Below are 136158 nucleotides of genomic sequence, written 5' to 3' on the forward strand. Positions count from 1 at the left end.
TTAAGCTAATTATCCTTTATTAAACGTTAAGTAATAGTTTATTAATAAGACGTAGTTTTTAAATTAATATAAAGAGGACGTTTTTATAAAGTACTTCCCCCTTTATATAGTTTAGCTTTTTAAATAAACCGTTTATTAAGTTTATTTTCCTTAGTTAGTATTTTAAATTAAAATTAAATATTAATAGTTTATATACTTACTTCGTAAGCCTTTTTTAAAAATTCTATACTAATATACTAATTACTTTTTTAAGTACTTAGTAATTTATTAAGATTATAAATTTTTATAAAAGGCCTTAAAAATAATAAGCTTAGTACTTTAGCCTTTTTATTATAATAAGTAGTTTTTATTAACTTATAGCTTATTACTCTTTTATATTTAAGAGCTTTTATAATTAATAAATAACGGCTTACTATTTTTTATTAGCTTATTATAATAAGATTATTATAATAATTTTAACTATCGAGAACCGCCCGAGCAACTAGCAAAGGCAGAATAAAAAAAACAAATAATAATTTTAACTAAAGTATCGGTTTTTATTTATATAATATATTATAAGTTTTAATATATAAGTACGGTTATTAAAATAAAAGCGACTTTTAGTTAATTAAATACGTTATTTACTTTTTTAATTTACTAAAAATCCTTTATTTACCCCTTTTTTATTTTTAATAATATTATTATTAATATAACGATACCTAAGTATTTAGTAATAAACCTTTAATAAAAGTTATAGAACTTTAAGAATACTTAGATATTCTTAATAAACTCTAGTACTTTCTAATTAATAGTTATTTATATTCGTAATAGGTTAATTTTAATTCTTTTTAATATAATAATATAACTTAGGAATTCGACTCTTTTTTAATAAAATAAGTACTTTAATAGTTTAGTAAAAAGCTCGTATAATTATAAATATTAGAGGACCTTTTTAATATCCTCTATATACTACTCCCTTATTATTAAGTAAATTATTAAATCGTTTATATATATTATATAATAAGTATTTAATAAGTTAGCTAGTATTTAGTAAATATATACTTAAAACGTTATAAATACGTTCGTTAGCTTAAAAAGTATAATAATATATTTAAAATAGCTATATTAGTTCTAAAACGCTATTTTTTATTAGGTTTTTTTTTTTAAAATTTAAATACGGTAATAAGTATTTTTAATATTTATTTTTAAGATTTATTTTATTTTATAAAGCTTATTTAAGAGCTTATTAATAAGTAGTAATAAGTATTAATTTTTTATAATTATTTTATCTAGCTTATAGTAGTTTATATAGAGGTATAGCGTATTATCTTTTTTTAATATAAAAAAGATTAGTACCCTAGTTTTATTAACTAAAAATATAATATAACCGTTTACTAAGTTCTTAGTAATATATACGTAAAGCTTATTAAGTTATTTCTTATTTAATAAATAAATAGGGTTATATAATAGTTTAATAATTAGAACTAAGTTAATTAAGTATTTTATTTTATTATATAACTACGGTCCTTTTATTAATTACTTATTAAACGTTTTTATTTCTAATTAAAATTTTAATAATAGACCCCCTTATAGTTTAGTTTTTATTATTCCTATAATACTTTTTATAATAACGATATATAATATATAAGCCTTTTTACGATTTTTAACGATTTTATAAACTATCGTTTTTAGTTTAGTAATAAAAATAGGCTTATATAACTATATATTCGTTATAGTATTAATACGGATGCTCTCTTAACTTATTAATAATTATAATAATAAAAGGTTTATTATTATTTTTTTTTATTAATTATAATAAATAGTTACCGAATTTTCCTTAGTTATTTATAGTAGTTAATAAAAAAGAGTATTAATTAATAAGCCTTTTTTTAGCTTACGGCTTTATTTTAAAAGTCCTTTAATAAAGGGGCTATAATAATAACTAAAGTTAACCTTAAGTAAGTTATAAGCTTAATATTAATAATATTTATTTTAGAGTATATATTTATATTAACTTTTATTAACTTTTTAATAACCCCTTATAAAACTATTACCCTACCCTTTACAATTATTTTTATTAATACCTTTTTAATATTTAGCATAGGTATATTAAGTATATTATTTATATTTATTCGTTTTTTAATAAGTTAATTTTTATAACTCTTAGCTTAGTAATAACTTATTAAATAATTATTAACGTTAGTTTTAATTAGGAATACGTTAGCTTATTATTACCCCTATTTTTTAATTTATTTTTTTAATACTTATTAAATATATAGCCTATTTTATTATATATAAAGTACTTAATATTATTATTATAACGTTTTTATAATAACTTAGTATGAGTACTCTTATTATATAGCTTTTATAATATTATTCTTAATAAGTCCCTAGAGCTTAGCCCCTTAGAGCTCTTTTTACTTTTTTTTTTATAAAAAGAGGATATTTAACATAGTTACTTTAATAATAATTATAACCTCTTTTTACTATTTTTTTATAATTAATTATTACTTTTTTATTAATTTAATAATTATAATTTATTAACTTCGTAAGCTATATTACGTACTTTTTTAATTAGGACTTTATAATAAATTAGGTTATTTTATAACTAAGATAGTAATCTAAAAAAAAACTAATATATTTTTATTTTTAAGTTCTTTATATTTTTTATATTTAGGTTATAATAAATTATTAACTATTTAATAAGGAACTAAGTAGGGGTCTAACCTTTTTTTAACTTTTTTATTCTTAACTTTTTATAATATTCCCGTTTTTATATCTCGGGGTTTACGTATTATTAATAAATAAACGCTAAAAAGTTACTCTAAAAAAGGGGATTTTAAAAGCTCTTTTTATAATTATATTATTATATTTATAATAATAAGGATATTTTAAATAAGACCTATTTAATATACTATTCTATAATACTTTTTATATAAAAATTATTATTTATTTTTATAATAATAATTTAGTTTACTACTTAGGTACTTATAGACTCTTTTTTAATTAGTTTATAGTTATAAAAAAGAGGCTTTTTATATTTTTATTAACTTAAATATGTTATTAATTACTTAATAAGTTATTAAATAAGCTCCTCGTATTAATATTATTCTTAGTTTTAATTTTTAACTATTATTTTTATTATTTTATAAAAATAAGTTATTATTAAGCTTATAAAGTTTATTAAACTAACTATTTTAGTATTACTTACGTTTTTATATATACCTAGACCTCGTATATTTAGTAATTAATTATTAATAAATACTATATTTATAATAAATAGGGTCCTCGGGGTATTAATAAAGTAATTAGCCTATAAGAATAACTTATTTTAATTATTTTTTTATTTAGCTCTTTTATAAACGCTAATATTTAAGTAAGACTTATTCTATAATAAGCTCGTTTTTTTAAATAAAATAGGGTTAAGTAGTTAACTCTAAATAGCTATAGCTCGTTAATATTAATAACTTTTTATTAATAACTAAGCATTATTTTATTAATATTCTATTTATTTTTATAATTTATTATTACTTATATTAGTTATTTTAGAAATAAAAAACAAATAAAAATAAATATAATTAATATTAAGAACCGCCTGAGTAGCTAGTAAATATAAAAAATGAAAACAAATAGTACCTCTATTAAAACCCTAAAGTAGGTTATGTAGTAGTTTTTTTTTTTAGCTTTATAGGTATAAAAGATCGACCTTAACGGAATTACGCTTTTAAAGGAAATTATACAATATAGTATACTTTTTAACTATATAATATACGTAATATATCCTAAGTATGCGCTTAACGTAATATAATAATTTTAATATAAAAACCGCTATTTAATTTAAGATAGGCAAGCTACCCTACTACTTATTAACAATAGGCTAAGTAATATACTCACGCGGCGGCGCTAGCTAGAAAAGTTAATAGTAAAAGTTAGCCATAATAGTTAGCCGTAATAGTCGGCTATAATAGTCGGCCGTAATAGTTAGAGGCGGCCCTTAACTATAGAGGTTCTAAACTTTAATAATAACGTAGAGGTTTCTAGAAAAAGGGCTAAATAGGCTAATATTTACTGCTCTTTAGAGCTCGTAAAGATTCTTTTTATTCTTATTGCTTCTAATATTGCCCAAAGCTACTCTCTATTTAACCTAAATAAATCTACTAAACAAATCTACTAAACAAATCTACTAAATAAATTTACTAAATAAATTTACTAAATAAACTTATTAATATATAAACTATTACCTAGATAGCTAGTTAGATAACTAGTTAAGAGGTTAGCTAGTTAAAATACTACCTTAATAAGAACCTAAAGATGCCCGTCGATAAGTCTACCCCTCTCGGGCTAGGCGCCCTCGGCTAGCTCGACGCTATAGCTATCGTAACTAACGTAAGTACACCTAAGAAGTAGCAAAGTACTTTCTAGGGGTACGGAATTTAGCTAGGCAATATTATAAGCGCCGTAAATAGCTAGGCCGGTACGGATACTAAGATCTAATATATCGACGCCGGCCTAGCTATAATAGCCACGATAGACGGGCCGGAAGTATATAGGGTTAGGGCAATAAGCCGGCGCCTTAAATAGCTCCTACGGGACCCCCCGGGTAACGATAATACCTATATAAAAGAACAGATTATGCTAGACCTAGCTACCCACGCGGGCTGGTACCAGGAGGTCCTGTGCGCGTTAGAGTGGGTAAAGCTCGCCCTGTAGGCGGGCGGCAGAAGGTTAGGAGCTATTAATGAAAGGGAGATAATGGTTGAGTCGGTTAACTGTTTTGATTAGTAGTTAGGTATGGAGCGCAATATACCCAGTTTTCCCTAATACGTAATACACGGTACGGCCCCGGCGGATTGCTCCGTTGGGGGGCTAAAGTAGGTTATAAGTGAGGATCTCGGCGAGGACTCCCGTAGCGGCTAATCGCGCCTCAGTGCGGGAAATAACGGCACATTAGCTAGGGGAAGGCAATGAACCACCTTTCCAAGAACGTTGGGGGTTGCCGCTGTTAGAAGAGAAAGGGTCTTTCATTCAGGCATGCAACGTCGGCCACACGCCGCTTTATCAGCACTAGCATAATGCCGTTAGTCAACCAAACGATGGGCTCGTAGTCATTGAGCTAGTGACTTAGATCCTAGCAACTTCTCCCTGCCGCTTTACGTTACTCTACCGTCACGTTGACCGTGCACATTTCTCAACGCGAAAACCCCGGAGATGAGATGCTCAAAGCGAAAGCGGCGATTGATTCTGCTCCACCCTGGTGTGGCCCAGAAGTACCTGTCAGCCACGAAAAAAATCGTAATGGCCGAGAGCTCCAATTCAATCCGAAGCTTGCACAGCCGTGGCCCGTCCAAACTCATTCGCCCATCCACCCGTCGACCCTCACTTGCCGTGAATCGCCGCTCATTAACAGCCCGGCGCATTCCATCCCTCTCCATCATCACCGTCATCCTCCTCTCGTCACCACATCCGAGCATCCATCGGAATAGGCCACTATGCTCTCCAGTCGATTGATACCGCGCGCTGCAGCCAAGTCGGCTTTCAGAAAACCCTCGTAAAGGACCCTGATAGCAGAGCCTCATTCTTTCCAAGCTGACAGCTGTTTGTAGACTCCCCGCCGTCGCACCCCAGCTCTCCAGATGGAGTCGTGCCTACGCCTCGTCCTCTGGTACGTTGCTTATACCCCGAATATACTGCTTGTGACACCACTGACCCTGTTACCAGAGGAGAACGATCTCGTTGTCATTGGCGGTGGCGTTGCCGGCTATGTCGCTGCGATCAAAGCTGGTCAAGAGGGCCTGAAGGTTGCCTGCATCGAAAAGCGAGGTACCCTAGGTGGAACATGCCTCAATGCTGGCTGTATTCCCTCGAAGGCACTCCTCAACAATTCTCACCTTTACCACACCATCAAACATGATACCAAGAACCGCGGAATCGATGTCTCAGACGTAAAGGTCAACCTGGAGCAGTTCATGAAGGCTAAGGACACCGCCGTCGGCGGCCTGACTAAGGGTGTCGAATTCCTCTTCAAGAAGAATGGTGTCGAATACATCAAGGGTGCCGGCACCTTCGTCAACGAGAACGAGATCAAAGTCTCTCTCAATGACGGTGGCGAGACCTCTGTGAAGGGCAAGAACATCCTGATCGCGACTGGCAGCGAGGCTACTCCCTTCCCTGGTCTCGAGATTGACGAGAAGCGCGTCGTCACCAGCACTGGTGCGCTCTCTCTCGACAAGATTCCGGAATCCCTCGTTGTCATTGGTGGCGGCATCATTGGTCTGGAGATGGCCTCCGTCTGGTCCCGTCTCGGCTCCAAGGTGACTGTTGTGGAGTTCCTCGGCCAGATTGGCGGCCCCGGAATGGACGCCGAGATTGCCAAGAGCTCTCAGAAGATTCTTAAGAAACAGGGTATTACCTTCAAGACGGGCACCAAGGTTCTGAGCGGCGACAAGAGTGGCGATAAGGTCAAGTTGGAGGTCGACTCTGCCAAGGGTGGCAAGCCGGAGACGGTAAGACTTGGCCAAAAACCGGTTTGGTAGAAGATGCTGACCTGTTTATTAGCTCGATGCCGACGTCGTCCTTGTCGCGATTGGTCGTAGACCTTACACGGGCGGACTGGGCCTTGAGAACATTGGTCTCGACCTCGACGAGAGAGGCCGTGTCATTATCGATTCCGAGTACCGCACTAAGATCCCTCACATCCGTTGCGTTGGTGATGTCACCTTTGGACCTATGCTGGCGCACAAAGCCGAGGAGGAGGCTGTTGCTGTTGTCGAGTATATCAAGAAGGGCCATGGTCACGTCAACTACGGCGTCATCCCGTCTGTCATGTACACCCATCCCGAGGTTGCTTGGGTTGGCCAGAGTGAACAGGACCTCAAGTCTCAAGACATCCCCTACCGAGTCGGCTCATTCCCCTTCAGCGCCAACTCCCGCGCCAAGACGAACCTGGATACTGAGGGCATGGTCAAGATGCTTGCTGACCCTGAAACGGACAGAATCTTGGGAGTCCACATCATTGGTCCCAATGCTGGCGAAATGATTGCGGAGGCCACTCTTGCTCTCGAATATGGAGCATCCAGCGAAGACATCGCCAGAACTTGCCATGCTCACCCCACCCTGGCTGAGGCCTTCAAGGAGGCAGCTATGGCCACCTACTCCAAGCCGATCCACATGTAAGGCCAGTCACAGCGATGCAATGGTGCGAGTGGTGGAAAGCTTTGGCGTCCTGAAACAACGACATTCGAAGCATGTAATTTGTATCACCTGAGGGACAGCGGATAGAAGTTCGAAAAGGTAGTTTGTAGCATAAGCATACGTTTTTACGCCAGCTAGAGGGTTATTATCCAGGAAAGGGACTCGTCATTACATCGAACGCTCTAGGCATACCACACTGTGACCGGGGTCCTCCGAACGGGTATGTACGGGCATGGATAGATGGCTCCCTGCTTAGGCATGCTGTCTGATTTATTTACACTGCGCGTTGCCGGCTGTGAGATACGGTCAGCAGTAGTGGAGATACCTTATCCGAAGTCGGTCTCGGCATTTCCATCTGTCTATGATACTTTCTGTACCGTGATTAGTAAAACAGAAGACCCGAAATAAAGTGGTTGTAGCTGGCAGGGCTGGAGACCTTGTATTGGCCTGCGGCTGTCTTCAGTGTCTTCGAGAGATTTCAGATCGTAATCACGGGGCTACTTGGACGCAGGCACGAGCGAACCGATGTTTTGTCATGTTGTAAATTTCCCCGTTCATGTTCAAGCTGTTGGATTTACGCATCTTCGCCCGTGTCTGGCTTTTCTAGCAACGCCTCTGCCATCTTACACGCCTCCTTGACTTTTCTAGTCTCTTTCTTGCCGCCAACAAGGTCTGTAGCCCGGACCTTTTTGCGCAAGAAATAGCCTACGCTCCTCGCGAGGGCTGGCGTCAACCCACTGCCGAAGCATACTCCAAGGGCTTGCTCCAGGCTCTTGCCCTTCACGTGACTGCACTCTTGAAGCACAGTGATGAGCATTACCTCGACGAACAAGCTGGTCTTCTCCCTGACGTAAGCCAGATTGAGTGGTTTGAGAATCCCAAGACTGACAGAGCCGTCAGCAACTAAGCTTCCCATCATCTTAGCAGTGTTGATGAGACGTCGGTCGTCTACCCCCTCCTCGTCTTCCTCCTCGGCCTCCTCTCCAAACAGAGGCTCACCAAGTCTGCGGAATAGCGTCCACAAGCTATCCTGAAATGCATGCTTGATCCGTGAATCGGTGCAGAACTTTTTGGATACCAATGTGTAGAAAGGATTGTAGTGTTGCTGTGCTCCTGAGCACTGGAGAAGGACATTTGGCACCTCGCGTCTGTTGTATTTGTTGAGTCGTAGCTTGAGAATACGCATGTACGCGTCCCGATAGTCGGCAGCCGCAACTAGCGCGATAAAGATGGCTCGTCGAACATCAGTGTTCATTCCTTGCTCTCGTGCCAATTGCGTGTAATCGTGAGTCGCCAGATCGTCAGCATCTGCAACCACCATATCGTCAACATCTCCTGCGATCGCGCTTCTCTCCTTATCCTTGTTTGCCGCTCGTGTATCCTGGCCTGCCCAGCTGGCTCCCACCAGCCACCATTTGCCCGTCTTGTCTGCGTTCTCGATATCCTTCAGACCGATGCGAAGGGGCTCTGATGCCTTGAGCTTTTGCGCGTCAAGAGAACCCAGAACCTTTCTCATGCGCGTGACATGCTCACCAAGAATGGCCAGATCCTGTGCGCCAGCCTTGACCTTATTATTCTTGAGGTCACTGATGGTCTCGACCATAAACCTGGTGCGAACCGTCAGGTTGCTCTCCCCAATTTTGGCTACCGCAGGACGAATCAAACTGACGATATCTTTCAGCGCCAACGGATCGTCCTTTCGTAGTTGAGGGCCTGATACGCGAACAATCCGCAGTAAGAGCTCGGCATTCAGTTCCGATAAATCCTCGAGAAGGAGCCGCACAAAGTCGAATATCAGGTTGCTGCCGACGACACGGAACATGTACATCTCCGCAAGCACGGTGAGGAGATTAGATGTCTCCTTCGTCGGTATGCGGTCTTCGTTGACCGCTACTATTGCTTTGTCCCTCTCGGCCTGGAAACGCTCCACAGCCGTGGTAAGGAAATGCGCGGCGAAATCGATACCAATGACTTTGTAGAGAGCAGCAACGAAGCCGGCTGACAGGACGAGTAGCGTATCGGGCTTGCTTGTAGGATCGCAAATTTGAGCCATCAGCAAGCCTGTCAAGATATTGTTGGTGTGGCCCCTTGGATTGTCCTGATATATCCTGTCGATCTCACCAACAATGGATACCAAGTTTGCTTCAGTGACCCTATTGACAGGACCCTGCAGCTTCCTTCGGATCTGAGCCTCAAGATCTGCATCGCCGCCTGATCGTGCTCGCAACGACGGAGGGATATACTTGGGAAGCTGCGTGCCAGCTGAGACTGGTGGGAGATATGGGTTCTCTCTGATAGGTTTGGATTCCTGGACAGGCTCCTCATCTTCGGAGTCGAAATCTCCCAGTGAGCCCTGGTCATCAGAGTCGCCCTGATCTTCCATGAAAATTCCATCTTCGTCCTCGTCGTCTTCGTCATTTTCTTCATCTGATACCTCTTCGTCTGTAAACCCCGGCTCATCCTCGTCGTCGTCGCTTCCCGTTATAGACCTGATTTTTGCTTGGACCTGGATCGCTTTCCTTCGTTTTGCCGCAAGCCATGCATCGGCCTCGCTCTTGACTCTGTGGCTTCCTTCGTCCGATTCGTTGCCGTCGTTGAGATCGCCAAGCAAATCATCGAGTCCGTCGTCCTTGAAAGCCTTAGGGATGGACTTCCGACCCTTCTTCAATCCTAATTTACGCTCAAGCTGCTCGATTTCGGCGTCATCTTTGGCCAGCCTTTCTTGCACGGCGCGAGACGGGTGATTCAACACTAAAGGCTTCTCGGAGTCATCGTTGTCGTCTTCGTCTTGGTATTTGCTGATTTGCTCCCGCTTGCGCTTTTTCGGGGCTGGGCTGCGTGGCTCCTCTGGTTCGTCGAGAGGACGTTTGCCATCATTGCCCTTTCCGTGGTTACTGATAGGACCTTGGATCTGTACAATGTGGTCCCGCGATGTTGTTGTTCTTGTTGTCTGCCGCTGCTTTTTGGACTGCCTGTCGGCTTTCCGTCGATCTTTTCTGTTCTGTCCCTGGCTCTTCCAACGAGGATTAGATCTTGAGGTGGCAGATTGATCCGGCGCACCGATCTGTTTGAGGAGCTGTGTGGGTAAGGCGAGCGGCTTTGGAGGCATATCGTCGGATGGTGAGGTGTAGAAACACGTTCTCAGACTTTGCAATAGCAACGGAACCAGGTCTTGTCGAGAAACTCTTGCGCGAATGCCGACTTCGAGAAACTTTTTAGTGGGGTAAAAGCTCGAAAACGGGTACCTGAGCACCGATTCGCCGACTCACCGATGCGCGGTCACGCCACACCCCTCCGTTTCTTTTAGTGAACTAAGAAGGTAAAGTACTTATATCTTTTGAAATTATCTTACGGTTCTCGACATAGTGTGATAATATCAGCTTAGCATAGCTTATAATATATTTAATTAATATATTATAATATGCTATAACTGTACGCAATTACTTTGTAGTTACTTTTTTAATTATATATTAATTTTAAGGTCTATTGAGATAATAAGAGTATTTATTATTACTATATATTAATACCGTATAATTAATATTAAGAACTGCCCGAGTAGCTAGCAAAGGCAGAATAAATAAATAAATAAATATTGATTTTAAAGTAATTTATTATAATACAAATATATATATTTTAATTTCCACTCTATTTCTTCTAAGAACTATATTGTATATTTGCTTAGTAAATAGAAAACTGTTGCAACTGCTTTTCACTGCTCATGGTCCCAAGTAGGTATGTCACCTTGCATACTGGGTAAGGTAGCTCCAAGTAAACCCCACTGTCCGGGGGGCCCATACACCCTTGCTCACTATCATAGCCTTGCTGCGGGGAATGGCCAAACCCGCACATGAGCACCTAGCAGCCCGTTTCACCAAACTGGTTGCTTTTGTATACCGACATCTCATCATTTCCGGCGTCTCTGATGGAATAGCACACCGTGCAGCTGCATTATTCTACTATCGTAGTGCTTCATCTGGTTGCGCGCGACGCTAGACGCTTCGGTGATAATGTCAGCCCACCTCAGTCACGAAGAGGTATACTTTTTCCTACTTCGCCCCTATCGCATCCGATGTGTCCTTGTATAAGTTAATGGTCTTGCTAACAACTCGACCATAGTTCTTCGGCAAGTTGGCAGAGCTTTTCGAACAACGCAAGAGCAAGGGACGTGGCTCCATATTCCTCGTCCAGAAAAGATGTATGTCCACTACTTCGCGGCCGCACCCGAGATACCCAGAGACTCATCGTCTTCTCTAGTAACCTACGGCCAAGATACGGCCTCGACACCGCCAGCCGGCGATGATTCCTTCTCCGACCTCCACCCCGCAAATCCACTCCCTGTGATTGTGCGCGCGACAAACGGCAAGTCGAAGAAACATAGAGACGACAAGATCAAGCTGTCCACAATCGTTCAGCCCGATGCTTTGGAATCCTTCTTCGCCAGCTACGCCAACATCTGCAAGGGGGGTATGTCCGCACTCAAGCCCCGGGATCGGAGTAAGAAGAAGGCCAAGTCCAGAAAGAAGAAGGGAGGTGCAGTCACGGCCGTCGTTGCGGCGTGAGGGAAGGACGGCTTGAGTTGAACTTCCGTTGCGCCACCAATATAGCCAGGTTATATACCGCCATTGTTTGTCCCCCGAAAAGGCAGTGCATCCCTTGTGATGGGGTGAAGGAGATGGAAATCAGATATCACGCACACGTCGTCGACGCTTCTGGCACAGTACCTGGTATCCATGGTCCTGAGCCCGAGAGCACAAGTAGGCCCTTTCCCATCGTACCGCCCAAGCATCGTCGGTCCCTGTCAGAGGGCTTAAGATGACAATCCGGGGCTGTATAGAAAGAGTCACAGGTGGATTACATGCCCTCAGTACCTAGTAACTTATTAAGGCCGAGTAGTAACTAGCTCTGCGTCTTCAAATGTTACATGAACCTCACCACCACCACTATCTTGTCTCTTGTGTTGTGCTCAACAATCGAGACGGGAGTTTTGTATGAAAAATAAGCCTTCGCTGAACCCCTCGACGGTCTCCATCACACATGCGCACTTCTCGCACTCCTCTCGTCTGGGCCTTTTCGGGTTTCCGACGTACATGCAAAGGCTCTCTGGGCACTTGGACGCCTGCTCTCTGCCCTCGCAACTCGCTAGTCTCTTGCGTTTCTGCCATCTCGTCCGGCACCTTGGGCACCAGTAAAGATGGAGTTCGCACATGTTTATAGCATTCGTGTGTGGTGAATACAGGCAAGAGTCAAGGTGGTTCTCGGTTTCAAGTAGGGCTTTTTAAATCAACCGGGAGAAGAAGGGTTGGTTGGAGATGTCTGCTCTATTCATAACGTTACCCAGCGGTTCGGCATCGTTTTATGAGAATTGGATTGCAAGTTAGGGGGAAGATACTCTGACTGGAACGGGAGAGACTTCTTCGCGTTTCGGTTTGCACTGAGGTGCAAACTCAGGGTCACTAGCCACAGTTTTCATATTGTACAACTTGTGGTTTGCTGAGACATCTTGCTTTGTGGAATACACAACGCGGTTATGACAAACCTTCGCCAGTGGGTGAAGCCCATCACCTTCAATGCATCAGACCTTCACACTGGGCCGTATAGATGAATGAAATGTTTACAACACGAGTATTGCATCCCTCTTACCTTTGCGACCGATGGTCTAGCATGCTGAAGTCTCAGGCGCCGCTCATGCGATTCTTGTTGGATTGTATACTGCTTGGATCGCCATGTCACCGTCTTCCAGTCTCTGATGGATGGGAACTTCCGCCATCTTTGAATTTGAGTTCTATTCGAAATTCATTCCAGGTTGAGGAGCTTGATTCACCTCCTACCTCGCTAGCTGGCCTCGGAAAAGACGAGGAAGATACATGCATCCCCATCCAAGGATAACTTTTTTCTCGCAAGCCCACTTTGAGCAGACGCTGCCGGAGTGCTTGTCCGCGATGACTGTACGACTGAGGCAGAAAGAACCCTCATAGGTAAATGATAACAACGACATTGCGTGATGAGGAGTCGATTCAGAATGGTCGACGAGTCGTACCCTGCAGCCAATCATGGCTGAGTTCATCCCGCCTTGCATACCCGAAATGCAACTCGAAAAGGAAAGGAGATTTTGCCATTTTGAAAGTGAATGAGACTGTGAAGGAAATGCGTGACGAGTACAATAACAATTTTGCAGGCCGTTCAGTGACAGCTTACCACGTCCAATGACCGCGCTACATCGTGGGTGAAAGGACGAGGCTAGAGTCCAGGCCTTTGGATACCATGTTGCTGGGGCATCGCATCACTTGAACCCTTTACATGATCTGATCCTGCGTCAAGCCTGCATGGACATCGGTGTCCATGCTATCACCACCACCTTGAGCGTTGAGGTATCTCACGAAGCTCAGTCCCAATGGCCGGCCACCATATTGGTACCCCTGGAACTTGGCGATTGCAGTCTCCGCGGTTTCTGCAGAATCGAAACGGACTACACCAGTCCCACGAGAGCGACCGCTCGGCTCGTACTGAATCTCGGCCTGCTCAACCTTTCCGATAGTGGTGAATAGCTCAACGAGATCCTCGTTGCTCGTGGACCAGGGAAGCTACCCAGTGTCAGTGTGGGTTTGCGGGGAACTGCGCAAGTGAACCTACGTTTCGTGTGTAAATGACCTCGCTGCGATCGGTTCCAGCGGTTGCGTAGTCAGTGAATGGGTTAGGAGGCACCGAAGGAGCGTTGCCAGCGTCAAAGCCACCTGGGCCACCGGGACCGCCGGGACCGCCGGGGCCACCGCCGCCGAAACCTCCACGACCGTAGCCGCCACCACCAAAGCCACCACGGCCGCCGCCAAATCCGCCTCGACCGTATCCGCCGCCGAAACCGCCTCGCATGCCACCGCCGAAGCCGCCTCGGCCTCCGAAGCCCATGGGCCCTCCTGCGCCAGCGAATCTGTCTTCACGGACTTCAAGAAGACGCCCCTGCCAGTCATAACCGTTGAACTGCTGAATGGCGTTGCGAGCGTCGTCGGGGTTCTCGAATACGACAATTCCCGATCCCTTGGGACGGCCGTCAGGTCCTAGATGAACATCTGCGCGGATGACGACTCCGTTGCGAGCTAGCACATTTGATAATAAGTCTCCAAGTTTCATCGCGAGGGACACCAATGGGTCTGATTGGCGAAGAGGCTTTGGGTGTTCTACTTACCAGCCTGTCGGAACAGGTCCTTGAGGTCTTGCCAGCCCACAGTGTAGGGAAGCTGTGAGCAGTTGCAGTCAGTATCGGGAAGCGTTAGAAATCCTACGCCAAGACTAGGGGGAACAAACGTTGGCAACATAAATCTGTCGGCTGCCCCCTCCGGGATTGTAGCCGCCGCCACCGCCGCCGCCGCCGAAACCACCGGGGTTCATCCCACCGCCACCACCACCAAAGCCGCCGCGGTTGGCAGTGGCGCCGATGAAACGGGGTTCAGCTTCGCGATCCTATAAATCCATAGTTAGACGGCATTCGACGAACCACAAGGTACTATTCAGAACGTACCTCTCGAACGTAGACAAGTCGACCCATGAGGTTCTGGTTGCTGAGAGTGGCCACAGCGTTCTGGGCTTGGTCCCGCGTCGCATATTCCACAATTCTGTAATTTCGCCGTCAACATCTATCGCGGTTGAATCCGAGATGGCATGTGAACTTACCCGCATCCCTACATACACCCACGGACACAAGTCCCAACCCGTCAACCCAACGATTCCATCAATAGCCAGAGGGAAGAGTCCACAAAAGAAAAAACCAGCCATAGACTACGTGTAGAAGCCCACCTTCGACATTCCATTTGGAAGTAATAACACGTCGGCGAAGAGAACCTCTCCAGCTATATCATCCCAACTAGTCAGCTTGCGCAACCTGGGCCGAAGTGCCAATGACTGCACTTACCCTGTCGCATGAAGTCCTTGAGATGATGCCACTTCACATCGTAGGAAAGGTTGCCGACGTAGACGCGGCGATCCTGTTGAGACGTTTCCCTAATGTTGCTCATCATTTGTTCGCGGGCGGCTGCGCGCTCCTCATACGATCGGTGTGGTGGTGCCCCTCCGTAGCCAGTGCTAGATCCTCCAGACGGAGCGCCGGTTCCAGTCATGGGGGAACGGTCTCTCCTTCCGCGGTATTCGTCTCTACTACGGGATCGGCTCCGAGGAGAGAAAGAACGGCGTCTTGATGCGCGGTTGGGACTGCGCGAACGTCCACGTCGAGGCGATCGAGATCTCTCCCTCTGTTGCAGATTAGCGATGAACGTCGCCATTGGCCGAAGCGTATATGCCCAGAGGACTGTGTTGGTGTTTCGCAAGTCACTTGACGTTGGTGAGAAGTGGTTGGCAGCAAGCGTGGTTTGATGGCATCAGGTTGGGTGAGGGGGTGAAATTTGGAGGCAAGAAGATGAACAAGGTAGGTAGATAGGTAGGTCTGTCTGCGAAGCACAGAAGGTACACCCGGAAGGCCAGCCGAACCAGGTCAGGCAGGCGCTGCACCACCTCCGATACTTTCCTCATCCCGAATGACCAGACGGAAACAAGCAAGCGTCGGATGAGTCGCATAGCCACTGCAACTCGAGAAATGAAGGTGCAGTCGTGATGAAGTGCCTCCTAAGCTATGCCATCTTCTTTGAGACGGCGCGGCACAACTTGCGAGCAAGAGGCTGGTGGGAAGGGAGACCGCGGCGGAGGCACAGACACCGGCTCGGGCGGAGAGGAACGGGGGGAATACAGGGACAGGTACCGGCTCGACAATGATTCCGGACGGACGCTTTGAGTTTGGGACAACAGAAGGAACTGGGGTGATCTTACACTCACAGGTCGATAGGTGTCGCCGGAGTCAGCTACAAGAGATTGAGTTAGTTGGAACTGCCGGAAAGCTAGGAGATTCCCAGAGTATATGGGACAAAAAAGCAAGAGTAACACGAGAAGATGGCTAGGGAGATAGGGAGGAGAGGGAGAGAGGAGGAGAGGAGGAGAAGAAGCAAGAGAAGGAGGGTGCCGGCGAGGATATTTGGATACCTTACTCGAAAGGTGGGCAGCAGCGAAGAGGGACGAGGGGGGTACGAGGCCAGTCGGCGGAGAAGGAGTAGGAAGGAAATGCAGCTGGCGGACAATACGCAAGGAAGAAATGGTATTCGCTCCGTCTTTCCTGCTCTCTCTTTCTCTTTCTCTCTGTAGAGGAGGGGGTGGGAAAGCGAGGGGGAGGCAGAAGGGAGGGGTGGGTGGGAGAAGGAGGATGTGGCGGGGAGGGGGGAACCATCAAGCCTATGTAAGGCAAGAGAGATATGGGCTGGGCTGAGGCAGGCCGGCGTTCTTCTCACACATGTATGTAAGGCCTGGCATGAATTGATGGATCAACGGATGGGGGGATTGGGATTGAACGGTTGGGTGGATGGAGGGATGTCCGCGTGTGTCCCAAGTCAGGCATGCGCGTGTACGAAGGGTGTACAAAAGGCAGACAGGCATGAGCGAGCGTACGTATATGTAGGGTAAGGCTGGACAATACTCCGTACTGTCCTGTCCTTACTTGTCCAGGACAGCGGCAGGAGGGAACGTGTGAGGCGAGCGTAAGGTAAGGTAAGGTAAGGTAGGGGAGGTGACAGGAGCTGCTTGGAAGATGCTAGCTGCAGGACCTAGGGGGGTAGAGGGGGGTAGGAAAGTGTTCATGACAGCAATGGACGTGGTTTCCAAGCTGGAGAGGTGTTGCGTCGTTTCGGACCAACATGAGAGATGGAGTCGGCCTGGGCTCCTACTCCCGGACGAGTATGGAGACAAGAATAGAGCTCCAGCTTCAACCCTGTGCCAGAACGGGTCAAGTGAACATGATGGTGTACATCCGGATCGAGAGAGGGCCCATGTAACAAGGTAAAAAGCGAATGGGTAATCATATAGGAGGAGGGGAAGGAAGCAAGTGAAGCCAATGCCATTTGAGCTCAGGGAGGGAAGGTACTTGAGGGCCATGAAGACGCGGTGAAGTTGCAGTCCGGTAGAGGATCAATGCTGGAAGGGAGAGCAGAACGCAGAGTAGGGAGAGTGACCATTCAAGGATAGATGGCAAGCCGCAAGCTACGAGCCGCACGACGACAAGCTGGTGATGAAGGTGGTGGTGCTGGGGGGCAACGAAGGGTAGGCAACAAATTGACGAGAAAATGAGAGATTCGATCACGACTTACCCATGGTGACGGACGACTCGGGCGATGCGGAGAGAGAGAGGGGGTGAGAGTGGTAAAGATTGGTTGACGACTCGATACAGCGTATGTTGTGCCGTGTTGCGACGTGAGGCGTCGTTGGTTCGTTGCTGCTGCTGTGTTGCTTGCCGTGATGCGATACGTTGTGAAGTGATGTGACGCGCGCGCGTTACTGTCCTGAAGAGATACTTGAGGTCGGGTCAGGCAAGGTTAGGTATGCGTAGATGGAGAAGGGTGTTGAGGTAATGTGGGCGGCAGGCGCAAGGCGACCAAGGTCAGGTAAGGTAAGGTCAGGTCAGGTCCTGGCAGGGGAAAGGATGGATAGCGCAGAAATAAAGGACAACGGGCCCAGTCTCCCCGTGTGCGTGTGTGTGTTTGCGTGTGGTGTGCGAGGTACGCGCGTGTGTGAGAGGTGAGAGAGGTGAGGTGAGGGAGAGAGAGAGAGGAAGAGGTTGGGTGGGTAAGTGGTAAGGCACTGAGTGAGTGAGTGAGTGAGTGAGTGAGTGAGTGAGTGAGTGAGTGAGTGAGTGAGTGAGTGAGTGACTGACTGACTGACTGACTGACTGACTGCGCGTGTCGGGTGTAGTGTAAAGGTGTGTGAGTGGACAGTGAGGTGGGCGGCGAAAGCAAAACGGAACGGAGTGATTCGACACGAGCTGGGTCGGAAGAACCTCAACGACGCGGCTTCGGAAACTGTGGCGCTCGCGTGGGGGCGGCGTCACTAGTCCCTTGGATGCTTGGATCCAGACGATATTGTTGGCGACTGGAGCTGAGGAAAGGTAGATTGCTTACCTGAGGTGAGCTACCTGGCCGTGAGCTAAGGTAAGGTCGGTGAGGTATGCTAGCTGCCTAGGTAGAGCAAGGTAGACCTCGGTCAGTATTCGGGCTCCAAGGTAAGGTGGTTTATCCAATGCTGAAGATGGTAACTGACAGAGGTGAAGTGGGTTTGCTGAGGAAGGCGTGATGATGCCAATGGAAGGACGACAGTGCCCAACTGTATTGAGCACTGGATCGATGGATGGGGAACTTTTTGGCGAGGGAAGGTAAGGTAAGGTAAGGAAGGTAAAGAGGCACGGAGGATGTTGTGCCTTTCCGGTCTGCTAAGGAAAAAAGAAAAAAAGAAAAAAAGGGCGAAATGCACGGCAGACACGGTACCTACCTAAGGTAGGTACGAGTACTGAGGTACGGAGTGATATGGGCAACAAGCCTGGGCGAGGCCACCTCTCAGCGCGAATGCAGCCAATTAGAAGCTCGGGAGCTGAAGAGGTAAGGCAGGCTCGAAGAGCGCCAGGCACCATCAGGCACCCATCATTGTTGGTGGTCAAGCTTGACACCTTTCCTTGCCATAATTACTACATAGTACGTACATGCAAAGACCTACCTACCTATCCAAGGGCAAGGTGCCTACCTACCTCACCTACGCCGTAAAAGATGATACAAGCAAAGCAGGTGAAGTGTGAGAATACGGCGTTGGCGACTACCTAAGCACCTCAGGTATCGGATCTCATGATATTCACCTGTCCCGCCTACCTGTACCTAGTTACGGATACACCACGCATTGCTTACCTCGTTAGGTGCTCAGGTACGTTAGTGTAAGATTCACTACGCAGTACCTACCTTAGTGTCGCGTCGTCAAGAAGGGATAATCAAGGTACCTAAACTTCTTGGACTTTCTCTACAGTAGGTACTCACTCTGGATTCGACGTTGCGCCCGTAGCTCCCATCCTGATCCGTGCATAACCCGACGACTCTCCTGCGGTACGAGCTTTTTCACGTTCATTGGCCATTGGTGAGCTGTGCCTGTGGAGACGAGCTGCAGGTAATCATGTAATTAATGTGAACACTGAACAGGCACAGCAGATGGCGGAGCTCTAGCACCCTCAGATGGCGAATCATGTTGGTAGAGAGAATCATCCAATTCATTAAAGTACGAATACTGCCTAGCATCGTGCTCTTCACTCTGGTAGCTTGCTGTAGCTACCTACCATCTACGGAGTACCTACCTGGGTACGGCAAGGTAACATCGACTGATACACTACAGAGCACACAGCAACTGAGCTAACACCCCCCCCCCCCAACCTTTTCACCCCTCCATGAGTACCTGCTATTGCACAGTAGTAGTGAGGTCTGACGGTCCCGAATGGTGGCAGAAATGGATATTTCCCGACACTCGACGCCAAATCTACCATTGTCAAGTTACCATACTACTAGCATCTATCTACGGATGCCAATAAAGCACCACCAGCCACAGACCATGCAGATGGAAGGCATTTAACAGCCGTTTCACTTCGTTTGCTTTATCCCCAGAGTAAATCTCAGCCAGCCCTACAGGCTGCCTCGCGCGTAAGGTAGGTAAGTACATGAATTGCCAAAGAGTCGAAAAACTCGACAGCATCGCGGTTTGAGGCATGGCACGGCCAAAGGACCTTGATGTTAATGGAAGATACCTACGCTAAGTGCCTGCTTGCCTACCTCAAGGTACTTCCCCACTCTGCCTACCAAGGTGTCACGTCTCCAGGACTATCCTCCCTGTCCAGTCGCAACCTTGAGGGCCATCGCGGTGGCTCTGCAGCCTCTGCTGAGAGTCGGTATCCAGTCTTCCACAACGGGTTGAATCATGACACCATGTAACAAGCACGGTCCGTTGGGTGTTTTTGACAAAGCCGGCAGGAGAGCCTTGGCCCGAATGTGGATCGCAAAGCACGTCTAACTGTGCAGCACTGCAGCTCCTAGCCACTGATGGACATTCCATCAGCTCGCCGGCAACTACCTTAGTACCTCAACCGTTCCGCTCTGTTTCCCACCCTAAGACGACCTTACCTATCAGTATCAATGCATTTCCTCGGCCCGTTGATGCGGTGGACTAGGTGTTACTTATTCGTGCCTATACGTTTTCGGTGTTGGCTGCGACATATGGTTCACCAAGACGCAAACACAGCCTGCTGATACCGTGCACATAAGGTAAGTAGATCGGGCCATTTACAACTTGAAGGGGCGTGTTATATAGTGTTCAAATGATCACATTGACGTGGGTGCGTAAATGTGACCTGAATCTCAGCATCTGGAAACCAATCCAATCAGTCCAGTTGCTTGAATGGACCACCATATTGGCGCAGATGCTGTGTTACCATGGTGAGAAAAATGAGGCGTACCGCAGTTACTACTAGGTAAGGTAGGTTGCCGCTTAGTTGTCCGTACTGAGAGCAACCCAAGTGTGGTTTTCTTACCTATTCGACTACTTCCACAATTAGGCACCGATAGAGAGGCTTCAATATGTATTCTTCCCAGCCTTCCATGTTCTTCGATGATACTTACTGCTCTGGATTCATAGACTATGTTTTGTTAATCTTTTAGCTTGGTGTTGGTGAATGATTAATTATCGTCATTGAAGTATGCCGACTCAAAGGCATAGGGTGAGGTACAGGGGGGGCTTAGCTTAATCCCTGGAGCAATTGGCCGATCCGAAGAGCCAGTGCGTGCAGGTATGTCGCCCGGGCGGGTTCACCCGAACAGTTCGGGATGGCTGAGCCTAGGAGAGGGACGGGCAAAAAAAAAAAAAAAAAGGAAGCCAGTCTAGAATCAGCCAACTTTCGTAGAAACCACAGGCTTGCAATACCCGTATGTCAAAGAGCCCGCCTCCTCCTCCCCCGTCGTCATGTCCGTTCCTTGCCGTCCGACTGCCAGGTTGGCCTTCCGCTCCCTGTGCCAATGTCCGAGAGCTTCCGCAGTCGCGCCTCGGACGACTCGTGCCTACCATTCCTACGACCACCCGGATCCGACAACAACCTTCCACCCCCACGAATCGACGATCCTCTCCGCCGCGTATAAGCATGTCCCAGAGTATGGCTTCTCACAAAAGGCCCTCGCCCTCGGCGCCAGGGATACTGGATACCTTGACATCAGCACCAGCGTGCTGCCGGACGGTCCTTTCAGCTTGATTCGATACCACCTCGTCACAAAACGTGAAGGCCTGGCCAACAAGGAGAAGGAGGTGTTCGGAGAGAGCTCGCAAGTTGGTATCAGTGAAAAAGTAGAACTCCTCACCTGGGAGCGGCTTTTAGAGAATAAGACCGTCATCGACCGTTGGCAAGAGGTGAGTACAACCCCTTTCTAGAGTCTGCTTGGGAGACTGTTCTGGCTTGATACTTATGATGGATGCAATAGGCCCTGGCGGTTATGGCACAACCGAGCTATGTGCCTGCTTCCCTCAAGGAACTCGCCAAGTTGGTCGATGAGATCTGGTTCCTTTCCGGCGACACTGCCGTCGACCCCTCTTGGTATACCAAGCGCGCCAGCCTGTCCATGATCTACGCGTCGAGCGAGCTGTTCATGACCAACGACAAGTCGGCCGGTTTCAAAGACACCAGAGCCTTCCTGCGGCGGCGACTGAGTGAGGTCAAGGAAGCTGGTGGTGTTATGGGTTCTCTCGGACAGTGGGTTGGTTTCACAGCTAGCGCGGGTGTCAATGTTCTGAGGAGCAAGGGGATTCGAATCTAGGCCTCTTCAGCGGCAACGACATGTGTATAACAAGAAATACCGAGGCCCAGGTCTCGCTATGTATGCTATTGTATATTATTGTTTCTAGTACGCGGACTTTGTTGCTCGCTGATGATGTCCCTGACGCCCTTCCAGCCAGCCATCTCACTCAATGCTGAGCCGACACGTCCTAACTTAGGTAGATGAGCCCATGTCCATGACTATGAGGGGGGGTATGTTGCCCAAACGCCTGTCACTGCCAAGAAATCACTTGTCCCTTCACCCGCGCTTTTTGATAAACGAAAACTGATTAAGTTGAACGCCGTTGCTCATGGAATTGTGAACGAAATTAGCCAGCCGTGGCATCAAACCAACGTCCGCTGCCGGGGATCGGTTAAACTGTTACATGTGTTAGCCGCAATTCAAAGAGGAGCAAAGCGAGGGTTGTCCTCCAATGTAGAACAACGCACCGGATGATCTTGACGTCCTTGTCAAGCGTGGCTCGTCCTTCAATCGCATTTGGTGTAATCATGATGTACTGACGGGATACGGAGCGTCTAGCAGCGGTGATCTGAAAAGATAGGGGTTCTTGTTAGCATAGTAGATACAATTATACGAAAATTACACGACTGGAAATCAGACTTACAAGCATGTTTGTGCTGATGGTACGGTTGACATTATCCATGAACACGTCAAATTCGTCCAGACATCGCAGGGGTGAGCCCATTGCCTCCCAAATGGCCAGCAGCATGCATATAGATGAGAATGATTTTTCACCACCTGACAACGTCTTTGTGCTCCGGCCAGCAGTGCCCTTGCGGGTTTCATCTGGTTCCACGAAAAGTTGCAGCCGGCGCTGCGGGTGGTCTATGGCAAGCTTGCCCCTGAAACCTCGCTCGCTCAACAAGTACTGGAAGCAGATGCGAGCACGTGCCGAGATATGTCGCTGGAACAGTCGCCACCTGTTCAGTCGATCTTCCAGATTGAGCTTGCCTGCCGCCTGCTCTTCCTGCTGGCCCTTATAAAGTTGCTGTGAAGCTTCATATGCAGCCTCAGCCCTAGCCGCACGTTCCTTGATCTCCTCGTCCGACGCCCCCAATCTTTGAGCCCTCTTCTCCAGCTGTTGGTGAATAACAGCGTACTTGCTCTCGATACTCCTATGAGTTTCGCCTTCCTCGATGTACACTCGCTGCGGCGCCTTGTCCATGGCTTGTTGAGTGAAGTTGGCGACCACTTCGGCTTGTTCGTCACGCCTCGTTTCTGCTCGTTCTCTCTCAAGCACCGCATCATCACGGTCCTGGAACGCGCGATTCTTTTCGAGAACTGCCATTTTGCGCAGGTCTTCCGCTTTCTGGACTGCGAGTTGCAACTTCGTGATTCGAGCCTGAAAATCTTTCATTCTCCCCTTCTCATCGGCAAGCGTCCTCTTGCACTCTTCGCATTTCTTATTGAGTTCATCTTGTCGCAGTCGCATTTCGCCATATTGGGTTCCGTGATGCTCTCGTTCAGCCTTAATCTTCTCCAACTCTTCCCGGAGAGAGATAAGGCGACCATCCGCTCCTTCGTATTGGTCCAGTTCAGCAGAGATATTCTCAATTCTGGCCTGGACCCGCAACAACTTCCGCTCCAGCGATTGCCCCTGTTGTTGCTGGTTATTGAGAGCGGCGTTGCATTTTGCGACTGTCTGGTCGAGCTCCCGCCGCTTCAGCTCTATCGAGCGTAAGTCCCCACGTAGATGAGCCAACGATTCCTTTGCCAGACTGATTTGTGTTTGGTCGTCAGACTTCATCCTAGGCGCCCGGGGGAAGGGGTTGATGGTTCCTGTGTTATATCCTGCACCGCTTGACCGGGCCATGCGAAGGCCGAAACCTCTCTTACCAGCGCCATCATGGAGAGAAATACAGGCTTGGACGTTTGGAGGAGGTGAATCGCTCATCATGACATCTTCTGCCTTCGTCCTCTCTCTTATCAGAACGATTTTGTCGATAGTGTGTGCCACAATGAGCTGACTGCGGACCCATTCATTGTCGAAATTGAGTACCCGGAGAACAGTGTCAAAGGCTGCGTCCGGCTCCCTGAGTTTGGTGTTGAGTCGCAGCCGTTTGCTGATGATGATTGGGGGAAAGCGCTGCAAGTTGACTTGTTGCATGAGTTTTGTCAGTCGTTGTTGGTCAGACTTGTTGGATACAAGGAAGCCATCCAGCGTTGCGCCAAAGACCGTCTCCAAAATTGGGGACCACTCAGGTTGAGTGAGCTGAACATGGGCTCCAATGGGCCCAACGGGCTTTTCGTGGAACCCGTTTTCTCGCTCGATCGCTTGAAGAAGGAGAGGTATCTTCTTATCATAAGCAGCCCAAACAGAGCCTCTGTTCTGCTCCAGGCTGCGCAAACGTCCCTCGGCTGAGGTAATTTCCGCCCTCTTCCTATCGACATCGGCCTTGCCCCCTTGTAAGGCGCTCTGGGCATGATTGAGCTCTGCCCTGAGTTGCGGCACTGTGTCATTCTCGTCGGCGATTTGTTGTTTAATTGTAGACTCTTCTGTTCTTGCTTCATTCAGAAGACTCTCTTGTTCCTGGCGGGCGCTCCCAGCTCCAGCGCCCAGTCGCTGCTCCTCGGCTTCAATCTTGGTCTCAAACTCAGCCACCCCTTGTCCGGCGCTTTTGAGCCGTTGTTGAACATCTCTGAGTTGATGGTGTATGTCGGTGACTGATTGCTTGGCCTCTTGGTACGCTTCGTCGGCGAGGGCGATACTTTCCTGAATAGTACCGGCTTCCTGTGATTCCGTCTCGACTGCACCTTGAGCACGCTCAAGGTGCTCATCGCGCTGACTTAAAGCCTGTGTTGTGCGCTCAATGAGCACAGTAGCGCGTTGAATTTCCCCGTCCAGAGCAGCGACCTCATCGTTGTACTTGACGAGCACATCTTCTTGCTCAGCTACCTGTGACCAGTAAAGCTGGTTACGGAGACGGCGATATGTCTTTCTCATTTCTTCGTTCTTCTGAGCAATGTCCTTGAGCTTCTGCGCCTCCGAATGCTCTCTCTTCGCACGACGGACATGTTCCTCTAGGCTCGGTAGCTTTGCTTCGTGACTCTCGAGAATTTCCGTTAGGAGTTTGTAGTCGTTGTCAAGCTGTTCGAGCTGGACACCTCGAACAAAAAACTTGTACTTCATAGAGGGTGACGAAGAATTCAGAAATTGTCGGGCATTGTCCTGCGATAGAACGTTGAGTGGATTGTCGACCTGCAAAGCCCAATACTCGGAGATCTCATCAACGTCGGCCTTCTTTGTAGAAATTGTTTTCCCAGTCACGCTCTTCAGCTTGAAGCCACTGGCGCCAGCCCTGGAGAAATGGCGTTCGACTCTGATGGTTTCGCCGTACAGATCGGGCTGGTAGGCGTCAATGCCCTGGTTCTTGATCCTCACAATGATGACAGAATTGTTTCTCCCTTCCTTGATGAAGCTCTTGAGACTTCCGCCTCTGTTGGTGGAGCTAGCCTTGCCACCAAGACACAAGGTTAGGGCTGTGAGGACTGCACTCTTGCCACTTCCATTCTCGCCGACGATGAAATTGATCAGGGGACCGAGCTCGACAAAGAGGCGCTCGTGGCACATGAAGTTGATGCACTCGACACTCTCAATAATGCCGTTCTCGGCAGCATGGTTGTCGCCGATGCGCTGCGGCCGGCTTTTGATTTTCTGCGTAGCACGTTGATCGTCTTGATCCTCGTACTGCAAGTGCCTGAAACCATCGTCCCGGGCGATTTCGTATTGGGTTCGGGGAGGCGATTCACGGCCGGCTCGTCCGTCTTCCTCTTCTTCGTCCGCACCGTCTTCGCTTCCGGAGCTTGGGGATTCATCCCTTGGGGGTACCGACTTGGTCGGCTGAGCAGTGTTTGATAGTCGAACCCGCTTTGACTGCAGAATTCCAGAAGTGTCAGTTGATCTCATAGGTAATATTCTGAACTCACATTCTTGGAGAAACCTACGGGTGCGTCCTGAGCGAGGTTGGACCTTTTTTGCCGCACCTCAACCAGCTCCTCCTCCTCGTCTCCGCTGCCTGCTTCCGCGACGGCGTGGGATCTCTTAGCGGGGGCCATGACGAGTAGCCCAGAAGATGCGCCTGCGTTGAGATTTTGCGACGTCGGGCAGTAGAAATTCAGTGCGCCTATCGCACTTGGTGTTAACAAAGGTGGACGCAGATTTTGGGGACCTGTCGTTGGATAACTTGGGCTGTGGCCTTCCAGATTGAATGACCACGAAAGCTTCGTGCGACGCGTCGGATGACGGAACGCGACTGTGTGGTTATCCGCGGTGGGGGCTGAGGTAAGGTAAGGTAAGTTAACCTGGAAGGTATGTCTGCCTGCACCTTCCATTAATCGAGCACTTAACGCGTACAGTGCTCCGGGCAGACATTTATCAAAGTCACTGTGCTGAGGCACCTGAAGGTAAGGTAGGTGACCGGGGCTTTGGTGGGGCGCTCTTCTGAGCGACTACGACTCTCTTTGCCGTAGGCAGGTGTTCCAGCACCAATAGTCTTGAAGGTCTGGGATGCAGTTACCATCGAAAGAGCTCTATCAGATAGAGATCGAGGTGAACAATACAGGCAAGGCAAGCCTGCACACTCCAGACTAAGGGCCTACTTGTGTGCAATTACGAATTTAATGCGAAGGTCCTCAAGAATTCTCGAGCATTTTTCGAAATCGCTTGGCTTCCATTGAAAGAAGTCATCCAACCTCCACTCAAAATACCAGCCCTGCCTGCGACTGAGTAAATCACGAGCTAAAACCCACGGCTCTGCCACAACAGAACAACAGTAACAACAATTTTGTCCGCTCTCTGCGCGTTTACAACTTCATCTGGCCAGCCAGGGTATCTCGAAGCTATTTGTCATGGCTGATCCACAACGAGGAGCTGGAGAAGCAGGGGGCCGCCACGAACAGAATGCTCCCGACCTGCGAGAAAATTGCGTCGAGTATAGCATTTTTCTTGTTGACGCCAACGCCTCAAATGATCCCCTGAAGCAACTTTCCAGACTCGACGATCTACGAAAAACTGCTCTGCAACTTGCAAACTCCCTGACCGCAGACTATATTTGGCAAAAGGGCCTCTTCACTCTCGATGTGGTTACAGAGCAAGGTTCGTCCCCCCCCCCCCCCCAGAATGATTCAATCTTTTGATTTGAGTGCTAAGACTCCGACAGGCAACTCGTTTCTCCGAGGAATCACTGACTACGGAGATTCGATCGAGGACGAATGGCTGATTGTCTATATCCTCAGAGAGTTTTCCAAAGTTCAACCCACTGCATGGATCCGTGTCTATGACGCTGATGGGGAGTTTCTCCTCATAGAGGCAGCCAACGTTCTTCCCAAATGGTTGAGTCCTGAGACAGACCAGAACCGTGTTTGGATTAACAATGGCCGTCTACGAATCATCCCTCACACAACCGAAGACGGCACTAAAACCCGGCTGTTGGCATTATCGGACGCTTTGCGCGTTATAAAATCCACCTCCGACTCTCTCTTGCACTCAGAGTTCATAGAGGCTGAGGCTTTCTATCGCCTTGAAAAGTACCCTGGCCATATTCACAAGTCCATACACCACTCGCTCGTGACAATTCCTCGAAGACTTGTCCATGTCCTACGCCAAACTCCCAAGGCTGTTGCACCAGCTGTGGAGTCCTTCTACCTCCGCGATGCGCTAGATCTGAACACTCTTCTGTCCAGCAAGAAAAGTCATACTTTTCCCCCGGTCGATCTTGTCACGGTGAGCGTCAAATTCACCAGGGTGTTGTTCGCCCAACTCAGATCGCAAAGGTTCGAGCCGCCTGCCCCTTGGGCTGGTATTATTCAACGAGTCAAGGGGGTCGAGCACACACATTTGGAGATGGGCATGAAACTCACATGTGGATTCGAAATAATGCTCAACAATGTTGACAAGGCCGATAGTCGTGAAGCCAGGGCGGCTAGCATTATTGTACAGGACCTTGAGGAGGATGGAGATTCAGTGCTCCCTACAGACGAACAAATCCGCAGCTGGAGGGACGCCGGTCGCGATGATGACGAGTCCTGGATGGACATCAACTACGAAGACTTTGAAAGAGAGCTTTCAGGACGCCAAGGCGGGACCGAATCTCAACCGAACCCGAGCTTTGGAGATGCCACAACACAAGCAGACCTGCGCAAAATCGTCTCCCGGTTCGAGGCCTTTCTCAACGATGAGAATGCAGGACTAGACGGTGCCGAGATCGATGAAATGGACATTGATGACGACGACGACGACGGATCCGAGGGCATGGAGACAGACGAAGATGACGAAGACGAAGACAAGGCGGTCAGCTTTGACGAAGCGGAATTTTCTCGCATGATGAGAGAAATGATGGGACTAGCACCCATAGAGCTCGACGTTCATGATGTTCCAAGCAAATCGCCTGCGGCAAGAGAGAATACTAAAGCTATTGGGCGAGACGAGGAACCTGACGGCGATGACCTTCGGAAGCTTACCGCTGAGTTGGAAGCTGAGCTCAATGAACACGGTGCTCTAAAGTTGGACCAACCTCGAGACAGAGCCCTAACCCAGAAAGGGAAGGGGAAAGGCAGTGGGCCTGAATCAAGCAATGATGATGAAGAGGCAGACGACGAAGTTGACATTGACTACAATCTAGCCAAGAACCTCCTCGAAAGCTTCAAGGGTCAGGGTGGTATGCCGGGTCCGGCTGGAAACATTCTAGGCATGATGGGACTTCAGCTTCCGCGAGACGAGGACGACGATGCCGGGGAAGGCAAGAAGAAGCGATGAAGAAGACAAACGTCCAAGATCTTGTAGGTCATTAATCAGTCTTTATTGAAACGACGAGTGCATCTTCCTCCAGGAAGCAACCGTACGCCAGGCTCTAGACGTGTCTTTCCCGAAGTATGTTCTAAGAATGTTCGTTCATCATAAGCATCACCTTTCGATACACGACCATCTTCTACTAGTCGGACGATTCCCCGCTCTTCGACCGTTTCTTGGCCGGGCTTGATTCGCCACTTGGTCTTCTTCCCCTCCGTGTGCCGGCGTCATCAAGAGCATCAAGCTGCGACAGGATAGTGTTCAACCTCTTTCGTGCCTCCAGCTCGCGTCCGCTGATGTCCTTTTGCGGGCGGAAGTATGTTCTCGCAATGTGCGTGATTGTATGGTAGCAGTCGTACAGCAGCAGGCGGACGTGAGCTCTCTCCTTGTCCTCAATCAGATCCGAGGAAAACATTGAGATGATGGTGTGTCGAGTGTTTGAGGACCAGTTGAATCCCGCAAGAAAATCACCACTAGGCTCACGACCGATATTGAGAGCAAAAAGTGGATCTCCAAAGACGAAGTTGCTCCAATCCTTCATGCCAGCCATGACGATGCCATCGTCGTGTTGGAGAGTCAGTGACGCGTTGTCGTCTCCGGAATCCGAGCCGTTATCATACTCATCGCCAACCTCACTACTTGCGTCACTACCGCGGCGGTCTGTGTGTTGAAATCTTCCCTGCGGTCTGCACTCGACCAGAGATGCGTCGTCTCCGGAGCCTCGTTTTCTGAACACAAGGGTGTTGACATCTTTGCCGACGTCAACAGCCACCAGCCGGGGTGTTTTGATTCCATCCAGCACATGCTCGAAACGCTTGAACTGCCGTCGAATGGCACTGTAACCCAACATTACTTGCATATCCTCCCCGTCACGAAGCACTGCCTCTAACATTGAGTGGAAGGCCACAGTCCAGGAATGGACGCCTTTTGATTCCATCAATCTCGCGGCTACATCTCGCCTCGTAGACTTCGTGGAGTCTGTAGCTGGTGATGGCGCACATGGAGGTAGAACAGCAAATGCAGGTCCGAATCGTCCAGTGGGTGACACTTGCTCACAAAGCTGCCGATATAACTGACCAGTTTGAAAATCAACTGTTCTCCGTTCGGCCGATGAGAGTGGTGGACTGAGTTCGGAGATGGGGGTGCCTAGTGTTGGCTTGACGAGATTGTATTCGAGGCCCAGCTCGTTCGTGGCGGCCGTATGTGATATGAGGGTTGGAACTAAAGCCCGCAGTTCTTGTACCGCGACATCAGAACAATTCGTGGTCCCACTCTCGTAAGTGGCAATGGGAGAGGTTGACCAAGGCGAGCCTTCTGTTTCCGTAACTTTCTCATGGAGAAGAGGCGTCTCGACAGTTTTGCCAGCAAGCCATCTTAATACGGCAGCCTCCGAGACGACGGAGGCTCGTTCGGATCGCAGCAGCTTTACCATAGGCGGCGGGGGAACGACGAGAACCAAGCTCGCTCCGGTGGAGACTTTGACTCCATAGACGCGTTGACAATGGACCGATGGCATCACCTGAACTTGTTGGACGGTGGCCTGGGGTACCAAACGGCTTATAACGGTCTGTATGGGCTTTGCCGGAGGAGGCGGCGCACACATGGACGTCGTTGACACTGTATTGTGATACAGGTTCTGCCCTATGGAAGGTCGATGCGTGACGGGCGGGATGCTGCAGGTTTGCGAAACGCTCTGGCAGGCGAATGGTATGCAAGGTGAAGTCGAGGTGTGAGTGCGGTGACACCGACCAGGAGCCATGTGGTAGGGGTTGGGCGAAGGAGCTAGATATAGCGAGTGCTCTACGGCTTCCCAGACGAAGGTGTGGGGGTTTGCAAGGTCGTGTTGCGGCGTAATCTGGACACACGGAGTGGTCCGGCCGGGGACTTTGGACGTTTTCATGCCAACAAGGGCAACACCAAGAGATCACTCCAATAGAAACGGGGTGTCTAGCGAGGCGGATTCGAAAGGTGAGCCGGCAAGTGAGGTTTACGGGGACTATTCGCTCATGTCATCCGGGCCGGATGGTGAGGAGGAGGAGGATGATGCTGATGACGGTAGGGCACTAGGTATGCGCATGAAATCACGGAAAGATGAGTCGACCATAAGCGAAAGGAAGTTCGGCGATGAGCAGGGCAGAGGTTGAGGGTGTTTGAGAGCCCAGGGGTGTGAAGGTCTGAGTGGAAAGGCCAAAGCCAACGATGGAGTGAGTGAAGCTGGTCCACACACAAATCCTTGTTTCGCAAGAAAAGACGGCAACCGTCCGAACACAGGTCGGGGCAGCACCTGTTTGAGCCAGCATAAGTTTCTTCGTACGCCTCAAAGGTGAAGATAAGACAGGTGAGAGAAACAGGGTAAGCTAAGCTATGCAGTTGCATTGCAGCGGTCGAGGCGAGAAGCGAGACATGATGGGCGGGCGGCGCAAAAACCAGGCTCAAGGACATGAGCTTGATGAGGTAGCCAAGCAATGAGGATGACCTTGAGCTGTTCCAGGACAAGCGAGATCGGTCGAGAACAAGCCAACACACGAGACGAACTAATGAGAAGGCGCAACAGGCGAGAGAGCAAGAGGTTGACAGACTAAGGCGCGATGGCTCGGTGGTGACGGGCGAGGCGTCGTACAAGGAGCAACACTGGCTGAGTGGGTGGGAAGGGGGAAATGCGCTCAATGGGCGTGTGAGAAATAAGCGAGAGAGACAACACTAAACAGCGACAACGTATAAGCAACGTATAAGCCGTCTGCTAACAACCTACCTTTCGCTTATAAGTTACGTTGGCCATGAGGTGCGCAGGGAGGGAACAAGCGCGCAAGACCCATGGACCTCCATGAGCGTTTGTAGGTGTGGGTGTGAGAGACTGACACGCAAGTGTGCACATACACATACAGCAGACAGACGGAAAGAAAGAGGGAGGGGGGGAACCAAAAAAAGCGACTGAAGAATTGTGAATGGATCTTACGGACATAGGCCGAGAAGAGAGATGAGGTACCGGAGTGCAGATGAAAAATATGTCGGTAAAGGAGAAGACAGGCAGGGGCCAGAGAGGGGCTCTGCAACGCAGGATGCCAACAACATACGAAGGAATGTGCCACTTGGGGTCAAGTCAAGCGAGGTTGCAGATGAACGTCTTTTACTTCCCATAAGAGAAAGAGGATAAGTGTCGAGTCTGGACTGATCGTGCGGTTGACGATCTCCACAAGCGCATAGCTTACCTACAGGCTACCTGACCTCACCTCATGCAGGCACTGGCAAGTAAGGTAGATATTCCTGCAATAAGTTCAAGGGGGAGCAGAGTGTGCGAGCCAGGAGCATAGGTACAAGCTTATCATTTTTTCGCGGTGTGGGAAGAAAGAAGGGATTAAGATATAGGTAGTCTGCGATCTGGCGAGGTGAGGTTGGTGAAGAAGTGGAATGAATGGAGGAAATCTATTCGCAGGGTTCTCATGATGGGAGGGGGGCTACGAGGTTGACAGGGAGCCCCCAGCGAGACTCTGCATCGTCAAGCGAGCCGGGAATTTGTTGATTGGATGCGATTAAGCGAAACTGGTGGGTCTCGGATCCCCGCCCGCAGCGTCGGGGCGGCCACCACCCACTCTCCCACTCTTTTCTCATCTCATCTCACTGTTCCATTCTCACAGCAAGGTGCCTTAGCTCGACAACAGTGGACGGATACAGATCCATGCCAACGGATAAACAAACACCTCAAGATCCAAGGGCAGGCAAAGTATTTTAAGATGAGATGGGAGCTTTGATACCCCGGATTGTCGTCAAATGCCAAGTCGCTTCGCAGTGTACGGATTCGGTAGCTATGTTCAAGTTGGGGATCTTCAGTTGGCCGTCGCCTTTTCCCGCGATGAGGTATGTCGAATGCACGCCACGAGCCATTGAAACATCTGCCATGTTGACTTTCTCGCACAAACGCCGCGCACGTTGAACTGTAAAGTTCTCCAGATACAATGCCTGCCTCGACGCTCACGCAAGTTGTCGGAAATGCAAGCCCAAGATCCAGCCCACCAGCGCAGGAACTTTTGCTAGCGTCAAGCCGACTTGGTGAAGCATGCTGCTGCAAGTCATACTTGAACTACTGTCTTCTTACTCTCTGGTTTCTGTCGCCATTACATCTCACACCTCAATGCCAAGGTAGAATGTTCTAACGGGACCACCGAATCACATACCTCCTGGCCGGTCAGGTAGTCGCATTGTGCGGATGGCATACACCTCGCAGAAAGGGAAGTATTGAAGGTACTTAGTAAGCCAAGGTAATCTAGGAACCCAAAGCTCTGTAGGTACCTTTCCGGTAAGGAAGTTACCGGCTGAGGTACGCATCCCATCTAGCAGTAGGTAAGGTAAAAGATGGGCGATCTAGAAGTTCTGCATCAACCATTTCAAATCCCCCCTCATCCAGCCAGACGGAGTCCACTTGCAAAAGGACTACGCTGCAGAGGCCTGATATTTGCATGCACCGGGTCTGCAATGATGGCCAATGTTGAGTTTCCGGATCGACCGCCGACCCCAAGCTCCAACATACTAGCCCCCCCTGCCAGCTGATATAATGTGGTGGAAGCGGCCAAGGGACGGATCTGGGTCCCAAATAGAAGTTTGGAACGTTCCATATGCTGGAGACTCGTCAAATTTATACAGATAAGGCTTAGCGCCGTCATGCTTGCAGATGCGCACTCTCCACACGGCTTACACCTCGCTCCACCCTGAGCGGTCGGCTTTCAGCTGCTACTTTTCCACCAACACAACACCTACGTGACCGCATTTGCCCCCATGTTTGCATGGATTTCCCCATATCCCATATCACGTTGCAGAGATATCTGGCCATCATGGTACTTGGTAGAGCCCGGGTCGTTCATTGCTGCTCCTCCTCCCACGATTAACTTCCCACAAGAAACAGCGTCGGGTTCCCATCAAATTGCCGTTATGAAGCCCTGAGATGACGAACACTCATAGCAGCTCAGTCCGCATAAAATCTGTGCTAGAAAACACTCCAGTGTGTATGGTAAAATCCGGGCTCGACCATTGTCGCAGGCTATTTGGGGTTTGCGCGTCACGTACGTAAGGCCAGCAGCTTTCACCAAGGCTACCCAACCAACACTAATCGAAACGCCAGACCTCGGGCTGCCGGCTCTGAACATCTTCGAGGGACGAGTGGCCATACTGAAGGAGAATACACAAGTCGCACAGTATAACGTTGGGTCTCTATGAAATAACCCTCTCAATGTATTGAAGGGGGCGTATCGGCTTCTTTGCTACGCAATGTCGTCAGAAGGAGCCAAAAGTGCGCCAAAAGCCCACCAATGTCGAATGATATTGTCATGCAGTGGGGACGGTGCTTGTCAAGGTGCAAGTGAGTGAATCATGCCTTTTATCAACTCTCATCATCTGGTATTCGCAAGACCAATTGGCTATTTCGCTTGGGGTTTCACGAATGCTATACGGTAAGTGCTCCCGTCGCTTAGACGATGGGTGATCCCAAGTGTATCCTTGACGACCTCATGCACTACTCATGCTGCCTTATTTTCACCTTCCTTTGGTGCCGGGCGATTTGCCTGTGCTCCAGGAGACGCCTTGTACAGTTCGTTGACGTTGAGCTTCTTTAAATCCTCCCAGTCACTGCGCTCAATAACACTCATACCGCAGAAACTCTACGGACCAGTCAGTTTGATGCTCGCTAGCTCTATCCTACTAGTCATCCCTTACCTGGAAAACATCGACAAGTATGACTTTGTCGGCATTAGTGAGATCGACTTTGTGCCGCGGGCTGACGACGCTGGCGATTTGCTTAATGAGCGTGTCGCGATCAAGTGAGTTGTTGCTGCGTATGGAAGGTCTGATGGCATACTGCCAAATATGTCAGCCTGAATCACCCAGTCAAAATTTGCCATGAGTGAACGTACTGTGCAGGCCGGCTTCTCAGTCCGAGCATCACTCTCTCCTTCAACCTTCTCTGCGTCGCCTTCTGCAGCCTGAGCTGTCTCATCTACGAGATCGAAATGCGCGGCCAGGGCCTTTCTAGCGACTCGCACCACGCCGTTCTCAGATGCCTTATCCATAGAGGTGACCGGCGTCAGCCGGTTGATATACTTTGTCTTCCTCTCCTTGAGATCAGTGCAGACGCTGGCGTCTATGCACATCTTACGGCAGAGCTCCACGGGGTCGATGGGATCCCTTGTCTTCATGAAGAAGACACACTCGATCCCAGCCTTGATGGCCTTGAACGTACGCTTGGTCTTGCCCTTGTTGACTTCGCTGATACCATCGAGCTCCTTCTTTATGGACGCTTCAATGTCCTCGTCCTCCTCGTCTGATTCAACTTCTTCCCCGGGGGGAACGATGCCGTAGAGTATCTTTGCGTACTGAGGCGTAGTCGTATGAGTGAGCGTAAATGCGAAATGATGGCAGAATCAACAAACCTCGTCACATAGTATGCTGAATTCGCTAATGGACTTTCCGTCCATGCCTCTGGCAAATGTGACCCAGATACCCTTGTCGCCAACCCCGAGGGCGACGCCCTTGTCCTGAAGACTGGCGACCTTCGCCTTGTGTTGCGGCGTCTGCCATTTGCCGGAGCCTTGCCCACCCTACTTTCTCATCAGCCATGAACTTATACTGAAGAATAGTATGTCTTCTCATAAGATTGTTCAGGCAGGGTCGGGAGGAATTAACTGCGTAGTGCAATGTACAGAAATCAGATGAAAACCTACCTTGCTTCTCTTAGCGGGATGGCCACCACCGCCACCCGACTGTTTCCTCTTCCCATCTGTCATTTTGTAGGAGCTTCGCGAGCTGCAGCTCTGAAATCTTCTGGGATGCTGCGCCGAAGCCCTTGTGGGCTGTGAGTATGGAAATTGTGCCTTGTGGGATTGCTGAGAGAGAATGGAAGCTTGGTGTGCTGCACTGAAGATAGCTAGAAGAGGTAAAAAGTCCACACCGCCCAAAGGCAAGAAATCAGACGAGCTGGACCCGCTATACTTTCTGCGTCTTATTGCAGCCTGAGGGTCACTTCCCAACAACCAGCCATCGTCAACAGCCATCAGTTCGATGGTGCTTAATCGAAGCTTCTCAATTGACATCGTAGGGCTTGTTTTTAAACGGGTCGAATATGAAAGCTCTATCGTTGAAGCGATTGGCCTTCAACGATGCCAATTTGCGTTCTGAGAATTAAAACCTGACAAACAAAACACGATTCGGTTACGATTTCTAGACCTTGATCCCACGATTCTTTAAGTCAAGTCTTATGCAAGGGAACGTCAGCTGATGTTATCAATTGCATGAATTGAATGTGCCGGATCTCATGCTGGACGACTTGCCGGGAAGTTAAAGTCCAGCTGCGTGGAACTATGGCAATTGAATATTTATCTAGTTGCTTAAACTTCAGCTTGCCTCCTTGTGAGTACTAGAGACACAGCGGAGGGAGAAAGACGATGCGCCTGTCATTTAGTTGCTAGGTACAGCTCAATTCCACTTGACGAGACAGGTCAAAATATCAATGAAGACACAGAACTGCCATAATTCTGCGCAACCTTGGAGCGCTGACTGAAAACGCACTTATGCCAAGGTATTCCTCTCATGTAATTTACGCCGCGGTCGTCTTCAAACTACTCTCCGATACAAAGAGCCTTCTTTCACATTTTCCTTTTGGTTATTGTGAATACTTGAGCCATGACACGGCTGAGGCCTGTTGATGGCTTGAAAGACAAAGACCGTGTGCTAAAGTGTGCGAGTGTGTCTATTGTCCGCAAGTCATCACTCGGTAGGCCGTCGTCTCATATCAATAATATCCGGTGCAGGAGAATAATGAAATACCGATCTAGTTCATATGTAATCTAGCCGTAGTCGTCTCACTACGTTTTACCAACCAATAACCTAAAGCCAAGGATAATCACAGAAGCAACCAATTACGTCTAGCCATGCGCCAGAAAACCATTTCCTGCGCCGAGGGAATCAAACCATCTTCCATGAAAAAAGAATTGCTGTCGTCTCTTTACTCGACCTTGGCGTTGTTTCTAGCGCTGGCCTCAGCAGTCATGATCAATGCTCTTGGCGCATCCTCCTTGGGGAGGTAGAGCTCGACAAACTGTAGTGTTGTGGGGTTGTTGAACTCCTGGTCAGTCAGGAGCTTCTCAAGTTCATCCTTTGTCTTGACGACGAATTTCTTGGCTGTCTGCTCGGTACCGCCGAACACTGTCGCAAGTTCCTTGTACTGCCACTGGACAATGTCGTTGTACTCGGCCTCCATGCCGTGGATGAAGCGCTCGATGGTGTATCCATCGTTGCAGATGACGAAGCTATGATGCAACGTTAGCGTGAGATTCTTGGAGTCGGTGCAAAGGAATAAGGGGAGTTGGACTCACATTGTCGTCTTCAAGCCGTGGCGCAACATGTTAGTGACCTCCTGGGCCGTAAGTTGGAATGATCCGTCGCCGACGAAGAGAATTGTCCTGCGGTCCTCTCCCGCATCCTTGGCTGCGAGAGCAGCACCTTGGGCAGCACCGACAGACCAACCGATACTTCCCCAGAAGACCTGACTCAAAGCTGTGACCCCAGCAGGGAATTTGGTGTCCCAGATACCGAAGTTGGCCGTTCCGGTCTCGGTGACAACGATGTCATTCTCGCGAAGGTAGTTGCCAACACGAGGCCATAAGTAAGCCTGGGTAATGGTTTGCGAGGGGTCCGAGTTGGGGCTGGGCACTCTGTTGATGACCTCGGGTGATGTGACGACGGAAAGCTGGCTCAAGTCAAGACGCTCAGTGACCTTGCGGAGGACTCCGCGCATGGTGATGCCAGGGTATTCAGAGTATCTGACTCTCATGTGTGTGCTGTGGAAGTCGATGGTGTTCAGCTGCGATGTTCTGTAAGAGAATCCAGCGGTGTTGAAATCGCTCTGCAAGAATTTTAATGAGCTGTCTTCGGACTTCTAGGAGCGACGAGGCAATTTACCTTGAGACCACCAATGGACAAGATCAAGTCTGAGGACTCGAGTCGCTCACCAACATCGGGTTGCGAAGCGGTACCGGCATAAACACCGCCGTAGTTGGGGTGAGATTCGTTGACGGCACCCTTTCCCATGGGCGTTACGAAGACAGGAATCTTTGTCTTCTCAAGGAGTGCATGAACCTCGGGGAGGACGCGGTGGCGGATAGCGCAGGCGTCAATCAGCATGACGGGCTTCTTGGCGGCATGAAGGGACTTGAGGACGACGTCGACAACGTAGTCCTCTCTGTCAGGGTCGTTGATGGCCTCCTCGAGGTCGATGGGCTTGTTCAGGCGCTGGCCCTCGATCTTCTTCTGGACCATGTCGGTGGGGAGCATAATGTAGACGGGGCGACTGCGGATCCAGCACTCTCGGAGAGCATGATCGATCTGGTTGGCAATCTCGGCGGGGTTGTTGAGGCGCGCAACATCGCATGAAATTTGAGAACTCATGTTGGAGAAGACGTTGAAGTCGCCGTTGCCAAGGGTGTGGTGCAGGAGCATGCCGTTCTTCTGAGAGATCGTAGAGGGGCAACCGACAATGTGTACGACGGGAATGTGTTCTGAGTAGGCACCGGCGAGAGCGTTGATGGCGGAGAGCTCGCCAACACCGAATGTAGTGATGATGGCAGAGATGCCCTTGACACGGGCGTAACCATCGGCAGCGTAGCCTTGAAGAATGTCAGTTCGTCGATCGAAGCTTACTTGGCAAGTTGATAGGTTGTAGGGATACTGACCGGCGTTGAGCTCGTTGACATTACCAACCCATTTCAGGCCGCACTGGGGAAGATAGTCGAGGGCAACGAGGTTGAAGTCACCGGGAAGGCCGTGAACGGAGCGGACACCGACCTCATGGAGTCTCCTGAAGAGGTATTCGACGACGTCGACAGGCTCTATAAGCCCTTGGGTTCTGATATCAGCCATGATCGGATATGTGTGTGAGCAGCTGATGGTGTAGAAGGGGGTAGCTTTGGATGCTACCTCGAGTGTATGTTGTAGAAGTGTTCGTCTGTGTAGATCTGGAATGAAGAAGGAGAAAAAGGGTCCCAGTCAAGGCCAGAGGCGTATAGACTTATATCAGAGTCAACAACCTGCGGAGATGGCGATGTTGTTGATGGTCCCAGTCGGACTTGGACTCACTCGAGTCTCGGCATCATTGCATGGGTCGGCCAGGATCGTCAAGTCAGACCACTGGCCATTGCAGATTGAAACGACAGGGCCATCGGCGATGGGCGACAGCTCATGTAGCTCCATTTTCGTATAAGTGACAAGATACTACGAGCCAGCGAGGCGGCTGAAGCGCAGGCAGTGGGTACCGGGTCTCGGCATGCGACGGGTTCGATCAAGATTTGGGTGAAAGGGGACCAAGATGGGGGTCCTGGCACCAGACGGGAAAAGACGCGAGATAGTAGCGTGGTTACCCATCTTGGTGCGGCTCAGAATAAAGTAGAGGGCGAGCATACAATGGATGCATTGCACCGAGTAAGGAGATACAGTCAACAGTGAGTGATGTAATGGAACACGCCACAGGAGGTTGCGGTCACCAATACACCGGGCTCAAGCCGGGCTGGGCCGGTGGGTTCCGGAGGTGAGGTGAGGTGAGGTCCCAGATATCTGAGGGAAAAAAAAGATTTATTCTGGTACCTTGTCACTGTTCGACGTAAGGCAACATTCTACTGATAGTGAGACAACAGAATGGGACGATAATAAAGTTGCTCGCGTTCAGGGCAGAACAGGGAAGAAAGCGAACGTATCCGTCCTGAGCATCCGTTTCCGTACGTGGTTTGTGGATTTTGGGTCCTCTGGGAGAGAGTGCAGGAAGGAAAAGTGACAGTGCTGGGCAGCATAAGGCCTAGAACACGTCAGGACCAACCAACCTAACTAACCCTTGTCCCTGCCTGCCTGTGAGTGTGAGGCAATGGAAGCCCGCTTCCCGGCTGGCAACTTGGCAAGGTACGCAACCGTTGACAGCGTGGGATCTGCATCCACCCCGTCGGGAAACTGCGGCGTGCCCTGCTGTTTCCCACCCTCCCACGCTCCTTATCCGTGCGAATTCACAATTTAGCCAAACTTGTAACCTTCGCATCCTGCTTTGAGCCAACATAAGACCATAACATGAGCTTGGAACCTCCAGGATCAGCGGCAATGCACTAGAGCGACTCAGACAATTCCATGGGGGGTTATTGCTTCGCTTCCGGGTTTCCCTGACCGCCCCTTCCTGTCGTTGTCGTGCGCAAACTGGGGGGAAAGGGGAGCGGCGCACCATTCGGCATGATCTGATGTTGGCCCCAGCCTATCGGCCCTGCTACGGCGCAACGGCCCAAATAAAACACAATGGAAGTACCATTGAGCATCGTGCGCCTGTCAGCTGCGGAGCCGGGCCCGGGGCCCGCTACGCTCGACTTCGGGCCGCCGCTCGAAGACCGAATTATCTCGCGATGCCGTTCGGACAAATCGCTTGGACCTCAGCCCCGAACCTGAGGACGACCGAAGAGAACGACTGACCTCTTCTCTTAGTTTTGGGACAAGTTCTCCAGACGAAATACTTGGTCAAACATCAACTCGACAGTTCAGCTCTGTCACTGGCCCATTCGCCTGCCTAGACAGAATCCTGCAAATATCAGATCATGTTCTGGGGATCTGCAATGGCCAATCGGAAAAGCATGACAAAGATCTGCATGCATAAGGGTCTACAAAGATAGGAATTCGTCATTCTTCACCTCAACCAGCTACAAGCAGCAACGCCCAACCCTTGGTAAGCAGTAAATGCTTACATGCAATACAATCCGAACCAAACTTTACAGAAATGTAGTCCGCTTGTTTCACTATTATTCTAGGTGGAGGGTATGGTAGGTATTCTACATGCGGTTCAGCATGCTGTCTTGCTCTGCTGCCGCTGGAAGAGTAGCATCGTCTATCAAAGTCCAACGACCGTGGCTTTTCTCGCGATACTACCACGTGTGCCCGTCGCCGTTGGTCATTTTAGTTCGTACACATTTATACAGCTCGAACCGCGTCGCTTTCAATCGCAACGGCCGTCTTTCCAACCCGTCCGCCATCGCTCTTCCCATTTGCTGCAGTCAAACTCCTTTTTGCCTAGCTTCCGATTGACCTCGTTGTGCGCCTCGCACAGCCAGTTTCCAAACTCGCTCCGCCCCTCCACTCGAATCCGTTCTTTTTGTATGTACGATTGGAAATCTTCGGCGCACACCCAGCAAGGGTAAAGCTTGGAAAACAGTCTCATGAAACCTCGAAGGTCGTCTTTCTGGCTAGGGGAGGGCTTTTCGGGGTACGTTGCTGCGATCGAGTGTAGCAGTTGCCAAGTGCCTCGTCCAAGGGCCTCGACATCCGGGGGGCAGTCGTCGACAGGCGCCGAGGCCACTGGAGTTGGTTTTCTGACTGAGCCGTTCATCTGAGAAGCCCAGCTCGAAAAAGCGCTCTTCGACGAGCAAGACCGACATCTAAAGATGACGCATGTCAGCTGAATCTCCGGTGAGGAAGCACCGACGGATTGAACCACCGCCGAAAGATCACCGTCAAGGAAGTTATGGGAACTTACGGTTTGCCATCTGGGCCCAAGACCATTCCCTTTGGTAAAGGCTTGGGCTGCTCAGCTGCCGCTGTCGCCGCGGGGGCTGAGACGCTGCTTAATTGAGGGTCTCGCTCGGCGTCAGCCATGGCGATAGTACTGCGCGAGAGTTTCGCCCTTGTCGCGAGAAGCGAGGCTAATATCGACGGGCCCTATAGAAAGAGAATGGATGCGACAAGGGACTTTGAATGGGGTGGTCTGCCCAAGTGCGCGCGATGTCGGACAGTGTTCGAATTTTGGTTGGGAGGAATTTGTAAGCTCAAGAGCCTCGTCAGTACCTCGAGGAAAGGATGCCGATGGCGGACCGTTATCGATAACCCACCAAGGCCACTAGAGGTCAGGTAAGGTAAGGTACCTCAAGGTACAAGGATCGCAAAGCATTATCTATTCTCGACCTGAAATTCCAAAGTGATAATGCCCGGTCCAACCAAGGGTGGCCGGCTCCCGTCGGCAAGCACCGGTAGACTTTCGACGTACCCAGAACCCGTAATTGGGATCCGGCCTGGTCTATCGTGCTGCATTGGTGTGGTGTGAGGCGGGAGTCTCTGGGTATACGGATGCTGTAATCGGCGCCTTAGCGGGGGATCCGCTGCTTAATCGATTTCACGCTATCCGCAAGGTACCGAAAAGATGAGGTGGGGTGTTTCTTGTCCCTGAGCCGCATGGCAGTCATTCAAGGTCAACCCATTTGTCCACCAGGCAGCCGTCTTTTCGGACCGTCAAAGTGCATCTACGACCCGGGGGTCCTTGCAGATGTATCCGTAATAAGGTGCGAGTAGTTCCACTTGGTTCTAGCAATCGTGTGCTCTCTCTACTCATTGAGACTCGGGAGCAGGCCATGTGTCTGGTATTCTCCAAACCCCTCCCCTTTCTATATCCCGAGCGAGAAATTCGATGAACTTTACTGTTGTCTCGCATGTCTGATACGAAGAACTCGTCCAGTACTTCACTTCTGCGGTGCTTCGTCAGATTAGTGACCTCGATGCTTTGAACTTGTGTTCCGCGTCGGAGTTGACAACGGCGAAGAAGCTGAGTCGGTCGAGGAGATTCGTGTAAGTGAAATGGCACCGACTTACCTAAGACAGTACGTAACTCTACATCAAGCCAGCTCCGCCTGCCAAAATTCACCGAATTGCCCGCGGCGGGGCACCGTCCCGTCGTCCAGTGCGATAACCATTATGACGGCCAAGTCAAACCGCAAAGTGCGCAGCTGAGCGGGAAGTCGTCACCGTTGATTTGATACTCCAGCAATTGACTTTGAGACGTCTGATAGTTTAATTCATTCGCTTTACTCATCACGACACAGCGGGCCGCAAAGACATTTGCCATGGCTCAGAACCCCTCATTTGCTTTGGCAGTGAAGGTGCCTGTCCTGCTGCTCAAGACAAAGTCAACTCCGGGCGACTCGTACGAGGACTTACTCTCAGGTGAAACTGACGGGTGTGCCTTCGAACCAGCTTATGTCCCGGTCCTGCACCACATCTTTCAGAAACAGGGCATGGCGACGGTCAGGCATGTCTTGCAGCAACGTGAGATTAATGCTGGCAACGACGCCTCTTACGGCGGTCTCATTTTTACCTCGCAGCGAGCGGTCGAGGCGTTTGCCAGCCTGGTGGATGAGAAGAAGGGTCCGTCGGATTCGCACCCGCATCAAGAGCTTAAACTCAAGCCTCTCGACCGTAACAAAGCAGAGCTAACCGGATTGACAGGCACTGAAGAAGAGTGGCCTCATCTCCAAAATATACCAGTCTACAGCGTTGGCCCGGCTACTACACGAGCTCTCCAGTCCGTCTCACAGCACGCCCCGTTGCAAATATTCGGCGAGCACACGGGCAATGGCGATGCCTTGGCCAAGTACATTTTGGACCACTATGGCCGATGGTACCAAGACCGGCAGACGAAGCCACCGCTGCTCTTCCTCGTTGGCGAGCAGAGGCGGGACATCATCCCGAAAACCCTCATGAACACCGCTTTGCCCAGCGAGAAAAGAATCCACGTGGACGAGGTCGTGGTCTACGGCACGGGTGTCATGGAGTCTTTTCCTCAAGACTTTGAGAAACACCTGAAAGATACTGAGGGCCTGCCGATGCGGTGGGTAGTTGTCTTCTCCCCGACTGGTTGCGAAGGGATGTTGCGCGGGCTGGGGATGCTGGACGAGTCCACAGGGAAGGTCAAGAAGGACGGGCTCGATGGACGTAAAACGTTCATTGCAACGATCGGTCCGACGACGAGGGACTATCTAAGACGAACGTTCGATTTGGATCCAGATGTTTGTGCTGAAGAGCCAAGCCCAACAGGCGTCCAACGAGGAATCCTTGATTTCATGGGAAAGCAGACATAACGTCTTTCTGAAAATATACAAGAAGAATAAACCCTTAAATGAATCCCTAAAAGCGCCCGAGTGATAACCAGACGACGAGGAGATCATAGGGAGCACTGGGGGTTTGTGCCCTGCCTATGACTATATGTAACCATTTCAGCCCGTCTTTCCTTACGATTGCAGGACACCTTCATACATCGTTAGGAGAGATACGCAGTTGACAAATCTTTCAGCTCCAAGCCAGCATGAACCGCACGGAACCTCCTCGCTACCTTAGAGACACGACCGATGTTTAGAGCTTGGATGCAGGTTGTGTGCATTGCTATACCGTTTGACGTTACACGGGCACGCGCGATGAAGGAGACCTTGCCGGTATGGGGCTGAAATACGTTTTGATTGGCTGCTTGTCCATTAGAATCGAGACGCGACTCACGCGCGCCTCACGCGCAACTCTTCCGAATTTCAACGCGTCGCGTACCAGGGACGCGTTGAATGCCACACGGACCACGAGACCCAACTGGGGGCCTTTTGGATCCTTTCCTAATCAAACGATGAAGTGACAAAAAGGATTGGTCAAAGAGAAACAGAAAAAAACAAGCTTCTACATGTGAAGCATTTGCTGAGCCGGGAACATACAAGTGCCTCACACCCATTCCGATTTGGCGCTCTCAACGCCTCTGGTTCCTTGCGTAGCCCCACGCATAAAATGAAGATCAATGGCTGGAAAGAAATGTTTTCGTAGTACCGTCTCCTTGTCGAGGGAATGGCGGCGTTGTTCACGATGAAGCTATTCTCGTCCCTCGTGAAAGTAATTGCGGAATAAGAGGGGTTAGTATCTCCGCTTTTTGCGTAGGTTATGCCGTGCCATCATAGCCAGCGTTTGGTATCATTCAAAAGTATAGCATTGGTGATAATGACGACGAGGAGAGAGCCACCAGACGCATCTGTTAGACATCTCTCATCAAGCCAGGGGTTCGTCAAACGTCAATCGTCTTCTAGCCAGACTGACGGGAGTCCTCGCCGAGGAGAGAGCGACGGGTGTCTTCCATGCCTTTTGAGCAGGACTAGGCGTGATGTTGACAAAATCTGCGAAGTCGAAACCTTGCCCGGGCGTGTTGGGGAACATGTTGCCGCCACCTGGGGTGGTCATGTGTGAAGAAGGCAAAGTCATATCTCGACTGACCTTGGAAGGAGGCGTCGAAGGAGGCTCCATCCTTGTCTTGGTAGATGGGACGGCGGGTGACGGAGAGGCAGCCAGGTACAGCAGAAGGTCGGCGCCTTCTTGGCCGGATTTGACGGGTTCACCGTTGGCGCCTTGGTCCTTGGTACGGCGATTGGGCAACATTCGATTGCGCATTGGTGGTGTTGTAGGGGGTGAAGACCGAATATTCGTGGCCCTGAATGACTGTACGGGCAAGAGATCGTCTTCATCATCCGAGGCTGCCGCAAAGTTTGGCGACACTAGGTCGTCTGCCAGTCTTCGAGCCCCCTGAAAGAATGAAACATCGGGGCCAGTAGATGTGGTGAAGTGTTGTTGCCTTCTGGGCTTAATCGGAGACGATTGCGCTAGCTGATGACTTTCTTTCCACGAAGTATGGCCGTGCAGCGACTTGATGGGAGTAGGGGACGAGCGATAGCGTTTGCTTGGGCTAGACGATGGACAGTCGAAAGATGCCATGTAGGTGCGCTTGCGATGGCCGGTGCTCCCGTTGCTGGAGCCGATGGCGTCGGAAAAGAGGGGAGCTTTCAGAGGAGAGCTCATAAGGGCTCTCGTGGGATATGGAAGGTCGGAGGCGCTCGAAGAGGAGTCGGACAGGAGGTCTCCCTCGGTTAAACGCTTCCGTCGCAGTTCCTCCTCATACTTTGGTTCGATGGTATCGAGTGTTAGGTCTTCCCAGCCATGCTTGGTTTTGAATTGGGCGAGCGCGAGTCGGTTCTGCAGTCTTCGGGCTATCTGTAAGATTGTCAGGATCAGGGACATTCTGCTTTGTGAGGTGCGTTGTGGTCTTGGCTATGGCCCTTTGTCAACATACCTTGCTCACTTCCACCCTCTTCAAGACCTTGTCCGCCACCTCTTCAGGTTGTTGCTTCCACACAGAAGACATGGCTTGGAGGTAGGGCATGCAGTATCCCGTGGATTGTGTTGATGCTGTTGCTGGAGAGGAACAGGCCCGTCGTCTCTAGTCAATGCGATCTGAGTAGGAAAGTGAAGCGTCGTAACCGTCGGCTGTCACCTGCTATAGTGAAAGCGGGGGAAAGGAGGATACTGGGTGACGGGAGTCCAGTCCAAGGGCCCGATCGTTGACCTTGAGGATTGGGGGGGGGGGGGTGAGACCTTGAGAAGCCCGTAGCAACCAACGGTCAAAGGAATGGTGGATGAGGGGTTGGATTGTTCTTCTGGAATGCGTGGGAGGAGGGAGTGTATACAACCACAAAGGAATAGAGGGGTGTATGTGTGTGTTTTCAAGGTATAATCGAGGTAAGGAGCAGGAAGTTGTCCCAAATCGAAGTCATGCACTGCGTTGTCGAGATTTTGCTGTGGAGGAGAGTGACAACGAAGGGACCTGGCTGAACGGGGAGAAAGAGGAAAGTTCAGATTGAGTGGTGTTTCCACCTGGTCAGCTGGGAAACGTAGCGCAGTGAGTGGCCCGGTCTCAGCGGATGGAGGACCCAGACGGGAAGCAAAATTCACCTACAGTCCACTGGACCCAACCAGACTCCGGGGCCACCTGCCGCTGGGCCCCTCTGAGTCTTCACCTCAGTCCGGGCAGGTTTCCCGTCCCATTGACGTGGAAACGACCTGAAGCGCCAATTGTCCCCTCAAGGCTCTACCTTTTACCTGCCATCGCCCGACTTTTGCTCTGGAAGGTATCATCCACTGTCCTGTTTCGAGAGCTCGCCCGGACCTTCCCGTTCCTATCCTAAGGTACCTCAAGATAAGCGCAGGTAAGGCGCCTTACGGAGTATGTAGATATTTCACTCCCATCTTGCTCTTGATACCTTGCTTGCATTCGATCTTGATCTTCAGGCAAGGGAAAGGCTTTTGATGGTGCGCATTTGGCAAGCGCCGGACCCCGTCAAGCTGAGTGCCGATAGCCTCCACTATGCGCTTTTAGGACCAGCCCCAGTGAGGTGTGGGCTTCTTCAGAGGGGAGGTCATGCTCAACTCACATACTCCGTTTCTCAGACTTCCCAAGCAACTAAGGTAAACCTCGTCGAGGCCCGGGCAGAAGCGACGGCGCGGATCAGAAACGCCTTACCAAAAACGGATCCAGCTTCCCCAACCAGCGGGTTTGCTCATCTAACTTGCACTTGTCACGGCAACTGAGGCGAGGGCGGGACCAAAGAATCTTTCGTCCTCGTTGCCAACCTCATGCTTCTCGTACCTCGAGGCTTGCCTGATGCTCGCTTTTTTTTTCTTTTTCTTCTCCCCCCCCCCCCCCCCCCCCCCTTCTCTCCTTCCACGTGTTTTTCTTTTTTTTTTTCTTTTTTTTTTTTTTTTTTTTTTTTTTTTTTTTTTTTCTCCCCCCCCCCCCCCCTCTCATCGAGGAGATCGTTCCAATGCTGTTGTGCTACAAACTTTTTTTTTTATTTTTATTTTTATTTTTTTACGCATTGGTCATGTGCGTCGTAGCGCGCAATCACCGTCAAAGGCTTGACTGAACGAGACGGCAAGTATGCGCCACACTACTCTCAAAAACTTACTCCGTCTCCTGTTGATCCGTACTGATGTAAGAGCACTACGGCGGACTTGAGATTCGATGTATCGTGTTGACCGTAAGAGTGAGTGTCCGCAAGCCGTGCCCATTGGAATCGATGTCACTGGAAACGTCAATGCGTTCCAGACCTTGTATGGGCGTGACACTGTCCAGCATTCCAGCCCGTGAGATTCCTTTTAGATACCGTTGGCAGGGCGCTCATCTACCAATCATACGTGCGGGTCGTACCTGCCAGAGAGGTGGCCATGTGCCGAAGAGGGCATCCTCTACCTTATTCGTAAGGTGCCTATGGTCAAAGTAGGTGGTCATTTCCCTCAGTCTCTCGGAGTCCAGGGGCTTGAAGGAAAAATCAATTAAGACCCCTGTCGATGTTAACAGCTCCTTGGGCGCCTACCCACGCGCAAGCTAGCGAAGTGAGTTAGTTCACTCTGCAACCTACGCAAAGGCTCGTCAATCTCTCCCTGCCACCCAGTTTACGACACCATCTGGAGACATGCGCAGTTGGTTGTTCGAGCCTCGAGGGACCAACGAGCGCCCCTCGCGAGGTGTAAATGAGCAACTTTCTAGTCTTGGAGGGCGAGTTGAATGTCACTGAAAAGCAACCGCCAGAAGCCCGTCTCAGCTCATCCGCGTTTCCTTCTCTCCGACCGAGACTGTTGCCTGGACCCACATTAGCCAACATTTCATTCAAATTCTCAGTACCTTTGAAACTTGTAGTCTACCGGCAGAAAGCATCAAGAACATACGTCGGTCTTGATGGTAAACATCGTCAAATGCACCATGGTCTTTGGTGGATGCTGCCATTGGCGACCGAAAACGCACATGGCCTTCTCATGCTTGCAGGGTCAAGAGGCAGAATGCCCATACGGCAGCACGCCGTCACGTCGTCTGCCGATCATGAGAATACGATTGTCCGACGGACCTGATTCCGTATGGTATGTCTTCCTGTTGGTGGAGATAATTGGAGATCGAGGCATGTGTACTCCGTAATCCAGGACGGATACGTAATTACTCTGTCGTTTTACAACTAAGACGGATAGTCGGACCTCTCTATGCGATTATTCACCAAATAAGGGCACTTCCTAGTTGCATGTGATACTTATGCATCATACGGATACCGAGAGCAGAATATGGATAAACGGATACTCGTCGCCAAGCAATTACACATAAATACGGAGTACGGATACCTAGATGTGGAAGCTATCCATGGATGAGAAAGTGCCCTGGGCGATACGACTATGCAGACGTGCATAACATGCAGGGAGGAGGCAGTCTAGCTGCAGCATGCGCCTGACAGGGGGACAATTCCAAGATATTTCAGACAAACAGGAGAGACTCTTAACCGGTTTCTTAGTATCGGAGAATCAACTACTATAGCACGGCCGCTCTCCCTCTCTACTTTCCCGCGCCGCCCACTTTGGCCAAAAATAAAACCAATGGGCCACACAGTGGGCTTGCGGGTGACGTGAGTTGGAATCGACAATCAATGGCAATCGGCACGGCTAGTAGGTTGGTGTTGTCAGGTACCCGAAGCCGCCACCAACCATAACCGTCGATTTTTGCCATCTTTCCAACCGAATTGGGGTGCATGAAGGGGAAGAAGAGGTCTCGCCGATACAGAACGGAGCCGTATGTTCTTGCCAGGACTGCAGAAGCAACCAGTATTCTCCTTACTGGCTGCTAGGCGATTGAGTCTGCGAACAAGGAAGGTGGATGGAACAGTTACACTACAGAGGGCGTCACGCAAAGTCTGGAGTACCATGTTGGTCGGCGGGCAACGGACATGCGGCCACCGAGATATAGACACAAACGCTGCACCTTATCCTATTATTGAGAATAAGAGCTGCCAAGCACCCAAGGTACGGATCGAGAAAAACACTGTTATAACTCCAACTAAGTCGAACAAGGCATCCACCACCGAGCCAAGATAAGATTTGGATACGTTAGCTTGCAGTGGCCGCCCATCCGTACCTTGCCGTGCTTGCGTGCTAGAGCCTAGAGGTGTGCAGCATGGTATGTCGCGAAGCCGATGGTGGTGACTGGTGAGTGGTGGTGACTGAATTCCTCATCTCGATCACACCTTTCCATTTCGACAGGTGGATCCACCGGTTCGGCGTCCATGCCTCAGCCCCCGGTCCTTGCCGCCTGGGCCTGGCTGGCTGCCCTGTCATCATCCATGCAGATACCTAGGTGGAAGGTGGGAAGGCAGCGGAACCGCTACAGCCACAGCCTTGCGCCTGCTGATAATCAGCCACTATCAGATTCGGGAACCTGGCGTAAAAGTACAGACACCTATTAACTTGGGTACCTCAAGCTGTAGGCTGTATGTACTCCGTAGGTACTATTGGTTTCTTGCTAGCCGCACTTGTTTGCGTGGTGTTGACGAAGACCATGACGCTAGCCTCCATATACAAATCTCATTGGAAGTCGCCCCCACTTCCGCTGGCTGGGCCTTTATCAATGTGGATGCGAGAAACTTGAATGCGATGCGACAGCTGTACGCATACTTTGTACGGACACCGAGAACGACATGATGGAAGACGCATGGAATTGAGCGGGATCAGCAAGGAGAAATAGCATGGCCATCTACTCCGTACTGCGTAGGCATCCACATCCCCTCGAGTACCTAGGTAGCTACTAGTTGGACATCAAGCGCGTACGCAGTAGGCACAGAGTACGCTGATCTGTCAATCAGAGTTTCAACGTTCGTTATCTCGCAGTTTCGAGGCCAGGACGCTGAAGCCCCTCTCCTTGGCCAGTCTTGTTTTTTCTTACTCCATTTTCCTGGTCAACCAAACCCCCGGTCGCAATCTCAATCCGCCGCACTCATGTTTCCCACTCTCGAAACACGGCAACGTCATCGACGAACTCGCTGCCGGTTATCTGCCGACCAGCATGTCTACCTGGCTTGTTAGCAGGCCTCTTATGCAAATGTACGAATCCACACGCAAATCTCGACATGGGTCCTGCCGTTATGCTGCACCTCAATTTGCGCACCCGTCCGTACTATGCTAGTGTACCTACCTGTCCATTATCCATTTGCTGTCCCTCTTTGGACGCGCAAATCTGGATTTCGCTCCATGTCTAGCTGCATCTGTCGGCTCGCAAATGGAGACGGCATCAAGACTACGGGTACGCTTGTCAAGCCGGGCCGTGAGACGTGAAGTGTGGACGTAGACGTGGACACCAACTGGACCACACCTCACTCCTTCTGGAGCAAGCGTCCGGACCTTGGACATTGCATAGGTACGCAGTACGGATACCGGTATTGCACACTTGCACACTTGTAATTATTGGACAACTTTTTTCTGGTCACTCCGGAGTTCCTTCCCAAGCTTCCCCCCCCATCATCCATCCCATCTCTCATCTCGTCCTCTCTCTCATCCCATCCTGGGTCTGTTCCCATACTTTCCCTGCAGACCACTTGCGCCCTTTTTTCTTCTTCCTTTCTTGCTTGCTCTCCTATTGCGCTGCCAAAGCTACCTTCTCGAATTTGCTGCTGCTTGCCAATTGTCCTTCATCACAGCCGCACTCCTGCGGATCCGTCCACGTCGCCTACTTTCAAACGTCGACCATCCCGCACCAAGCGCACACTCGTTGCAGATACCGCTCGCTGATCAGTGACCCGATTCGAGGAACCCTTCCCCCCGTCCGGGTTCTACTGTCGTTGGGATTCTACCTGTCCTCAATAACCTACCTACTTACCTACCTGTCTACCTCTGCTCGTAAAGACAAACCCAATCCAGCTCTCTGCTCCTCCCTCCGTTGGACCCGAGCCCGACTCTTCTAACTTGCATCATCTGCTCCTCCAGAACGCTGCACATGCCAAAATATCTACTGCTGAAGCTGTCACTCGTTTGCGGTTGAGCTATCGCATGCTCTATGAGGCACAATGGCTCCGTCCATTCTCAACTTCAGAGGACTCCGGCGTCGTTCGAAAGCCAGCTTCAAGACCGACCGCTCAAATACCGACGTTTCCAGCGATGCCAGTAACATTACCACTCCCACTGCCACAAGCGGTGCCTCGACCCCACCATCCATGGCTCAAGCCTCCGATTCTGCTCTCGACCTCCAAGTAAAGGACTCCAATGGGGGCAATCCTCAAGCTCGTCCGCCGCTGCAACCGGTGCCCAATTCCCACCGACACAGCGTTTCTGGTATGGCAGGCCTTGGTTCTCCTGTTGTGGGCGGGAAGTCGGCGTTGCCAGTCTCTCAATATGCGCCCAGAGTTGCAAATATCACCGACAATGCCTGGGTAGGTCATCTCAATCATACGCATGGGTCGTGGCCCCGTGCGGTGTCACCTTTGCTTCTCCAATCATGCTCGCGGCGGCTTCGCTCAGACGGCCAGCCATAGACATCCGCAACCGCGGCCACCAGCTTCTAGCTGCAGCTTCCGAGCGCTCTGCTAATATTTGGGAAGGTATACCAAAAGGTTCTCCTCGTACATGGGACTATTGGCGACTCCTCGCAGCACTCTCTCGACGGCACTGTTTCGGTAACCCGACTCGACGACAACTTTCCACCAACATGTTGGCCCGCATGCAACTCCAATTTCAAGGCTCTCGTCTACCTACAGCCAGGCCCAAACAAGATCCGCTTCGACTTCTCAAGTCCAAAGTTGCCCAACAGTTCGTCATCCAATCCGATTCACGCATCTTACTTGACGATACACATGTTGCCGGCGAACAATGCACCTCCGCTGCAGCTCGCTATCATGGTTGCCAAGGATTCTCCTGAGACCTTCGATGCGGTACCTACAAGGATTGAGCGAGAGGGCAATGATTTGGAGACGGCAGTTCGCAAATTCCGAATGGCCGCTTACCTCTGGCAAGCCTTTACAGCTGAGCAAATGTGGCGAAACAAACTTGGACGTCGCGTCTTCAGGTTTGAGGAGGAATGGACCGCCGGCACATCGAACCAGCGGGATCGAGAAAACGGAAACCTACGCTCTGAGGCCAGGATCCATATCATCAGATCAGACAAGACAGTCGCCGAAATTCGAGATCTCGAGCTAGCGCAACAGAATGAGAAGGCGAGCAAGAAGGGGGACCTATACGAAATAGCTGCCGATGCGGTGAAACAATACTTCAGGCCACTAGGTGGCCAGAAGCAATACGTTTCCGTGTTGATGCTCGATACGCAATGGGATAAGGAGGCCAATGTCGTAAGGGGCCACGCAGCGTTGGGCGGTAATGCAGGTGATCTGCACTTGGCCATTTTCGGATCCCATTGCCTGCAAAGCTATCCCACGAGTTTCGAAGAAGTAGTCCCTGCATTTACGGATTGCACTCCGACTGACCTTGCCTACGTCGCCAACGATTGCAACCAGGCTGGCAGCTCCTGGGAGGCAGCGAACATCGGAATTGGTGCCCATCTGCACGAGACAGGCCACCTTTTTGGATGTCCTCATCAGGAGTCTGGAGTGATGCTCCGCGACTACCTGACACTCAATCGCAGCTTCGTGACCCGTGAGGCATTCTGCACAAGGACCAAGTCCAAGGGGGGCCTGGTTCTTCAAGATGACGAGTGCGGTTGGCACCGCTTGGATTGTTTACGTTTCCGCGCCCATCCCTGCTTCAGGTTGCCAAACGACCCCCCCATGAACGCTGACGACAGCGTCCACGCTTTCCCAATTGAGAGCGGAAACGTGGTTGTAATGGCAGCGACTGGCATCGCATTCATCGAGCTATTCGCAGAGGACGATGATCTCTGCCGAAAATGGATTGAATATCCCCTCGAAAACAATTCGGTACAACGTCAACTAACATTGAACGACCGCGAGCTACGCGAGAAGCTCCCAGAGAACAAGCGGAAGGGGCGGCTTAGGGTGTCGGTCAAATCGCATAGCGGCGGTTCTTTGGAAATCGATGATTTCAAAAAGCTGTGCTCCAAGGAGTCTTCATTCAAATTAACCCCTGGCCCGCTCGGCAAGACAGCCTACAGAGGCAAACCTCTGGGCCACTCAGCCATGGATGGCACTGAGCCACAGGAAATCATCTTTGAGAGCGGCGGAAAACAGAACCGAGTGCTCTCCCGCATCATCTTCTACCATGGATATGCAGTAGACGGCATGGAATTCGTATATGATGACGACACAACGCAATTATTTGGCAAACGGGGAGGCAAAGAGGGTGGCGATGCGTTTGATTTTGGTATGTCCTTTCTGCCAGGGTCAAGTTGAGCCCATATACTAACAGATGCCCATTAGATATTCGCCGGGGTGAATACATCTCAGGCTTTTACGTCCGCTCGGGCGCTTGGATTGATGCAATCCAGGTCCTCACGAGCTTGGGCAGACGGTCGCCTATATTTGGCAATGCTCAGGGCGGATCCACGTAAGTCTAGGAAACGCAGTTTCATTTAATCGTCAGTTGTCGCTGATCACCCCGACAGACATACTTTGATACCCCCAAGAGGATACACTATTTGCGGTGTGGCAGGCTCCTGTGGAGCCTGGGTCGACGGATTTTCGATCCTTATTGTTCGATAAAGGAAATCCGTGGCGTTTCTGTCATTCTTACGAGCGGCAGCTGGAGATAAAACTTAATAGTATTTACGAAACGGGAGGAAGAATTGGAGCACCATTGCCATCATCTATATGGCATGGGTTCCTGGCTCGTCCAAAAACAATGATGGAAATTGCACGTCTTTCCTACAACTTCCTGGCGAAGCACGCCTAGACATCCGCCTTATACTGGAGTATCACATTCCAATATATGGCACGCTATCTCCTGGTTGGCGAGCATCAAATCAGGGGGTTACCGGCCTCGAAATACCTAGCAGACGAGACGCCTTGGACATGGATAAGACCACGTCCGGGACGCGGTGACTTAGGTTGGGTGGCCACTTCTACGCAACAAGCCAAGGTGGTTTTTACAGCAGAAGAATAAGTGATCTGCCTCGTCGTTGTAAATAATACACGAAATGAATACACGGCTACACACATGAAGCTTAGACCCCGCAGTGGCACGTACGACATTGACATTGACAGCAACCTTCTAGAAAGTAGGTAAGGTAAGATAAGAAACTGCTAAAAATGGGTTGGCCAAAAGGTGTTGTCCATTGAGGTAGCCAAGTAGCTTACCCCAAGGAAAGGTGCGTGGGTGCCCCCATGTGGCTGGCATATGCCAATATGGTGCCCGTGCCAAGATTTCCCGGTTGTTGGCGGTGCCTGGACCGTGCGACGTTGGACGCCATGGTGGAAATCACGTGCACGGCACCTCGTGAGCTGGACCAGCTCCCCCGCTAGTCGGCTTCAGGTCTAGAACGACAGGGCTATGACGGCATGTGCCTTCCCCAGCTATCCTAGTTGGCTTTGAGGCGGAGGAGTGTGACCGACTTACCTCATGCCGACCTACCTACCTACCTTGCTTGCCCAGCACCTCCATTCACATTTCTTCCTACACCTGCCTCCCACTCCACGAAGCTGCTGCATACAAAAACTAGCTCAATCCTCTCAACCTCTCTTCTCCGCTTCCACAATTTTCGTGCTTCGTCCCTCTTAACGCCCACCGTCGAGATTTCCAAAAGGACAAGGAAAAATTCACGAAATTGAACGGGCATATCAACAAGCATCCACTGTGTCTCTCCTCCGACAACGTCTTCACAGTCCACACAGCTAGCCTCAGGGAAAGCCCCAACTAAACATGTCGAAACGGACAAGCAGCGTAGCCACCAATGGCAAGGCAGCCAAAGATGCTGCTGATAGCTTCGCCGAGCCTGGTTTGTTGCACACACTGCTCTCTTCAGATGCCATCCGAGCTAATACGTCACCTTCAATGCAGCCCACGACAAGCAGAATCTACTTCTCGCGGCCGACCCCGGTCACTTTTCTTTGATCCGCGCCCTCCACCTCGCCGACGCAATTACCCTCTGTAATGGTACGGTCTCACATATTCCCAGCTTCTTCCGCACGTTGTCCCAAGCGAGATGCGTCTTCTGAGACCGGATGCACTGCAAAGTCATATTGAGAGGAGAAGAGCACTACTGACTTGCTGTGGAATAGGAGCTTGTGGTGTCATGTCAATTTTTACCTCTCTGCGCTACTGTCTTGGCGATCCCTCGTCCACTAGCACGCTGTACCTCGCCCTCTCCTTCCTACCATTTGGCCTCTTCTTCGACTTCATGGACGGTAAAGTTGCACGTTGGAGAAAGAAGAGTGGTATGATGGGCCAAGAGCTTGATTCTCTGGCTGACCTGGTACGTTTTCAAGCGACAAATCCGTTTATCCCGGGCCGATGGTCTACACCTATCATCCTTGCCAGGGAATAATAGAGTCTCTCCGAGCGGGATTGAGTTGGAGCAAGCCCGGCTGATATATAACACAGATCTCTTTCGGCGTCGCTCCTGCTTCTGTGGCCTTCGCCCTTGGTTTGCGCACACCCATCGACCACCTCTGCCTGACCTTCTTTGTCCTCTGCGGCCTCACGCGTCTCGCTCGCTTCAACGTAACTGTCGCCGCTCTTCCCAAGGATGCAACTGGAAAAAGCAAATACTTCGAAGGCACTCCCATCCCTACCAGTCTTGGCCTTGACGCTGTGATGGCGTACTTGGTATCTCAGCGTTGGATTCTTCAGGACCTTCCTCTCGGAACGTGGCTGTCGGGAACTGCACTGGAATTCCACCCCATTGCTCTTGTGTTCGTGGTTCACGGATGCCTTATGACCAGCAAGAGCATTCATATTCCCAAGCCTTAGGGCGTGTCTCCCAACTTTTTCGGTCATACCATGAGCTAAGCGGGCGAGAGTCTGTCCTTCCTAGTTCTTGAGACGTGTTTGCGCCTCAACACGAGCACAAGAATAAAGAAACAAGAGAGGTCTCGTAAGATCTCTCTGCGCAGCGAGAACACGAACTGGGGCCACGAGCTAGTCTTTCGCCGCAGAATCATACGAGGCGAAGCCAGAGGTGAACAATACGGAGCGGGAACTATCAGTCAATTGCACTGAGGGAATGGACGTCTGTAGCACAGAGATACACATCTAAGCGTGCACGCGAAAATACAATACGCATGATACCCTACTTACACATTTTCCTCCATTGCCACTTGATCATTGCCACTCGATCGTCGTCCATTGGCATCATTTGAAATTCGATTTTTCGTATTTTGTTCCCGCACATGGATACGATTTGCGCCTCTAGTCTAGGCTACAAATTGCAAAATGTTTCACCACCCTCCCAAACACCATCTTCAAAATTCATTTTGTCATGAAAGCCATGCTCCATCTCTCACGTTCATGCCTTGTCCTCCTTGGGCTTCACCACGGAGGGGAATGGGTTATAGGTGCCGCGCTCTTCGCGCAGCTTCTTGATCTTCTCAACGGCCTCGGCGACGTCAACGGGCTTGCCGCGGTCCTGGCTCGAGGTGTCATCACGGTAGCGGATGTTGACCTGCTTGTTCTTCATCTCCTCGTCACCAACGACGAAAATGAAGTTGTATTGGCTATGCGAGTTAGTCACATTCTCAAACCAAACGGAAGCGCAGTCCATTGTACGTACCCAAGCTGAGCGCTGCGAATCTTCTTGGGCAGCGTGTTGCCGGACAGGTCGACATCACTAGAGAATTTGAGTTAGCGAATCTCTTCCAAAACTAAACGGGTAGCGGAGAACTACTCACACCCACATGCCCTGCTTCTTGAAGGTGGCTTGGACTTCCTCGGCGTACTCGACGAAGCCCTTACCAACAGGGATGACCATGATTTGCCTAGGGCTGAGCCAGAAGGGCCACTTTCCGGCGAAGTGCTCGATGAGGATACCTGGGACACGAATGTTAGCGATGCTCAAGCGACATGCCATGCGCAATTCTAACCTGTGAATCTCTCAATGGATCCAGCCATGGCACGGTGGATAATGACAGGGCGCTGGCAGCCGTTCGTCAAAGGCTTGATGACGCGCTTCTTTTCCTTCTCCTCCTCGCCAGTACCAACAGCCGAGTCGATAACGGCTTGAGGGTCCTTGGCCTTGAACTCGGGGACCTTGGGAGCGGCAGGTGCCTCCTCTTCCTTTGGCTTAGTGTTGACTTCCGCTGAGACGTATTCAAGACCAAAGCTCTGAGGAAGTTGGAAGTCCAGTTGAATAGTGGCGCACTGCCACTCACGGTTCAAGACGTCCAGGATCTTGATGTCAATCTTGGGACCGTAGAAGGCGCCATCACCCTCGTTGATAGTCCATGGCACACCGCCTTCTGTGGCGGCGAACTCGTCGAGTGCCTGCTTCAGCATGCCCTCAGCCCTGTTCCATGTCTCAAGCTCTCCCAAGTACTTGTCTGGGCGAGTGGAGAGACGGAGCTTGAAGGTGAAACCCAGCAGGCCGTACATCTCACTGAGGAAGTCAAACAAGTTGCTGATCTCAGACTTGATTTGATCCTCTCTGCAGAAGATGTGAGCGTCGTCCTGCTGGAATCTGCGCACACGGGTGAGACCGGACAAGGCACCGCTGGCCTCGTTGCGGTGGAGGACTCCAAAGTCAGCAACACGCCACGGCAGCTGGTGATACGCCTTGGGGGTGTGAGCAAACATGAGGCAGTGGCCAGGGCAGTTCATGGGCTTCAAGCCGAACTTCTCCTTGTCGACATCAAGGACGAACATGTCATCCTTGTAGTGGTCCCAATGACCACTGATCTTCCACAGCTCTGCGTTGTACATGTTGGGCGAGATAACCTCGTGGTAGTCGCGCTTGAAGTATTGCTCCTTGATGTAAGCCAGGAGGGTATTGTAGATACGCGCACCGTGGGGCAGCCACATGGCACTGCCGGGGGAGAGCTCGTGGAAGAAGAAGAGCTGCTGGTCCTGGCCCAACTTGCGGTGATCACGGGCAGCTGCCTCCTCAAGCCACTTCTTGTGCGCAGCCAGCTCCTTTTTGCTAGGGAAACTGACACCGTAAACTCGCTGCAGAGAGTCATTCTCCTGGTTGCCGAGGAAGTAGGAGGCACTGTTCTTCATGATGCTGAAAGCCTCGATACGGTCGGTGCTGGGAACGTGGGGTCCACGGCAAAGATCGATCAGAGGACCGTTGCGGTAAACAGTGGTCTTCGTACCATCGGGAATCTTGTCGTTGATAATGTGCTGCTTGTACTTGTTGTAGCTGAACATCTCCAGAAGCTGCTCCTTGGTAAGCTCGAGGCGCTCAAACTTCTGTTTCTCCTTCACAATCGATCCGACAATAGACTCGAGGGGCTTCCAGTCGCTAGCCTGGACAGAAGCGCCGCCGGGAAGCGCCATCTCGTAGTAAAAACCATTATCGACCGGAGGACCGATGCACAGAGAGCATCCGAATCTCCTCTCGCAAGCCTCGCCAAGAATATGTGCGGAGCTGTGCCAGAAGACCTGCTTGCCCTGCTCGTCGTCAAAGCTCACCAACTCCAACTTGCAGCTCTTCTCCAAAGGTCTATCCAAGTCCCACAACTGGTTCTGGTCGCCGTCGAGTCTTGCGACAACGGTGCGCTTGTACAGACTGTTGGAGATGCTCTTCGCGATTTCGCCGGGGGTGGTCTCGTAGCTGGTGCCCTGACGAATAGAGCCGTCAGGCATGGTGATGGTGATGGCCTCACGTGGCCTGCTGGCGAGCTCTTCATCGTACTCCTTCTTCAACTTGTCGAAAAGGTCGAGTCTCTTCTGGAGGAAATCGGGCGGAGGGTTGAGCTCGAGGGGTCCGGCCGAGGCATCGCCAGTATCCTTAGCCTTCTTCTCCTTCTTTGGCGCCTTGTCCTTGTTGAGAGCGACCTTCTTGACGCCCTCGGTGACGGCCTCGACGGCCTGCTTCGCGGAATCCATAATGTCGTCCAATTGAGCGGTCGTGGTAGGCGTGAGAAGGGTGAGGGTTGAAAAAGTAAAGGCACACGAAGACCGATTTTCGTGCCAACAAATTTGGGCGAAACACAGCGAAGCAACCCCGCCAAAGCCTACGGTGAGTCAAACAAGGTGTTCGGACGACTTTCTGGTGGTGTCTGGCCCGCACTCCCTGCATTGGAGCCCACCACCCCGCCAATGGCCCTCAAGTCAGGCAGGTGGGCTGGTGGCTGGCCAGGTATTGGAAATTTTGGCGGGGTCACCCGGAAGGGATTGTTCCGACCCGCTAGCCGTGGCCAATGAGGGAGCTCGATTGGCCTGCACCACAATTTGGTCGCTGGGAAATTTTCTGTCGGCTGCCCGTTGGCCTCGTTTTTTTCAATAGCAGCACCAAAGCACTCAGTACAGGAGCAGCTCCGAACGACAACCCGCCAATCCACATATCAACATGTCATTCGGACGAGGAGCTCCGCGCGGTCGCGGTGGCGGTGGTGGTTTCGGTGGTCGCGGCGGCGGCGGTTTTGGAGGTATGAAATCACTCTACATTTCATTATCCCAATGCACTTGCAGATTGGGTCTGCTCGGTGACGGAATTCACAGTTTGATGCTAACATAACTTCAAAGGCCGTGGTGGCTTCCAGAACAGAGATATGGGCCCGCCCGCGACAATCCTTGGTACGTTCTCTCACCTTGTCGCTGTTTTGTCTCACGAGAGTATTCTAATCGGCAATTTTCGTATAGAGATGGGCAAGTTCATGCACGCTTGCGAAGGCGAGATGATCTGCGAGAGCATCAACCCCAAGGTTCCTCATTTCAACGCTCAGATCTTCCTCGAGAACAAGGTGCGACCTACCCCTCGTCGATTTATATCTCGATCGAAATTAGCCAAAGGAAATAGAACTCGACTAACTTTGTCCTTTTTCTGACAGACTGCCGTTGGCAAGGTCGACGAAGTCCTCGGACCCATCAACCAGGTTTACTTCACCATCAAGCCCTCCGAGGGTATCCAGGCAACTTCTTTCAAGGAGGGCGACAAGTTCTACATCGGGTCCGAGAAGCTTCTGCCATTGGAGAAATTCCTGCCTAAGCCCAAGCCTCCCCCAGGTGCCCCCAAGGTCAAGCGTGCCGGCCGTGGTGGCCCGGCAAGAGGCGGTCGTGGTGGTCCCCGTGGCGGCTTTGGCGGCCGTGGAGGTGCTCCCAGAGGCCGTGGCGGCAGTGGTTTCGGTGGCCGTGGAGGCGGTCGCGGCGGCGGTGGCTTCGGTGGTGGCCGCGGTGCGCCGAGAGGAGGTGGTGGCTTCGGCGGCGGCCGTGGCAGGGGTGGTTTCAGCAGAGGAGGCCGGTAGGCCATGACTGGAGTTTTCAGCTTCAAAGTCTGAGTTGGGGAGGGTTTTATCTGTTGGACTACGACTCTGGCGTTCGGGTTTGCTTTGCTTTCTCATCGGGCCTGGCGATAGGGGTTCGAGGCTACATGTACATCATCCACTGTGGTCAACTAAAAATTAGAGAAAAGTCTTGATTGAAAGTGTTGGACAGTTCAGGATGATCATGGCCTAATATTCGCCTACGACCATTTGTCGTATCCAGGCCACTGACGTGTTTTCTCTTCAAGGTCTCGGGGGCGAGCCACTTGGTTTTGATCATTACTGGCCTCAATTATTCATTGATTTTGTTTCTCACGATAACCATCTCTTCAGGTCTCTTTTCTGGCCCTCGCCGTCCGGCGTCAGATACGTATCTCGGCTATTTCCAGTTATCATCGCAATGCGACTACAACAGCAGACCGCGCAAACAGCAAAGACTAAAGATTCAACATGTCAATCAACAGATGAAATGTTCGAAATCTTGAATGGCGGTGTACTGAGATCGCCTTGTGTGTTTCTTTTCTTTTCTTTTTATTTTCTTTTTTATTAGCAGGCGACCAAATCAAGTTTTCTATGGGGAAAAGGATGAGACTACGAAGTTATCAGTGGTGGATACATACGCCTGGCGTCCTCCGCCTCTGAATGCGTCGTCAGTTCTGATATGCTCGTGGTCTTCGCCGCGCGTTTCACTTGCCAGAGCAAATAAGAACAGTACTTGGTTAATATGAAAGAAAGAGTGGCTTGGCTCCTATCCAGGCACCCGGTTGAGAACGGAGAGTCTAAGCGGCTTCCGCAGTCCCGCCGTTACTTTTCTGCAATGAGGCTGAGTCTGTGACGGAATGTCATTTCCAAAAATATCCCAATCCTTTTCATTCCAGTTATCCAATAGAATAACCCAAGAACCGAGCACACGATTGACGAAGACATTGACCATTTTGGACCATTGCGATTGAGCCCAATGACATGTTCCCTCTAAGGTTCGTGATCATTCTGTCTCCTCTTTCTCACGCTCATCCTCCTACTTATAGTCACTTCGCTTTCTTGGGACTCAGCCACGAACTTCATATCGCATCAGCTCTCTCAGACAACTCTGACCCGAAGTCAGGACAGAGTTCATTCAAGTCAGCTTAGCATGACAATCGTTCGCTCTGATCTGAGACCCGCTATTGCGATGGCACTTATTGTACTGGGCCAAGAGTTTGGTCTCATTCATGTAGCATCACGAAAGTTCCCTTGGACGGCCTGGGGCGTTTGCGAAGGATCTCTGTTGGTGGCGCGGTTCTTTGACAAGTGGGGTCTGGTTTACATCGTTGGCGCCAATCCCCCATCCTCCTTCGCATCAGCCTTGCTTGTTTACAGGGATCCCTGTTACAACGTCGTCTATCTACACGCGCCCAAGCAGTCGAAAAATTGCTGGACATCAAAAGTCTATTCGACGGCCTGCATATTGTCTTTCTTCATGACCGGTCTTCTGTAATCGTGAGTCCTATGCACTAGGCAATAGTCCTGACGAACCAATGGAGATCGGCACATTGTACGACACCGCAGCGCCAGACTTGTGTGTCCGTCGACTGTTGGTGTGATCCAAAACCGAGTGTCGATTTGGCAAACTAGTTCAATGTGACGGCAATGCATAACTTGCGTGTCGCTTACCGAAGGCCATCCCGGAAATAAGAGAGACATGCATCAAGATCTCCCAAACGCGTCTGCCTCGAATAGCAAACATGGTAGCTCAGATTAGGGAATGTTGACACCCTTGACACTGTTCTTGGACAAGCTCTAGTAGCTTCGAATCAGCCCTTCGAGACGGGGGGATCATGGAGAGGCAGTGGACTGCTGCGGCGCCCTGATTGAGGCCCATGCCCACGACCATGGCCGAAAGGATAGTAACTGCCTACGCCAGCCCCCTTGCGAGAGCCATCGTCAGCATCCACCGGGGATCAGTAGCTCAGGGCTTGAAGTGGACACCAATTTGTCGTGTCGCTCAAGCTACCAAGGTGACCAAGGTTGGACAACTGTCTCTCGTTCAATACCCGATCCTGTGCAGTCCGTATCTGGTCTGCGTGCCCCTGCAAGCAGGTGTTCATCTATCACGGCACTTCCTGCACCTGATTTGTACTGGTGACCGGCTTCTGTCATTCTCTTTCTCGCCTTCCACTCTATCTAACCGTTTCATTTGTATTGGCGTTGCTTTCTATTCTCATGCCTTCGTCTACCCGTGTGTGACTATCGGCTTTGCGTTGTTGCCCCTGTTGTAGCGTTCAGTCAAAGACTGGACATTGAATATCGATATTTCGCGGTCTTCAGAGATACATGTAGCTGATACACACCGACATGAGCAACTCAAGCACCACACATTCACCGTCTACTACTCGCACACCGACGACAGCATGGGAGACCCGAAACGCGGACGAGGCCATGCAGAGGGTGGCGGATGTCATGATAGCAGTCACAGAGTCGTTCCGACAACAGTTTCGAGAAGAAAATGCGAACGACAGCAGGCCATTCGGGCCCAACGGGCCAGGAAACTTGAGCTGGCGGACTTCGGCTCCGGTTCTTGTCTCTCCTATCCTCGACGACGACGGCGTGAGCCCAACGAACTCTCATTATTCTCGGCCGAGTACCGCTCCTTCGGCCCTCGACGCCTCCAGGCATGATGCTGTGTTGCCTGTATCGCCTACTTCCTCTCGTGATCCGGCGACATCACCTCTTTCACGGACCATGATGGTAGGGGCGTTGTCCGTTCCTCGACTTCCGACTGTAAATATCATACACCCACATAACGACACGGAAATACAGGCCCGACAACCATCGACTTCCACGCCGTTAGTAAAACCGACGGCTGCCACCACACTGCCGAGAGGGTCAGGACCCGAGGCACTCGAACATCCTTCAGAGTACCCAGACTTATTCGAGGCCGCCAGGAGGATAGTCTTCACGCAACGGTTCAGGTCCTCAACGGAGGCAACGCCCCTCAACAGACCCGGCGAGAAATCCAGGTACCCCGAAAACGAGGAGCGCATTTCCTGGGCTCTACAAACCGCAGCGTATCCGGAAGATCCCCTCCTCCGAGAGATACCGCCAGAGCCGCTGTCGTCCGCAAAGGAGTCCTTTCTAGTAGCCGTCGTCAGTCTGTACCAATTCCTTATGTTCGCCGGCCTCGTCCAGGCCATAGCACCGGCCCTCGCCATCGCCGAGTCGTTTCCAGATATACCGAGCGGCCAGCACTCGTGGTTCACCGCAGCCTATACACTCATCATCGGAGCCTTTGCCGTCCCCTCGGAACGCCTGGGCGACGCCTTTGGCCGCAAGACCGTCATCATCACCGGCTGCCTCTGGTTCTCGCTCTGGAGCCTCCTCGCCGGCTTCTCCATCAACGTCCAAAACGGCAGGGCAGACGGCACCGCCTACTTCTGCTTCTGTCGTGCCATGCAGGGCCTGGGACCGGCGCTCTGCGTACCCAACGGCTTCTCGGTTCTCGAAAGAACGCTACCGGCGAGCCAGAGGAAAGACATGGCACTGGCCTTTTTCAGCGTCGCCGCACCGTTGGGCTTCGTGGTAGGCGCGGTGATGTCGTCCCTTTTTGCCTACAACGATTCCTGGGAATGGTCCTTTTTCGTACTTGCAGCTGTCAACATTTCCGCTGCGGGTCTCAGCCTCTTGATCGTCCCACGACAAGCCCCTCGAAAAGGCCCCTATGATCATACTATCTGGGTACAGCTCGACGTATCCGGGACTCTCCTCGGCAGCGGCGGTCTCGTCCTGTTCAGTTTCGCTTGGAACCAGGCACCGGCCGTAGGTTGGCGCACACCGTACACCTACTTCATCCTCGTCATCGGCGTCATGCTCCTCGCCGCCTTCTTCTACAACGAGTCCACCGCTGTGAACCCCCTCCTCCCGCTGCGCGCCATGACCCCGAAGTCGAATCTAATCCTAGGCTGCACGGCAGCGGCGTGGGCCTGCTTCGTCATCTGGGCATTTTATGGCTTCCAAGCCCTCGAGGTCCTGCGCAGCTGGGATCCGCTCCTTGCCAGTGCGGGCTTCGTACCCGTTGCCGTCGAGGCCGTGGCAGTGGGCCTGCTGCTGGCGTATCTCATGCCTGGAGAAGAGGTATACTGGGCGTTCTTCGCAGCCGTCCTATCCTTTTTGCTGGCATCTATACTCATGGCGACGGCACCATCCGACCAGACGTATTGGGCAAACACGTTCGTCAGCACCTTGTTCGCTCCGCTTGGGATGGTCCTGACTATGCCTCTTGCCACCATCCTGCTCAAACAAAACCTGGCAGAGGGGCACCAAGGGGTCGCAAGTGGTCTTGTTCTGGGCGTGTCGAGCTACGCCATATCGCTGGCTATGGGAATCGCGAGGAACGTAGAAGTCGGAGTTAATTCAAGTGACACGGACAAGCTGTCCGGGTTCCATGGGGCACAATACTTTGGGACTGGTTTAGGTGGCCTGGCAGTAATATGTGCAACGATACTCCTAGTGTTAGCAGTAAAGGCCAGAGGTAGATCTTATGAAGACGTCTAAGAAGAATTGGTTGGATATCGTTTGCATTGTGCTGGAAATCGCCGAGAAGATAAGTGAAATACTGTCAAAATGAAAAAAAGGGGGGTCGGCACCCTCGTTGCTCTTTCCGCGCCTTGCTTCCCTGAATGAACATTCTCTTCTCGATCACATTGAAGACAAGAAAGTTCGACACAAAAATCCCATGCCTTTATGTTCAATCGTATAGGATAGAAAACGAACAGGCAGACCCCTTCTCTTAAACCAGTGCCACTCCCTCATGTTCGAGTCGTTTTCCCCTCCTACCCATTCCTTACTCCAGTTTCCTTTCCCATCCCTTTACATTCTCCTCAACGTCTAGCTTCGACTCCGGGTGTACCCTTGGGGTATTCACCTGGAATATGCAAGTTGGAAATCGTCGGCACGCTGTCGGTTCTGATGGTGCCAGAAGTCGGCCGAATAGCCGACAACTGTTGATGCTGACGAGGCACGTCGTGGCTTGCAGGTGTTGACGATTTGTCGGCGCCAGAGAACCCATTCTGATCAACCTCATTGTGCTGAGCATGGCCGTTGCCCATGCCAACAATAGGAATCACATTGACGTGACCGGCATCTCGTTCGCCTGACGCGTAGTACTCGCTCGTCTCTTGCTGGTCGACGATACCGCTGTTGGAAAGGCCTGACGAGGCCTTCCCATTGCCATTCATCCACTGACCGTATTGGCTATTGCCGCCTGGTGTCTCGAGGCCACGATCATATCCGCTGACATTGGAGACAGGCCTAGATTCATCGTCGTAATTACCAATGGCGCCATGGTGGCTCTGCACTCGCTGTTCCTCGTCTCCAGGTACAAATACTGCCTGGTGTCCACGGCTACCAGATGGAGATCGGCGAATCGCTTCGCTGGTATAAGGGTTGACACCATCTTCTTGAGCCTGTTGGGACAATTCGGCTGCGTGGGAAGGCATTTCTTCCATTGGGGTCCTGTCGGACCCTCCGTAACCTGTAGGATGTTCGGGATGTTCATTCGGCCCGTGATAGACGCCTAGCATGCTTCCCGGCAGAGCGTATGCTTGCGCGGCGGCTTCACGGTCAGAGTTGTCAAATCCGGAGCTTACACTAGATGGCGAAAGAGGTGCCTGTAAGCCTCGCTGTGCGTTGACTTGGATGTCGGATGGGAATCGCCCACCTGCTTCGGGACGGCGGACGTCTTGTCTCGAACTCGTGCTGGCTGCGACCGCCGTGTCGGCCGAAAATGGCTCGTCATCGTCGTCTTCGAGAACACCGTCGCTGCTAGTGGAGCGCTGCGAAGACTGGCTGAGACTTCGAACATGACCGCGAACGAACTCGCTCCTTTCTTGCGGCGACCTCTCGGTGAGAACTTTGATGTCCTCGTACCAAGCCATCATTGTATCATGGCTCTCGGCGCGGAAGACCCATGTGTGACCACGGTGCATTGATCCCGTCTGGCGACCCTTGAGGATGAACTTATTGGATGATCCTCCTTCGGTCGAGTGCGACCCTAGTTTCTGCTCTGGAAGATATAAAGACATGACGGGGGCCTGGCCCTTATCCGCGGACTTGAATTCATGAAGATGAGTCGATGAAAGTACATACCTGGAGTTGAAAGTCAGCGGAACAATTTTGGTGACAGTGTTACCGTAGTTAGGGAATCACTTACCAGCCAGCTGTATAGCTCTTGAGGTACTTGCTTTTGCGCTCGAGAAGTCCGGCGCGAATCTCCTGGCACCCAACGTGCTCCCGACCGGGATAGTGGATGTGTTCGGCAGACCGAATCGGGATGTTGGGGTCAACGAACTGGTCGTCTTTTTGAACGAAATGCGACCACTCGAAATCCTTGGGCATAGAGATTGGGCCAACGCGGAGCTCTTCAATTGCCCCGTACGCAGCATCAGACTCGCGCTTGAGGATGCCAGCATAGGCGTTGTAAGCCTTCTGGATCTCACCAACCACGATAGCTTCAAGTTCTCGGCCAGAGTTCTCCAAGTTTAGGTAAGCCTGATGCAAGTAGTTCTCCTCGTCAATCTGGCGCTCAACTTGTCTGTCCACCGCCAGTCGCAAGAGGTAAGGATCTTGCTTTCCGGTCGTCAACGATGGGTCGAGGTCGGTCTGGCCCAGGGTGTCTTGCAGGGCCTTGACGGCCCTTCGGGTGCCGTCCATCTCCTTTTCCACGGAATTCTTGAAATCTCCAGACAGGTTCTTGATTTCCTTGATCTTCTGGTGTAGATCATTCCTCAGCCCAGTGAGCGCTAGGATGACATCCTCCTCAATCTCCTTGGCCTTGTTTGATTCTAGAATGGCGCCCTTGTGATAAGCACGCAGTATTTGCAGTGCATCGTCGATACCACCCGAGTTGAGGAAACCAGGAGGGCTGGAGATGTTGTTGGCGACATTGGCCAGCTTCACCAAGGACTTAGACTTGTGCTCGTAGTGCGTCTGGATTTCGCGAAAGTATGCGATAAGATCCTTGAGAATCTTGCGCCAAGCTACAAAATGATGTTAGTCTTTGGCGTATACATAGCTCGTCAGCACCAGAGAAGGCTTACACTGGAATCGGTTGGCTAGGGCCTCGGTTGGGTTCCCAGATGTTGGAACTGGGCAATGGAAAGCGCTGTGCACCTCATCTGCGTCGTTGGAAGACTGCAGAGCCAGGCTCCGAACGCTACCAGCCTTCATGCTCCGACGACTACCGCTGCGCTTCAGACTGCCATTTCTGCGCAGCGAGCTCTTCTTCTTGAGGGTATTGTGGCGTGAGGGGAGGCTCAGGTGGTCGTCCCCATTGTTGGAGACGAACGAGTTGGACCGCGGCATGTTGGAACCGTCAATGATACTGCTTCCTCTTTGACTTGCATCCCATTCCTCTGTAAACTTGCCCTGGGTGGTAGTGGAGGGCACGGCTAGCTTGTTGTCGTAGTTTGAAGCAGCAGTCGGGGGACCGTAGTATGCACCGTCACTTCCTGGTGAGAGGTGTTGTGTTTGATGGCTAACGGATTGCGCGTTGGCAAGAGTATTGTAATGGGTTTCTTGGTCCCCGTCGTATGGCAGAGGAGCAGTGTTCTGAGGAGTAGGATATGTAGATGGGTCGGAAGCGGGAGAGTTGTAGGACGTGGAGGAGGAGAGCTGAGGTGGTTGTTGAGGGAAATAGGACGAGGTGCGATTTGAGTTCCTGTCGGCCGCAGTGCCGTAGGTAGCTCTGTCCATGTCTTGTGTAGCTGGTTCCCTGTAGGAATCGGGATCAGCGATGTGCGGCGCGTGGTTGGAGTATGCCTTTGGCGTGGGTGTAGATGGAGGCGGGGATCTGGCTGCCATTGTTGGCATTCTTGGGACGAATACACGGTCGGATTTCTGTCACTCTGTGTGGTAAGGTAAGGTAGGGAGACTGAGACAGGCCGGGAAGCCGGTGTTAATCTGAACGACAGCTACGACTCAGACTAGCGCAAGGTATCAGCAGTGATGCTGGCGTCGGAAGGTGTCGCTGGCGAGCTTTTAGACGGGTTTAGACAGCCTTAGCGCGACGAAGGAGGGGGAACGGACGGGTCGATAATGGGAAAGGTGGTTAGTGTATCCAGTTGCGGTGTGCTTGACGCAATAGCAGTAGGAGAGGGTAGTCTTGGGCTCAGACCAATGTCGTCATCAAGTGCGTTCGAGTCGTGGTGGCGGCTGCCGATTTGGGTCGGTGGAATGCTGATGTGTCTCGGAGGTTGTTGGTTGCGCACCTTTGTGATTTGCGCGACTGCTAGTTGCTTCAAGGTGGTGATGACGGGAGCGTGCCGGACGTTGCAGGCTTGAGATTGGCACGTAGGTGAAGAATAGAGGGGGGAAAGAAGGGGGGAAAGGAGAGGAAGAGGGAGAGAAATGGAGAGAGAGATAGGTGCCACGATAGGTGTTTGTAAGAACAAGATGGGTTTGTTGGTGTTGCGCAGGATTGCTATCAATACCAATAAGTCGTAAGCAAGGTTGAGGTGAGCACAAGTACCTATACGGTGAGGTACCTAGGAATGGTAAGGTAGGCAAGGTAAGGAAGGAACCTTTTGACAGGACGGGAACGAGGATCGAGGGTGAAGCGTCACGCGTGATTGTAAAGGAGTGGGAGACAGCCCGAAAGTCAGGTAATTAGGTTCCCTGAGCCGGGGATGTTTGCACGCCAGCTTCCCACTTTGACCCGGGGTATCGCAGTCTCTGGGCACCGCGTCGACGGATACAGACATTGCAGGACAGGGGGGAGGGCAGACGAGTGGGGTGCCCACTGGCCACTGCCATGTGCGTTTCCATTTCCAACTTGTTGCCTTTTCTCTTTCCATCTTTTTTACTCCGTACCTGTCCTAATCGTTATCTAAATGAAATGTCTTACTGGAGTCTGATTGCAATGTAGTAGCATCCCATGTCATGGACAAACGTGCACCGTCGTCCTGTCTCTGGACCGTTGCGCCTTCGACTCCCTCGTACCTCAGCTTAAGGTAGGTTTGCGCTGAATCTGATGTTTCTGACCATCACTGTGCTATGCTGTGCTGTGTAATGTGCGCGCGGGTGCCGCTGCAAGAACGAGCCTGGGCAAGCCGCAGCGCAACACGGACTGACGAACAAGGAGCTGCGCCTGCGGTCTGAAGTGAGGTGCAGGGTGCCCTCGTCGACCTAGCGCAGCTGGACCCTGAATTGCGCGTCTACTTTGGGGGATTGGGATCGTCCACCCTAAGGCACCTTGGGTAAGTGGTAAAGTACTTTGCTTATTACCTAGCACGCCTAGGTAAGGTAGGTAGGTAGGTAGGTACCTTGAGACAATGGATTGAACCTGTATGAACTTACAGTGGCCAGCCTCCAGCTATCCAGGTGAGTGAACCGTCACGAAACACCAAGGGGCATCTCATGAACTGTGTCAACAATTATTCCAACACATCACGGTATTTCTCATCTGGTCCCTCATGCAATACGTATCTCATCAAGACAAATATGTTCACACGGTCATGGAGGAGTAAAAGACACTCAAGGTGGCACATGGGCTGAGAAGGTTTCTTCCTCTTACACTTGACCTGGTCATAAATCTCACTTGGTGGTATTGCCTCATTTCCTCTTAGACTCCCGTCGTCGCAAAGACCAGAAAAAAAAGAAGACGAAGGCCAAGAAAAGCTCCCAGCGCTGCGCGTCAGGCCCCGTCGATGACGTAGCCGCCCCTCTTCAACACCACCAAACGGGTGACATTCGCTGCAACCTAACCATCAAACACCTGGGGACCCGTTTCCCTTCCAAATTCCACCTCACTAAGCTAGGTAATTACTGTGTCACTGTCTATCCGTATGAACTCTCCTACGGCACCTTACCTACCTTACTTTAGTACGGATAGGCATCCCCGATTCCCAGTTCTCCCTCTGGCCTCTGCATCTTCGTAGCTCGACGGATATCCGCCAACCCGTTACTAGTCGCCCGCGTCAAATCATCTTCACCATGGAACATGCTGTCACCAACATCACACACCTCAACCAAAGCAGCAGCACGATCCTACCATCTCGCAAGGACGTGACGCATCCGTCCCACCCGGCCGGGCCGTCCAGTATGTATTCCCATCCAGAGAAACGCCACATCAACCATTCACGTGCCACTGAACCAACAACACCCTGAACCTCTCCAGCTGAACCTGAAGTTCACGGCCCAATCAACGCCCAGCCGCAGCACACACAACCCACCTGAGCTTAATCGAGGTCATGATCGTCTCGCACCCACCCTCTGCCAAGTGTTGTTTTCAAGAAGAAAAAAAAAAGAAAGAAAAAAAAGGCTGCCGATTGCCAAGCACCCCAACTTCCTTCCTCATCAATCAACCATCCTTTTTCCTGTTTTGTTTCCCCGTGTTTATCGCATTCTGGCTGCAAACAATCCCCCGAGCCCCCCGGGGCCGAGTTCCATCGGCATGCCCGGGCAGTGCCTCCAAGTTTGAGCTGAGTGCTGACAGGAGTGTGGCTGCGTGGGGGGAGAGCTTGCCCATAGGACATTCACGAAACCCCTCCATCCGCTGTGATTTAACAACGGTCGACAGTGGTGAGTGCAGCCGTTTCTTCAGACGTACGAAATTTTGATGTACTGGAGCGACACCTCGAACAACACACATCAGCACTATTGCCACGCGATTACTTAGTGGATTGGAGGTCTGGGTGGTGTATGTAGTCTGTATCGCCTGGTCTTTTGACGCAGCAAGGCAACACACCTCACCAACTCACTGAGATCAAATTCTGCCCTTTGACCACCCACGATATAGTCAACTTTATCCCCTTTCACCACCACATACGACCATACCCATTGGAAAACTCGGGATCCCGTCCGCTCTCCCATAGATAAGCCAATGAGGGCCGGATTAGTAGTTGGGTCGGTGACGACCAGCGAATACCTGGTGTTGTATGTTTTTGACGTTTTGCTCTAGACATCGTGAGATTGCGCGGTAATCTAAGTTCGCGAATCTGCGGTCGCTGCATACTGACCATCCATAACATTTTGGGGGAACATTTTGCAGGGTCATGGAAATGTGCTTCCTTTTTTACGATTTTCTGTTATCTTTGATTGGATTGGTCTCAACTCCGCGCCATATTGCCTGCAAAGCACACACGATCCTCCTCGATTTAGGTAGATAGGATTTTCATTTGCAGACTTCTTCCGTGTATGCGGAACATCCAAGCACGGAAACCTTACCTCGGATGAACCCTAAGTATTGTTTACCCGTTGTTGTCCATGATGCCGAGTCTGTGCCTCTAGGTTTACGAGTAAAGTTGAAGTTGGGAAGTAGCGGACATATAGCGTTCATCTCATGTTGCTTCGAGATGAAGTGAATCTATCTTAACTCCGATCTCACCCTTCGATACTTCCTAGTGACTTCCGACCAAGTCTTCAGATCCAGCACAGATATTGATGGTGAACAACACATTCATTAACGCACAAACACACACACACATGGTTGAATCTCGATCTTCATCTCATCCACTCAAAATGCGTAAATTTTGCAGCTGCTAGGTGGCGGTAATACCGTCTTGGGACTGAGTATAGCAGTCCTCGGGATCCCAAACGCCATGATATGCTATGACCGTAACCCGAACGCTCGACGCCATCCTTAACGTTGCGATTGCTATGCCTCCTCTGGTTTCCAAGTTCACAACTCCAGCCCATATCGTCAAATCGAGCAAACACCTGTTCCAATTCATTTCGTCGTTTGCTCCGGCCGCCAGGACCAGGCCAGCTCACATCCAGATCTCTTTTCAAGCCTCTGGCATAGGGGCACTGTCCGCTACGGGCTCCAAAGGTTGGAGCTTCGTCTTTCTCCGTGGCGGCGGGGCTTTTGGTGGTATCTTCTTATGTCCATTCAAATGCAACGTCGTCGTCGGTCCGACCGGCACGCCATGTCGGTGTTTTGGTACCTCGGGCAACGGCTTCTTCGGCCGCACAGCGCCTGCCCCGGCCTTTGCCTCACCTTGTTTGGCTTCGGCGTCTGCCTCGGCCTTGCGACTCGGGGTGATGACACCCGGTTTCTCCATGACGGCGGCGACGTCGACAACACTAACGCTGCTCGCCGTGTCCGAACGTGTGAGACTGATCCCCAGGAACTTCCGAGCCACCTCTGCCTCGCCAGAAGCCTCCTGGTCGACAAGCCATTTCACTTTCGAGACTCGGTCGACTAGACGCACCGTCGTTTCGTCCGCAGGGGCAAAGTGAGAATTTCCATAACCACCCAGAATCCTCAAGACCTTGAGTACCTCATCACGCTTGTAGTGCGGCGGGTGGCTCAGTTGCGTGTGCGCCAGGAGTGGGTACAGGACTCGGAGGTATGTGTGGCGAAGCGATATCTTTTCGTCTGGCAAATCCATCAGGTTCCTAATGATAACGTCAAGGAGAACCTTGAGGTCATTGGTGTAGAAATATTCATATGTAACTTTGGTTGTAAATAATAGGTAAAGGAGTTTCAGGATCAAGAGTTGCAGGGACGTCTCCGTCTCACGATTCAAAAGTAAAATGATGTTCTCTCCGAATGTGCGGAACGAATCGCCGTGGAGACTAAGGCACTTGATCACCCTATTCGTGAGAGGGGCTGTGGGCGAGTTCGGATCTGAGGCGACGTCGGTGGATGCGAGCATGTATTGCTCGTTGAGAACCAACTGTTTTCATATTCGTCAGCGCCAGTAACGAGCAGGAGGGAACACGGCGAGGAGAGTTATACCAGCACTCGGATAATTGGATAGTGATATGGGTCGTGAACGTCGTTGGATAGCTCCTCGATGATCTGGAAGAGGTATGCAATGAAGCCATCGTCGACCTGGAGCAAGTCGGCGGTGCGCAACCTTTCGACCCGGGACATTTCGTACATCAGCTCCAGAAGCAAGCGATGCAGCCTCAGATCCTGGTCTTTACGTCCGTTAATCAGCTCGAGGAGGCGAGGAAAGCACGCCTCCTCGATCATACGAGAGTATAAGGCCTCATCGGCATGGCCGTCGAGCAAAAGGAATAGTATAATGGCGTGCAGCGACGGGGGTTCATCCTCCTGCAAAAGGCTGTAGACGATCTGGTTGCGAATGTAGTCCTTGTTGTCTTGAAACAGCTTGCATTGCAGTAGCTTCTCGCAGCAGGTGGCAACATCATTTTCGTTCTCGGGGAACTTGTCTCTGAACCTCGAAGTAAGATAGAGCCACGATCGCAGGGTTTCGTCGATTAAGTCGTGGGACTGGTATTGGGTAGTGACGACGTCGTCGAGCTCTGCAGTTGACGACGAGCCTCTGGTCAGCGACAAATCTTACGATGCGCACAGTGTGCGACGTAGGAAAGGTAAGGTCTGGGAGGAGACGAAGTAGACAACATCATGAACAGTAAGGCGGGGGAGGATGGAAGAAGCAACGAGGGGTTGGATTTGGGGGCGAATTTGGCTGACCTTCCCAAAATTGGTGCTTGGTCTCGAGAGACTCGTATAGATCGAAGTCGGCCATGATGCTAGAACCACCGCTGATACGTGGGTGGAATGGTCTGCATCACCGGCGCAGTGCAAACAGCGACTGCTAAAATATGAGAAGAGGAGTAGAAGAAGAAGAGAAGCGTTGGATACTCGGTGGGATGAAGATGAGGCCGGCTGGAGTTTCGACTCTTTGGGATTTGATACACCACATGGCTTGACAACAAGGTCCCCCTCTTCAGGTACCTAGTCAGGCCAGGGCAGCCTGGGGCCAGGCCCGAGCTGGATGAGGTAAGGACGGACGGTCCACCCTTGAAGCACTGTACAGGCCCACTGAGCGGCAGCGGCAGCGGCAGCGACAACACACTGAGTCCTGGACGGGAGTTGGTTGGCGGCTGCCATGTAGTGAGGGGACTTTTTTTTTCTATTTCTTTTGGAGTGAAGGTGGGGGAAATGTGAAGCGGAGGGGTGGGGATGGAGATGGAGGGGCTGGGGACACCGATCTTCCGCTGTAGTCGCTGCTCTGGTGACTGCGCAAACGTGCACCTGATCCCATGCCGCCCTCAAGTTCTTGCATGCCCCTCCTTGCTTGTTGTCTCTTCATGGCGACTCGTGCCTACCATAGAGAAACATTTGCGACCTTTCCGAGTCTGCACAATAAGGCCTGTCACAGGGTCACCTGTCAAAGCCTCAGAGGTTCATCATGTAAAAATATGCTGCGAGCTCTATGTGTAGCGTGTATCTCGTTCAATAATTACCTATTAAGACACAAAGACGAAAGGCATGGAAACACAGAAAGTCGTTGAATGAGAGGGTATTGTATCCGTGTCGTAACCATTCCCAAATGCTCCAAATACTCTTAGTACCCTTGCGCCAAATAACGCCTCTAATCGGACCGCTCATGAACTGTTGCCGACCAATTTTTCCAAAGTCTCCTCCCAGGTATCCTGCTCCTCATCGGGTCTTTGGCCGTCGTCATACACCTTGACCTTGTCAGCGTACTCCTTAATGTTGCTAACAACATAGTCGGTAATCGTATTTCCCTTGCCCGCCGCGATCCTCAAGATGAGCTCGTTCAGATGTTGCCGCCCGAGAATATCCACGTGGTCTGCCGTCTTGGGTCCTCCACGGGGATTGAATCGCTCGGGTTCGTGCTCCATCTCGACAACCGTCACCTTGACACCGGCTGGGTTGTACCTCTTGTAGTTCCACCCGCGGTTACACATGTATCCCGTGCTGAGAAGATTTACTGTTCCGTCGCCCTCTCCCATGACGACACCATGATCCACCTCTCCCTGCGTGAGGGTTGTGTCGATTGTGATGTTCAGGTTCGTGAGAGCCGGTGCGTCTGGTGACCGATAGTAGTAGCCTCGCTCCGTTGCCTTGCCTACACCGTAGAAGCAGTAGATCTTGAGGCTCGGTGCCAGAGGCAGACGTGTCTCCAGGGGGTTGATCCATTTGTTTGGGTCTTTTTCGTTGGCGTCGACCTCGGCTTGAGTGTGTGCTACACCATGGGAATAGGCACCCTTCACATTCCTCGAGTACCACTCCTCTGTAGTGTTGAAGAGATAGTTCATGGCTGACTCGACCGTCAGATTCCGTTCCGGAGTTGTCCAATTCATGCCGCTACGGAAATTGAGGAGAGAACCGTAAGACAGCTCCTGATCCGGCTTGTCATCAGGTGCCCATGTCGAATTGCCCCAAACAGCATCTCCTCCAATGGGAAGCATGGAAGAAATGCCAGGCATTGCTCGGAAGAGCTGGGCTCTTTCGTCTTTGCTCAAAAACTTCTCGAGGCCGTATACGGCAAAGGCGTTCAGCTGAGCTGTGTCTCTCATCTCACCTGACAAGACAGCTGTCAAGTCCTTGACAGCACCAAGCATGCAGCCACTCACGTTGATCCAAGCTTCGACGTGCTGTTCGACCCAATCATCGCCACCCCGTCCACCACTCTCGGATGCGACCCAGTGGAAGAAGTAGAAAAGGACTTGCCCTCCCATGCTGTGGGACACGAGAACGGCCTTCTTGCCCGAAAACGCATGCGCAGTTTCAATATAAGATTTGAGCCTCGAAAAGTACTGATCGCGTGTTTCGAGGTTGGGGTACGCCAAACGCCAGTCGTACGCGGCAGTGAAGGAATTAGTCGGGTCGTAGCCTATTGATGCCAGATTCTCGAAAATCTTGTTCCAGATCCAGTAACCGGTGATAAAGAAGTCGGTTGCGTCGAAGCCTTGAGCAGCTCGTAACTTGATATGAGGGGGGTCGAGACCGGTCTCCTGATCCAGCATGATATGTTTCTTCCAGTTTTCCTTGTCGAGGACCAGCGCACGCATCATGCTCCAACTACCCCAGAGGCGCTTTCGGAAATACTGGCGGGAAACGTTGGCCGTGCCCCACGATTCGAGGCCTGTTGAGATGACGCCTGGGACCATGATCATGGGGTGATGGGCATGAAGACCCTCGGCGCGGGCTTGCAAACCTACGGAGAAGGCATCGTAGCTATCGACGAATTCTCGCTCGCCTTGCTTTACAGCCAGCCATGTTAGTTCTAGCCAACTAGATGACGCTCGCTCGCCAAGGACGACACCTGAATTGTTACTGACCACAAGCTCTCGCATGTCCTTAACCAAGCCAGCTGGCAGAACATCGAAGAAGCTGTCCATGCTAAGCTCTCCAAGCTCGGGGAAATCTATGAGGTCGTTGCTTTTCGCGAAAAAGCCGGCGGCTATAATTCCAAATAAACTTCCAAGTAAGAAGATGGCGCCATTCCGGCGTTTCCGTGTCTTGGGTTTTACATGGTGAACAACGTGAGCTACAGTCTCGGGTTTCTCGGGGCTTTCGTCTCGAGGGGTCGAAATTTCACTATCGATGTTGCTGTCGGTGGGGATGGCTCGGCGCCTAATAGTCGAAGAAGACATGGTCGCTGTCGCAAAGGGCCGCTACCACGGGGGAAATGTTAGTAGAACGGAGTGAGCCCTTGAAGTCGATATTGTAACAACCCAAAGAGGCCAGGCTATTCCGTGGAAGTAAGGACCAGGCGGCGCATACCTGAGCTTGGGATGAAGTGGAAGCGAGGACGGTGTCAACTGCGCCGTCCTCGTTGGGCGTGGCCTGGTACTTATTGAAAGGCACGTGGGCGAGTGGGCGATGGGACGGTGTGAGCTAAGCGGCGAGCAAGGGGGGGCGACTACCTATGGCAGATCCAAAGCTAGGCAAAGCTTGTTTCGTGATTTGTTGGACAGATAGAGAGGGACAAATGTTGACAAGCAGTCCCGAGGCATGCGGGATTCAGGTGTGCTTGGCCGGGCAATGTTGAGAGCCAAGGAGTCCGGAGCTCGGGGGGTGGGTTGTTGGAGGCGGCCGAGGAACGAGCAAAAAAAGATGCATGAGCTGCTTGACTTCTCCGTGCGGCCCGACGTGACGTCAATCTCCGAGGGGGGCAGCATCTTTTTCCAGCATGCTCTCCGCCAGAAGAGGTACTTGAAGGTAGTGCGTATTTTGGTGTGGTTGTTATGTATCTGGCCTTGTGGTGAGTGCGCCCGGCAGATGCACAGGCACCATGCCGCAATGGAATGCAGGGGGGTCCCACTGAATGAGGGCACCGGTCCCGTCGTAAATCCTTACGCAGTAGGTAACTGGTAACTTGGCACCAAGTGATACCTCAAGTGCTACAATATGAATTTTTTTTTTGTTATGTCCCGACGATGCTTGTCGCGTAGAAATGTTCCGAAAGCGGTCAAGTCGTTTCCTGTCTCTTTTGGTCTAACTAATTGAATAGAGGTAATGGGCTCTAAAGCAGACCCTGACAAGCAGCCCAAGGGGGCCGACTTGCATGTGATGGGCCTTGGATGAACCCCATTGCATGAACGCAAGCAAGATTTTAAACTTGGCAGATTTGACGGGCAGTAATCTCGCCTTGTGTAGGACATGAAGTGAATCCTACCTACCAACCTTGTTACGGTCTTCTCTCAATTACCTGGAATATCCAAGTTTGACAACCCTCACAAACACCACCCAGCACACGCTGGCAAGCGTGAGGCGCTGCCATCTCTGGCTTCACCCTAATGCACCTCACTTTACCATGTGCTTACCTCACCTGGTAGAAACCTCACCTCTCCGCAAAGTCGAGTTTCCAAAAATCAAGTAGGTCTGATTAAACCATTCTAGGTATCCAATGAGATGACTGTCGAGGTAGCACGAGGGCGGCCGTTTGACATGTGACAGTGAAGGAAATTCACGGCGTTTGGCTGGAAAAGGAATCTCACTGCCCTGAGGGCAACAGGCCGCCCGTCGGTAGACCCCACTAAATGGCCTGCCCGCAAAACTGCCTTGACCTCCGAATCCGACAGGGACGATGGGCGTAGATGGTGGGCCCCCGGGCGGGGCCTACCGTACTGCAGCTGGTAGGACACTGAACACCGCACGGTCTGAGCGGAGCTGACTGACCTGAAGCACCGCAGCCAGAACAACTCGACTCAGTTTTAGGTATCGAATGCAGCGTCCCCCGACTCCGACTCCAACTACGCCCATCAACTTGCACCTGCAAACGCACATCTCACGATCCTGGTTCGGCCGGTTTGCACTCGCCCTTGTCTCATAACCCCCAGCCGCGGCAGAGCCGCGCCTCTTCATCTTTTGCATTCTCGTCTTGCCTTCCTCTACAGCAAACCACGCGTCACATTGGCGACACCCGGCTATTTGCCCGCACTTTCTCTCATCCGCCTCGTCTGAGATCTCAAGACTTCACTTCTTGCTTCTTCCTTGCGCGCTATACAGATTGTCATGCCTTGAGACCATTTCAGGTGCCGATATAGGCTTGTGCGCAACCTCTCACCACGAATTTTATAGCTTTGATTTCATATATCTTGCCTACGAAGTCCGATCTCAAACAAATATACCCCGCGAGACAGCAACATGGACGTTTCCAAGGTCACCCACCTCCCCGCGGATCTGCAGTACATCCAGTACGAGCACAGCCTCGAAGCGAAATACCTTCCAGCTATACGCTCTCTGATCGCAAAGGACTTGAGTGAGCCATACAGCATCTATGTCTACCGGTATTTTCTATACCAGTGGGGCCATTTGTGCTTCATGGTACGTTACCTTTCTCTCTATTCCCTCTTGTGTATGTGCCATCGCCGTTGCTTACTTTACCACAGACTTTGAATCCCGCCGACGGGTCTCTCATTGGTGTCATCATCTGCAAGCTGGAAGTGCACTCGTCTCACTCGCCGCCAACGCGCCGGGGCTACATCGCTATGCTCGCCGTGGCCTCGCCATATCGCGGTAAAGGCATTGCGACGGCACTCGTGAAGAAGGCTATAGATGCCATGGCCCAACGGAACGCGGATGAGGTGGTCCTGGAGACGGAGGAAACCAACACACAAGCCATGCGTCTGTACGAGCGTCTTGGGTTCTTGCGTTCCAAGAAGCTACACAGGTATTATCTCAACGGCAACAGCGCCTACAGGCTGGTACTGCTGCTCAAACCTATCGACCCGGATGCCGCGTTTGATGATTCGGATGGCCAGTCTCCCTGACTAGGGGAGTATGGGGAAGATCTGCTTCTCAAGTCAAAAAGAATGCTTGATAACACGTGCGGCGTTATTTGACAACAACCGCACCGAAAGGTTAGATTAGGGTTACGTGAGAGCTGGCAGAGTATCGTCGTTGCTTTAGAACGGGATATTGCGTGGGTAGAAACGTTAGCATCACTAGGGGCATGGGTACCGGACTTGGTGGTTTATTGCGTCGTCGATTCTGATAGATGGTTGAGCGTTGTACAAGGGGACAGAGGCATTTTTTTGGCAGGGCGCATGTCGCGATTCGTATTCACACATATGGCATAGGCTCGTGGCAGTACTCTACATGTACGGCTTATGAGAGGTACATAGCAATCTTATGTACATTCATTAGAGGAGCAAAGATGAGCTGCAGTCCGTCCTCTTAGCCTTGCTGACCGCCGTCGACTCTTTCCGCTCGTTTCTTCGAACCGATTGACCTAGCTTTTCTTCCTCACTCCCAAAAGTATGCAGCCCCTGAGAGGAGTACTGGTCTTTCCGGCCATCGTAAGCCTACACCTGCAAAGCGCCGCGTCATCAAGTGGATCGTACTTGAGCTCCTCTCGGGAAGTGGAAGACCACAAGGCGGATGATTGTCTAGGATAGCACATCCCTAGAACTGTAAATCGATGCCTTCAAGCCCCAGTGATTGCCGGAAGCGATACCGAGATACGTAAATGCATCTTGGGCATGTCAGACCGAAAACTTCCTCCGTAATAGGAGGCTTCTACGAACCTGGTTTATAGTAGATAGGGCGTCCCATGGCCTCGACGAGCTTGAGCTCTCTCAGCCGACGCAAGACCCGGGTCACATCTGCCATATCGCTGAAGTCGGCCGTATAAACGCATACAATCCGGTCTTTTCGACCGGTAGGGTCGGTATACGGATTCCAAGGGGCAACTTTTGCGGCAATGCCTAGTTCGTTGTTCGCTGTGGCGCTTGCTATGACGTTCCAGACTTCGTTAACATCCTTGGGCTGACAGAAGAGCATCCACTGTTTGACGAGAATGAGCTATCATATTTGGTACGCGCGGGCCTTGTTGAGAGCACTTGCCTTGCCGGCCTTGATCTTGCACATGTGTGCGAGGCCCATGATATCCCGGGTGGCATCTTCTTGTTCTTGCCTCAGCAACTTTGCCTGTACTGCCTTGGATTTGTTGGTCTTTTCGAGGCCTAGCTTGTAGTTGAGTAGGATCTCTAATCTCTCCGAGCCCCCCTCGATAAGGATATCGAGTCGTGAGCCCTCCTCCTCCGGTGCTTCGTCCTCATTGCCTCTGCTCCGCTGGTTCTGGGCATTGAACCTGTCCTTCCTGCGGATGTACGGATTGCATACAAAGATCCACGGGAGCCGCTCGCTGTGCTCCGTCGTCTCGGGAGGCAGACGATCAAGGAAGTCATTGACCGTCTCCGTTAACTGCCACGCGTAGGGAACATCGGCATACGGGTTGTGGAGTTTGGTGCTGTCGAGAGGCTCCTTCTTGACTTTTCTGTCCATCGCCGAGATGGAGGCCGCCGCCGCATTCCTCTCTTCCCACCACTGGGAAACGTCAAATGACGTAACCCGAGACTCTAGGTCGGCGACAATCTCATCGTCCCCTGAGCGCGAATTAGTTCGTCTCGTTCAACATCAATTGAGCTCATAAAGACGCAAACCGTAGAAGTCAGATTCATCAGAATCCATGTTACCCAATGCAAACTCTAGGAAACACAAGAACCAATGCTCAAAGATCACGAACAAGAATGAAAAGTGCCTTGTCTAGTTGTGAGGAAAGTGCGGTGAACGTTTGCTGTTTCGGAGCAGAAAAAGAAAGCACCACCCCAGTAAAGAACAATGACCATTGACTGTTGTAAAACAAGTTCCTTAGTATCGACAAGGTGAGGGCAACGTCATCCTCTTATGTGTATGTGCGGGCGGGGGACAACGTGTTGATAAAGTTTAAATCTATTGGAATGAAGGAACAAGGGGATGCTACAGACACCCCGTTGTTTTTGGAAAGGATTGCAACTTCCGAACCGATTAGCGGCTGTCAATCCCGGGGTCAGGGGTTGCGGGATCCTTCCGCCTGCGCCGGGGCCGATAACCCTCCCGGAACTCTTTGGCGAGTGCAGAATCTAAGCACCGCACGTCAAATCTCAAATTCGACTTCCCCCACACGTCTTCCCCGGACTCCAAACTACCTAGGCATTCCATCATCGAAAACCCGAGACGAGACAGCATAGGTCGGTGAGACACCCCGCATTTAGCAATACCTTTCGTCAAACACTCGAAAGCTGGGGATTGGAAGTTTTTCTTTTCCAGCCCAAAAGAGAAGACAACCCTCACACAAACCACAATGGGTGACTCAGCCCCAACCATTACTTCGAAGCAGTCTCTCATCCTCGACTTGCCCCCAAGCTGCATAGAGTTCTGCTCAATACATCCGTCTTATTTCGTAGTCGGCACATACAACTTGGTCAAAGAAGAGGAGGCGAACACTGAGTTGTTAGAAAACGCAGATGTTGCCGTTCCCAAGAAACCTCAAAACCGGAACGGTAGCTTGATCGTATATCGGCTCGTAGACGGCCTTGTGTAAGTCTGCCACTTGCGTACCAGAAGGATTGTCCTCTTTTCTGTTTGACTTACTCGTTTATAGTCAACATGTGCAAACACTCTTGCACCCTTCAGCAATTCTTGATCTGCACTTCTGCTCATCGTCTGGGCGGGAGGATATCTTGGCTGTAGTTTCGAGCACGGGAACACTTTCCATCTTCAAGTTGGCCCCGGACACCGACGACGCAGAGCCGTTGAAGCATTTGGCCACGAGCAGAATCTCCGATGTACCTGAAGGTGTTCTCTTCCTCTCTGGGGTTTGGGACCCGAACGATGCCGCCTCTATTGCGTTGACAACCTCGTCGGGTGAGGTGCGCATTATAAAACTCGGCGATTCATGGGAGATTGTAGATGAAGAGGACTCGGAGGCTATTATTACGCATTCTCTCGAGGCCTGGACAGTCGCTTTCTCGCCACCTGACCAAACCACGCCATTCATCCTCTACTCCGGAGGAGACGACTCGGCATTGCGCTACACATCGTATTCTCGCAACGAGGATGCGGCTATCGAGGCTCTGTATGCGCCCCTTAACATCCCCGGCCACGGTGCCGGCGTGACGGCTATCCTCCCTATACCACTCACTCTTGCAGACAACTCAAGACTACTAGTTACGGGTAGTTATGACGACACAATAAGAGTCTTTTCGGTACAACCGCCGCACGAGACGTACGGTATGCGAAAGGTCAAATGTCTCGCAGAGGAGAACCTGGGAGGTGGTGTGTGGAGGCTCAAGTTGATCGACATGAAAAGCAGTGCTGATCGATGCCGCCTGCGCGTCCTGGCATCGTGCATGCATGCTGGCGCCAGAGTCGTCGAACTCGAAGGCCCGCTAAGTGGCGAAGACTGGGCCGTGACTGTCCTGGCCCAATTCGAGGAACACAAGAGTATGAACTACGGAAGCGATTTTGTGCCGGCATCGGAGAGCAAGCGTCTTGAGTGTGTATCGACGAGCTTCTACGACAAGCTTTTGTGCCTGTGGGAGGTAGAACTAGCCTAGGTCAAGGTAGAAGAATGCAAAGCAAGTAAAATTGACAGCCTAGCTATGATGCCTAGTCTTCCTTCCAACCCCATTTGCCGACTTGATGTACTAGGTATGTCTGGGGAAGACAGGGGATGGTATTTGTGCTTAAGATCAAGTGCCTCAGACAAGGGGTTTGCCATGTTGAAGACAGGATTTGCCTGTAGTTTCTATGCATACTCGCGCAATTAGGCTGATGTGATTTCCGATGAGGCGGTCCCATCATTGAAGCAACTTGCGTAGTCTATAAACAGACATGTCAGATACCGCATTGCGGCGTCAAGGGGTCCTCATGCATCCTTTTTCGCAATTGGACGATAGCCAATTCCTAAAAACGTGGGGGAGGTACGGATATTCGATTGCCAAATGGCGGGGTATTTCCCTGGGTACGGTAGGCATGCATATACCAAGGCTAAGTTGACTACCCGGTAGCATGGCAAGGTATGAAGATGCCGAAATTAAATAACGTAGATTCACGAGAACGCATCTGCCTAGGCGAGGTGATGTGAGTTGAGGTGGGGTGACAGGTTCTCTCCGCATTTCCCATGTTTTCGTCCGACTCCCAACACATGGGCACTTGTGACATGGGACTTGAAGATAATTGGGGGTATCTTTGGAATGCAGTACCTCACTTGAGATGGAAGAAATGGATGATTCAAAACATGAACCGTCCTGTGTGCATCGCGACGTGTAGTCTCCTGCTTTATTGCCTGCTTCCAAGTCGGTCAAGTAAAGGCTCAAGGCAGGGCAAAGCAGGGTTTCATTGCGTTAGGTACCTACCTAGTAAGTCAGGTACGGACCTGGGACCTGTGAGGTGAGTCTGAGATGGCCCAGCCCCAGGTACACGGTCACCCCCCGGCCCGAACAGCACAGCACCGGGGACAGCGCATCACAGCAGCAGCAGGGCACCCGACAGCAACCACATGGAACCTTGCCCTGCGGTGGGCGGAACTGCTGAGCGCGTCGGACCTGAGGTACCTGGGGCGTGGGCGTGGGTCACCTTACACCTTGGGCTCACCTCACCACCTGCCTGCCTTAACGCCGCGCCAATTCCCACCTTTTAGCTTTACTTTCTGTCCGCCTCTGACGATGCAATTCAATATTGCTTCTTGCTCCTGCTGCTGCTGTTGCTAGTCCTTTAGCTTCTACCTCTGTCACGGCTGCTACACGCATACCATTTCCGCGCAGCTCTCAAGATCGACACTCGCTTTTGCATCTGCGTACCTCACCTTAACCAATCCCAGTCTAATCTCTCTGCTTCCTTCACTACTGCCCCCCCGACAAACTTTCCGCTGCTCAGCTTTGTCTTGCATATCCTTCCCACCGCATCAAGGTCAGAACAAACGACCTTGATAAGTCTTGACCAAGAACTTGTGGCAGGTACAGAGCTTCCGGTACGTCCTTGCACCCCAGTGTATGCATGTTCTGTAATGCACTTTCCAGTGTAGTCTTATCCTTTTCCTCTTCTTTGCCATTCGACGGTGGCCGTGGCTAACTCTAATCTCGACTTCTTGGGTAGCATTCCTCACCGAGCTTGCACTTCGATCTTTCCTCCTACCTGCTCCTCTCACCGTCAGGTTCCCTCGAGTCCACCTCCCGACGAATGAACCAGCATTAAGTCACCTGCTGGACAAGCAGCTTCCACGGCTGGACACTTTGCGGTGTACTGCGACCGACGGAACATATCATGGACGGCCGGACGCCCAATGGCGCAGCCGGTATGGCTCAGAACGCTACTTCCACCAACGGTGGAAACCCCGACATCATCTCCCAGATCCACCAGGCCCTCGAGGTCATACACAGTCCTTACTCTTCCAACGAGTCCCGCCGAGACGCACAGCTTTTCCTCGAGAATATCAAGGGCATAGACGAGGCCCCCTTCCACGGATTCACCCTCGCATCCAACAAGTCGCAGTCCCCCGTCGTGCGCCACTATGCCCTCTCTTTGCTCGAACACGCAATCAAGCAGAAATGGGCCGAATACAACGAGCAGCAGTCTACCATGCTGCGCGAATGGGTTATGGAGCTTTGCCGCACCCTGTCAAAGGAAGACCCGCTATATATTAGGAACAAGACAGCTCAGCTGTGGGTAGAAGTCGCGAAGAGATGCTGGGGCGCCGAGTGGATGGATATGGACGAGCTCTTGGTACGGATTTGGCAGATCCCTGACTCTCCTGTCCACAAAGAGCTCGTCCTTTTCGTGCTTGAGACCCTGTCCGACGAGGTCTTCAATGGCGACGATGCTGTTGTTGCCATGCGCGAAGGCGTCCTCAGCAGAAGCTGCGTCGAAGTCTTTACCCCAGCTTCCGTTCTCAGAGAGGCATTTCCCAACAGAGTTGCAGGCCCCGAAGTGCGCTCTGGGGAAGAAGGTTGGCTAAGCAGGGTATCCGAGTTTCTCAGTCAATGTCTCGACGGTGACGCACCGAACAACGACCAAATCCGCTCCTGCGCCGTGAAGTCCTTGACTGTGTTCTATTCCCTCATGCCATGGGCCATCCCAAAGTCTGTTGCCGTTGCAAACTGCGTTCCGGTCATGTGCAGGGCTCTTGCAACTCCCGAGGTGTCCATTCAAAAGGTACCAAGCAGTCCGTCTTGTGGTGCTCGTTCTGCCGTTAAAAAGGAGCCAAAAGCTAACATCGACTAGGCCTCGCTGGAAGCTCTGCATGCGCTCTACTCCCGTTCCAACTTTTCAGAACAAGAGTTCAAGGACCTTGTCGCGCCCATGTATGATGCTAGCCAAGTAGACCTCATGAAGAGGCTCTTTGAGTGGTCTGCTGTGGATGTGGAAGACATTGACGAGGACAAATACCAATTCGGCAAAAAGTTCTCAGAGGTGCGTCTATCATGGTGTAGAAGCCCCCCCAAGTTACTAATTGCTAGCAGATGCTGTCCCTTCTCGGCAACTACCTCGACCGGCGGTTCTCTGCCATATCTACAAACTCGGATGTCAGCGGTTTTCTCAACCTGCTGCTGCTTACCGTTCAGAGCCAGAGTCTCATCATCGCGATTCCAGTCCTGGCAACCTGGACACGTCTCCTCAACAACAGGCTAATTGGACAAAGCCCAGCCAACAGTCATCTCGTTGGGCCTCTTCTTGAAGTATGCGGCTCTCGCCTGATACGCTACGAGAATCTGCCCGAAGACACCCAAGACCAGACCTTTATGTTCCTGATGGAGGATACCGATACCGTTCCCGAGCGTCACGCGTTTCTCGGCAACTACCGAAGATACAGCACTCAAGTCATTGAGACCATCGTCCAGCTCAAGCTATCCGACGCAGTATACCACGTTCTTGGTCAAGCGGAACACGTTTTGCAGCATCTGTATGACGAGAGCCCGCCAATGAATGGTGAGTTGACAGACATAATCCTTGAGCGGAAGCCAAAGAGCAAAACTGACCTTCCAGTCGCGACGTATTTCAAACACTCTATGCCTGTTCTTCGTGTCGATGCTCAGTTTACAGTCATCGAAGCCGCACTCAAGGGCTACATGAAATGGAGAGCAAGCACCACTCAGCAGAGCTTACCAGACTATGTAGGTGACGAAGTCTCCGATATTCGAATCAATGCTGACTTGCTTCTAGGAGCAACAGCGTGCTGCACTAGAGAGGGATTTGGAGTCGTGGTGCACCAAACTTCTGGAGATGAAGTTCGAGGATCCTCTGATTCGCAAGAGAGTTTTACAGCTGTTGGTCGCCTTCTCAACAACAGCACTTGACAAGAAACCAGGCTTCATGCTCAAGGTTCTCGAGCACATTTTGATGACCTGGCCGGCGCCCCAGCCGGAACATCGTGCTTTCAATGAAGCGATCAAGGACTTCCAGTCTGAGAGCATGGTAGAGTTGCAGAGGCTAGCGTCCAAGGTTCCTGATCACTTGCTCGCGGTTTATGATCAAATCGAGGCAAAGGTTAACGACATGATCTCGTCTGGTACTCTGGATGAGAAACGCCAAATCGCTTATCAAAGCTTCCTCTTCATCATCATTCACCGAGCATCCAACATCGATCCGGCCAAACAGGTTGAACGACTCCAGCAATTCATCAAGCCTGTCACATCCTCATGGCAGAACCAAGAGCTGAAGAACGCATTGTCATCGTACTCTGGCTTTTGTGAATTGATGGCCTTGGACAAGGCAAAGAGATACCTGATGAGCCACCGCGTACATGAGGTCAAGGAATGGGGTTCCTGCGAGTTGGATGCGGAGGGTTTGGCTCTACAGGCTGAATTGGAGGAAAGGCAAAAGGTTGGTAGAACCGAGACACGTCCAATGTGGTGTTATGCTTACTTGTCTACAGATGTTGCCGCTCAGGCCTACCAAGTCTTTCCTATCATTCTCTGTCGAGAAGCTTGAGAAGACGTCGACGCCATTCCAGATCTCGTACCAGCTGTGGAATGACAGCTTTCCGCTGATCCTTCCGGATCTTTTGCAGTTCCTCAGGTAAATTCCGCTTCATCACTCGTGGTCTTCGTCGACTGACAGGCGTTGTAGCCATGCCCACGCCTCCCACAACCCGGATAACTGGACAGAACTGCCCAACGAGATGAAGTCTGTTGTTGGCAACGTGCTCAGCGACCGTTTCTGGCAAGCAGGCATTTCAGAGGGCAGCAAAGATGAGTTCTACGCAAGGGTCATGGATAAGAAGAACACACTCGAAGGTCTTGCATCGACGATCCGCGGAACCGTAAGGTTTGTAAGGGAAACTTGTTACGCGATCATCTACTGCATGAGTCGTTTGGAGATGCAGTTTTACGGCTTCAGCGAGCTGCCCGGTCCGCTTGCGCAAGCACTCTTCCAGAACTCATTCCACCTGTCAGCACATCAGCAAATCAATCTGCTCAACCTCGTCAGGTATCTTGTGGATGACTGTCCCCTCGAGCAGCGAGAGCATTTCCTACCCCCACTTCTAGCTGCCTGCTTCCAGCAAATGGACGCCAAGATCAATGCCGAATGGGAGAACTTGGAACGTCAGCAGGCCATACAGGCAGCTGCCGATGCTCTGACGGAGGAAATGAAATCAGAGAGCATCTTGCGCCAAGTCACCTATACCGCAGTCATTATGGTGGCGGATTTCTTGGACCCTACGAAAAGGAGTAAGTTAATCTTCCTTCTCCTTTCTTCCCAGACTTGATCCTCGCCCATCTCCTCTATCTTCCTCGGTCAGATTGTCGCAGTCTCCCTCCAACCATTTGCTACTCTAGGATCCCTTTGGGCCGTTCTGTAGTAGACTATCTGCCTGCTACCCCGCTCCTCATCCTCGTCATTTCCCCGTGTGCCTCGGCTAGGAGCAGAAGCCGGTGGGGATGGCAGTGCTGGTTCGAGGGTTTTGGAGAGACGGTATACATGGCGAATAAGCTGACATGGAAATCTAGACCCCCCGCCATTGAGATCTCAGAACGGTCAAGAGCAATCACGGAAGTATCCATCACTTAGGAAGTTTTGCCTGATGCAGTCAACCGTAGTTGAGCCATTGCTCCTCTTCTGCACGCACGCCATCCGCATGCGAGACACTCGTTGCTGCAGCATAATTCTGCGAGTGTTCCGTTCCATCGTCCCAGACTTCACCGTGGCTGAGCCACTGTCGCCCAAGTCTTTACCCCAAGATGGTGCTGAGGTGGCACCGTCCAGCAGGGACCCTTACCTCGATACCTCGCCAGTATCTGCGGAAGCAGCTACTGCCATCAGGGAATACATAGCTTCGGACGTGCTCCGGGCTTGCATTACCTCCTTCCATGAGCCCTACTTTGTAGATCTACAAAAAGACTTGGCGTCTCTGATCGCTGCCATAGTGGTTTACTATAGCCCTGTCACGAGCACCCCGCGCGACATACTCATGTCCCTGCCTAACATCAGGCAAGCAGATCTTGACAGACTCAATGACTTTGTGGCCAAGCCAGCCTCACACACGCGGCAGCAGAGAGCACTTGTGCTTGACTTGCTCAAGGACCTCAAAGGAGTCAGTATTGCCGAGATGGGAAAGCTCCCCAAGAACAGCGGCTTCGGGCGCAGCAAGAGGTCAAATCGTAGCAAGATGGCTCAGGAGTTCATGACACCGGCCAACGAGTCGAGAACACGGGGCGGTGGGGTTGCTGATGGGGGGCGTGCCACACCAGACGCCTTGGAGGGGGTGGCCGGCCTTTTCGAGGGCTGAGAAACCAACGGGAACCTACCTTGAGGATGGAAATGCACCGTTATCCGGCAAAGGCTATGTGCGAACATGTGCCCCGTCTCGACCCGGCCATCTGGCCAGCAGTTGATGGATGGGCGTCCAGCGATCTGGCCGAATCGAGAGTGATTGGATGGGTATCGAGGTGGGCTCAAAATACCACCTGGGCTGGATAACTAGAAAGAAAAAGAGTATAGATATGTCATGGGCGGGAAGGACTAGGATCCCAGCCATGCTTTGGAGGATTGAAAAGATACCAGTTTTTTCCCAAGGACCGTAGTCCCCCCCCCCCCCCCCGCTTTAGAGTTTGCCGTACCGTTGAGCTGATAGTATGAAGAGTTACGGATACAGCAACGGTGAGACTACAATGACCCAGATCGAAAAGTGACGCGCATCAACATACAACGTACTTGCCTGGAGGTTTAACAGGCACGCTGGCAGCATCTGCTCAGGCCTTCCCAGAGCAGAAAGGCCCGCCATGGCGTACATTTGACAGCGTCGGGAGTTGAGATGGTCGGTGGGTGGGATGCGGCTGCAGTGCTGCAGGTGCAGGTGGTCGTATGTAGTCCGCAAGCATTTCCAAACTGAGATAGCTTCTCATCCCGGGATCCGAAAGAAGAGGGACCCTCCCTTCCCCCCGTGCTGCCCTCCCCTCCCCTTGCCATGCAGGACTGGGCAATTTTTTTATTTTTTTTTATTTTTTTTTGACTGGGACTGGCTACATGGTACATGATGACTTGGGTATTGAGGAACTCGGGCACGAGGGAGGTCGATTCACCCAAGGGAACCGGTATAAGACTGGACGGGGAGACCCCCCGGGGCGAATGGTCATTGCTGCACGGCCGATTCGTACCTTTTGGGCGATAGATGTACCCGTGATTGAAGCCCCAGAACATGGTTTGGAAGAGAGAAAGATCCCGTCGTCTAAACTGGGAGGTCAATAGTAGGTGCATCTGCCCATCTCTGCTCTTAACCTTACTACGCTTACTTTGTTGTATCCGCAGCCGGGACTTCGGGACGGGAATCAAAGGGCACGAAGATCCGTAGAGACAGGGATCCCGAGGGCCCAGGGCCAGGGCCGTGGCTGTGAGGAGCAGCAACTTGGCAAGAGGAGCGGCGGGTAACCCGACGATCAACCTCGGCGATCGCATCGCATCACATTGCATGGAATCTAGAATTGGTGCTACACGGCCGTGTTTTTTTTTCTCTTTCTTTCTCTTCGTACATTGCATCCCCTGTCCTGGAGGTAGTCGTGTCATTCTTGTTTAGTTTTCTCAAGGAGAAGGGGGTCAAAGGGCGAGGAACATTTGCACGCATGAGCTGTATGCCGGTGGGGTTCGTCGAATCGTTGGTACTACTCCATGAACCACATTGTCGTCTATTAGAAACGGCGGCGGGAAGACAAGATTTCTTGTTTTCGGGGAGATTTGCGCCCCTCTCTGCGTGGAATGGTTTCCCTTGCCTCGAAGTACAAAGTAGGTGGAAGATGCCGAGGCGATACAAAGAGTCATCATCATCACCACCCTACGGATATTGAGCAACTCCAATCATCCACTAACCTACCATGTTAATTAATTTCCAGGCACGCCAGGTCACCACGTGTTCATCAGGAGAGAGGGGCGGAAGGCAATTGTCTTGGTATCCCTGGAATCCCTCCCACTACCTGTCTTCGGCCGAGGCATTGAAGAGATGAAGTTGTGAGACGAGGAGGGGAAAACGATTCATCGGCACTGGCTCGCCACACACGCGTACACACAGACACACCATCCCGCCTCCAGCCCCGGCGGCTAGATCTACTATCAATCTGTTTGGAACCCTACTTCAATTTGCCATCGTTGAGCTGAACCGGCATTTCGTTGTTTGTGTGTTTGTGTGGTTTGCTATACGCCTCGGCAAGATGGCGTCGCAGAGCTCCGGGAGACGAGCAAGTAGTTCATTTTCCTGTCCCATCGATTTGGGTCCAAACCTTGGAGTTTGGGGGAGGGGGTGGGAAGGGATCTACCCCGTAAGCTTACCCACATATGGTATCCTTAGATAGTAGATCGGCGGGCGGCAGACGGCATACACGGATACAGGCATCGAGAATTGGGGGCGATAGTGTTTTGTAAAACGAGAAAACATGACCTTGTCTTGTAAGGTGTTTGTGTGTACCATACCGTCGGCTTTTCGTTGCTGTATGCAGTAACACACGCCCGATGCCCGGAGCCGTATTGGCGGGTCTTACTCTGGGTAGACCACCGATGCGTTTCGGGGCACTCTTTCTCATAGAAAGAGGTGACAAATAATGTCATCGAGAAGACATCCCTTGTAATTTCATTGCGGATTTGTGTACACAAGCCGGCGTGTGAGAGATGTAATGAGCTAGATGGAGTAGTTTGAATACCCGCGCCGTGGTACTTCCAGTGTAGAAACCAGGATAATAGAGAAAAACGGACAAAGGCCCGAGTAAGTGTGCGAGAATGCGAGGAACACTGGAAAGGTCCGACGGCGCGTTCTAGAGATCCCGTCTCCCGATAGACAGGGTTGGAAGAGCATCATGCGGCATGATTTACTCATGGGACGAAGCACGACCTAGGGCTGTATCGGTAGTCAATAGAAAACCATGGAAGAAGCACTGAACCACTCGGCCGATGAAGCTATTTATTCAACGAGACTGGGATATGGCAAAGTCCCATCTAACGTTTAACGCTCGTTGCGTCTTGACTTTGCAGATTACCTCATCCCTCGTTGTCGTCGATTGACTGTGAGTTTATTTACCTTGGCAAAGCAAGGTTCCCGTGTTTTCCGGTTAAGCAGCCTGACCGTGAACCCAACCGACGATGAGCGTATGGAGTAGGCTTGATCAGCGGCTTTCGCGAAGTTGAGGTGAAAAGCGAGGAGTTTGTTATACAAGCCGGCGAGGAGTATAGCCTGCTGCCTCATCGATTGTCTATGCGTGGATGACGGAGAGACGCCTGAGAGATGACAGCATTCGGCCAGCCTGGAACGATAGGAAGACGCGGTCCGTGCAATGCGAAATCCCGGAGCCGCGAGTAAGATAAGTGGGATGACTTGCTTAAACTCAAGATTCATTAGTCGAGTGAGTTCTTGGATGATCCAGCTTACATCCGCAACGGATAGGCTTTCCTGTATATGGGGATGTCTTGTGCTGCTGCTGTCAAGCCCCTCTCAACGGTTCACAACATGTAGGTATCATGTATCCCTGGCACAGATACACTGTACAGGACATTAGATGCGAGGTATCGGTCGAGCTTGATACGCTGGAGCCGTTGGTTTTGGTTTAGTACATCCATTCACATGGATACTCAAGTCGTAACACGCACGAAGACTTTGGTGACCCCACAATTGAAGAGGATGGGACGTTGTCATAAATGACTGGTAACATGCAGTCCACCTTTGCCATCTCCTAATGCGTAAGCCCAGGCCAGGGTTCTGGAGCCGAATCGAGGGTGTATCCTCATACACCTCTGTACCTCTTCTGTGTGGACTTGGATGTATCGGGTGATCGGGTGGTGGTGTAGGCGTGCTAGGTATGAGTGGTAGGTCCCGCGGTGCCGTCAGAACGATATCTGAAGATCTGAGAGAAGCAGCGCGGTTCGCTGTGATCGACCGACCAAGCCTGGCTATTTCCGGAGACTGCGAAGATAGCCAAGGGGCCTTGGGGGCCTGGGCTGGCTGCGGAAGCTTTCGATCCTGGGCGTTTGGTTGACTTTCTTCCGGCCTGGCCTGACGAACGTGTTTATTTACCAGCGTCGGCCTGATAAAGCCTCAATGATGGGTGAAAACGACATTTGTAGCTCGGGATAGGACGATTTGGAAAGAGGGGTTCCCATGTAGATTTCGCCGCTGAGCTGACCCAATATGGCTTCATAGCCTTTGATAGATTCTGCGCTTTGGTGTTAAGGCGAACAAAGTATCGGAGTCCGTTGAACGACTGGAAGCCGTTGTCGTCTTGATCTAGTTCGACTGTGCGTCTGAACTGATTAGGCTCTGACGTTTGTGCCGGGCCATACGATAGATGTCAGAAGGGGTTGATGGGCAAGTGACAGGCAACGTTGTTGGATCACTGGGTCAATGGTAATCAAGATACAATTGGATGGCCAAGGAAGGTTTCCGTTTTCCATCGCCGCCGTCGTCGCACCAAGAGGGGACCCAAGAAGTGGTCGACTGTGAGTCTGTGAATGAGACATTGAGGCTGCGCAAAGCGTCGTACACACTGTGCTGGCGTGATGGTCTTGTTAACCTAGCCAGCTGACAGGGAATGGTTCAGTGCAGGATTCCTTCCATGCCACTCTATCTGCAGCTGAGGGGGGCTTCTAGCGTAAAGGTAGCTTAGCTTCCACTGGCGATCGTAACATGTTATCTCCAGTCGGAACTCTTGTCTCGTCTTGTCATACGGTAGCATACCTTGGGGATACATCAGTCGGTGGATCGGAGCGGAGAATGGAAGCAAAAGAAACAAGACTTTTGACTCTGCTTCACAGCGGCCGCCGTACGAGGTCCGTGAGCGGGAGACAGTGCAGTGACATCGCACTTTGTTTGTCCGAGTCGAGTCAACTAGGCTGGATAAGTTGTAACTGTGCGTTGGTCCGTTGGATTGGATTGTGGGTTCGAGATTGAGCTTGTCGACTGTTGTTGGTTGTCTGAGATGACGGGATTTCTGTCAACGGCTTGGCGTGACGCGATTTTCACTTTCTGCTAGTGAGCGGATGCAGTATTTCTGCACCGACGAGACGATAGTTGCAACTTGCGTTGGGGCAGAGGCTTTGTCAACGGTCCGATCCGGAAATGTCAGATTGGTAGATTGGCAGACAAACTATCCTCACGGTGGTAGTCGAGCCCATCAATGCCGCCCATGCGCAGATAGTACATAGAGACTGGAGACTCGAGACTAGAGAGTCAGAGTCAGACTAGGTAGACAGGCCAGAGGGTGATGTGCATTTGGAGGATCCATTCAGGGCATGTTTGCTTTTCCCGCCAGTCATGCGCTCGAAACAGACACTTGTGACCCGGCTTTGTCTTGTTTTATCTTGTCTTGGTTGTTGCTCTTCCTTTGGGGGCCGCGCCGCTCACCTGTTTCCTGCATCTTAGTCACCAACAAGCTGTCTTGCTGGCACATGTTTCCTCAAGCAGGAGGGATACGGGACACTATGCCAATGTCTCAGTATACTGTCTCGGCTTCACGCCGTCGTCTCGTGGGAATTTGGAAGTGAATCGAGGGGGCAAGGGGATGCTGAGTTGATCCTTCAAGTGGATATCGACATCCTGTACAGATGTTCTGTGCTGTGTCTTCAAAGGTGCCTCACCTTTGATAGCAAGGCAAAATTGAGCTTGAAGTCTAACATAGATTATGAGGAAGAGGCTGAGGTGTTCGAGAAAAGAGCACCAGCGAGTTCCTGACTCTGCCAAAATGTACGGAGTACATACTAAGGTACTACCGGTACCTGACTACCTAGATCTGTAAGGTAGGTACCTTGTGTGCGGTACCTGACGAGAGAGAATTGTGCCTCTGGGAAAAAGTACTTATATGCCAAGACAACACCGGCGTCCGTTCCGGAAGTAGCCGTCCAGACCTGAATGGCTGCGAATTTTGAGTGTGCAGTGAAACCGTCCAAAGGCGGCAGCGCTAGCTGTAGGTACGGACACCTTAGTCCTTGCACGGTACTTTAAATCTTGTACTGTGTGGGTCTTCGTGGTTTCTGCCGTCGAAACTCAACTCTGCCGACTCCTCCGCGCCTTCTTAATCAGATTCCAGAACCCAGAGCCCCGGAGTCCCATACGATGAATGCGGGCAGAGACAACGGCATCCCACCGCCATAGTGTTGGCCTTTCTGCTCGATGTCGTCTTCCAGAGTCGATCCCGTCACCATCCAGCAGTATAAGCGTCAGCCCGTCAGCAGCTCTCGTCCCTAGATTCGGGTCCAGCTGAAGGATACACAACAATGAACCAAATCATGGGGCTAGATGCAAAAGGCCAACCAGCGGCGTGGCAGAAAACCAGTCAGAGATGCTCAGTTACTACTACTAGTGGCAGGTCACCGATCCAGCTGGCCCGACTCCCCCGATACTCGATGCTGTATCACCAAGATCCCGGGCGTATCCTGGACAGCGGACGAGCCAAGCCAGCTTCACATCCCCTCACTGTCACGCTTTCTGCGACAGCCACCGTTGGCGGGGGCCCTCCGAGTCCCGAGGCTCTTCTCCACCACTCACAACGGGAATCTTGCTCCAGCACTCTACAGTACGCAGTGCGTACGAAGTACTCGAGAGTCGTATGGACGATGGTACGGTACAGTTGTAACAAGGTGGACGGAATATTGCCCAGGGGAAGAACCCGGGCCCCAATAACAGGTCGACATAGCCATGGTGTGCAACCAAAAGCGCCTCTCCTTGGTTTGGGTTCTCAGGAGAGTTACATTCCCCCTCGGTCACTGACCTCTGCTATAGAGACTGAGTGTGCCGCCAGCTCAGATCAGCAACGTCTGCAGCTCCAGCTTGTTGTCAAAGCGGGCTCCCCTGTTTCCTTTCCTTTGGCGGACGCAATTCTGCTTTCCGACCGACTTCTGCCCTCTGGCTTCTGCCCTGCCAGCCTGTTAGTTCTGAGCTAACCTCTCCATACAAAGCAAGGTATCCATACTTGGCTACCGTTTGCATAGTAGCCCGTTTGTATCCCCTGCTTGCTCGTCCTTTGCCCCCACCCACAATGAAAAACCCCATCACCATCATATTCCCCCCTACCCCTCCCCATGCAACGCATCGCCCTGCTACAGGCACAGTCTAGCTACATGCGCCATAACGAAAGGCAAGGTACCTCTAATCCAAGGTCGGGGAGAGGGGGAAGAGAAGATGGAGAGGATGGGAGTCATGTCTTCTGTAGTTCACTGCAGACTCCCTTCATGACCAGTGAGCCAGCGTTTATAAGGAAAAGGTACTTCTATGATACTTACAGCATGGAAGTTCTCCGTGGGGCCTACAGTACGCAGCATGTATCTGGCGTTTCCTTGGCCTAGTGCGTAACTGCCCGCACTCAAGAGGAGAACCTCTCGACAAGGGACTGCTATTTGCCTGACGCGACTTCACAAAGGACTCAGAGACTGCTAAAGCAATACAGTAGAGACTGGCAGAGGGCCCCCCCCCCTTTTGAACGGCATTTCCCGTCTCTTCCGCGTGTCTTAATCTCTCTGCCGATGCGAATATTTGGCCCCATGTGCATGCCTCCACTAGGTATCACGTTAGTAACGCGGAACATTCGATAACACCTTAGACCCGACTTATTATAACTGCATCTCCTACCCGCCCTACCTTACCCGACCTGACCTTAGCTTGTCCGTTGTTACCTTGTCCCAGAGCCAGAGGTATCCGTACTCAAAAGTCTCGACCCGACATATTCGTATACAAAGAGTCAAGAAGCCAACTCTGGCCCCCAACACACGACACTCTTTCTTGTACTCCCGCTTCCCTAGCCGAACCCTACGCACACGGCCTCATCGGCGCATCCTGCAACATCAATCCCATCTTGACACTCTTCACTTGTCGTGGCCGGACCAGGCACACCCCAGATCATCCTAACCACGGCCACCCCTGGACGTAGCAGGGAAACAGGCCCAGTGAGACTCGCAACTGCACCGGTTCTCAAACACCACCCGCGTGGCTTGGAAGTCTTCTATCCATGCGCTCGCCTACCATTCTTCTACCACGTCGTCTACCGCTCTCACTCCCCTCACAACAACCTGCTTCCACTTACGCCTCGAACCACGCATAGAACCGTCTTGCTTGCTCAGCTACCTTACTCGGTGCTCTTCCCGCTCAATACGAATACTTCACAACCCAATTGGCATCCTTAGAAACGCGAGACCGATTGGACATAATCAACTGCCCGTCTCCCATCCATACCTTCGGTTCTCATTTGGTGCCGCCATTGGCCTCTCGCCGTCTCTTGCCACATACTACGCCCTTCTATCATCTTAACACGAACACGCGCTCCCGGACCTGGCTTGTCCCCGGCACTTGGTTCCAAACGCCCACATCAAGTCGCCCACCGGCTGATTATCCCCTTTAGCTTGGATAATCATCACCCTCCCGCACACCAAAAGACACCGCCTCGCCTGTCTGCGAGTTTCATGTCGCAGCAATCTTTGGTCCAGACATTAACAGTCGATCTTTCACGCTCACCCTGATCGCCCGTCAGCGTGATCATCATACGCTGAATCACCTTTGAATAATCCTACGATTAAAGTGACCGGACGAACGTTGCGGTTATTGTAACACGAATCATCTCTGAGAAGCAGTGTCTTATAGTCACTGGATAGTCTTCCTACCTACTCAACGCTGCCACATAGTTGCAAATACCAAAACAACCATCTCCCTACAGTACCTCGGAATAAAACGTCATCATGGTCTACTGCGGAAAGCCCTCTAGGGGCTGTCAGATGTGTCGTACTCGAAGGATAAAGGTAAGATCTGAGATGGAGGCATCCCGGAGAGCAATATTAGAAAGACAGGTTGGAAGCGTATACTGACGGCGCCTTTTTCCGCTATAGTGCGACGAGACGAAGCCAACATGTAACCAATGCGCCAAGTCACGCCGTCAGTGTCCCGGCTACAAGGACGAGTTCGATCTTGTCTTCCGGAACGAGACCAAGGCAACAGAGAGGAGAGCGCAAAAGGCGAACCGAAAGGCTCTCGCCCAGAAAGAAAAGGATCTCGACTCGCCGACGTCAGGCTCAGACAAGAGTATCTCACCAACATTCAAAAAGGAGATCGATTCGCCCGCAGCCGTCAGCCCTGGTCTGAATGTCCCCGTCGAACAAATGGCTAGCTGCCACTTCGTCGCCAACTACGTCTTGCTACCGAGGCAGGGTAGCACACGTGGGTTCATGGAGTACCTGCTGCCACTGTTGAAGGTCGACCAAGGGAACCACCACCTGCAACATGCGTTCAACGCGTGTGCGCTGGCATCACTAGGAAACCGACCGAACGCTGCGGCGACACAACTGAGCGAGAAAGCCCTAGGTCACTACACCAAGGCACTGGCAGAAACACACATCGCGCTCAAGGACCCTGACCAGTCGAAATCAGACGCCACACTCGCTTCCGTTCTTATGTTGGGTCTTTTCGAAAACATGACTGCTCGACAGATGGGCATGTTTGCCTGGGGCTCACATATTGAAGGTGCCATTCAGTTAGTAAAGGCTCGTGGTCGCAAGCAACTCAGAACCAAAACGGGCCTCTTGCTCTTCATCGCCGTCCGGACACAGATGATCATCCACACGCTCAGCACGGGTACAGCACCAATCATGGGCGTGGAATGGTGGCTAAGCGATGCCGTCAAGGACGAGTCAGCCGCCCAGTGCCAAAGACTAAACATCAAGACGGCCGAGCTGCGCGCCGAGGTCACAAGATTGATGTCAACGGTGGCTCGAAGCCCAGAGAACATTGACATTATGCTCGACATGATACGCCGGGCTCAGACTGTCGACCAAGAACTCATGAGCTGGATGAGGAACACGCCAGATTACTTCCAGTACACGACGGTAGCGTGGGAGGACAACGTCCCCAACGGAGACTATGCAAAGGCGGAAGTGTTCCCTGGTCGTGTGGACGTCTATCAAGACTTCTGGATCGCAAGTGTATGGAACATGGCAAGAGTCTCTCGCCTCATTCTCGCGTCCGTCATTGTACGCTGTGCGGCTTGGGTCTGCTCACCAGTGGACTACCGCACAACACCAGAATACGCCACGGCGGCACGCACGTGTGTAGACACCATTAGCGATATCATCGCCTCAGTACCGTACCATCTCGGATGGCATCTCAAGAGGCCCGAATTGCTCGAACGGGCAAATATCTCAGGCTTTGCCTGTGGTTTAGAGGAATCACAAAAGGGTCTTCCCGGATACTTCCTCACCTGGCCTCTGGCGTGCTTGCACGGGCAGGATTACACGACAGACGCCCAACGAGCCTGGGTGGTTGGACGGTTGAAGTTTATTGGTGATGAGCTCGGTGTCAAGTACGCCCATATTCTGTCACAGGTAAGCCAGCCCACATGTTTCTTTCATATTCAAGCCAGGGTCCCAGGATTTCATCGATACTGACGTATTCCCACAGATGCAAGTCCGCATTCCCTCCATGCTCATCAGGAGAGACGGCCTCATGGCCCAGCCGTACCCGCACGCCCACAACTTTGAGAAGCTGCTCTCAGCGCGCTTTGCGCCGCCGTCCGCGGGCTATTCCATGAACCCTCTGCAGCAGCGCGAGGCTATGCAAAAGGAGTTTGTCGAAAAGAACAAGGCCGAGCTGCTCGCGAAAGCCACAGGCACCGCAGGCCAGGCCGGCCAGTGGGTAGCGCAGAATTGGTTGACGGTGCGTCCGGGCGCTCAGTGAGTTCTTTGTTGAAGTACTGGGTCGCGAATGAGGTTGGAAACGAGTTTACGCCTTTATCTATAACCATCATCTTCCTGGCATTTCCTACCTGAGGATACCAACACGCACACTCTTGTGTATTCTTTGCCTGCAAGGTACTCGGAAAGATATCCGTTTGAGTTATGCGGATTGGAAAAAATGTGGAATTCGATGTTGCGCATCACTTGATAGTGACAAGGGAGAAGCACAAAAATAGGGTCGCAGGTCGCTCAGTTTCGTAACCGTGTGAAAGGCAGCAGAGTATGGGTCTCGGCCTGGAGAAAGGGATTTTGATACCACGGCGTTTTCCCGGGAGGAGGACATTTGTTGTTGTTTTCTAGTTCGGTTCAGCTTCCAAGTTGGTATTCTCATGCATGATGCAGTACTACGTATACACATACATTCCTTATCAAAAATTGCATCCAAATCGATTTGTCCATCGCCTTGTCCTGTCATGCGTCTCACGATTAAAATGAATAGCCTACATGAATGAGAGGTAGTCTCGTCTGTTCCTCGTGTTGCGCATCTATGCTAAATTGCAAATCAGACCTTGGAAATCTCGTCGACCCCGTTCAAGACCCTCGAAAAACCCAAACTGAAAAGTGCTCTGGCCGTGATTAGCTGCAGGGCGCATGTACTCCAACTGCGCCGAGCCAGACACTACTGCATCGAACAAGTCCCGTTGAGATGTCATCCCAACCTTTGTCCGCTCGGCGCTCAGGCGGCGCCCGCTGACCATTTCTCCTCTTAGCCATCACTGTACTGACCATCCCAGGCCCTGCTTTTGGGTATCTCAGCAACCGCTGGACCAGCTGTCCGCTCCAAGTACCGGTCTGCCTATTTTTTCGCATCGGTTTCCCGCGTCCTACCGTTCCGCCCCGCTTAGACACTGCCCGCAACATGTTTGGTGATGCGCGCGCATTATTTGGTCTTCTTGATTTGACCGACAGTATTTCCGCTCAAATTCCAAGCCTTGACGACCCAACTCTGGGTTTTATCGACGTAGTTCTCGTTCGAGGTGTGCTTGACGCCAACGCGGACGCCGTCCTTTGTGAAGACGACGTTCTTCTTGCCCATGCGCTCCGAGGCGGACTCTTGGATTTTGTTCACGGAGAGGTACACCTGCCAAAGCACCCAGGCCACGCCGGTAAGGAAGAGAAGGGTAATGATGAGGGGGATGATTTGCCTATGGGTTTGCGCGCCAAGAGTCAGCGGGATTTCTGTATTCCATCAAGAGCCAAAGAACAGGTCCTTTCGTTCGTTCGTGTAATAGTCGCGTGGAGGTAGAATATAAGGTTGAGGCGCAAAGGCGACCAGCCTCGAAATGCCAAGAAGTGCACCCTGGTGGGTGCTGTCCGAGGAAGGAATCTTACTAACCTCAAGGCCGAAGGAGGCGGAGGTTGCGCTTTCTTGCCCCACGCCATTGTTGCGGGTATACTCGAGATTTGTGTTTAAGAGATCCGGGGAAGGGTTTTGGTCCTATGGTGTTCACTTCTTGAAGAATTGGAAAACGGTATGAAACAAAAGCAAGAAAAAGTTGTGCTCTCAGAAGGCAAAAAAGTGCAGAAAATGCGCAAGAGTGAGCGAGTCGCCGTCCGATTAAGGGCTTCTTGAACAGGTATGGCGATGTCGATCTCGAAGGGGTAGCCTGTGGGTTCGCGTGAGGATAAAGAGATGGCGGTCTAGGTAGAATGGTGTGGAAGCTAAAGTGAATAAGAGGCGAGAGACTAAACAGAGGCAGGTTGAACAGAAGAAATGGAGAGAGAAGGAAAAGAAGAACAGGTGCCGGACGTTGGACGAAGAGGGAGCCGGGCTGCAGATCGAGGAGGGAGGAGGGAGGGGTGGGAGCTAAAGCAAGGTAAGGTAAGGAAGGTAGCTCTGGTGCTCGGTCAGATCTGGAAGGGAAAGGGCAAGCACGAGCAAGCAATGGGAAGTGCTGGAAGAAAGTCAGGATGAAATCAGTCGTGCAACTCGGTCTACCAACCTACAGAACAGATACCTACCTCTCTACCTTATACTAATACCTGGTCGTTGAAAGAGACAAAGATGGACATGACCGTGGCACGTCGCAAGCTACAGACCGCACAAGCAGCATATTTTGTAGGGCGATGATATCCTGCCAGCACCTGCCGATATCCTGCCCCCAATTGTGGCTGCGACCGCCCCTGCCTCCAACTACGGAGCCTAGCTACCCATACTTACCTACTTACTTACCTACTTACCTACTTACCTACCTACCTACCTACTACTACTTCGTTAACCTTACCGTCGCTACTACTATTACTACTAATAATTAAAACTATTCCTAACGTTAATATATTATAAAAAAAGAATAATTATAAAATTAACGATCCCTTTATTTACTAATATACTATTAATTATAATAAATACGGTTATATAAAATATAACAACTTATTTTATAACTAGTACTTCTCTAGCTTACTTAAGGCTAGAGTAGTACTTAACGAGGCTACTTACGAAGCTAGTTTTATAATTTAAATTATTTAATATAAACCCTCTACTAAGGTATTAATTATTATTATTTATTACTATATTTATAGCCTATATTATAATTAAAAATAATAATACCTCGTAAAGTTAACCTATTTAAATAAATATTATAAATCCTTAACCTCGTTTATAAACTACTATTAATAAATTATTATTAGCTTTTTAAATAGTAATTAGCTCTTTTATCCTATTATTAATAACTTCTATAACTACTATAATTACTTATTTAGCTATACTAATACTTTTATATATTACTACTACGCACTACTATATAATAAAAAGGGCTAAATTATTAATTAATAAAATAAGAGTATTCGACCTATTTAAATCCTTTTAAGCCTCTAATTAAAAAGTAATAATTATAATAATATCGTTATTTATAATATACTTAATATACTAACTACTTATTACTATAATAAATTAAGTAGTAAATCCCCTATTAAATAGTTATTTAACTAATTACGTAATTTTATAAAATACTAATACCGTTTCTAATATAATAACGCGGGCTATATTACGAGCTTATTTATTATACTTACTACTATAATTTCCCTATTTTAATAATATCTAAATATTTTATTAATAAATTTTATATATAAAACTAATTAATTTAATATACCGCTATTTAATATTTATAAAGCTATAAATAATAATTATACTTTCTAAATTATAAATTACTTTTTATTTAATAAAAAAAAAGCTAACTATTATTAAACTATCGACTAGTTATTAGTATTACTCTGGGCTTATAATATTCCCTTTCTATAAGTTACGTATATAGATCGCAAGATTATTTTACTTAACGCCCTTAATAATAATACTTAATTTAAAATAATACTATACGTACTCTATTATTAATATGTTAATTTTAATATACTAACTAAGACCCGGCGCTACTTCGGCCCGGCTATAAAAAATAAGACTAGTATAGTTATATATAACCCTCGCTTTTAATAATTCCTTATAAATTAAAATAATCTCCTCTATAATAAATTAATAACTATATACTATAACCGATTATTTAAATTTAAAATTACTAAGTACCCTACGGTAGTAGTTAATTACGTTATTAATACTTAGCTTAAGCTATAATATAAAAAAATCGTACTTACCTAAGTTAACTAAATTAGGTACTTCGGTTACTTAACTACGTTAATTATTAAATCCTTATATATAAGTATTAAAGTATAAATCTATTACTATATAAGCGACCTTAAAGCCGTATTTAATAAATTGGTTATTTTTTAAGTAAGTTAAGTAGTTATAATTAGTGCTTATTAAACCCGTTACTAAGCTAAAATATTAAGTATTACTACGGGATTACTTTAGAAAAAAGTATATATATATATATATTATAATACCCTTAAGTACTTTTTATAAGAACTTTATATACTAAATAAATAACTAAATTTAGGTTTATATAAAAAGCCGTTAAAAAAGTATATATTTTACTTAATTCGAACTACTTATAAGCTACCTTATTACTACGTCCTTTAGTAATATATTAAGGACGGTACCCTAATATTACTAAAAAAAATCTACTTATATTAATTTTAATAACGCTTAGAGCTTATTATTAATAATAATACTTTTACCCCCCTATTTAATCCCTTATAAATCCGAGGTAAAGGTTATTTATAGGGCTCTATAATAAGTATTATAATAATTATAATAGGTATTATAATACTTAAATTAAAAAAACTAGCGGTTAATTTAAGTACCTCCTCTAAATAAAAACCCTCTATATTTAAATATAAAAAAGCTACTAAATATATAAAAATAATACTTATATTAATATTACTATTATTAATAATATTTTTAGTACTAAGTAAGGCCACTTTTACTTAATAAAGCCTCGAAATTATATATAATTTTAATATATATAAGCTTAGTATAAAAATATAGTAGGGGTATTAGCGGGCTATTATTAATATAATTATTAATATAATTAATAATAATATAATTAATCTTATAGGGGCTCCTTAGTTACTAATACTTATAAAATCGTAATCTTAATTAATTAATAATCTTACGTAATTAAACATATTATAAGATCTAATTAATAAAAATTATTTTTATAATATTAATTTTATAATAAAAAGTAAAATAAATAGACTTATTAATAAATACGAGGCTAAAATAAAGTACGAAATTAAAATAAAAAAAGTTATTAAATTATAAACTATAAGCTATATAAAATAATCAATAATTAATTAAACTAATTCGTTAATTACCGTACTTTTTATTAAAATAATTTAATTAACTATAAGTTAATTAATAGCTTCTAATTAGCTTAATCCGTTTAAATATTAACTATATAGAGCTTAGTTTATATATATACTTAAGACCGGCGGTTATATAGCGGCTATAGCTATAATTAGTAGTAGAATAGCGGCAGGTGGTAGCAGGATATCATCGCCCATTTTGTATTGCAGTACCACCCTCTCCCCTCCCCACCACCCACCTTCCCGTCCCGCTATCCGTGTCTACCTACCTTGGCTACCTATTACGTGCCTACGTACTCTATACGGAGTAGGGAGCTATTCCAAGATATGTATATGGAAACAGACGGGCAGTCCGATCTAGGGGCAGATTACACAAGGACAGCGGACGGCGCATCCCAGCGTCAGAAAGTTGAATCGCGTCGCCCCGACACGCAATCGAGCGACGACCCAGCCCTCGGCGCAGGGGACCTGGATCTTGGGGGGAGGGGCTAGCTAGTGGAGATTCAGGGCCCTGAGAGGCTGAGAAGAAGAACCCAATGGGCGACCAAGAGAGCGGGAGGGGCACATCAACCGTCTTGCCCAGAGAGGCAAGATATCCACTTGAAGTACATACATAGTGAGAGAGTGGAGGTATTAGATCTCGCTCACCAGAGTATCCGTACTCCGTACTCCGTAGTTCGCGGCCGCGGCCCCCCCCCTTTCAAACGTTTCCGTCTCCTTTTTGCTTAGTGATGGCCGTGGGAGAGCATCGAGCGCACACCCTGACTTTGTTCATGGTAACTTGACTAGATTATCTATTAGTGCCTGTAATGAGTTTAGAATTCTCAGTAAGTCGACTGCATGTGAAGGCTCATAAAATTCTGGCTGTGTAGTTCGAGGGCTAGATACTGCCAGCTTCGAAACCATTGTCAAGCTCATGCTGCCGAATCTTTTCATACTAGGTAGAGCTCGTTCTTGGAGAACATGACAATGCATCACACCCCACATCCTGGTCCAGTCAAAGTCTTTCTATCCCCATTCCCAAGTGTCTGCTCCCAAGTGTCTGCTTTGTACCTTAAGGAGGTCCCCAGTCACTTGCGTGGAACTGAGACGCTGCTAAGGGGAGCATTGTGCCTCGCTAGATGCGTATCTGCCCCACGACGTTCGTTATCATAAATGAGAAGACGTAAAAAAAGGTTTACGTTACGCATGCCCGAAAGTTTTGCTCTTTGGTGGGATGCCTCACAGGACCTGCACAATAAGGTACGCGGCACCTGGCTGTGTAAGTGTGGCCTTTGCCGGGAATCTGCCGAACGGGGTCCGGCGCGGGGCCATCTCCGGGCTGACCATTATTCCGCGCTCCGTCTGCCTTAGCCTCACTTGGCCTGTGCACTGAAGCTCCCCGCCACATGTCCTTGACCGCTGCCATGATGGGACACTCACACACTCCAGCTAAGCCTGCCAGTTAAGCCCTTGCTTGCGATAGTGGTGCATACCTAGTCGACTTGGAGCTGGATTCAGTGGGTTGAACCACCTGTCCATTCGACTCTGCCCGAGGCTGTTTACTGTAACTTTGCCCTCCCTTTCTCAATCGCAGCGCGGCTCGGGTATCTAGCTCAAGGTAGCCTCGCCTTGACGTATCTCCAACACCCTTCGTCATCTAGTTCATGTGGACACATTTCCATTGACCAACATTTGTTGTCCTTGAACCCCTCGCTACCTAACGCCACGCCACCTGTTGCGTACATCCAAAAAGCCGGCATTGGCCACACTCGACCAGATCGCATTCCCAACATCAATCTTTCCCATCCATCGCAAAGCCACAGCTTGGATCCTAGCCCACCCAAAGACTATCGAGCGCAACCTCGTCCTTGCCCCGACCGCCCAACATGTCGGCGCCGAACGACGGCTACGGCCAATATCCCCCGCAGCAACAACCTTACTCCGACCAGCCTCAGGACGGCTACGATGCACAGGGAGCTCAAGCTGCCCAGCCAGCTATAGCCGACCAAGGCAAGAAGAAGAAGAGAGGCTATGCCACCCAAGCTTATGAGTTCGGAGCTGGCGCCAACTCCAACACGGCCGGCGCACCTGCTCAAGGACAACAATATGGCATGCCCCAGCCCCAGGCCGCGGCTTATGGTGGCTATCCCGCACAGGATGCTCAGCCTGCTGCCGCCGCCTATGGCTCGCCTCAACCCCAGCAGTACGGCATGCCCCAGCCTCCTGCTGCTCAACCCGGAGGCTACGGCGCGTATGCGGCCCCCGATGCCGGATATCCTGCGTCCGGCCTTGCCCCTGCTGCTCCCGGCGTCGGCGGCCTCAACCAGCAGATGGCCGGTATGAACCTCGGCGGCCAACAAGCCCAGCAGCAACCTCCTCCTGGCCAGGCTGCTCGTCCCGTGGCTCTGAACCAGCTCTACCCTACCGACTTGATGAATCAGCCGTTCAACGTGTCCGAGCTAGACTTGCCCCCTCCTCCCATTATTCTTCCTCCCAACGTACGTCACCACTCATGCTTGTAGTCCTGGAGCTCTATTCTGACAACTAGACCTCTAGACTAGCGTAACTCCCTCCCCAGATGCGAACTGCGGTCCTAAATACGTGCGCTCCACCCTCAACGCCGTCCCGACAACACACTCCCTTCTGAAGAAGTCGAGGTTACCTTTTGCGCTCGTTATCCAGCCTTATGGAGCTCTCCACGATAGTGAGGACCCAATTCCCGTGGTGCAGGACCAGGTCATCGCGCGTTGCCGACGCTGCAGAACATACATCAACCCTTTTGTTACCTTCCTGGACCATGGACACCGCTGGCGTTGTAATATGTGCAACCTGACGAACGATGTTCCTCAAGCTTTCGACTGGGATGCTGCTTCGCAACGGAGCACTGATCGCTGGGGACGCTACGAGCTCAACTATTCCGTTGTCGAGTTTGTCGCGCCTCAGGAGTACATGGTGCGCCCGCCTCAGCCGCTGGTTTACCTATTCCTCTTCGACGTGAGCTATGCTGCTGTTTCAACCGGCCTCCTCGCAACCAGTGCCCGAACCATCCTGGATAGCCTCGACAGAATACCTAATGCCGATCGCCGAACTCGCCTGGGTTTCATTGCCGTAGACTCCAGCCTGCACTACTTCTCAGTCCCCAAGGACGGGGAAGAGAATACGGAGACCAGCATGTTAGTCGTCAGCGACTTGGACGAGCCATTCCTGCCGGTGCCTCAAGACCTTTTGGTGCCCTTGACGGAAAGCCGCCAAAGCATTGAGAGCTTCCTGACCAAGCTGCCCGAAATGTACCAGAGCAACCAGAACAACGGATCTGCCATGGGCTCGGCCCTTCGAGCTGGCCACAAGCTGATTTCGGCTCTCGGCGGAAAGATCGTGGTGCTCAGCGCTTCGCTGCCCAATGTTGGCGTTGGTAAGCTGGACATGCGCGAAGACAAGAAGTTGCTGGGTACAAGCAAGGAAAGCAGTCTGCTTCAAACTGCCAACAGTTTCTACAAGAGCTTTGCTGTAGAATGCTCAAAGAACCAGGTCTCCATCGACATGTTCCTGTTCTCCTCGCAATACCAGGATGTTGCCTCTCTGAGCAACTTGCCCAGGTACACTGGTGGACAGACTTGGTTTTATCCGGGCTGGAACGCCGGCCGTCCGGAAGACGCCATCAAGTTTGCCTCCGAGTTCAGTGACTACTTGTCATCAGAGATCGGACTGGAAGCAGTGCTCCGTGTTCGTGCCACCACTGGCCTGCGTATGAACGCCTTCTATGGTAACTTCTTCAACAGAAGCTCTGATCTTTGCGCCTTCCCCGCCTTCCCTCGCGATCAATGCTACGTCGTTGAGGTTGCCATTGACGAAAACCTCACGAAGAACGTGGTGTGCTTGCAGACTGCCGTTCTCCACACAACCTGCAATGGAGAGCGTCGCATCCGCGTCATGACGTTGGCTCTCCCGACGACCACAAACCTCGCCGATATCTATGCTTCGGCTGATCAGCAGGCAATTACCACCTACTTCAGTCACAAGGCAGTCGAGCGTGCCTTGAGCGGCGGTTTGGAAGCTGCTCGCGACTCTCTCCAGAACAAGTTGATTGAGCTCTTGCAAACCTTCAGAAAGGAGCTCGCCGGCGGCAGCATGGGCGGCGGGCTACAGTTCCCTTCTAACCTGCGCGGCCTCCCCATCCTCTTCTTGGGTCTCATGAAGAATGTCGGCCTCCGCAAGTCGGCTCAAATCCCGTCAGACTTGCGATCGGCAGCCCTCTGTCTGCTTTCGACGCTTCCCGTCCCTCTCCTCATGCAATACATCTACCCCCGTCTCTACTCGTTGCACGACATGCCCGACAACGCAGGTGTGCCTGACTCGGAGACGAGCCAAATTGTGCTCCCGCCGCCGGCGAATCTCTCGTCAGAAAGATTTGCTCCGTACGGTCTGTACCTCATCGACGACGGCCAAACGCAGTTCCTCTGGGCTGGCCGGGATGCCGTGCCGCAGCTGTTGGCCGACGTGTTCGGGGTTGAGGACAGGACCCAGCTGCGGGTGGGCAAGGGTGCTCTTCCGGAGCTGGATAACGATTTCAACGAGCGGGTACGGGCAGTCGTTCACAAGAGCCGGGACCACAAGTCCAAGGGAGTCGGCAGCATCATCTTGCCCCATCTCTACATTGTCCGAGAAGACGGAGAGCCGAGCCTTAAGTTGTGGGCGCAGACACTACTCGTGGAGGACAGAGCGGACCAGGGCATGAGCGCGGCACAGTGGCTTGGTATTCTTAGAGAAAAGGTAAGTTTCTGCTCTTTCCCCCACCCCTCACTCAACCCACCGTAAAGTGGCAGTTTGCTGTCAGGATAGTATTGCTAACAAGACGACGTAGGTTGTTACATGATTGGAGAAGCGGTATTAAGGGGACAATTGCAAGTGGAAAGGTGGTAGCATGTGGTAACTAGGTTTATTTAGACCATTGTCTCTATCAAAACTGGAGATCAATACGCAAAAGAATATTGGCCGAATCAGTTTTACACGCCGCAACCTGGACATCTCCATGTGATCGGGCAGACGATGGACGAGTACAAATGTGGATAGCTCCGGTATGTGGTTCCGGTAATAGACGACGCCAGTGACTCGTGACTCGTGATTGAGAGACGTTGGTGGGGAGCCTTGTGTGTAGAGCGGTAGCTCGTAGGAGAGTTGACTAGTCTCTCGGAACCTTTGGTCTTTGGGGAAATGAGCTTGTCTCGGGACGTCGAGAGGCTTGTGGGGTTGGTTTGTGTCGTACTTGGTTGTTGGTGCTAGGCGTAGGTAGGCGCAGTCAGTTGGGATGCCCAGCGGTTCTACCACACGAATGGGGTGATGAGAGCCGCCGTAAGTCCCAATATGACCATCTATGCTGCACTTACAGAGTGCCTGAGAGAGAGAAGGGACCGAGCAATACCCGCCCAAACCGAGAAATGGGGGGATAGTCTAGGCCAGGCTGCTTGTATCGCAACCGCCCCAGCCGTCCTGTACTCTCCTTCGGCGGGTATGGGAATTAGGATGAGGGGCAGCAGGGAAAAGGTGAAATCTGGCACCTCAGCTACGGGCTGATTGATTGGGTGGGCTTGTGTGAAACTGGCACCAGTAAGAGGTGAAACACACGCGCCGAGGGTACAGAGGGGGCCGGCTCGGGAGCCAATGGCCGGCGGTGCTAGGCGCCGGCTGTACGTGTGCCATGGCTTGCAGACGTGCTGGCCAATTGACTGTCCAGAAGTCGACTTTGGCATTTCTCCCATCACATTAGTTACTGATATAATTAGCACGCCTGTCACTTGACCGAGTTGGATTGTGTCCAGCCGGCTTTGTTGAATGTTGAACTTTTGTTGGAAGAGGTGGTGGTGGTGGTGGTGGTGCAAAGAGCGAGGTGAGTAACAATGCGACAGGCCTTTTGGCTGACGCTCCGGCAGCTCGGCGAAGTACCTTATTAGCTATGCGAACCCTCCGTGGGTACTCGTACCTTATGGATAGTGACCCTCTATAGTGTGAGCAGGAGTTCCCCCTGGCCCATCGAAAAGGAACCTGTGCCCCTAGCAAGAAGGGTGGAATACCGGGGATATGCATGTATCAAGCTCGTTCCGCTAGCGCCGTCCCAAGTCCCCTTTCCCCGTATGTTGCTTAGCTGGTGCCGTCACGAGCAGAAGATACATTGGCTTTCCAGAACTTGGAAGATCTCATCAAGCTAGGAGAAAAACCTCAAACAGCATGGTTCACCATCCCGATCTTGAGCTCGTCAGCCGTGTTGTGGATCGTCTGTTCCCACCCAGGGAGGCAGGGAAGAAGAATGGAGAGACTGGAGAGGATCCGGAGTCTAGACCATAGAAAAGTATTACCGTTCAAGACCGCGACAACGTGGGCTGAAAGCTGGCAGGGAAGAAGCATTGATGCGTAGCCGCTGTCGAAGCTTTCAAAGGGCGAGTCGGTTCGCTTCCATTGACTTGAGACTGGGTGACGGCATCGTCTATCTGATGCTTCGATTTGTTCTGGACTTTGACTGATTCTGGCTCCTAAAGACTGGGACGGATCCACAAGGGGGCACTTCTGTGGTCATCGTGAGACCTTTGGCTCGATGCTACGGTGATGGAAGGTTCAAGTTCGGATTGTTTTTGATTGCTCTCGGGCTGACGGGTCGGCGGGAGGGGCGGAGCTTGCCTAGACTTTATCTGAATCAGAGATTAATTAGTCCCTGAACGGACGCGGCCTACCTAGTAGTCGTTGAGAAAGTCTAAGGTGCGGATAGGTAGTCAGTCTGGTTCTCCCCTTCGCTCGCGGTTGTGTAGACGCGGAAGGGCGACTATGGATACTTGGATGGGTGTGGCGTAGGCTGTGCCTGTTGGTCAAACATTGACGTCGGTCTCATGTTTTTCGTATCGATCGAGGGTTGTCCCTCTTCTCATTGTGATGGCCCATTTTGAATCTGGTGCCCGGGCTCAGTCACGTACCATGTTGGCTATTCTCTTTCTTTTGTCTGCTCAGCAATTGGCTCGGCGGTGAAGCTGGGATAGCCCTGATAGCGAGTCTTTAGAGCTCCCTCTCCCGTCGCACATGGAAACAGGTTGGGGTTCCTTGAGTACGTGAGGTAGATCATTCATCCATCAGTCAGCCGTCTTGATTCATTGTGTTATTCGGCTAGAACAGGTCCACTGACGTCAATTGTGTTTGTAGTTTGGCATGCTTGATGGAGGCAAAGGTTAAGGTGGTAAAAGGTTGTCAAGGACTACTCCGTAAGAATCAGGATTACCTACACAGAGCGGAACCAGGAAGAGTAATGAGGGATACTTACGTATCCATGGATACAACGTTATGCGGTAAGGTACAAATATTGAGTACTGGGTAGTGTATCCGTATACTCGAGTAGGAACAGGGCAGGATGCGGTTCCCCTAGGTTGCAGAAACGGCGTCGCGTGTTTCCCATTGCTTGGGCCCTGGTTCAAACGACGGGCACGATAATGGATGGGCTGGGTCTAACTTCTAAGTGGCCCTTGCCTGGGGGGTTTGGGAGTTTCCTGAAGCAAGCACGTTTCCAAGTCAAGGTATCTTGACCTGGATCGGCGTCCGTTGGTGGGCTCAAGCTCAGGTATCCATACATGCAGGTATAAGCAGGTATCTCGTCACCTTGTGCAGTACGAAGTACTTGCCTTGCTTCTGTCCCTGAACTTGACTGCCGCTACGCACCTCCCTTCTGGCGTCCACAGATTCCATCACAGAGTAAGGCACCTACTGTGTGGTAGTGCTCCCTACCGGGAAATAAGTGATGTACCAAGTGTGAGAGACTCGAGAGCAGGTGTTACCAAGTACTGCGGTGTTCCCGTCCGTTGCTTATTGCGCAATCCATCAGATTTGCCAAGCTGTGGTTCGCGATACCTAACCACACGTTGTGGCCATATGATATCTGCTTAAGCACCAATTCGTACCTGAGGGAATAAGGTAAGGCATGTTGTCTAGCCCGGCTTGCAAACGTTCTCGGCCCTGGAGTGCTTTGAAATTGGTTGGCTCTCAAGACAAGATACTTTGTCTTTCTCCCATTGTTAGGCCTGCAATTAGGTATCTTACCTTGGGTACTTAGCTATCCTCAGAAACCAACCGACACCACCAGCTACCTAGTCCAGGGCCAGGTCCCGCTATCTCCCCCTCCCCTCCTCTGGACCCCCTCCCCCTCCCCCTCCCCCTCCCCCTCTCCTCCGCTTGCGCCGCCTTTCTCAATCCCATTCCCAGGTCCCTCAGTCTCGCTCTCTGAGGTATCTCAACCTCTCAGGAATACCTACAAATCACGCCTCTACTTTGCAGTCTCCCTCTACTCCGTACTGTTGGTGGAAGACAAGACAAAAACAAGGAGGCGATACCCAGTACCTTACCCTACGGATAAGCGTCCAAGGTCTCATTAAAACGCCCGCCTGCCTCTCCACCACATCACATCGAGAGACAAGACACTGTGACATCTCTACAAAGACAAATCTGCAGCGGGGTAAGATTATCTGACCTGGCCTTGTCCACACAACTCTCACCCTTACCTTACCTTTGAACATGCCTTTACCTACGGATACCTTCCCACAGTACCTCTAATGCGTACCCATTGCACCCGTCACCTCACCTTATTACCCTTAGCTTGACCATCGCACGTTTGCGACTTTTCCTTCTCCTCCTCCTCCTCCTCCTCCTCCTCCTTCTCCAGCCTTACAGCCGCCTCATCACCTTCTTTCACTCTTACTCTCACTCTCACTCTCTCTCTCTCTCTCTCCGCCCCCTCCTTTCACCTTGGCTTCATTCACCAGAATATCGAGGGTCAATTTACCTCAACCTCATACCGACCTGACCTGACCTAACCCCATACTTCCTCGACAGTCACTTAGCATATTCTCGCTTCGTCGCAAGTCTCTGGTACGTATACTTTGCTTTGAGTCTTTGTCCTCCTGTCTTGACCTGTGTATTTGCATTCCATCCCCCGTCAACCCTCCGGCACCCTGAGATCGTCGTCGCCGTAATCCTCGGCGACCTCATTGCCCGTTTCCTGCCTTTCTTACCCTCTCGCAATTCAACTTTCCCTAGCCGTCCCTCCTTCTGTCTCGTTCGCCTCGCTTCCCCTTCACCCTCACACCCCGAAGATCATACCGGCAGACACATCTATCTAGGTAGGCCAACTCCAAGCGAGAATCACGGAGCCAGATAGAGAGAGAGGCGAAGGACGCACCCAAGTGGCAGCAGCTATATCCCTCGGCCCCGGTCCAGGAGTTCGTGAAGCTCGACCGCGTTGTTCTCTTCCGGGCCCGCCTTCGTCGTGGTGTCTTGTCCCTCGTTTGCGCATCTTAGACGTATCTCGTCTGAAGTCCCGTCGCAGTCGCAGGGGGTGCTCGGTTCATCGCCCGTTCCCCTTACCTTTTGCCTCGTTTCGTTGCGTCGCGACCCGCAACCCGCTTGCCCTCACTTCACCTTCCAAGTCACGCAGGCTCCCTTTTTCCTCTGTGCTTCGCGCTTTGCTATCGCTCATCTTCTGGAAGCTTGTCTGCGCTGCATCTACGCTGTCGCACCAAAGTGTCCCGGAAGATCGATTGCTTTTCGAGAAGCCACAGAGAAGGCAAAGAGAACAGGTTCGGACACCCGCTACGTCTGCCTGTCTGTGGTTGCTCCCTCTATTCTCTGGGTGCTCTGCGTCTGCGCTGATCAACATTGCTTTGTGTCCTGCAAACCTAGCCTGGCTAGTACCTGTGTTCAGTTCCTGGGTCCAGCGCTCCTTTATCCGTACCCGACCAACGACCCAGCTGGTTCCATTCTGGTTCAGGACCCTCCCCTCCCCAGCGCCTCTTCACCTTGCTTAACCTTGTGCATTCCGGGATACCTGCCTGTTTTGTCACTTGACCCGTTGGAGCTCCTTCCAGCTAACACGATTCAGCTAACACCAGTTCTCAGCCTGCAGTTCCCGCCTAAAGCAGTCCTCTCTCGACTCCGGACACTTGCAAGCCATCACACTGCAACCCATCCTCAAACGACAAATTACCTGCCTACCGTACCTTCCTCAAACACATCTTTGCTATCGAGCAAAGACCACACAATACACATACCCGTCAACAACAACCACTTTGGAGTACTAGACGACAGAAAAGAAGAAGAAGAAAAAAGAACGAAAAAAGTGACCGACATCCGAGACGTTGGCAAGAAATCCAAACACGATCCCGGCCTGTGACAAGCGGACCTCACCCAGCACCCAAGGCCCGAGCGGACCCAAGAAACACGGCCCTCGCCCACTTTCGAACCTCCGACGACACTCGTCCCCTTCCACCCTCCCGTCCGCATCTCTCTGTCCCATCCTTCCCCCCTCTCGAGATACTCTACAGCCGATCCGCCTGTTGTCTGTTCATTGACTGGACCGACTTGGTTGCGTGTTCTTTCTTCCAATCCAACCAAAGAACAAAGTACGGCCGGTTTTTGCGACCTCTAGCTTTGTGTGTGTGTCTGCGACGCCCATCTTTTTTTTTCTGGACAGCCGCCGTCGGTCGATCCCACCCTTCCTTTCGACAAGTCACAAACGGCCTGCCCGCCAATAATTATAACCCCCGCAGAACCAAATACCGGAATCCTTTCGCCTCCTTCCTGAACCACCGCGCAAACCAGCAATTGTGGTTCTACAAGACGGCCTTTTTAGGACGACTTAATTCTCCCCCCCCTCCCCCCCCCCCCCCTTTTTTTTCTCCGCCCAAGGTTGCATCTCGTTCGCGAGGACCCGCCTGTGTGGTATTACTCCGTCGGCCAACTGCTCCGGCAACTTCCTCTCCACATCGACACCATCGTCGCACATCGCTCACAATGTCGCGCGCGAATCCCCCCAACGCTTCGGGCTCCCGAAAGATCTCGTTCAACGTCAGCGAGCAGTATGACATTCAGGATGTCGTCGGCGAGGGTGCATACGGAGTTGTCTGGTGCGTTATCTTTCGTCTCAATCACAGTTCGAGAAAGACCGGGTTGCTAATTGATTACTCTATAGCTCGGCGATACACAAGCCTTCCGGCCAGAAGGTCGCCATTAAAAAGATCACACCCTTCGATCACTCCATGTTCTGTCTGAGAACTCTGCGTGAGATGAAGCTTCTTAGATACTTCAACCACGAGAACATCATCTCCATCCTCGACATCCAGAAACCCCGCAGCTATGAGACATTCAACGAGGTTTACCTCATCCAGGTGAGCAAGACGTCCTCGTGTGCCACACCGATGGAAACAGGCCATTTACTGACATGATTTCCTTTGCAGGAGCTCATGGAGACGGACATGCACCGTGTTATTCGAACCCAAGACCTATCCGACGACCACTGCCAATACTTCATCTACCAAACCCTTCGCGCTCTCAAGGCTATGCACTCAGCCAATGTCCTTCACCGTGACTTGAAGCCCTCCAACTTGCTTCTGAACGCCAACTGCGATCTGAAAGTCTGCGACTTTGGTCTGGCGCGTTCCGCTGCATCCCAGGAGGACAATTCGGGTTTCATGACGGAATACGTGGCGACCCGTTGGTACCGTGCTCCCGAGATCATGTTGACGTTCAAGGAGTACACCAAGGCCATTGACGTGTGGTCTGTTGGCTGTATTCTGGCCGAGATGCTGAGCGGCAAGCCTCTGTTCCCGGGCAAGGACTGTAAGTTGGACTATGATCCCGCCCTATCAAAGATGCAAAGCTGATCACGTACATGGTAGACCACCATCAGCTCACTCTGATTTTGGACGTTCTTGGTACCCCGACGATGGAGGACTACTATGGCATCAAGTCCCGCCGTGCGAGAGAGTACATTCGCTCGCTTCCCTTCAAGAAGAAGGTTCCTTTCCGCACCCTGTTCCCCAAGACGTCCGACCTGGCGCTCGACCTCCTCGAGAAGCTCCTCGCTTTCAATCCTGTCAAGCGCATCACCGTAGAGGACGCACTTAAGCACCCTTACCTCGAACCGTACCACGACCCGGATGACGAGCCTACTGCGCCTCCCATTCCCGAGGAGTTCTTCGACTTCGACAAGCACAAGGACAACCTGAGCAAGGAGCAACTGAAGCAGTTGATTTACCAGGAGATCATGCGGTGAGCAATGACACAGGATTTTCAAGCAAGAACAGAAGCAAGCGAGAGAGGAAAACGCGATCCACAGCAGGTGTATGATGTGGTCTAGAGAGACATGATCCTGCGGGACGACGACAATGAGAAAATCACAGCGTGGCTGCTGAGCCTTAGGGTGGGGGAAACGATTATAGACAAACCATACGGGGCGGATAGGAGAGTCAAGGCCGTGCAGCCCGTGGTGATTGGGGGATACAAAGGAACATACATATGTGAGGCGAGTCAGTTTCGACTAGAATCAGTCGAGTGAATGATGGATAGGCAAATACTTTTCTCGTCTAATTTCCTCTTCTTTTCCGTTCCTTACTTGGCCACTTGACTTTCCATGAGCCCGTCCGTGAAGAGATCTCCAGCCGCTCATCGTCGACAGCGTCACTGATACAAGCTTGTAATGAAATGACAACATTGAAACCCCACAGCAAGTTATGCAATTGTTATACCTTTATTTATGTGATAAACGTGAATTGTAGGTAGAAAAGCCCGACCTGTGCTAAGCGTTTCAATGAGCAGAGATGAATAGAGTTGGGTGATACAAATCGTCGTCGGCTCAAGTATTGAGAAGGGGAACACTGGATGATGGACGAGAGTTAGGGATTCTTGGTCAAGGAATTCTCAAGTGACTCGTATACTGGCGAAGTCATTTCCGTATTCCTTTTGTCGATACGTCAGGGAGGGCCCAATTGCTTTCAATGGACGATGTGATGATTGCCATTTTCCGGGTTGTTGTGGGTTTTCATGATCAGCTGGAATGTCGGTGTAGGTGCGTATATAGAAATGTGAAATGGCAATGCGTGGAATCTCGCGACACACACACACACACACACACACACACACACACACACAGAGAGAGAGAGAGAGAGAGAGAGAGAACGAACAACGTATCAAGTTTCAGGAGACTCTATACTTCAGCCAATTGGAGGATTCGATAGATTCTGCTTCAAAGAAAGATGAGCTTCGGGGTCAGAATAATAGCCGAGGTGTTACAATCAATATTCTTCGGGGCGGAACGTGTAAAGAGACATTTGATTCTTTGATTTGATAAAGGGGTATTGTTAAAATTAAAAATGTCTTGAATCCTCGTTTGCCCGTACAATCCAGTCCAGCTCACTCCGTCCAGTCAGCGCTCTCACTATTGTGTCCCTCGAAGCGAGAGTCGACTTGAAGGTGTGTCAAGCCAATATCGATCGCAAGGTTCCCAGACTCTCCAAGGAGCCCCTCCCGAAGGAGAGGAAGGAGCGATAGAACTCACGATTCCGCTCGCGCCCCTAATCGACTCGATCCAGTCCTCAGAAAAAGCAGCTTTTCGCGGCATCAGTGTTGCCATTGGAGTGAGTGCCGCATAAACCTCTGTCGGCCGTTTCTTTTTTGCAAATAACCCGTCGCCTTTACGCCCCGATTGCTCCAACGCCTAGTTCCAATCCCCAGTCCCAGTCGTATATCTGTGCGGTGTATTTGTCTTTTTTGCGTGTGATATATTTCCATATCCTTTTCCCCTTCCACAGAGAAACACGAGAGTCCGCGGTTGCTGAGCGTGCTCCGTGTCTGTGCTGCGTACATGAGCGTACTGTTGTTCCGGCAACCCTCTCGATCGTCACGCCAGGCCTCATCTCCGCCAACTTAAGGTTTCCTTTCTGATTCTAATCTCTGGTAATCACCCGGGTCCATCTTTCAGGCGCCAAGCACCCAAAGCTCCACGCCCAACACGCCAAACTTTTCGCCCTCATCGCTCAGAGGCTCGTTGCCAAAGGTGTGGCTGCGCCCGCTGTGCCCGCGGTCGAGGCTGTCGTCGAGCCACAGGCCGTAGTGACCGTCGCCGGCGCCGACGCTGAGGAAGCCCGTCTCGCAGTTGATGTAGTAGTCGTTGATGCCTGAGTACGGGAACGCCTTGAAGCGGATTGACTCGCTCGGCGCCGGCGACGGTGCGTTGTTGCGATCGCCAAAGGTTGAGCGTGTCGGGCTGGCGACCGTGGTGATGCGCGTCAGGTTCGTCGTATCGGCGGAGGGCGGCGGGGGGAGGGGCGTGAGGGTTGAGGCGCGCCAGAGGAAGCATTCGCCGTTGCCAAAGTACTTGGACGCGGGGTGTGGATATTCGGAGAGGTAGGCGCCGAAAGTCTGGTCGTGGAGGAGCAGAGGATTAGCTTATTGCAATATTGAGGCCTTCGACTACGGTGACATGTCGGGCAAAGAGAAGAGCAGCCAAGAAAGAGGTTTCCACTTACGCCGCCTAGGTCGTCCCTCACGACTAGAACAAAACCGACTCGCCGGCCCTGGAATTCAGCTGCCTTTTGATATAGCGTTGCCAAGCTAGCACCGTCCTGCTCCAAGCTGTATATCAACCTCCAATCCTCCTTGATCCTAAGCCTTTCTGGGAGCATGATCCGGATCTCCTCGGCCACGCCGTGACTCAGGAGCCTGGCACTCTGCGAAGTGTTCTCCTTATAACCGTGCAGAACAATGGGATCGAGAGGCGGTGGACGGAACGGGCTCGCAGTTCGAATGGGTTGGTGACTAGGGAAAAAAACACCATTGATGCCATCCTGGAAGCCCCCTCCACCGCCGCCGGCGGGCTCGGTATGCGCGTGGGAGAGGTGTGAAGGCTCGTGCGGGTGCCCGTTGTGACCGTAGGACTCTGGAAGGTCGGAGGAGAAGCGGCGTATCAGACCGGACCACATTGTTGTGATGACAGAATTCGATAATGACGGTGCTGTAGAGGAAGAGTGGGTTGGCGTGTGGGCGCCGGAGGAGGATGGTGTTTCTGGAGGACTCTGGTAAGCCATCTCTCTTTCTCTCTCTCTCTCTCTCTCTCTGTCTTGATGTCCGGGTCAAGCCAGCATATGATGTCGAGACCGGCAGTGGGTGGTCGGACGTGGTGGGGTGGCTAGGTCCGGTTTTCAAGGGTGGGCGTGGAGAAGATAGCGTGGCATATATGGGAACAGGTCGGTTGCGGTGGCCGGACAAGGGCTTATCATCGAGTAGACGTGCGCTATGTAAGAGTAGTCGAGGCGGCGGGGGAGCAACGGAGGGCAATGTGGGTGCTCGCTCTCTCTGTTCCTCTCTCTCCCTTCCAGCTAAGGGTATGTGCTGAACGAAAACGACAGTGGTTTTATTAAGGGCGGCAGCTTGTAAGCAAAAAAGAAGAAAAAAGGGAGATGGGCTGAATGGCTTGGGCTGTTCGATTTGGTGTCGTGTTGATTAGGCAAGGCGAGTAGAAAGTGGCCGGTAAGGAGGTTGAGTAGGGTAATCCGAGAGTAAGCTAGGTCGTTGGACAACGGGGCTTGTCACCGGTGCAACTTTTAGCTTTCGGCCAACGGTGGTGAGTTCGGATCGGTCCCGCCGCAGAGGTATGGGGTTGGCCCGTAGGTTACACACCGAGGTCTATCTGTAGAAATATGGAAGTATTTGTGGATAGGAATTTCCGTAAGCAGGACGGGACGAGGAGTCGGAGGAAAGTCTCCAGTCTGTTGTTCGTTGCGTGATGGGGTCGTTTATTGGAGTGCTGATGCAACGGGGAGGAGCGAGAGATTCTGTCACTTCGCGATCACTAAGTTAGGCCAGTGCCGCTAGTTCGAGGTTGAATTTCTTATACAGAAGGCGGGCAGTGAATATCTTTTCTTTTCCTGGTATCTTTATTTTTGGGTACCTTGAGCTGTGCCTAGGCTCCCTACCTTACCTTGAGGTGCCCAAGGTAGGTAGACAGCGGTGGACTGACCCTTTGACGTAACGCCCAAGTTACCTCGATGTGGTGTGTACGGGCACGGTGCATTGGCTTGCCCCCGGGGCTTGACGTCGTTGGAAGCTGTCGACGGCTGAGTGGTCGCCGCCAAATGAGGGGTAATTAGGTGTTTGACCTCTCTGGACTACCTAAGGGAGTACGCAACTAATCCTACCCAATGCACAGCGAGGTTGCTTTTACGTCTTGTTCCTTGACTTTGGCTGCTTTCTTGCCATGTGTCAGCACCACCCACAACACCAACCACGCATTAGCTGTGTATTACCTGACCTGGCAGACATTCAGACGGCAAGGTACGTAACTATGACAGATGTCCCGGGACGGGAAGTGCAAGTGGTGTGATTCGACAGGGGTTCGCGACCAACAGCACAGCTGCCGGCGCCACTTCATGCCAGCTGTTCATCACGGGACCGAATTGTTCCTTATCAGTATCCGTAATATTCAGACTACCTAAATAAGATAGGCCCATTACCTAAGGTAAGGCGGTACGTACAAGCCCACTTGCATCCCAAATTCATGCTTCTTTTTCCTGCCGACCACCCCCGGCCGGGCGCCCGAACGGCCGGTCTCGTCTCCGGTTACGTACAAGTCGCAGCCATTCATGTCGTTTTACCCTAGCATTACTTGATGGAATGGGCACAGAGTACACGCAGGCATTGCTGATTCCTTACTGTGACCACATTTCGAAGGATAACGAACAATTCAGGAATCAGTCATGTCACAGCAAATCATGTTGCGGATGGCCGTTTTATACGGACATATTTCAACGGGGTAAGTTTTCACTTTGTAGGATTCATCTAACAAAACCATTACAGTGGAACAGGCTTTGTGCTGCTCCTCCCACGGCCGTCGCAACCCGCTTATAAGAAGCTGGGCAGGGAAGCCGGGAATGAGTATGGGGTGTCTCATGGCCAAGAAGTTTTGACTTTTGCTTCGTGAGAAGGGAAGAGAACAGAAAAAAGGAAAAAAAAAAAAAAGGATGCTCAGGAGACATGAACACGGGTGTTGTGATCTGTCTCCTCCAAAACACCAAATACACCACAGTCGGTCCCCAAATGAAAATAAAAGGGTCCCTTCATTTTTTGGGCGGTATCCTTCATCATACCCTCTCATCTCAATCTCTCTCATATCCATATCAACCATATCACCAGCCGTGGCTGTTCCTCAAAATGCCCCTACCCATATCGCGTGAAATCGTTCCCTTCACATAGTGGTTGACCCAATCCCTCTCAACCCTCCTCATCTCCAACGTTTGTACAAGTAGTGAAAGATGTGTTTGGTAATACATGATAAAGAAATCCCCCTCCCCTTACAACGCCTTGCCAACGCTGTTCTGGCTTCCTCCACTGGGCCTCCTCACGACATTCTTCTTCTGCTCTCCGGCCCGGTACCCTGCAACCGGGCTTTCGGCGCCCTCGTTGCGATAGCTAGGTCCGCTTGAAGGCCCGACATCAGGCCCTGGATCACTCCAGCCGTCCATGCTCACACCACTGCTATACTTTGAGCTGAAGCTGTCCGCGCGCGTGTGAGCGTTGCCGGGTACGCGCGGTGCGCCTCCGCCGACCTGGCTGTAGTTGCTGCTGGCCTGCGTCAACCGGCCACCGCTACCGCTACCGAGACTGCTGCCCAGTAGCTCAGGTCTTTCCAGATCAAACGGATCAGATCGGAACTTGTTCCGCCTCGTTGCGAAGCTCTCCACGCTCTGCATCGAGTCTCGGTACATGGAGTCCAGGCGCGGAGAGTAGGTTGAGCCGCTTGGCGGCCTGGTTGTGGTACCGCCGACAGAGGTTCCTCTTGACCGGCGAACATCAGCGACATACGTTGATGACGGTTTTCTTGCGGCCGCGGGTGCCGAAATGGCATTGGCGTCAGAGAAGGGATTGTTGCCATTGCCATTGCCCGGGTTGGCCACGGCGAGTGGTGCCGGCTTGGCCGAGTTATGAGGTAACGCGTTGATATCAGAAAAGGGGTCGGCGGAAGCGTTGTCGAAGTTCAGTCCCAGGCCACCGAGGAAGTGATCGGCGGAGCCGGCGCTGCCTTGGTTCCGGCTCACTCGCCGCCTCTGAGCTTCCCGTTCAACCTCCCTGTCGTCCATACCCAAAAGCGTCAAGAAGTCGGGTTGTCCTGGCGCGGCCGCTTTCCTCTCGCTCATGTTGCGAGCTGAGGCGAATGGGTCCTTTTCGACATTCCTGTCGCCGCGGAGTCGCCAATTGAATTTCATATCCGCCGTCAACCGTTCCCACCAGTCCTTGACCCGATCCTTTGTGGTAACGACGTCTCGTGGTCCACCATGGTTTGATAGAGATGAGCTGTTTCGGCTGTGCTGGGAGATATTCATAAACTGAGCGCGGTCATTTGTCGAGCCGCTATCCCGGTTGCGTGAGACCAATCCACCGAACTGGCCGCGGAATCTCTGAAAGTTATAGCCAAGCGCGGCCTTGAGCTTGGCTGAGCGCGGTGTTGGGCCCAAAGATCCTCTGTCAATGACATATGACGACTTTTCCCTGAAGCTGGGATCCGTGGACAACGGAGTAAGAAGCGTGCTCCGACGCTTCTTCAGCAACCTCTTCCGCCAGAACCAAAGCAGGAACCCCAGCAAGCCAATTACCGCCACAGCACCAACAACACTCGAAGCAATCACAACAGGGGTTGCCACGCCCCCAGATCTGCTGCTCGAAGCAGGAGCTTGACTGGTCGTAGGAGCATCGTTCCCTGTTCCTGCCTCGCCTGCGGCAGTACCCGGGTTCAGGGGCGGCGAAGGCGCAATAGCCCCAGCGCCTGCTCCTGCGCTGCTCGTGGGTGAGGGTGATGGGCTGATATTGCTGAAAAAAGCGGGGGGCGCTTGAGAAGGAGTTGGTGTTGGGACTGCGTTGGCATCAGTCTGGCTGGTTACTGGAACAGGTGGCAACACGACTGGGGCAGGTATTGAAGAGGAAGAAGAAAAAGATGAGGCCGGGGGGAAGATCTGGGCGGGAGTAGGAGGAGAACTCTGCGCAGGAATAGCGGGAATGTTTTGGAAAGTAGGAATCGTCGCCGGCGGTTCAGCGTCAACGATTGGAGGCTGAGAAGAAGAAGACGTTGATACTGCTGGAACCGGCGGCGGCGGCGGAGGTGGAGGAGGACTCGATACGACTGGAGCAGGCGGCGCTTGTGTCTGCTGTAGAGGCAGTGGATTTGAAGATGGGGTGTTCACTACTGGAGGAGGGGGAGGGGGAGGAGGAGGGGGAGGAGGAGGTAATGAGGAGCTCGTCGTACTCGCTGAACTAGTGGTCAAAACAGCTGGTGGTGGTGGCGGCGGCGGTGGTGTTGTTTGCGGTGGTGGAGGAGGCGGCGGCGGAGGAGCAGGAGCGAGCGTTGCAACTGCTGGAGGCGGAGGCGGTGATGAGCTCACTTGCGGAGGGGGTGTCGATCGCGTCGTCGAGTGTGTTGTCGATGTCGAGTGAGACGTACTCGTCGAGGCACGTTGCTGGTTGTTCGACTTTGACTTATTCCCATTCCTCGGCCTCGCCGTACACCTCTTGCCATTGAAAGTCGTGATGAAAGCCCCATCCGGGAGGTTCGCGTTCCGATTTGGACTCGACATTGCTGCAATATGTTGCGATTCCAGTCGCAAAAAACTGAATGGTTTCGAGAACCGAACAAGGACCCCGAGTCGGGTTTGAAGAAAATAGACTGATACTAGGAGAAGCCTAGCCGGCCATCTAGGTCGATTCGCAAAAGCTCATTAGGAACCGGTTCCTTCTGAAGCATAAACGGCGTGAGAGCCGTGAGAAAGTGAGTTCTTCCGTGGACGAATACACGTGTAAGCAAGGAACACTGCGCGCAGACAATCTCAAGGGTGAGACTGTGTCGTCGAAGATCCAAGTCGTCAATGTCGTCGAAGTAGTCGTTCTCGGTATCGAAGCGAATAAAGAAGGCGCTGAGAATAGAAAAGAAGCAATCACCAAGCTAGTTGGGAGACGAAGAAGATGAAAAGTCGAAAAAGGCGTGAGAAGGGTGTCACGAAGAGAATCGAAGGTGGTGGTGGTAAGGAAGAAGACGAGGAGGGTGATCGGGGTAAAGGGAGTGTAAGAGACTAAAGGAGGGTATGGCAGGGTAAGGTATGGTCGGGCAAGGTTATGGTTAGGTATGGTAGGGAAGACTAAGAGAGGACCAGCCAGGGCCTGGTCGGGAGTGGTTTGGTATGGACCGGTTTGGACTGGTACGGCAGGGTCTGAGTCTTGACTGAGGCTCGCGGGATGTCTCTCCGATCGTGCGGGACAGGGACCACACACACCTCTTTCTGGACCTCTCACAAACAGAGACGGGCACCGGTTTGCAACATGCAAGCAGGCACTTGCGTGTTACATGATATAGCATGGACCACAGGCGTGTGTACTGTGGTATTGAGGACCGAAGTGTATCCCATCAACCGGGGGAGGTGAGCACCGTTGAGTCTTGAGGGAGTAGGGTTATCCGTGGACCGTACAGGCTATCCGTACGGAGTACTTCACAATGAAAAACTCCATACAGAGAGGAGAAGGAGAAGGAGGAGGAAGAAAAAGAGCGGTAGGCGCCGAGCGACAGCGTTACTTCGGGTACGTCTCCTTACTCTAATCGAGGACGACCAAAGTGACAGACCCTAGACCATGACTGGACCAGAGGCAGAACTAGACCAGAACAGACTCCAGACCAGGCCAAACCAAAGTCACCAAACCCAAGTAAGGTACTAAACCCATGACAGGGCGCCGAGGACGGGCATGCAAGTCTGCAGCCGCTCCAGCTGCAAATGCAAAGCATGCCGCAAGCTCGCAAGATCAGGAACTTGAAAGATGGCTTTGCGTCCTTGGCCTTGGCCTTTGGTATCCATCCGTACACTAGTACGATTCCAGACGCAGCCTCCCTCAAGTTGGTTATTTGACTCGACTTGAACCGACTCGTGGAACGGACTCTCTTTCTTTCTCATAACAGGAAGGGAAGCGGCGGCGACGGCAGCGGCAGCGGCAGCAGCAGCAAAGCACGGGCATTGATGGTGTCTGTCGCAGCATGGAAGGATTGATCAATGTTTGATGGATCTCTCCTCTCACAGTCTCACACACACGTCTCTTTCTCGGGCGCATCGCGGGATTGATCCAACGGGCATTGGTGGCCGTGTCTGAGAAGGTTCCTTTGGGAAGAGAGTGACAGGACGTAGTTGCTGCAGCGCTGGGACCCGGGTATTGATGGACGAATCATGATAAGAGTGGAAGCGTAGGCGCATCAAGATGGGAACCGATGCTGCAGGGATGGGGTCTGACCTTGAGAGACAGAGAGACAGAGAGAAACAGATACGTGAACGTTGTCCAATAACGGCTGTGAAGGGTGAAGCAGCGACAGGAATGGGACTGGGAAAGAGGGAGGAGGAGGAGGAAGAGGAAGAGATGGAGTGTCCAGTCCAAAAACGGCGACCCCCCTGTCTGTAACACACCTGAAGCACGAGAACCCGCCTCCAAGCAACCCCAGGCACGTTCCAGACCAGGGGTCCCCAGCCTCACGACGCAGCACACTAGTAATCACTACCGACCTCCAAGTTCCTGTCCAACGACTTTACTGTGTAGAGAGTGCCAGAGCACCAGGGATTCAGGAAAGGTATTCTCTTTTGCGGTGTTCCTGTGTGTAGAGAGTAAGTAGAAGATAGTATGGAAAATGTATGGACAATAAGCTCTCGACTCTACATTCTTCATTGGACTGGTGGTTGGGTTCACCGTCCACCGTTCCTTTGCGGTCTGCGGTCTGCGGCTTGCCTGTGACAGTCTAACGCTAAATACGTTGGTTGGCGGCCCCTCCACACCTCGTTTTCCTTGCTTCACTTGAAATCTCATGCCAGACATGCCAGAACCATTTGTCGACTTGCGCTACAAATGACAAGCTTACCGGTAGTTCTCACCTTGGTTGATGATGGTACGGGGTGGTCACTACCTAGGTAAGTACCTATTGTCAGTACGTACCTATCTACGTACCGGCCGTTACCCCTGCATAAGTCTCGTCTGTGGCGCCGAACCGGCCAACTGCGCGCCTGCCTTGGAAACGCCGCAACTGCAAGACATCTTGGTGGCAGATGCCCTGTGGTGTATGGGGCCTTCCCGTTGCAGTCGCAGCGCACCCGACTGGGAAAGGGAACACTCCACGTCTTGCCGGGGTGGCATTGGCACTTTCCATGCTCTGTCGAATTCCATGATCCATCTGCTGCACACTTCGAATGCCAGCGAGTCCTTCTCGCCATTGTTCGGGTGTAACCCGACGAACCTCCCTTTTTTGTTTATGGACTGTTGCATTTCGAACAAGAGTCGGAACGATACTTCTCCGTCTCCAGCAACACCGAGCTCTTCAACGTCCATGCTCGTCTATCTGGCATCATGCACCAGAAGCGGCAGAACATCACCACCAGACATACACGCAATATATGCGCAATAAACTCGAGATACTTGGGCTATATCTGACGTACCTGCGTATCCAAAGTACCCGTTACTGCGTACGGATGCCTAGGTACACCAAGAACCCACATACGTAAACGAATACACGTGTAGATGAATCATGGGTGGGCAACAGCAACGGGCAAGTCAAACCAGATCAGGTGCGTGCGTCTTCAAACCCCTCCATTTAATTAATCTATCTCGAGTTTATTTCTCCTGCCTGCGGATACCACCAAGAAGTCATCGCGAAACTTCTCTACCCCGGCACGCCGCACAACGCTGCTTCGGAACATTCTTGGCTTTCCCCCTCGCCCACTGCGCGGTTGGCCCCTCATTCCTCATTCTCCGAAAGTTGCCCCCTCGTCAGCGTCAAAAAGCCGTCTGTAAATAGAATCCAGTCTACCCTACTCCGTACGCCCTCTCGACCATGATCTCTCAAACAAATATGCGGCCCGCACTCACCGCTGGCCTGGCCCAGGGCAGTGGCCCGCCCTTCTCGCCTGTTGTGCACATCCGGAGAAGGCCTGCCGTGGCATTCGCGACTCCTGCTCCTTCTCACTGGTTCCCAGGCTCCCAGTTGCAACTCGCTCCCTTTTCGGCTGCATGAGACACCATCCAACGCTCCTGTGCCCACCAGCCCGCAGGAAACAAGAAACACCATGCACGACGCATCGCCTCATTGAGTCGCTTCAAGAGAAGCGGAGTCGTAATCATTGTCGTCGTCGTCGTCGTCTAGATACGCTTCGACCGAACTGCGGACATATTACCACACCTCTACCACTCCCATCCTCATGTCGTGGTTGGCCGTCTCTTGCAAAGGCCCTTTCAACCAAACTCCAAATTCCGTCCCTCCTTCGGCCAAACCCCGACTTTGATCGATTCACCTCATATTGCGAGCATGGATGTCACAGGCAGACAGAGGTCTGAAGGGACTCTCTGCTCGGTCTTTTGTGCACTTGGACTATCAGAGCACGACTGAACCCTCTCAGACTCAGGACCCTTTGCCATCTACAATTTCTACTCCTCATCATCATGTCCGCCAAGACCGCACCATTGCTCAGTCTTGACTGGCTTCTCAAGGTCTATGGTCACAGGTGAATTAAGTCTGTCATGTCCACATGTTGCAAGCAAGCCCCCTGGTCCCCATGACCTCGTGGCATAACCACCCAAAGTGGACGCTTGAGATGGCAGCCCCGCAGGCTCTTCCCAGACTGGTCTACGAAAGCGAAGACCACCCCGCAAGCCGTTTCCAAGAGACTCTTTTCACTCTTTTCATGGTCTTGGCCCGTCTTGCCCGCAATTGCACCCGGCTACGGCCTGCCCACTGGGGAGGCATGCTGCACGGGGGTAGTCACTAGCGACCGAGACGTCAAACACCCCAGGGGCTAGTCGGTCGATCATTGAATTGACACGGGTATCCCCTGGGAAAACATGGCAAAGTGTCTGACTGTGACCCGTGTTACTGTGTAGTGTACAGATATTTTGCGCGCCGTTTTGCCCCAACTTTCCAAGCAGCAGCCGGGAAACGGATAAAGTTGTTCCCTCTATGTACTGCCATGTACAAGGTGTCGTCGAGTTGGCGACGTCTCGGATATCGACATGAGAGAATGTGCACAACCTTTTCCAAACGTGCTCACCAGCACAGGCTGCACAGCACAGCCCAAATACCTCACGGCCGCTTTCGCGCACACCGAGTATATAGTGCCGATTTTGCCACTCGACGTCGCAAGGCTCAGATTCTTGGGTGTGTTGCGCCCGTTCTGTGAGGAATTCTTTTTACGTTTGACAGTTATCCCAAGATCTTGAATCCATAAAAGTGGTCGATCATGTTCGGGCTGTCAATCCTCCTGACATGGTCAATGCAAACTTTGTAAAGTTAATGAGGAGGGTGATCTTCACTTCCGATGATGCGTATCAGCGGAGGAGGAACAGGGCATAGGGCTTAATAGAGTGGCACCAAGCTTAAAGAGAAGATCAAGACTTATGGGCTGACTCCAAGAGAGAGAAGACGACCCCGGCCGGCTCAAACACAGGCCGAGCTTCCTCACCCTCCGTGCTGGCCCCCCTACCCTAACACCCCATATGACGAGACATTACTCCGTAACCATTACCCAATATTGGAGGCGCTTTTTTGCAGTGCAATCCATAACGTGTTTGTTGTGTTTTGCCTCCTGTGCTAGATCCCCGGATCATCAAACAAATGATGAACAACCATAAAACCGAGAAAGGAGTGAAACTCGACGACCACAAACATTTTCTTGCAGGGGCGACGTCAAAACCCCGTCAGTAGTTCACATTGCAGGTGTGTCGTCTGTAGCGAAGGTTGGAAGTTGCGACTCCATATCTCAAGGGCCCGGACACCAGAGACTCGGGGCGACGTCTTGGACAGAGATAGACACGTCGTCGGATTCTCACGAGAACTGCTTACTTCGTGGTGTCTTGAAAGCGATTGGTTCCCACGGATGGTGGGACTAGTTCGACATATGTTCGACACTACTGTCGTAGAAAAAGGTCAGATGGATTTCTTACATGACGGGCTGGCCGACAGCAGCAGTCAAGAAGTCCCTGTGCTAGTTCAACTAACTATACGGGGAAAAGACAGGACGAACGAACGAGTGACAACGTGAAAAGTCAATCAATCCTCGAGGACGGGTTCACCAGTCTCGGGCTTTGGAGGGGAAGGGAGAAAGGGGCTGTGCAGATTTGCACTGGTTTTTCTGCTTCCTCCCACACCCCCTTGGCTGCAGTAGGCCGAAACGAAGTATGCGTACGTATGCAGACATTGACAGTGACGGTGGCAGTGCTCTCGTGTTCGTGTGTGAGTCTCGCTGAACCTTTAAACCCCATTATCTCCATTGCCCAGGTTCTCATGGTATTGTTGGGACATTGGCCGGAGATCGCAGTAGGTTGCTAGTGTCACTGATATGATGTGCAGGTAAATGGCTCGAGAGTAAGCTTAATGTTGGGTATTAACTTCCAACCCAATGAGCCGTTTAGGCATAATGAAGGGACCCAGATAGAAAGAATAAAGGAGCAATAGCATGAGGTGTTGAATTGATGGTCCCCATCTATCCATATGCCCCCCCCCCCCCCCTTCCCCCCTTCACTGGGTTTGCCCAGATCGCAGGTCCAGTGTGTGTCCCTGGGCGCGCGGGAAATCTTTGAAACCAAATGAATGAAAGAAGCCTGAAGGTGCATTTAGCATAAGAAAGGCGGGGGGAGTGGGAGGAGGAGGGGAGGACAGAGGGGAAAAGGGCTTCTCGGCGCGAGTTCTGTCTTGGGGTTGATGGTGTCTCACGTCGCGGCGCTCCGCTCTGCACGCTAGAGCAGCCCCCGAAACACGGGAGCCCGCACCGGACGGTCGGGACAGGAAGACACCACAGCTTCGGGGCATTTTGTAGCCTATGTTGACTGAGATGTTCCCGACTGATGGATGATGATCTGGTTGAGGCTACACCACCATCCTCCCTTTACGGCCACAGTCTAACGAAGTCCGCGCAAAAGTGGCCGCCCGGCAACACCCTTACAGGAAGGGAAGAGGCAGACGTCGTTCTCTGTTCAGTATGCATAACAGAGGAACGGTAGGTACACTTTCACTCCATGCCCGGACTTCTACAAATGTTCATGGCATCTACACAGCATACGTACGGCATGCCCTCACGCCAAGACAAAACAAATTGATAAGGCGGCTAGCGTGTAGCGGAATGCATGACGTCGGGATCTGTCTTGTCCTTGTTCGGATAATGGCATCAAGCCGGGTCCACCATGCGGCGGAGCGGCCGGGCTCCAGGTCCCGGAGCGTTGAATACCGTCCCGTCGGTGGGGGCCCCACGCACTAGGTTGTCCCGCCATGTTTCTCCGATTCCGCTGGTGACTAAGCAGGATTTCGGTAATGGCAGCCCCCCGCCGCCCACTGCCTCCCCACCGTTGTCGATGAGCTCCTCGCGGAAACATGGACCGGAATGCCGCCATGAAAAGAATCGGGCCCAACCGGCCAAGATGGAGAGAATGACTGTGGCCTCAGCTTTGGGTTGCCCGGCGCTGTTGGAACTTGAAGGCTATCTCCCACACTCGGCTCTTGTGCATCTGCATTCCTAACTTCTCAATGGAGCTCAAACCCGAAGAAGAAGGCCCTTAGACAGGGCCCCTCAATCACAATCCCCTCTCGCGCCATTGTTGCCTTCCAATCGCCTCGCACGACATCAAATCACAGCCTTTGGTTGATCTGTATACGTAGTAATTAGGTCCCAGGGTCGAAGAACAAGACCAAACCAACACAGACGAAATGCGCCAATTGACCTATGGGATAAGGCGCAGACCCCAGGAGATGGAGCCCGCAGAGCTGCAGTCCTGCAGAAACACTGCATTTGGTTGCACTTATACGTTGTGGGTTGTGGGGTCGTGTGTTCTCCGTTGTGGTTCCAACAAGCAAGAAGCAGGCTCCAGCAAATGGTACGAATTTGCCGCTAAAGGCAAAGTGCGGTGGGCGAAAGAAAGAGGAGGTATCCAGCATCTGGGCAGACGCCGTTTGAAGCGAGAGCTTGGCGGACCATTGAATGCAAAGTTGTCCGTTGTTGGAGTGTGTTTCCCATTCAATGCGGATCTGTCTGGCGGTGCTCTCACAGTACAGTTCCGTCGCCAGGGGTCTCGTGCTTGAGGTGCCCCATTGACTTAAGACTGACCAGGCAGGTAACGGGGGCCTGTGTGAATGCTCTACCAACTGCGTTTCTTGTTGCTTCCTCTGCGTGCCCTGCGCGCTCTCCTGAGCTCTGGATTCCTCTCCTTCCCTTTCTCGTCCGTATGTGGGTGTTTGTGTGTCCCCTTTCCCCTCACCATCCGGCCTCCTACATTCTACACCATCCAAGTCCCACTATCTTCTTCTTTTTCCTCCCAGCTACCTGGGTCGAATGTGTACATGTTTCCTCTTTACCGTATGCAGCACCCGCCATCTTTTGACTTTGCCGACTGGACAGCGCTCCTGAAGGGTTGATCGGCGTCAAATCAGTAAAATATCAAAACCTTGTCAACAGGCACTGAATACATCGCTCTGCATTGTGCAACGGTATCTCCAACGAAGTAAACCAAGGCTTCGACCCCGCTCGACGTCGCGTATACCCGTACCTTACCTTATTACCTACTCAAAAAGACCCCACCGCTTTTACCTAGTGCTATCGCCGGCCGGACCACCACACTTCCCCGTCCTGTTTCCCCTACCTACCCTCCAGTCGCCTCATCTCACATCACACGTTCTATCTGCTGGGAAATCATAGCAAAAAAGTCGTGCCATCTCGAAAAACCACTATCGGAAATTTTAGCTTTGATCTTTTACGCCAATATGTTTGGCACATATCCCGCCCTGGGTGAGTTTACAATTTCATTGAGTGCAGCCAGTGTCGGTCATTATCTCATCTACCTTTTTCTGAATAAGACGAAAATGACAATGCTTTGTGACCCTTTTGGCGCCTTTCCCAGACGTCTATTGTGCGATGGCGCCCCTATTCGTTGCTGAGCGCAAGTTGTCATCCGTTTCTCCCTCACCCCCATTCTACTTCATCGTTCCCTCTGCAGCGTCTTGCCTCTGCATCATCCTCTTCTTCACAAGTAACATTATCCTACCGTACCCTCCATCAATGCCTTCACGGCTTATCCTACTCCAACCTTAAAACACAGAAGCCGTCAATGCCGTTATCTGTCGTGATCCTGCAACGGGAGCCCATCCCTTCCGCGCTTGATCTACCTCCATTCTTTGGCACCGCTTCCTTGGCGGTCCGTTCGCGGGGTCGCCTGGTCTCGGCCGGCGTCCGCTTTCTGTCGCCCGAATTTCGTCTCACCCGGCAACTTTCATTTCTCAGTGTTCAGCCAATGGTTTAAACGGGAGCCTCTCACACATCTTGGGACTGCTAGGGCTATTGCGGCACTCGGATACTCTCGAGTGTTCATCAAGTATGTCATCCTAACAATAGCTTGCTAGCAAATCTGCCCACCGCAGTCAAGATCGACCCGAAAGATATCCCACCTCCAACGCCAGTCACTCTGCCACAGAGCCGGCCTCAGCTGGATGCTCCGTCGACGACGCCGGCGAGCCAGAAGAAGCCATTGACATCGGTCCTGCAGGACATTTATCGCCCCGGAGACATCAACACCGCCATATTCGACGCTTTGGGGGTACACCTCATCCCGGATGCTCCCACAGCGGATCTCATTCCCGATTCCGCTTACCTGCCCGACTTTGAAGGCTGGGGCAAGCTCTCCCCTGAAGAGGCACGTGAGAAGAACGCGGAAACCCGAGTGGTTCTGAACAATGGCGTTCAGTCGCCCGGCTGCCAGACCTTTCTCGACCGTCAGCGTGAGCTATCTCACTCAAATGAGGATGCGTTCCGTACCGTGAGGCGCATCCCCGCGCCCAAGGGGCAGCAGCAGGCACGCCTAGGCAACTCATACGAGTTCTTTAGGTGCCTAGAGGCCTTCACTACGTATTGGGATGACCCCACGAACCTCTATGTGCATACCGAGGAGGCGCAAGAGGCCAAGGATGTCACCGCCGACGGCGACAGGACTGAGCGGGACAACCCAAAGACCCCGGAACGACCTCGCATCTTCCGCACCTCGACCGGCTCGTCGATGCCAGGCGAGTACCGCCAGAGCTTGTTAACAGCCTTCCTCAAGCTTGTAGCATATGATTTCGGCTGCAACGTCTCAGCTCCCCGGACAGAACCCCGTCTGCATATCACCAGCGGGCCCGCGCCTTCGTCGCAAACGCAGCTCTCCAAGCGCCAGCAAGCAGCCGCCGCCGCCGCTACCCCGAGGACGTCGTACTTCGCCTCCGGATGCACCTTCATCTTCCGGACCCCTCGCACGCGCGAAGCGGCCCGGCAGGGCATCGTAGAGGGGCCCCTCGCCGCCGTCTCGGCGCGCGCGAGCATCTCGTTTGATAAAGAGAACGAAGAGGTCATTGACCTGGCCCGCGAGCTCGTTGCCGCTCTTCTCACGGCCCAGCACCGGGCGCGCGAGGGCAAGACGGAGAAGAAGTTTGGCGACGGCGCGTGGTGGACGACGAAGCCGCGCTGGGGCGGCGGGTCCGGCGGGCCCATTGGGCGTGAGGTCGAACGGGACGCCATCCAGGGCGACAAGGACGACGCCGCCTCTGCTGCCGGGGCTGCTACCTCCGGCTCCGGAGAGAGGGGCCAGCCCGCCGCTAAGAAGCCGCGCAAGAACATGTCTATCTACGACAACTATCGCATGGTCCGCCCGCCCTCGGCCAGCTGGGACCGCAAGACGCGCTACGAGGCCATTGGAAAAGTCAAGGGCGTCGGGTACGACGACGTCTACGTGATTAGCTCGCTGTTCCACCACATTAGCGTCCTGCGCGTGCGCGTGCCGGAACGGCTTCTCGAGGTGCTCGAGGGCGCGGCCGAGCAGACGGTCGGCGACGATGATGTCCGCAGGAGCTGGGGACAGGTTGAGGCACGCCGGAGTCCGTGGTATGATTTCTTCGTGCTCGAGGAGCGGCTTGAGGCTATGATGCTTGTTTGGTCGCTCATGGGCTGGCTGATGAGAAAGCCTGAGGAGGAGGAGGAGGCGGTGGAAGTGAAGAAGACGGAGGAGGATGTCAAGATGGTCGATGCTTGAGATGGGACAAGAAGGGGGAGAAGCATGTTGGATGAAGTCGGAGAGGGGCGATAATGAGAGGGAGAGAAGGAAGAACATTTTTACATTTCTGGGCATGGCCAAGCTTGATAGATGGCCGACAATGTCAAAAGACCAAATTTTATTGAGCTTTATCCTCGCCATTGTGTGTCATCTTTCCATATACGGCTGTTGTACAAGCTATACACACCCATTGTCGTTGTGCGTGTCGACTGGCAACGGGTATATCTTCAACTCAACCTAAGCTGACAAAATCATGATCCCATGCCCTGAGCGAAAAGTCTTCTTAGCAGCAGCAGAATTGTACCCCATCACCAGCCCTTCAAAGAGACAGTTTATATGCTATATACAACATGGTCATCAGGGCACCGAGGTTGTTCAACGTCTTTGGGAACCAGGCTATCTTTCCCTTCTGGAGTGGCTAGATCATCCCTTCGACTTTATCTCTCACGATCCTCACCAGTTTCCTAATTTCGACTTCTGAATTTCTTTCCTATCAGAGTGAGTGAGTGAGAGAGAGAGACATGGGATGAAGTTAATCTGCCATTCATCCTCCCAAGCCAACATCATTGGCTTGGCTTTCTGGTCTGTGATAGGCAAGGTTCATGCACCATTGGAGCTTCCTCGGTCATCTGGGCTGACCATGTTCAGGCTGTCGGTATAATAAGTAGTCTTTGTATATGCATCTTGAGAGGCTACAACAAAAAGCATTTGGGGTTGGAATGATGACTAGACCTTGAGATAAGCCCGGTGTCTCGATGTACAATTGAGGTGATGATGAAGATGTCGGAGCTTGTTTGCTCACAGTATTGCCCCAAGATGTTCGCTGAGAACTGTGTCATGAAAACGACTTGACGAGAATATCAATTACTTCCCCAAACTAGAGGAGTCCCGTCGACGCAGGAGTACTGCAGAACACAGAGCGTTTATACAGTGTTTCCCATGGGAAAAAATATCTCTACAACCACGCTCCTTGCCTCGTGCAGCACTGCATCTCATGACCTAAGAGGAAGTGCTATAGGTGAAGCTATACAACACATCACGATGAAGGTGGCACGTGCTCCATGCAACTTGATCACTCGAGGAGCAGTGCGTAAACGTAAAAGTCCTAAGGCCTCAAGCCTGAGAATGCAGATGTCGACGGTATGTCGACAGGGCGATCCCCTACATATTGCATCCAATTTCTGGCCAATCAACGTTCCCTTTCGACACTGAGAGTCTAGAATGCATTGAAATGGCAACCCAACTATGTGACAATCTGGTGTGTTCATCAAAGACATGCTACTGCAGGCGGTCCACCCCGCTCAGTTAGGAGAAATGGTTACGAAACGTCTGTCTCGCGGGCTTTCACGGCAAACTAGGGCCATCGCGGCAGCGCCACCGGGAACCGTTCAACACTTGCATATTTGGATGTCGTATTCCATCGATTGATCGAGCTTATAGCATCGTGTGATTGAGCTCCCTGCGCCTGAAAGGCTTTGACTTGGCGGTTGACTAAAGCAATGAAGCCGGTGGGCTGGTTTCGACGGAAGTGGCCTTCGGATACGAAAGCTGAAAAGCCTCAAGATTGTAGAGATCACGAGTTTAGACATCACCGCATCTAAATCGGGCATCGGGATCCGTTGAGCTGAGCCGAAGACACTGCTAGCAGGATGATGGATCATGAATGAGACCGCCCCAGAAGTAAGGAGCAGAGTGAAGAAACCGCCAGACTAGGCGATGAGGCCCGCTTGATCTGATTTCTCCGAGACCTGGTTCCGGACGAAATTCGAGAAAAATCATCTTTTGCAGGCGATGATAGCCCATTTACCCTAAATCGAGATCAAAATGTGGGAAAACGTGAACCTGAGACCTGTGATATGCTGGTGTATCAACCTTAAGGTCGGCTAACCACACCTTGGGCGGCAGAAGCCCACCGTGTCTAGTGGTGACGGAACA

General features: G+C 51.3%; 38 protein-coding genes across 38 annotated transcripts; 19 read left to right on the forward strand and 19 right to left on the reverse strand.

Moving 5' to 3' along the window:
- Positions 1-5583: 5583 nt before the first annotated feature.
- On the forward strand, positions 5584-7152 carry CTAM01_04718 (dihydrolipoyl dehydrogenase; the record flags this gene model as incomplete). Its single annotated transcript, XM_060520748.1, has 3 exons — positions 5584-5641; positions 5698-6482; positions 6535-7152. Coding segments are annotated over 3 exons (1461 nt in total), but the record flags the coding sequence as incomplete, so codon positions are not given.
- A 592-nt stretch (positions 7153-7744) lies between these two features.
- CTAM01_04719 (MIF4G domain-containing protein) lies at positions 7745-10279 on the reverse strand (the record flags this gene model as incomplete). The annotated part of the gene is made up of 1 exon (XM_060520749.1): positions 7745-10279. The coding sequence occupies one exon, from the start codon at positions 10277-10279 to the stop codon at positions 7745-7747; it is 2535 nt and encodes an 844-aa protein (XP_060384703.1).
- Positions 10280-10848: 569 nt separating this feature from the next.
- CTAM01_04720 (uncharacterized protein) lies at positions 10849-11019 on the reverse strand (the record flags this gene model as incomplete). The annotated part of the gene is made up of 1 exon (XM_060520750.1): positions 10849-11019. One exon carries the CDS (start codon positions 11017-11019, stop codon positions 10849-10851), a length of 171 nt encoding a protein of 56 aa, XP_060384704.1.
- A 158-nt stretch (positions 11020-11177) lies between these two features.
- On the forward strand, positions 11178-11729 carry CTAM01_04721 (signal recognition particle 14kD protein; the record flags this gene model as incomplete). The annotated part of the gene is made up of 3 exons (XM_060520751.1): positions 11178-11204; positions 11287-11365; positions 11425-11729. 3 exons carry the CDS (start codon positions 11178-11180, stop codon positions 11727-11729), a joined length of 411 nt encoding a protein of 136 aa, XP_060384705.1.
- Positions 11730-12133: 404 nt separating this feature from the next.
- On the reverse strand, positions 12134-12376 carry CTAM01_04722 (uncharacterized protein; the record flags this gene model as incomplete). The annotated part of the gene is made up of 1 exon (XM_060520752.1): positions 12134-12376. The coding sequence occupies one exon, from the start codon at positions 12374-12376 to the stop codon at positions 12134-12136; it is 243 nt and encodes an 80-aa protein (XP_060384706.1).
- A 1087-nt stretch (positions 12377-13463) lies between these two features.
- On the reverse strand, positions 13464-15278 carry CTAM01_04723 (RNP domain-containing protein; the record flags this gene model as incomplete). The annotated part of the gene is made up of 7 exons (XM_060520753.1): positions 13464-13751; positions 13801-14261; positions 14351-14402; positions 14470-14625; positions 14684-14777; positions 14945-15011; positions 15074-15278. 7 exons carry the CDS (start codon positions 15276-15278, stop codon positions 13464-13466), a joined length of 1323 nt encoding a protein of 440 aa, XP_060384707.1.
- A 5737-nt stretch (positions 15279-21015) lies between these two features.
- On the forward strand, positions 21016-21857 carry CTAM01_04724 (rpsU-divergently transcribed protein; the record flags this gene model as incomplete). The annotated part of the gene is made up of 2 exons (XM_060520754.1): positions 21016-21453; positions 21525-21857. 2 exons carry the CDS (start codon positions 21016-21018, stop codon positions 21855-21857), a joined length of 771 nt encoding a protein of 256 aa, XP_060384708.1.
- A 344-nt stretch (positions 21858-22201) lies between these two features.
- CTAM01_04725 (RecF/RecN/SMC N terminal domain-containing protein) lies at positions 22202-25934 on the reverse strand (the record flags this gene model as incomplete). The annotated part of the gene is made up of 4 exons (XM_060520755.1): positions 22202-22235; positions 22307-22407; positions 22483-25752; positions 25806-25934. The coding sequence occupies 4 exons, from the start codon at positions 25932-25934 to the stop codon at positions 22202-22204; spliced, it is 3534 nt and encodes a 1177-aa protein (XP_060384709.1).
- Positions 25935-26726: 792 nt separating this feature from the next.
- Positions 26727-28632, forward strand: CTAM01_04726 (uncharacterized protein; the record flags this gene model as incomplete). Its single annotated transcript, XM_060520756.1, has 2 exons — positions 26727-26973; positions 27038-28632. 2 exons carry the CDS (start codon positions 26727-26729, stop codon positions 28630-28632), a joined length of 1842 nt encoding a protein of 613 aa, XP_060384710.1.
- A 175-nt stretch (positions 28633-28807) lies between these two features.
- CTAM01_04727 (uncharacterized protein) lies at positions 28808-30424 on the reverse strand (the record flags this gene model as incomplete). The annotated part of the gene is made up of 2 exons (XM_060520757.1): positions 28808-29550; positions 29743-30424. The coding sequence occupies 2 exons, from the start codon at positions 30422-30424 to the stop codon at positions 28808-28810; spliced, it is 1425 nt and encodes a 474-aa protein (XP_060384711.1).
- A 245-nt stretch (positions 30425-30669) lies between these two features.
- Positions 30670-31107, reverse strand: CTAM01_04728 (uncharacterized protein; the record flags this gene model as incomplete). The annotated part of the gene is made up of 1 exon (XM_060520758.1): positions 30670-31107. One exon carries the CDS (start codon positions 31105-31107, stop codon positions 30670-30672), a length of 438 nt encoding a protein of 145 aa, XP_060384712.1.
- A 3065-nt stretch (positions 31108-34172) lies between these two features.
- Positions 34173-35435, reverse strand: CTAM01_04729 (THUMP domain-containing protein; the record flags this gene model as incomplete). Its single annotated transcript, XM_060520759.1, has 5 exons — positions 34173-34313; positions 34369-34509; positions 34566-35024; positions 35082-35249; positions 35373-35435. The coding sequence occupies 5 exons, from the start codon at positions 35433-35435 to the stop codon at positions 34173-34175; spliced, it is 972 nt and encodes a 323-aa protein (XP_060384713.1).
- A 1217-nt stretch (positions 35436-36652) lies between these two features.
- Positions 36653-38565, reverse strand: CTAM01_04730 (thiamine pyrophosphate enzyme; the record flags this gene model as incomplete). The annotated part of the gene is made up of 4 exons (XM_060520760.1): positions 36653-36956; positions 37023-37552; positions 37609-38312; positions 38379-38565. 4 exons carry the CDS (start codon positions 38563-38565, stop codon positions 36653-36655), a joined length of 1725 nt encoding a protein of 574 aa, XP_060384714.1.
- A 2098-nt stretch (positions 38566-40663) lies between these two features.
- Positions 40664-41319, reverse strand: CTAM01_04731 (Erv1/Alr family protein; the record flags this gene model as incomplete). The annotated part of the gene is made up of 2 exons (XM_060520761.1): positions 40664-41102; positions 41201-41319. The coding sequence occupies 2 exons, from the start codon at positions 41317-41319 to the stop codon at positions 40664-40666; spliced, it is 558 nt and encodes a 185-aa protein (XP_060384715.1).
- A 1238-nt stretch (positions 41320-42557) lies between these two features.
- On the forward strand, positions 42558-43571 carry CTAM01_04732 (uroporphyrinogen-III synthase; the record flags this gene model as incomplete). Its single annotated transcript, XM_060520762.1, has 1 exon — positions 42558-43571. One exon carries the CDS (start codon positions 42558-42560, stop codon positions 43569-43571), a length of 1014 nt encoding a protein of 337 aa, XP_060384716.1.
- A 940-nt stretch (positions 43572-44511) lies between these two features.
- CTAM01_04733 (uncharacterized protein) lies at positions 44512-45673 on the reverse strand (the record flags this gene model as incomplete). Its single annotated transcript, XM_060520763.1, has 2 exons — positions 44512-45504; positions 45584-45673. The coding sequence occupies 2 exons, from the start codon at positions 45671-45673 to the stop codon at positions 44512-44514; spliced, it is 1083 nt and encodes a 360-aa protein (XP_060384717.1).
- Positions 45674-51161: 5488 nt separating this feature from the next.
- Positions 51162-53762, forward strand: CTAM01_04734 (metallopeptidase; the record flags this gene model as incomplete). Its single annotated transcript, XM_060520764.1, has 4 exons — positions 51162-51524; positions 51693-53424; positions 53481-53607; positions 53666-53762. 4 exons carry the CDS (start codon positions 51162-51164, stop codon positions 53760-53762), a joined length of 2319 nt encoding a protein of 772 aa, XP_060384718.1.
- Positions 53763-54918: 1156 nt separating this feature from the next.
- Positions 54919-55968, forward strand: CTAM01_04735 (CDP-diacylglycerol-serine O-phosphatidyltransferase; the record flags this gene model as incomplete). The annotated part of the gene is made up of 4 exons (XM_060520765.1): positions 54919-54994; positions 55057-55152; positions 55278-55471; positions 55600-55968. The coding sequence occupies 4 exons, from the start codon at positions 54919-54921 to the stop codon at positions 55966-55968; spliced, it is 735 nt and encodes a 244-aa protein (XP_060384719.1).
- A 535-nt stretch (positions 55969-56503) lies between these two features.
- On the reverse strand, positions 56504-59166 carry CTAM01_04736 (threonyl-tRNA synthetase; the record flags this gene model as incomplete). The annotated part of the gene is made up of 4 exons (XM_060520766.1): positions 56504-56711; positions 56768-56824; positions 56886-57024; positions 57078-59166. Coding segments are annotated over 4 exons (2493 nt in total), but the record flags the coding sequence as incomplete, so codon positions are not given.
- Positions 59167-59503: 337 nt separating this feature from the next.
- On the forward strand, positions 59504-60398 carry CTAM01_04737 (H/ACA ribonucleoprotein complex subunit 1; the record flags this gene model as incomplete). Its single annotated transcript, XM_060520767.1, has 4 exons — positions 59504-59582; positions 59680-59730; positions 59797-59897; positions 59985-60398. 4 exons carry the CDS (start codon positions 59504-59506, stop codon positions 60396-60398), a joined length of 645 nt encoding a protein of 214 aa, XP_060384721.1.
- Positions 60399-62750: 2352 nt separating this feature from the next.
- CTAM01_04738 (aminotriazole resistance protein) lies at positions 62751-64946 on the forward strand (the record flags this gene model as incomplete). Its single annotated transcript, XM_060520768.1, has 1 exon — positions 62751-64946. The coding sequence occupies one exon, from the start codon at positions 62751-62753 to the stop codon at positions 64944-64946; it is 2196 nt and encodes a 731-aa protein (XP_060384722.1).
- Positions 64947-65272: 326 nt separating this feature from the next.
- On the reverse strand, positions 65273-68252 carry CTAM01_04739 (PH domain-containing protein; the record flags this gene model as incomplete). Its single annotated transcript, XM_060520769.1, has 3 exons — positions 65273-66539; positions 66604-67429; positions 67490-68252. The coding sequence occupies 3 exons, from the start codon at positions 68250-68252 to the stop codon at positions 65273-65275; spliced, it is 2856 nt and encodes a 951-aa protein (XP_060384723.1).
- A 3923-nt stretch (positions 68253-72175) lies between these two features.
- CTAM01_04740 (uncharacterized protein) lies at positions 72176-73891 on the reverse strand (the record flags this gene model as incomplete). The annotated part of the gene is made up of 4 exons (XM_060520770.1): positions 72176-72846; positions 72913-73069; positions 73132-73664; positions 73837-73891. The coding sequence occupies 4 exons, from the start codon at positions 73889-73891 to the stop codon at positions 72176-72178; spliced, it is 1416 nt and encodes a 471-aa protein (XP_060384724.1).
- An 862-nt stretch (positions 73892-74753) lies between these two features.
- On the reverse strand, positions 74754-76772 carry CTAM01_04741 (Lecithin:cholesterol acyltransferase; the record flags this gene model as incomplete). Its single annotated transcript, XM_060520771.1, has 1 exon — positions 74754-76772. One exon carries the CDS (start codon positions 76770-76772, stop codon positions 74754-74756), a length of 2019 nt encoding a protein of 672 aa, XP_060384725.1.
- A 1996-nt stretch (positions 76773-78768) lies between these two features.
- CTAM01_04742 (acetyltransferase) lies at positions 78769-79394 on the forward strand (the record flags this gene model as incomplete). The annotated part of the gene is made up of 2 exons (XM_060520772.1): positions 78769-78948; positions 79014-79394. 2 exons carry the CDS (start codon positions 78769-78771, stop codon positions 79392-79394), a joined length of 561 nt encoding a protein of 186 aa, XP_060384726.1.
- Positions 79395-80430: 1036 nt separating this feature from the next.
- On the reverse strand, positions 80431-81096 carry CTAM01_04743 (uncharacterized protein; the record flags this gene model as incomplete). The annotated part of the gene is made up of 2 exons (XM_060520773.1): positions 80431-81011; positions 81069-81096. 2 exons carry the CDS (start codon positions 81094-81096, stop codon positions 80431-80433), a joined length of 609 nt encoding a protein of 202 aa, XP_060384727.1.
- Positions 81097-81748: 652 nt separating this feature from the next.
- CTAM01_04744 (uncharacterized protein) lies at positions 81749-83003 on the forward strand (the record flags this gene model as incomplete). The annotated part of the gene is made up of 2 exons (XM_060520774.1): positions 81749-81984; positions 82049-83003. 2 exons carry the CDS (start codon positions 81749-81751, stop codon positions 83001-83003), a joined length of 1191 nt encoding a protein of 396 aa, XP_060384728.1.
- Positions 83004-84711: 1708 nt separating this feature from the next.
- Positions 84712-89173, forward strand: CTAM01_04745 (uncharacterized protein; the record flags this gene model as incomplete). Its single annotated transcript, XM_060520775.1, has 8 exons — positions 84712-85599; positions 85669-85857; positions 85908-86373; positions 86431-86558; positions 86608-87267; positions 87320-87462; positions 87514-88115; positions 88395-89173. 8 exons carry the CDS (start codon positions 84712-84714, stop codon positions 89171-89173), a joined length of 3855 nt encoding a protein of 1284 aa, XP_060384729.1.
- An 8408-nt stretch (positions 89174-97581) lies between these two features.
- CTAM01_04746 (uncharacterized protein) lies at positions 97582-99568 on the forward strand (the record flags this gene model as incomplete). The annotated part of the gene is made up of 3 exons (XM_060520776.1): positions 97582-97641; positions 97729-99216; positions 99293-99568. 3 exons carry the CDS (start codon positions 97582-97584, stop codon positions 99566-99568), a joined length of 1824 nt encoding a protein of 607 aa, XP_060384730.1.
- Positions 99569-100507: 939 nt separating this feature from the next.
- On the reverse strand, positions 100508-101010 carry CTAM01_04747 (uncharacterized protein; the record flags this gene model as incomplete). Its single annotated transcript, XM_060520777.1, has 2 exons — positions 100508-100772; positions 100964-101010. 2 exons carry the CDS (start codon positions 101008-101010, stop codon positions 100508-100510), a joined length of 312 nt encoding a protein of 103 aa, XP_060384731.1.
- Positions 101011-106190: 5180 nt separating this feature from the next.
- CTAM01_04748 (Sec23/Sec24 trunk domain-containing protein) lies at positions 106191-109177 on the forward strand (the record flags this gene model as incomplete). The annotated part of the gene is made up of 3 exons (XM_060520778.1): positions 106191-106802; positions 106861-109074; positions 109166-109177. 3 exons carry the CDS (start codon positions 106191-106193, stop codon positions 109175-109177), a joined length of 2838 nt encoding a protein of 945 aa, XP_060384732.1.
- Positions 109178-115119: 5942 nt separating this feature from the next.
- CTAM01_04749 (mitogen-activated protein kinase) lies at positions 115120-116380 on the forward strand (the record flags this gene model as incomplete). Its single annotated transcript, XM_060520779.1, has 4 exons — positions 115120-115232; positions 115298-115493; positions 115563-115944; positions 116004-116380. 4 exons carry the CDS (start codon positions 115120-115122, stop codon positions 116378-116380), a joined length of 1068 nt encoding a protein of 355 aa, XP_060384733.1.
- Positions 116381-118080: 1700 nt separating this feature from the next.
- Positions 118081-119189, reverse strand: CTAM01_04750 (uncharacterized protein; the record flags this gene model as incomplete). The annotated part of the gene is made up of 2 exons (XM_060520780.1): positions 118081-118524; positions 118632-119189. The coding sequence occupies 2 exons, from the start codon at positions 119187-119189 to the stop codon at positions 118081-118083; spliced, it is 1002 nt and encodes a 333-aa protein (XP_060384734.1).
- A 2262-nt stretch (positions 119190-121451) lies between these two features.
- On the reverse strand, positions 121452-123725 carry CTAM01_04751 (uncharacterized protein; the record flags this gene model as incomplete). Its single annotated transcript, XM_060520781.1, has 1 exon — positions 121452-123725. The coding sequence occupies one exon, from the start codon at positions 123723-123725 to the stop codon at positions 121452-121454; it is 2274 nt and encodes a 757-aa protein (XP_060384735.1).
- Positions 123726-124653: 928 nt separating this feature from the next.
- Positions 124654-125042, forward strand: CTAM01_04752 (uncharacterized protein; the record flags this gene model as incomplete). The annotated part of the gene is made up of 2 exons (XM_060520782.1): positions 124654-124719; positions 124866-125042. Coding segments are annotated over 2 exons (243 nt in total), but the record flags the coding sequence as incomplete, so codon positions are not given.
- Positions 125043-128129: 3087 nt separating this feature from the next.
- CTAM01_04753 (uncharacterized protein) lies at positions 128130-128339 on the forward strand (the record flags this gene model as incomplete). Its single annotated transcript, XM_060520783.1, has 1 exon — positions 128130-128339. The coding sequence occupies one exon, from the start codon at positions 128130-128132 to the stop codon at positions 128337-128339; it is 210 nt and encodes a 69-aa protein (XP_060384737.1).
- Positions 128340-130858: 2519 nt separating this feature from the next.
- CTAM01_04754 (uncharacterized protein) lies at positions 130859-131230 on the forward strand (the record flags this gene model as incomplete). The annotated part of the gene is made up of 1 exon (XM_060520784.1): positions 130859-131230. The coding sequence occupies one exon, from the start codon at positions 130859-130861 to the stop codon at positions 131228-131230; it is 372 nt and encodes a 123-aa protein (XP_060384738.1).
- Positions 131231-131908: 678 nt separating this feature from the next.
- CTAM01_04755 (uncharacterized protein) lies at positions 131909-134202 on the forward strand (the record flags this gene model as incomplete). Its single annotated transcript, XM_060520785.1, has 2 exons — positions 131909-131933; positions 132545-134202. 2 exons carry the CDS (start codon positions 131909-131911, stop codon positions 134200-134202), a joined length of 1683 nt encoding a protein of 560 aa, XP_060384739.1.
- Positions 134203-136158: the final 1956 nt, after the last annotated feature.

The sequence above is a fragment of the Colletotrichum tamarilloi genome, assembly GCF_030869305.1.
Source record: "Colletotrichum tamarilloi strain Tom-12 chromosome Unknown Scaffold_11.1, whole genome shotgun sequence".
In the NCBI taxonomy this organism is placed as follows: Eukaryota; Fungi; Ascomycota; class Sordariomycetes; order Glomerellales; family Glomerellaceae; genus Colletotrichum; species Colletotrichum tamarilloi.